Here is a 144179-nt window from a genome sequence, read left to right as displayed (position 1 = left end):
CAAATGCAATAGCTTATGCTGAACGAAACACTTATAAAAGAATTCTAAATTTTACTCCAATGTATTAACATTTTGTTATTTATTTGTTTTGAGTTAAAATTTAATTTCTCTCTCTGTTTCTGTATATGTGTTTCTCAACAAATGTCTTAAAAAGGGAATAACTTATTGTGAAGTGTTTAATTGAATCTAAGGCATTACTAAACCTAGTTGAGAAATTCTTTTGTCTCCACAGAAATTAATGGGAATTTTAGATATAAAAGATGCAGATATCTCTTATCAATGCTAAAACTAATCTTGTATATGATTATCACAATATAAACCATTAGTTTTCGATAACTTTACCCCACATTACTGATAAGAATTTTATATTTTAATCCACCAAGTTTTTGTTGTCAAATTTAAAGCGAAGTTAATAATTCATCAGATTTATAATAATGCTAACCAAACTTGGACTATGAACTATTCAACCATTGCATTAAAAGAAAAAAAATTGTCATGTCAACCAACACTAATAACCACATTTTCATCTTCTATTTCAGCATTCTGATTTATTAGATATATTTAAATAGCGGCAAAATTAGTGAAAAAAAATGGCGAAATTGCCCAATTATTGAGACTGGAAGCTCTGCCTAAGATTTGTTTTGTAATATCCCTCGTAATAAAGAAAATGATTGATGATGCATATTTAGACCATTATTGATGCATATAAGAATCATGATCATTCCTATGCAATAAAAATTGATGAAATCGTTTCAGCAGTTACATTTGGAGATTTTTCACCATAATGAAATAACATTTTTAATATTTTTCTGAAACTGGCGGGGCAAAAATCATTGAGGATGCCTCTAGAGAGTGCAAGATTTATATAAAATAAAAATTAATGAAATCGGGAAAGTATTTGAGGTTACACAGATTGGTTCTGTTGTTTTGATGATATTGTTAATGGTCATTACAAAAGTATATTTTACAACTGTCAATTTTCATGGTGATTCAAGTGAAATTTATTTTTTTCATTTCAACTTTTATACTACAAACCATCGAACCCTCAATTATAATTTAAGATGAATTTTTAGTAATGAACTAGGAAGATACTTTTCTGATTTCAAGACATCGAATAGAAAGACTCTTCACTCTTTCCCATCTCCCAATTAAGTTAAAAGTATCCTCTTAATACATTTGTATTCTACTTAATCATATGATGATGCGATAAACTAAGATATACAGATCAGTGCGAAGGAATAAAACTTTTAATGAAAAATCTAAAGAAAAAGAATAAAATAATCGGTGAAAGGAATTTTTATTGATTGAATGCATATAATGAAAAGACGCAAAACAAGAAAAAAATTCTTCTATTTTTTTTCTAGTTGAAATTCATTATGTAAACAAGATGGTACCATTTTGTACTATGAAAGAACTTAGAACTTTATTTCATAATTAACTTTTATTAATGTTAGTCATATCATAGGTTCAAATGTCAAAAAATGGCGATTCACATAATCCATACGTGTATTTACTTCAATCTATATCTATACTTATAATAAAGCTCAATGTGTGTGTGTGTGTGTGTGTGTGTGTTGGCGCTCTACAGGCCAGGTCATTTGACATACAGCTATCAAATTTGGTACATGTATACCTTAGAGGTCGGGAATGTGCACCTGGGGTCCCTTTTTTTGAAATTTTAATTATTAGTTAAAAACTAACTTTCCCGCCAAAAAAATCTTCCATTTTCCCCACCGCCAACTTTTTCGCCAAAAAAATCTTAAATTTTAAACACCGCCAAACGAGAAAGGCTTCAGTTTTTTTTTTCTCCCAACAGTAATGAGGCTAGGGTTAAAATTTTTCGGCGGATTATTTCAATCGGTTCTGTTTATTTTCTTAATGTTTGATGCATTTAAAATTAAGCATTGTTAATGAATCAATCTTTCAGATTCATTCTGAAGTACTTTTGAATTAAAATAAAACAGAATAAAGGAAATTAAAAATTTCTAATCCGCATAGCGTTACCCCAACTGGCGTAGAAAAAATCACGTATTTGCGTTACGTAACCGGCGAAGAAAATTCACGCATGCGCATTCTGTTCTGATTGTTGCCATGACAACGTTGGATGATTTAAATTATTTTTGGGTTAGTTGCATGTTTTTGTAAGTAAATTGTATTTATGTTAGTTATATATTTTTTGTATATGCTTATAGTTTTAAGTACATTGTTTTTTAAGCAGTTTTTTTAAAACCTGTTTTCAACCGTTTATTTTAAACGATTCGTTTTATTTTCTTAGTGTTTGATGCATTTAAATTTAAACATTGTTAATGAATCGATCTGCTCATAATGAATCTAAGAAAATTTTGTTGACTAACTCTTGAGATATTACATAAATTTAAAAAGATATTCTTTAGTGCCCATAAAGTTTAAACGCTGAGTGACTCTATTTTCATTAATCAGATTATAAAAAAATGCTTTGTTTCAGTAAAAAATATTATTATATTAATTGAAGATTAATTCTTTCCACTTTAATTTAAAGCATAAATTCTACGGGTGCTAACAGAAAATGAGAGAGATACATATTACGTTATGACTGAAGGCCTTTATAATATTATGAATGAATTATATGATAATCAAAATTTGAAGTTTTAAAATATTTTGATGAAGAAGCTATTAAAGTAGAAATTGCATAAAATATTTAATTATTAAAATTTTAACGAACATTAAGATTGGCGAACCGGCTGGTCGCCAAAGGCGGCTAGTCTAAAATAAATACAAATAAAAAAAAAGTCAAAATTAAGTAGGTGACTAAGGAATAAAATTGAACAGTAAAATATAAATATACAAACAAGGTTACTATCTTAAGTTGTGACCTCAACGCGGCTTCATTAAGTTTCCTCGGCCTTTAAAGTGATTTTTCTTAATTCATTCTTTCGTTGTTTACTTATTTCAACCTCATGAAGCAGAATTTTCGACTGTTCCTTTGCGCATTCCCACAATTTATAACTAGGCTACAAGAAAGAGAGGTGGATGTGGCGCGTGAGAATTTAGACTTTGTAATTGCGCCTCAACCCCTCAAATCATATAATCAAAACTTGAAATGAAGGCGGTTGGGAATGTAGCGGTCCTTGTTTGAAATGAACTTTCGGGACCCGTTTCAGTTCCAGGGAAGGAAATACCGTCTTCTTTATTTCATTTTTCATTCATTATCTTACAAAAACAAATTTGTTGGAAAATACAACTGGCAAAGTGAAGTTGGGCGTAATAATTTCTTTAGATTTTTGAACTTTTTAAATGGGTACTAACCCCTTCGGAATGGATGCGCTCGTAAAAAAATGCAGGCATGAAACGGGATCAAGCAGGAACATTTTATCTCGCTAAGCCTAACGTGCATTATATTATAAATAATGTATGTAAAAATATACAGAATAATTCATAAAAAGTTTTCTCTGCATAGAAATGAATTCATTTTTAAATAAGTGGCAAGAAATATCATATTTTCAATTATTATTAAACAGTTAATTAAAAATACTTAATTAATATTGAAACAATAAAAAATATATAATGCATTTCACTATGATCGACAGTACTTAAAGTAGCACCAGATTATTTATTCAAAACATAAAAACACAAGAAAAAATAAATATTTATAATTAATATTTTAAAATAATTCATAAAAATTGTATTATTTAAGGCTTTACAGACTTGTGAAAAATCTTAAAAAGCCTATCAATAGTAGAAACTGACATTACACAATTTATTTAATACACATAGACAGTGTCTCGTTTTTTATCTTCTTAGAGTAAACTCTGCCTTTTTTAAGCTTTTTATCATCCATTTTACTTCATAATGTTACATTACCATTGATAATGTAATTATAAATAATGTAATATTTTGTTACTCTCATCTGAAAAATCTATAGATTGATTATTCATAAATTTACATACTCCCCCGGAGAGATAAATAGTTTTTTTAGCCATACTAAATGCTAATAGAAAAATAATAATGTGTAATACCAATCCTTTGATAAAAGCAGGGATTATCAAGCCATCTAATAGAAATAATTTCGTTCCAAAAGCCCGGCCCAAGGATGCGATATTCGGCACTAAATAGAATCTATCACAAACGCATATATGCGTCGTTCGTCCCGAAAGGATAAAATCATACAACTGTTTCAATTTTTGATTTGACTGAAAAAAAATCGCTTTCGTAGATTAAAACTACTGTCATTAATAAGATTCTCTTGGCCAATTCAATGACGCAGCTCATAAATCTAGAATGCATCGATACTGAATATTTCTGTCTTCTATGTTATATTTTGAACAGTGGTTCGACATTGATGTTTTAAATTCTTACTTTGTAATGTGACTCTAATAAACAATTATAACCACAATTGAATTAGTTAATAAAGCAAAAACAACTCCCATGACATCTCAAAAATTAACCTAATTTACCTTCTATCCTGAAAAATGTATAGTTGTTCTTCAGTCACACAAGTTTGATTGCTTTCAAATATTTTTGAAATTCGAAACATATTTTCTGAAGATAATTATTTATACGCAATTTTAAAATTATAGAAATTAATTATTTAGTCATGATAATTTAACTTCCTGTTTGTTATTTTTTTCTCGGACTTAAGTGAATAATATTTAATTGCGATAATAATCGTAATTTCTAAAAAATTTTTAATTATATTTATTAAGGAACTCGGACAGTATAATTCAAAAATTCTTTTTTCAAACTCAAACAGTTTAAAAGATTAATTTCAAAGAGGTTTATAATGCTGATTTGCTGAATTTTTTTATTGATTATAATACTTTCTCTTTAAAATATTTTTTAAGAGAATTTAGAACCGACATTATCTCTGACATATGAAGGGTGATTATAATTAAAACTTAAATGTTGGAATCTCAATTAAAAAAGGAAGAACTGATCAAGTGCGCCGCCATTTCGTATATATTGTACTTTGAATATGAGAAATCAATTTTTATAGGAAAAAGTATAGACATTTTAGACAATATGAGGTGAAAATGGTGCAGCAGCTTGAACTTGGACAGTAAAACATTCAGCTTAATTTAAGAAACATTTTAGCAGAGAAATAAATTGTGAGCAGTTGCATTTCATTTTTAACTTGCAATTAATTTTTTACACCATTGAAATTCACCCTTTTATTTTGTTATTCAGAGCTCATTTTTTCACTTCGCTTCATTTATTTCATAACTTAGTTTACAGAATATTCTGTATGATTTGATTCTACTTGATTATCGACATTTACAGAGTATAAAGTCGTTTTAAATAACATGGAATAAAAGAATAATTCGAAATAAATTTATTATTAAAACTGAAATATGAATACTTATTAATGAGATAATAAATTATGATTATTTATTATCTCATATATCAGTACAGGCAAATAATTAATTTTTAAATTTGAATAAGTTTTTTATAATTGTACTTTCGCATACTTTTTATTCTTGGAAAGAATATGATATATATAGTCATATGTGCCTTAGAGATAAAATGAGTCTTGTAACTTAACATGTCGCTCCTTTAAGGTTTTAAAATCTTCTTTTTTTTTTTTTTTTTTTTTCTTTTTTTTCTGAAATTGTTTATTTTTACACAGTTTTATTTAGCTTGATTCATTTCCCTTCTTGTAATTTTGTAAAATAATAATATATTGTGTTTTACTCCTTTTTTTTTGTTTTGTTTTGTTTCGCTGGAGTTTTAGAATTTTGTACGTTACTCGTTCTTGTTGACTTTATTCTATTTTAACACTTTCGAAACGAAGTTATAAATTTATCGATCAATTTAATTAATTTTCATTCCACACAAGTGACATTATTTGATGTTAAATGTGAGAAAAGATTAAAGGTCTGGTCTGATATTTATAGTCTAAATTGCAAATTTAAAAAAAGAAGAAAATGATTAAAATAAAAGATCTATTTTTAATACACAAACAAAAGTATATTTTTCAATACTTTCATTATTTCCTAAAATTATTGCGAAATTCTGCATATCCGCTTCCTTTCTCTTTAATGTCCTTAATAATATATTAATCACTTTAAATGTTATCTATTTGTAATCTTTAAATGTAATCTAACGTAATGGAATTTTTATACTAATTAAACGTTTTAGATATTAAATGCATATTTATAATATATATTTTAAAGCTTTGGATTTCTAATTTTAAAACTCTGGTACTCTCAAGTAACTTTTTTAAGAGCTAATAATTTATTTATGTGAGAATATTAATTTGCATACAAACATATACCAAGAAACAATTTCATTTCTTTCGCATTCCCTGACAAATGATCCTTCATCAGAACAATGTTTTTTTTTACCATGACGATATACCTGCATATCCAAATCTTCCAGGTGTGTGTCTTCTGCCACATCAGCGTGTTTATGCATCATGTTTTTTGTTATAGCACATACAACAGATGTAATCCTGCAAAACAGCAGCAGCTGCCACGCGTATCTTAAGGCTGTGTATTTTTAAACTACGGCGCGAACATAATGCATTTTTTTCATCGTGACTAGGTAACCTTCAAACAGTTCTTTAGTCAGATGTAAATACTGATAGGTGCTATGATTTCCGTAAACAAGTTATAGTTACACTAACCCCGTTTATAACCGGAAGTGGCGTATGTTTACTATTGACTTGTCGTCCGGAAGTCAATACTGAGTGGTATTTTGATTCGGTAGTTTGAAATCTAACCCCACAGGAAAAAATATTTTGTGATTTGACCTACTGACTGTATTACTGCGTTGAATAACAATTTTTATAGTGGGTCGTGATCCCAAAGGGGTCATATCTGAAGATCTGATTCTAAAAAATTTAATATACAGAATTCAATAGCATCTAAGGTCAGTAATCAAAAATTATTCTAAACTTAATTAAAAAATGTGAATAATATTAAATTTTTTAGCATTAAATCATTTTATTATTAACTTGTTTAGTTTCCTAACGCAAGTTATAACTAAACAAACCCCATTTGTGACCAAAAGAAGTATTTTTATTCAGTTCTGATCTGCTGGTTCTTTTCCTATAGTATTATTATAATGTGATAGATCAAAATATAATTCCATCATGGAAAACACTTTATTATTGGCATTCTCTTGATATTGTTAATTAAAACTGGACAAACTATGTACAATTAGCATAAAGAAACCAAGTACGAAAATTATAAGTACATTACTGAGCTGTTAAAAAATTAGCAAGTAATAATAACTAAGAAAGTGTTGATTGAAAATAATTCATTGGAACTTGCACAATATTTATACTTTTATCTATTTCTTTTATTACTATTATTATTATTATTATAAAAACTGCATCTTTTTTTTCTTCGTTTGTTTGCTTTGCTTCATTTGGTGTATATGTCACCGTTAAAGTATATAATGCAGTTATTTCATAGAATACCTAGTTATTCCATGAAATAACTGATCGTGTCCGTTAAAGTGTGTAATATGTTATTAATTTGACACTTTAACTAGTTATTCTATGAAATAACTAGGTATTCCATAAATTAACTAATGAGAGACAGTTAAAGTGTAAAATAAACAATTTATCTAAAATGAAATTAAACTAATGATAGACAATTAAAATGAAAAAGAAGCAATTTATCTAATTTATGCAGCGTATAAATGTTATTTATGGAAACGTACCATAAAATCATTTGTTACAACAAGGATTACTAAAATGACACTTAGAATTACAAAGAACATTATTTCTAAAACAAACAAACAAAAACATAAATGCAGTAGGGGTGGAAGGTAAATGTATTTGTCTTGCGAGATATATGATATAGATTATTTTACACTTCAACGGGCTGCAGATTGTTATTCTATGAAATAACTAGTTAAACCATGAAATACAAAAGAGCTTTACACTTTAACGGACACGATCAGTTATTTAATGGAATAACTAGGTATTCTATAAAATAACGGATTTCATACTTTAACGGTAACATATATACATTCTCATGAAAAAAGAAAAAAAAAATTCAAACAAAAATGGAATTGTGTTTGTTTTGTTGTTGTTGTTACCACTGTAGGTAAATTATTGCAAGAAAACAAAGCCTAGTGAAAACTGATCATTTTTTAAGAATAATATCTATCACAGTTTTGTTTTAAGTTTAAAATCATTCTTTTAAGGCTCAAATGAAGATAAAATTAATATTTCGATATATTTTAGAGAACAAGAAATAAAATTTCAAAACTTTATTCATCCTTATAAAACTGACGAAAATTATTCATTAATTATTGAAAAATGAAAATTAAAAAAACAATTCTCGAGATCATAATTTAATCAAAATAAAAGAATGTGAATGAACTAATAAAATCAGACAAACTAACACTCAATAGTCTAAAAAAAAAAATATATATATATATATACGGGTTTTTTTTTCTTTTCTTCAAAACAAAATTACGAATAAGTAAATTAAAACAAAGATAAAAAAAATTATGTTGAAGATTTTTTATTATATAGAAGACGGAGGAAACACCTTTTCTCGTTTGTGAAAATTCTAAATGTCATTAATTTCTTTTAATGAAACATCCATGGGATTATCCCAGAGGACGAAAAAAAAAAGATTAAAAAGAAAGTTTTAAAAGCATTTATAAGCCTTGACACAAAATTAGGTTTGGCTATCATAATGAAAATTGCAATCTTATTTCGAATGAGAGGAAATCATTTGCATCTTAGACTTCAATTTCAATTTGAGACCAACAAACATCTTTTTTTTTCTTTTATATATATATATATATATATATATATATATATATATATATATATATATATATATATATATATATATATATATATATATATATATATATATATATATATATATATATATATATATATATATATATATATATATATATATATATATATATATATATATATATATATATATATATATATATATATAAATTAAAGTATTAGCATTCTTCTTGCGTCTTTATTAGCTTTAAAAGATAACGCCAAATTTGAAATTTATATCTTTAAAAACTATTAATATTTCATGTACTGAAGACAAAAACAACAGCTACTTTATAGATAACCTTCTTATATATAACATGATAAAGTAGTCTTCACCTGCTACATGAAAATAAAGAATAAACTTCTTCTTTTCCTCTTTTTCTTTGCCTCCAAAGAAATTTTAATATAAAATTAATTACTTGAATGCAAATCGATGAAAGCTGTCTCTGAATCCATTTCCATCTGCATGTTCTCCCTGAACCCATTCACCCGTTTGGTGCAACAGCTGAAGATCCCAGATGGAGCCTTGGGTGTCTTGTAACTGACCACCAAGGTCCCATCTGGGTCAGTAGTTGTCGCTCCTCAAGGTCGTCCCTTCGTCTCGGCAGCCTTCTGCAGCTGAGGCACCCATTGTTGGCAGCTGGCAGACAACGGTGGAACTCTCCCAGTTCCTCAGCTGGACATCGTTCTTCCAGATATCTCAAAATAGAATCGCGAGGAACGCTACGCGATTCGCATCTTTTCAGCAAGATGCAAATGTGTCAGTGTGACAATCCTAAACGGGGATGGTAAGGAAATGTGATGCGTGGGTAATAATGGCACGGTTCAAGTAAATCTTATGGATATCTGGGTAATGCTCTAAAGAACATATGCACTTGGGGTTTTTTCATTATTATTCCTACCAAATATAAAGAAAAGAAAAAAGCACATTCATTTGTTTTTCAATATATTTCGCATTTTCAGATCAAGAAAAATGAAAACCAAAGACTTATGAAAAATTATAAGATTGTTAAAAATGACACTAGTTTAACACTAGATAAATAGATTTAGTTTTATATCTTGCAGCTTGTACACACTTTCTTTTCAGTTTCATTCAAAAGAAAAAACAAATTATATATATATATATATATATATATATATATATATATATATATATATATATATATATATATATATATATATATATATATATATATATATATATATATATATATATATATATATATATATATATATATATATATATATATATATATGTTGTTTGTATGTAATGATATTTTAAAAGTTTAATTTAAATTGAATTAATTTTCTAATTTTTAGCTCAATTTAGCCTGTATTAACTTCATTCTAGAATATCCTCTTATTTCCTGATCCCATTCCACTTTTTCTATCTAATTCATTCAAAAGAAGCTTCGTAAAATTGCTGAATCGGCTAAAAACCTCATATTCCCATACTCCGAGTGAAAAACAAAATACCGCTGACTTAACAAATTCATTTTTTAAAAGATCTCTGTGTTTCCTTTGCCTGGTCGGCGCGTGTAGCGAAAATCCCTATCGAAATCTCATTGTATATAAGCACTGTGAAGAAATATTTTGCCTATCAATATCTCATATTATATAAGACCAGGGATAAACTGTTCAGGAGCTTTTCCTCATTCAGCTCTGTGTCGTTCTGTGTTGTGTGTGTGCTCCTCGCTCCTGCTTGTACATAATGCGTGCCTCTCCGGGATGAAATAAAACGACGTCAATATATATATATATATATATATATATATATATATATATATATATATATATATATATATATATATATATAATATATATATATATATATATATATATGTGTGTGTGTGTGTGTGTGTGTGTGTGTGTGTGTGTGTGTGTGTGTGTGTGTGTGTGTGTGTGTGTGTGTGTGTGTGTGTGTGTGTGTGTGTGTGTGTGTGTGTGTGTGTGTGTGTGTGTGTGTGTGTGTGTGTGTTAAAAGCTCGATGTCAAAAGGATTTCGGGCCTTTTATGAATAAAAAAATTATTTATTACAAGCATGGAATTTACTGCATTAAAAGCATATTTAATAAACTTCCATCAAACCTTCCTTAAACTCTTCTTTAACCTTTAGTATGTCAGTGCAAAATGTGAAGTTTTTAAGCTAAATTTTTTCCATAAGTTATTAATATTTTTTTTAAATCTGTAACGTTTTCATTCAATAAGAATAACAATACTTAATATAAAATAATATTTTCTATATAGAAACATAGTTTGAATAGTAGTTAAGATAACAATTTATTCAAGAAAAAAGAAAAGCCTTTATTAATGCTTAATGAAAATGTTCTCACGCTTTATAACTTTTGTGAATAAAATTTGAAGAGACACTAATTAGTAATTTTGATTTTTATAGCATACAAATTATTCACGAATTTCCATTTGTATTTATACATATTAGTTTTAATATGACTTCGTATGATTGGTTATGAAAGAGACATACACATCTATTTTTTGCACATTTATAATATCTTAATGAGTTTATGAATTTTAATAATAATTTTTCTTATTAATTGCGAAATGTTGGGATAATAGCATTTTTTTCTGATAAAAAATTGGATTGGGAGTGAAAAAAAATTTAATTTTATAATGATGTAATACGTTAAATCATATTTATATTGTACTAATAAATACTTCAAGTATATAAATAAATCAAATTAAAATAAGGAATTACAAATTAAAATAGAAATAGAATAATGACGAAAAACAAAGCAACTCAATGTAATATGCACTTAGGTTCTTAAAAATTAACTATCAATCAACCATCTATGTAGAATCTTGAACCAATTATTTCTCTTTATTCTAATAATCAGGTCTTTCAACTAAAACTTTAACAAATAGAACATGAGAACTAAAAAATACTAAGAAGATACGTTATTAAAATGCTAAATAAGGTTTTCAATGTATTTACAATGTGACCTTTACTGTATACTTCAGAGCTATATACTATTTTCAGTGTGGAATTTGACCTCTTCTCTGAAATCATAACACATCACAAGAGAGAAACAGGTAATGAAGCAGACCTCTATTTTTCAATATTATGCAAAATGTCAGCTATGGAATTAACAGGTTTACTTTACATTTCAATAAATCACTCAGGGTTAATAACATCTAGACTCTTAACTTATGAAAAAAAGACTAAAACATCCGAACATAAACTATGCTTCTCTAATTGAACATTCAAATGATCCGACAGCACAGAATATAAATATGTTTTCAAAGAAGATTGACCTTTTGGGGTGAACAAATGCCGAAGCTATTCAGTTCATCAATAAATCGAAGAGTGTTTCGTTCCATTTTCTGCTACATAACTCGAAAAACAACCGAGTTCAAGAGGAAAAGGTTTGATCCAGACCGCACAAATGTCATTCCTCTCACGTAAAAGGTAAAAACACATCGAATTTCTTGACGAATGATTCGCGTTCACCTTTGTGACACTGAAATCTGTTGCTTCTACCCCAAAGGCACCCCTTTTTCCTCTTTAGATACCACTCAAGGGTGAAGGATCCTAACCTTCAGCTGCACCCCCGGGCAGGAAACAGACTGACCACCATCGAGTAAGGATGTGGGTCACCAGTAGAAGTAGGAAACGAATCTTCACCCACAATTCACCCATTGCCACCCTAAAGGATGGAAAGCACGAAGATTCTGTGCGCGAAAGGGTAGGCACTCACCTGGTTGGTGGGGGGATTATGCTTCTTTTGTGAAAGACTGAGAAGACGGAAGAAGTAGAAAATCTCTTTTCTACAGACGGTGCGACCTGGATTTTCGAGCTGTTGCAAGGTCAGGGTCGAGACATGGTGGGTAGACCTCTTTTTCTAACCCCCCCTCCCCCTCCGCAACCACCTTTTAGCTTTGTGCATTACGGTCAGCTGATGATTCTGCAGCAGATGCAAGGTTCTGTTTTTGGTTTTGTTGTGGTGCTATATTGGGCTCTGTCTCCCCTCCCTTAAAGATCTTAGGGTGGTGTGTGGGGTGGTCAGCAGCATCTGCCTCGTACTTCTGAAAGATAAACACGATATTGAGCCTTAATTGTGCTCACGATGTCTGGAGGGCGAATGTAAACAGCTGATTTTCAACTCAAGTTCAGCAAAAGCCTTTTTTATGTTGTTTTTTTGCTTCATCATAGGGCTCAACTTATTAGAGTGTTTGTTGCGTTACTCAATGCAATTTGATTAGATAAGGGAGAGTTTATTGCTTTTCTCAAATTTGTTGTAAAATGATCATTTAATATTTTATTTATTTTAGATGAACTAGATTGTACAAATAAAAAATAAAATGAAATATAAACTAACTTGAAATTTGTTTCAAATTCGCTTTCATATAAAATAGTTCATTGTTGGGAAAATTCCATTGCTTAAGTATTAACCAAAATAAATTTTATAGCAAATTCGGTTTTTTAAATGAAATTTTTCTTTGATTAATCTTGATTTAATATTTTTAAAATCTTATAATTAGAAAATGCACAGCAAAAGTATTTTTTTTTACTGTACTAATTACACTTTAAGTAATTTCCTGTTCGGTCTTATTTTCTACCTATTTAAAGCGAAAATACAGAAAAATTGGAGAAGGGGAGGATGACAAAACGAATAAGGAAAACAAAAAAAATCGAAAAGATCAGGCAAAAAAAAAATAATAATAATAATAATAATAATAGATAAATAAATGTCGTTTAAAAATTAGGTAAATCTATGCATACATCACTTTAAATACAGCAATATATTTCACATGATGCGCATGAAATAATTTCTAGCAGAAGATTGTTCTGTGAAATCAGAGTTCATTCATTTTTTACCAAAAATTCGTTTTATTTAAAATAATCTTTTATCATTTTAAAATTTATCCAAAATCGAACCACTCAAAGCTAACTTTTGTGAACAATTATTTATGTCTTTTATATTGTTTTTTATCATATGTATATATATATATATATATATATTTAAATAATAAAAATACATTTTAACAGTTTTATTTTAAAAAACAAAATTAATTAATAGAAATTAAGAGTATTTTTTAAAAAAACAACAATTTTATTGAAATTTATAAAGAAAACTAGCTTTCAAATTTTACAATGTCTCGAGCTGCAGTCTTAATCATTAGTGAACCATGTTCACCTTTTAAGAGGATTATCCAATAGGAAAGTAGGCAATTGTGTAGATGCCCCGATGAATTAAGACTTTCTTTTGTGTGTGTAATATTTTCTGGCTAATTTAATTTTTTGCTTTCCTTTAATTTACAGGGGTCACATGCTCGAATAATTCAAACTGAAATTAATAATCTTTTAAATTTCAAAATATTATTATAGGATTTACTGTTATTTTTTCATGTAAGTGTTCAGCTTATTGTTTTTCCTCCTTTTTTTACTATTAATTGATTGATTTACAATTCGAAAATACTGGCAAACTTTTCGTTTGAGTATTTAGAATTCATTGAAAATTTTTTAACATTATCTACAATTTTGTTAACAATTACATTTAAATTTCCACTTAAATTTGTGAAATTAATTTAAAATGACTGAAATGAACTCTCTTGGAAGGGATTTGCAATTAAATGTTTTGTTGATTCAGTCTGTAATTGATTTATTAGTTAATAACTGCTCATGTAGAAGTTAAATAAAAATCAATGACAAAATATCCAATTGGGGCCCCAAAATTCAAATTGTCAAAGAATGCATGTAGAGCTTAATTTGGTTCTTCCTTTTAAATAAATTCTATAAATTTTAATACAGAAAATAAGGATAACAACATAAACGGATTACGTAAAGTTTAGAAAAAAAGTCTTTTTTTAAAAAAAATCTTTGTTTAAAAATAAAAACTTTTTTTCTTTTCAATATCCTTTCTTTTTTTTTATATCTTCAATAAAAAAACTTCAAAATTAATGTGGAAATTTGTTAAATGAAGTAGAAATAAAATATTTAATAAAATTGCCCCTTTTTGACACATAAAATTAGCTCATGCTTCATTTTTTTTTCATTCTGTTGTACTGAATATGCAAGCGCGAAAGGCCGCCTCGAGCGAAAGTTAACTTTTGATTGACGGGCAATCAAGGCAATTATTGAAATAGTGGAATTCGAAGCTTCATAACTCGGTCGATTTTAGAGGGAAAAGTGTGAATATATATATATATATATATATATATATATATATATATATATATATATATATATATATATATATATATATATATATATATATATTTGCTTAAATTTTAATGCATTGTGAATATTTTATTAAATATGGACTATTAAAACTAAGGAGTTGTATACAGTTCCTCGGTGTTTCATTTATTAACTGGAATACATGAAACAATTTTTTATGTTATGTAGAATTTGCTGAATTACAGATTCTGATTTTTGCACATCTCATGGTAGAAAGGTTAAGATTTACATACACGGTGGATCTTTTACGGATTGAGTTTCGAACCCATAACCCCTTTAAAGTCTGTTTGTAACAGCTCACTGTCGCTCTAATTTGTACGCTAATAATAAAATAAATTAAATGAAAATCATTTAGCATCATTTTGATCAATAAAGAGTGTGGTGAATTAAAAATAATATCCCGACATGATTAAAAATAATTGTTTGTTTATTTATTTTTATTTTGGTTTTCAGGTTTATCAAAAATTACTAATAACAATACTATTTATTCATATATTGAATACTAAGATCTTCTTAATACTTATTGAACCATTTCTGATGGAATTATTCAAATATTTCTTTTTCATAATGAAATGGGTGAAAATTACCAAATCACATTTGAGTTTGTTTCATTCATTCTTGCAATTTCCGAATTAACATTATTATTCTCAGAAGCGACAAAACCAATAATAGGAATATTCTATTGTCTATTTCTCTTGTCTAATGCCAAAATCAATCTTCTCGTCTACTTCCGAAAGGCGATTCCATATATACGCCTCATGGAATATAATGTATTGCCCATCTGGGAATTGCTCGATTTAGACAAACAGCGTTTCCGGGATCGCGACTAATGTGTTAGAAAAAGATTCTTTTCTTATAGCGCCCACTGTATTTGTAAAAATGCTTATAGCAGCATACACATTAATGCGGTCTATGTGCTTAATATGTACTTAGATTTATTGCCATTATTTTTAGAATTCATAGTAGAATATAACCACTTCCGTGTCTATCAGAAAATATATGTATGATAAAATGTTGTAATTTTTCGAGTTATAATGAGATTAATTATGAATTATATTTCCAATTATATAAAATATTTTTTTTTCCTTTTAAAAGTAAGTTAAAAGATTAAAATATTGTAAGAATTCTTACATTAATTTAATGAAAACCAAATCTACAATTAATGAAGGCTCTATGTTCTGAGACGGTAATTTCGAATATTTTAGTTGAGGTTATTTAATTTTTCTACTTCTGTTGGAACTGTAAAACATGTTTACTTAACCCTTTCTAGTACAATTAATATCTGCTTGGAAAAGATAAACAACGATTAAAAAGAAACAATTCCCAATATAATGTTAAAGACTTAATGTTAAAGAAATTTCATTTATTAAATATTGGTTATTTTTTAGTTGATTAATTAAAGCTATTCATTAACATATTTAGATTATGATGCCGTTTAAGACGTAATAAGCTCTCTGTGGTCCAAATTAAAAACATTTAAGCAACTTATTAATAATGTTTTTTCTAACTATACAAAGAACTTCAAAATATTGTAGTTTTTACAGTGTATTATTTATATTGAAGTTTTATTACTTTCCATAGTTGCTATTTCTCATCCATTTAAAAAAATTATGGGTTTAAAGAAACGATTAATAATACATGGGAGGTATAAAATATTACACTTGAAATCGAGCAGAGAATCGAATTGAACTAAATTTGTTTTCATTGTTTTAAGAATAACGGAAATATTTCTCATAGCAATCAATCTCAAGAAATATTAATTGATTAAGAAAAGACAATTATAAATGAAAGATGTCTCTTTTGGATATGTGAAATTTTTATGATTGCTTTATCGTTTACATCATACTGTTAACCCTAAAATGCATGACTTTTTATTTTTTTGCAAAAAAAATTGCATATGTTTTTATAGCTGCATATTATTTAGAAAAATTATCTAAAAATTTTTTAATAATTTTTTCATGAAATTAAAAAAAAAAATTAAAGTGTGCCAAACGGTTACATTATGAAAGAAACACTATTGAATCATAGAAAACATATTATAAAAATTTTGTAAAAAAAATAAAAGGCCATTTTAATTAGTATATTCTTTGTAATGCAAATAATATTTTGATAGTATTTTTAATGTTAGAACTATTCATGCAACAATCATTTTGGTGTTTTCCCAACTTTCCAGTTTAAATCTAATTTTAGTATCGCTATTGCCATATATCGGTCTTTTCTAAAAATGTTTAACAAAAAGCATTAAAAAAAGGATTTAAAAACATTCGTTAATGCCCTTAGTGACAATTATGTGAAACTTCTAAATGGAAATAAAAACGTGTAGCCAAATGACTACACGATGCACTGAAGGGTTAAATATAATATGGCTATTATGCAGTTATTAAGGTTTTACCATAATAAACAATTAATTAGCATTTTTAAAAGTTCTGTTCTGGAAAAATCGAATAAATTGAAATCTTATCTCTTGCAAATGAGTAAATCAACCTTTTGTAAAAATTAAATATAACTGTGAATATTTTCAGAATGTTCAGAAATATTAAACAACTCATGAAGGTAGAAATTGTTATTTTCATGGTAAATCAACAACGATACATTTAAATTGTCAAAATTCGACATACAATATACATAATACACTAAACACTTAAAAATTTTCAAAGCTCTACATACACTATGCACGTTGAAATAAACAAGATATCTTCGTGTTAATTTGTTGATAGTTTAAATAATAACTGTTTATTTATAATAAGACTTCGCGAACATTTAAAAAGCCCTTTATATAAAATAATGCAATCAAAAGTTACATTTCACCCATGAATAAAAGTTCGCGTAATTTAATAATAGTAAAAAAATTTTAATTACTCAGTAATAGTGAAATCACTTACAAAAAAAGAATGATATTCATTGGCCTTCATATCCAATTATTCCAATTGCCGTATTATAAAATGCATCTTCGAATGAATTTTACTCCAGAGAAACTTTATCTTTGAATTTAACCATTTAGTATCAAGAAGTGAAAAATAAAAGCAAACGATTCTGTACAAATATAAAAATAACTCATGCCAAATGCTAAAAAGATATAACTCTGCAATAAGTATTGAAATGTCTCTGCAGACGATTTAGATTTATTTATTTGTTTTTGAAATATGTGTTTACTATGTTGAATTTATCGCAAGTTATACGCAGAAGATTTGTCTTTTATAATAATGAAAATGATATGAGTATGAGAAAGTACTTCGCACTTATCAAAATATATATTTTTTAATAACTGTTAACAAAATCAGTGTTTTAGCTGCAAAATAAAATACACATTAGAAATTATATTACATTTTTATTGATCAGAAATTTGAATCTTAATTCATATCATTCTTTTCTCTTATTCTTAAATTCTAGTTTCCAATTTTCTTTCATTATTATTACCGTTTCTCTTTTTACTTTTTAGAAGAAATTAAATTGCACTATTTTTATTCCTTGAAAAATTAATACCTTAGAAAACTTTTTAAAATTTATTTACATATTATTTGCTAGGAAAAATTATTTAATTAATACAAATTAAATTGGATATATAATGAATGATCATACTTGGATTTGGACTTTTTGCAAAAGCATTTTTTTTTTAAGAAATGTAATTAGTGAAGTACTATCCGCCTTGAGTAAGCAGTCGTTCGTTCACCATATAAATAATATTCGCTTTCTCAAGTCAACCAATTTTGTGAAATAGTGGCTCGAAAAATTGAGAGTACACCTTACTTTTACTTGATAAATCCGACTTTCAATATAAATAACACATTACCGGAAAGTGCAAACATGTTTTTTATTTTTACACATAACAAATGGTTTAATTTAGAGTAAAAATAAAGAAAAATCAACGAAAAACTTCAAAATTGAAAAGTTTCAGAAGCATTTTATATAAACATACACAGAATTTTGTCTCAAAAAATTGAGAATACACCAATGAAATTTTTGTAATATCACGCATAGAAACAAAGTGTCACTCACTATTAAGTTGCATGTCTTTTGGCTCTTATAATGGCCTCTAAACGTCATGGTACCGATTCGACTATTTTTTGGTGGTATCTGAAGATATTTTAGCTCATTTTTCTTGCACCACTTGTTTTAAAGGGGTTTTGTTTCTAATTTTGTGTGTTTGAACCACTTTTTCGAGTATGGTCCACGAATATTCAATGACATTGATGTCGGGGTACTGTGGTGGTGTGTGTAACTGCTGTTTACAATGAAAAAGACACCATATTTTGACGTTACGTGCATACTGTTTGGGATCGTTGTCCTGCTGGAAAATGGAATTTGCATCTAAACCCAAATTTTTAACACTTTCCTTTAGATTCCTGCGACCATATGGTTCATCTAACTTGTTGCAGAAACTTTTCAAATCATAGGCAGAAGTGTAAGTACGGTGTGGAGAAAGCCTAATACTGCTTTGGATCCAAAAAAATTATGTCCTACAGTTAAACATAATGGTGACTGCGTCATGATTTGAGGTTGAATGCTTCATACGGGGTACGAAATTTAATTTTTATAGATGCCATTATAAACGATATGGTTTACTGGGATATACGTCACAGCACTCGGTTAACGGTTACTCGGTTAATATATTACATATTTTTCATTAAAAAGTTGTTTAATGTATATTTATTTTTATATTTGTATTAATGTTTATTAATGTATATTTCTTGTTGTTAATTTTAATTGCTTCTTTTTCATCATTGAAATTGAAAACGAAAATGAGAACTATTTGCTAACAAGTTTAATACGAAATGTTAACTTTTTTATATAATATTAATAGCCCTGATATCTTTACTTATAATAAAAATAAATGTATTTTTATGTCTGTATGGATCTGTGTGCTATTCTTCAGATTATGCCATTTGACTTAGAACTACCAATCTTGACGCATGCGTACTTTGAAGTGTGTGAATGTGAAACTTGGAGCGATTTTTTCTGAAATTTTAATTACTTAAAAATGAAGTAAAATTTTGCCGCTTTTCAGCGATAACTTCCAAAAATATTACAAAAATTGCTTTTTACATCACTTTAAGATTCAAAAAATTATGTTTTCAATGATACAAATTTTTTGTTGTATAATTTTTTTAAAATTAAGTTTTGAAAAATATTTTAAATTTACAGCACATTATATTTCATTATTGCTAAAAATGTGCCACTTTTTAACGACATATAACTTTTTTTCTGTATTTATTCAATTTCTTAAAAATATCTTAAGCATATTTTTCAGCAAGAAAACAGAGGTGAAGAATTCTGAACGAATATTAAACTTATCACGAACGAGAATACAAAAACAAGAGTTCGAGAAGAACCATAGAGTTGAAATAGTGATAGTTTATATATCAGCTCTATGGGAAGAACACCAAAGTTACTGATAAAAATCATTCATAAAAGGTGCAGGGTTTTTTTTTATTGAAATTTTGAATTACTATAAATATTAATATCAAAAATTATGAAAGATTCAAGATATTGAAATTAAAATGCTGTACTAAACACAGATCATTATTTGCAAAGCAGATTTCAGAAAAACAAGACATACTTTCACTTAATTTTGAGTAGAATCAGTAAAAACATTTAAAATTATAATATTTCAAATATTATTAATATAAATAAGGTGACGTTTTATATTGTTTAAGGGTAGAAATTAAATTATAATGTTAAAAGGTCAGAAATAATAGAATACATCAATTTTTTACGAATTTTAGGACGCTGATAAAAAATAAAGAAAAAGAATAGCAAAATGTATACAATGGCATAAAAGTTCAAAAATAGCGTAAATTAAATATCTGTCAAAAATTGAAACTTAAAAATATTATTTTGTGAAGCCATTAAGACCTTGTTATATAAAATAATTAATTAAAAACTTTTGCCGCCATTAGTCACCTCTAATCAGCTGATCGCTAAGGGCAGTTAGTATTAAATAATTAAAAGTGAGTAGCAAAGTATTTATACAAAGAATAGAAAAATAAATAAATAAATGGAAACACTATTATAAAAAGAGCTTTCTTTTAATGCCAAAAATAAATGACACCCCTAAAAAATAAAATCATATGAATGAAAAAAATGTCTTTTTAATGATTTAAAATTTTAAAAAAATCACCAAAAAATAATTGAAATTTCAGAGCTTCAAGTTAACAGGTTAAGTTAGATCCTGGATTTTAAAAGGTCTATTAAAGCTGTTATAAAGTTTAAAACATCTGCTGTAATTAATATTATACTTTTTTAAAGTTGCCTGCCTCCACAACAAATATTTAAATACTTATAATTCTGAGAGAGAGATTCGAAAAAATAAAAAAATATTATTGAATATCGAATTTTTTTAGTAACTTCTTATTTTGATTTATAAGTTCTTCTATCACTTAAGGAAAAAGAAAAATTCAATGAAAAAAAAAGGAAGCAAATAAATGATGAAAATATGCAAAACACTCACTGCAAACATCAAAATTAAAATTTCCCTTTGACTACTAGCTATCAAGGGATTATTATTTTTCCCAAGATTGATTTACTGATCTCTTTTAATCTGCTCGTCTGCAGGTGCATCACGTGACCCACCCTCCTCCCTTTTCTCATTTTTTTTAATAAATAAATAAAAATATGGAAACAAAAGGCGAGTGGTCGTCTGAGAATGCGAAGGTCTAACGGCAGCGGTCGTTGATTTCCGAAATGAACAATTAGGGTTGCCTTCAAAATGTCTTTTGCTCTTTTTTGGCGATAGTGCTATGTCTTTTAAATCGGTTTCTCTTTTTCGATGTAGGACATATACGACACGTTTTCTGGGTAATGTGTGCTGGTATGAATACAATGTGAGTGATTAAACGGTAGGGAGAGCGAAAATTGCACTGTAATTAAATATAAATATTATATAACCAAATGTGTTATGTAAGGTAAATGATGTTTTGAAATATCAGTAAGCTAAAATATAAAATGAATATCATCACCAACATTAAGGAAGTTTTTATCAAAAAATGATAATTTTAATTGAAATTATTCAATTTGAAAATATGTGGGCTTAAGAAAATTGTCAACAATAATTGTTTGGCTATAAATATAACTCAACAACTTCTTTTACAAATGCATAAGATTTATCTTTTTCATCCTCTTATATTTATTATAATTTTGATTGTTTATTTTGCTAGATTTTATCCCTTCTATTTAAGAACTGCATACTTTGCAATTTTATACATGTAAATACTTTTTAATTACATTATGAAAGCAGTATATAGTTTTGTATATTTAATTATAGTTTAATATTCTATCGCATATTAAACTACTTCAATTGATACAATTTGAAAAAAAAGAGTTACGATTCAGGCGACCAATAAACACTTTTATTTAGAAAAATTAATACTGATTGAATAAAAAGAAGAAAAATTATACGAAGGAAAAAAATTATCCTTAAGTGTTCTGTGCCATACATAAAGCAGAATAAGTAATAATATTTTTTTTTTTTTTTTTTTTTTTTTTTTACTACAGAAACCAAATAAAATTCATGGAATTAGAAAATGCTCTTGCCTCAAAGAAATGTTTTCTTTTCCTGAAAACATTAAAACTTAATAGCATTTGAAATGATATGCAAGCATCTAAGAAATTGCTAATTGCAGGATTTTTCATTTCATTCATTTTTTTTCTAGAATAGTTATAATGGCAATTCTTATCACATGTGCTATTTTATTTTCTGTATTTTAATTTCGAATAAAATTTCTAGACCAAAAAACGACCCATGCCTGTATTTTTTTCCGCATTATATACATATATTATTTATTTTTATAAAAACAAGGTTGTGAGTATTTCTATATATAATAATATAATATAATTTGTAACTTTTATAATCACATATTCCTTACTATATTTAGTAACAGAATATCCTTTCATGAGAGGAAAATAATAAATACACAGAAATATAAATTAAATGCTAAATCGTTGAATGAATAGTTTTTTTTAAATGAATTTGAAAAAATTATTTCGGAAATTTTATGAGGAAAAAAAATTTTTTTTTTTTTTTTACCTTAAAAAAAGAAAAGATTTTTTTCTAGCTTTTTTAATACATTTGTCAATTTTAAAAGCATAAGTTCGGCAAGTTTTTTATCTCTATAAACCAATTAAAATGTTTAAAAAATGTAAACATTTATTTAAATCTTTTAATTTAAAATATGGTTGTAATTTACTATAAAATGATAAATAATTTTCACTTGTCAGTTTCTGTTAAGCAATTCTAAAATTTAGTAGGTGACGGATATTCATAGAATGTAAAATGTTCCCTCTTTTTAAGTATCCAGTGCATAAAACTTTTTTTATATATAATCAGATTAGAACTAACAAGATTCTTAGAGTGTCTCTCAAATTTCTTAATGAAATTATGCGTCATATAATAAATATTAAAATATCCATAAAAATTAAAATCAACATAATGCTTTATTTGCCTATCCTACATTCTAACAACAGCTTATAGACAAAGGACTTGAGTTGTAAAAAAGTGTTCTCAAGACAGTAAAAGAATTCTTTCAAATAAAAAAAAAATCGGAAACTGTTACTACGAACGTTCATTTTAAATCCAGCCTTTTCATTATTGCAATAAAGAGTCATAAAACTGACATCACCGTTTAATATTTATAGTTTTCATACACACATATTAAAAAAAAATCTCTGAGAAAGTCGGACGTGTTAAGCAAAAGCAATAAAAGATGGTCTTGTAATCCAGATAGTCCGTTGCGCAAGTTGTCCACAACATGACCCCATCGGAGTGCGTTGGCTCTCCCATTTGAAATGAACGGCGTTTCGGCGCGGCAACCCTGTGTGCGCTTTTATTAATTCTCGTCACTGCAGCTGTAATTGGCCTCGCGCTTCAATTGAAGATGGTCCAGCTACTTCGCTTTTGCCCTTGATTGACAGCGATGTCGTTTCCCACGAGCGCTTATCTGACTTCGTCTTTTCTTCGTGGTTCTACCGCCATCTATTGTAGAATACGAGAAGTTTTTGTTATTCCCCCATTCTTTAAATCGCCTTTGACGGGAAATGTTTCTCCATAACTCTATTGTACAAATTTCTGTTTTTTAAAATTGCTCCAATAAGTCTTTTTTTTTTTTTTTTTTGCTTCCATTAATATCTGATACTTTTGTAAAGCTTGAACGTGTAGTTCATTTATTATCAGTTCATTAGAACTTATTAATATTCATTTATCATTCAAATTATTTCATAAATTTAAAATTCTGAATGGAGTCAAACCATGTTTATATAATACATGTCAAATACGCAAAGCTAATTAATCTTGAAAATTATAGCTCTCATTCGTGGGAAAAATAAAGATGTTTTAAATTATTGCCATCTAACGACACATAACAAGTAATGTGTCGTTAGATGGCAATCGCAGTCACGTTTGTGAATTAAAAATTTAATAATTTTGTAAACTTTTAAATTTAATAAAATGAAAAATGCAGTTTATACTAAGAGAAAAATGAAAAGAAAAAATATTATCCATTCGATATTTCCACAATACTTTCACAAAAAGAGAAAATGGGAGAGAATTTTAATTTTTTATTTATTTATTTTTTTTAAGTTTTGAAAGAAACATTTTTTTAGAATCATTGCAAATTCATTCCACCTTTTTGAAACTAAAAAAATTCCTACAATTCTTAAATTTGTAAATAAAAATAAATAATAAAGAGCCAATTAAAAATTTAAAAATATATAAAGAAGTTATTTTATGAATACTTGATGAATATGAAATGGCTGCTTCGAAATCATATTTGGGATCTATTATACGTCATATAGTTGCAACTCGAAGTTAAGAACAATTTTTTTTTTTTTTTTTTTTTTTTTTTTTTGCTGCTTCAAACAAATTTTGGTTTTTAAATTAAGATTTCTTTTAGTAATATAATTTTAGTTCTTATGTTTGAACTCTAATTATTTTCTTCTTGTATTTCTTGCACTTTATCACAACTTTAAAAAAAATCATTTTTTATTTTGCATTAGCATTATTTAAAATAGAATATTTGGAAAAATTGGATAGTCTGAATAAATAACGATTTTTGAATTAATAATATTCCGTTATTCATTTTTCCATTACTTTATATTTTGTATAAATTAGTCAATAAATATGTTCCTACCGTTGTGTAATAAATAAAATGCACTAAAGAATATGCAGAAAAGTTTATGTTCAAAAGAACACACTTAACATGATACAGGCTTAAAAATTTCCCTTTAAATTTCTCAAATCCAATGCTATAAATACTTCAAGACTGTTAAATAAAAAAAAGGGAAACATTTTCATAAAATAATTTTTTTTATTCTGTTATGTTATTTTGTTATATTTCAACAGCCAAAATCTGGATAATAATGCATTTTTTTATTTAAAAAAATATATACGGAATATTAATAATGTATAAAGATCATAACATGTTAATTGCCTACATATTGTATCATACAGCACATCATATATGTACAAAATTAAAATTGGGGATAATATCTGCAGACTTTTAAAATAAATTTCCAACATAGAAATCTAAATATAAAAAATTATTCAAAATTATTTTTAATAATTTTTTAAATGCATCCGATTTCAGAGCATTTAATTTAATAATTTTCGTAATTAAAATGTTTATTAAACGTTTAAATTTAATTTATTTTCAAAACTTCTCATTTATGACATTACAAACAGAAAGAATAATTTGACTTAATTTTTTTCCAGCAAAATTCCAATAATTTCCTTTCTAAATATGTTTCTTTTTTCTCATATAAATATTTTTCCTAATAAAAATTTTATTCAAATCACAAAAAATATTACATAAAAATAATATTTGATATAAAGATTTTTAAAGATCGAACTTTTTAAAGATCGAATTTTTTTCATGCACTAAACTATTATTTTCTTTATTTCTTATCGTCATTTTCAGATGAAATAATAAAAAAATGTTAATTTGATGAAATAGAATCTCATGCGATGATATTATTATCTTAATTAATTTGATTTATGAAATTTTGATATATACAATTGATTATTATTGAAAGCGTGTATTCTTTGCCATTCAAAATGTGAAGACATTTATGGGTTAACCAATTTAAAAAATTGTAAATTTTGTTATAATTTATTTTATTTTTTGATAAGAAAATAGGAATAAATAAGATTATTATCATGTAATACCAGACTAATTTACTAATGGAAACCTCAATAACTGTTTTCAATAATCTATTATTGAAAAAAAAACTCTATTCTTAAATTATTATTGTTACATTTTTCAAATTTATCGATTTACAATTAGCAACACTCATAAAATAAAAAAATTGTTCGAGAATTTTTTTAAAAATATAGGTCGCTTTCTTCTGTATCTCTGTTACCTTTATTAGTTGTATTTGAAATAAAAGTATTATAACCACTATGTATATGAATCCTTTTCCTAATATATGATTATTATTTGTATTCTAAGACAACTCATAAACTACCATAAGAGCAATAAATGATGATGACATATCAACCTGAAAATTTAATCACCAAAACAAGATTTAAGAAAAAGTATTAAAAAAAAGGACATGAAACAATGATGATATGCTGCCTATAAATATGAATATATCGTGATATGAAGAAACATTTTGTTAACTTGAATAACAATTTGAAATAAAAACACGGAAACACTGATTTCAATGAGATAATCTCGAATGTTAATATTTTCTTTCCCTTTTTATTCTTATTATATTTTTAGATTAAAGGATTTCTACATATAACAAGCGAGAAAGTAGACTTTTATTGTATCCTGTAAATAATACTTATTTCTACTTTCTTTTCTCCTAGTGGCAATTACAATTCACCCAAATATGATAGTGAAAATTGTCAATGTCTTTATTCATGGCCTATAGTTTTTATGGAGACAATCGACAGTGTAGATTTCTTAGGAGAACATTTATATTGTCTTACTAACGACCATATACGACAATAAAAGTATCCTTCAAAAAATAGAGGCAATATAACAAGTAAAAGATTTCATGATTTCCTTGAAAAGCAATTCAATTTCACTTAAACATATCCCAGATTCTGAAAACCTTACCATTTCTTTTCAACACAGTTCGAACAAAAGAGTAACAAACCATCGAAAAAATCGAGAAGGCAAAGAACAGGTTGTTGCAAAAGATAAAATTGAAGGGGAGAAAAAACCCATAAAAAGAAGGTTAATGACTAAAAGGAAACGAAACTAACGGTCCAGACGAAAATTATTTTCCCACCTCACCGAAAAGATGAATCGGTTCGCGCTATATAGGGCACGGGTGTGAAACATTTAATAAAACAATCATTTACTAAACGGTTCCTCTCTCTTGTGACTTTCAAGACCCGCGTTGAAAGCTTTGCGAAACTAGCTACTGGACTTCAGGAGGGAAGAATGGAACGTTAATGATTCGACTCGGCATCCTTTCATACCAAAACAGGTAGATAATTACCAGATATTGAATGGAAGCTATTTTTTTTTATCCACCGATGCCATTAATTTCAGTATTTTTTTTAATTTATTTCCTTAATCATAGTTGTGATATAATAAATTCTTTTACAATGAATTAAAAAATATTCTTGTTTTAAGGATATTAAAAACCAAACGATTATTTTTAAAAAAAGTAAAAATATATTAATATTTCCCTGTATATTTAATTAAATACATTACTTTCATAATTTCTCTCCGGAAAAATTATCGTCTGAATGTTAATTTTAAAAGTTTCTGGATTTTTATTTAAAATTAATTGGATTTAGCATTTCAATACGATTCGGAAACAAAATAATCAGTGCCAGTTTCTAAAATATTATATATAAGTGGATCATTCATTTGCAAGTGATAAAAATCGAGTTATTGTGAATGTATTTCACAATACCAAAAAAAAAAAAAAAATCGTTTAAAAAAGTATGGATCAACTACAGTAAATAATGCTGATATTGGAAGAATGAAGGGTTGTACAAATTGTCTAACAGCATCAGTAATGAGACTAAGAAATAAATTTATTGAAAAACATTTAACTTCATGCGCTGTGAAAACGGATTTAATAGAGAAAAGATTTCACCACATCAAAGACTTATTCAAAATTGATTTCCAAAAAATCTTAACATATATTCTTCTTTCAGTTTTTCACCATTTGACTTTTTGTTATGGATGCAGAAATAATTTGTTTTATCTTTGAAAGATTTTCCATTAAATATCGCAACATATTCAATAAAGAAGTATATTAAAAAAATTAAAAATTTAATAGACTAATAATTAAATCAATGTTTTAGGAGTTATCCTTGTTCTTAGAATAAAAATGGAAACATTTGCTATAAATATTTATACTTTAAAAGGCTTCTTGCTTTTCCTGATCTCACCATTAAAGCAATCTACTGAAGTTTGGAAAAATATGCTTGTAGAGCAATGACGTAATATATGTATAAGCTATTATTAACTACTATTTTCCATATGAGGAATCTCTCATATTATTTTGATTAAATTCTTTTTCCACATAACTTTTTATTTTAAAACTTCTACAAATGATGAAAATTTCAAAAAATTTGTGATTTCATTCTCATGTTTTTGCACTTCATAGAAATTTAGTTCAAATTCCTAAGTAGAATATAATTTTGATTAAATAACTATATAATAACATACCAAAAAATATTAAAATCTCTACAGTAAAATTATACGAGTTGGATTTGATAATTTTATTATAGAGATGTACTCTTTAGAATACTTCAAACTGTAATGTTTTCTATTATTATCTATTCCAAATTCTGACCACTTAGCATCTTAATGATATTTTGTAATGATTTCTTTTCACAAAAAGAGTGATAAATAAAACAAAGCAAATTATTATTTAAATAAAGAAAATGTTTACTATACCGCCTTTTTCAAAGGATTAAAAAGTGTAAAACAATTTTTTTAACTCTATATAGATTTATAAACCCCATACAGATTGCTCTAAAATTTGTGATTTTGAATTTAATCTGTATGGTGCTATGATAAATTATTTTATACTTTTTTGGCCGTTTTAAAAACCGTGATATTTTAAACTCTAATTTCAAATCCAAATTAATTCTCAAATTTTTATCTTAATTTAGCCCATATTAACTTCATTCTAAAATATTCTCTTATTTCCTGATCCCATTCAACTTCTTCTATTTAATTAATTCAAGAGAAGCTTTGCAAAATGCTTAGGTCGGGAATTCACACGCTCCGCGTGAAGGGATAGAAAAATGTCCAGTAAGCACATTATTTTAAAAAGATCCCTGTATTTCCCGTATCAGAAATGACATGCGTCAGAAATCCCTATCGGAATGTCATTGTATTTAAGCACTGTGAAGAAATATTTTCCCTATTAATATCTCATGTTATATAAGACGAGGGATAATTAATTTCTCTCTTCTTGCCTTATCTGTTGCTGTGAGCGGACGTGCCTTGTCAGCGCCTTCTTGTAAATAAATCATGCCTGCCTCCCGGGAGAGAATAAATCGAACTTAAAAATGCAAAGTCTCTTCTCTATCTTCGAACCTGCCATCTGATTCAAAAATTTCATAATTATTTTCTGCTTCATATGTCATGTATGTGTAAAAGTTGTCAAACGATTTTCTGCTAACTTCCTGATAAAAGAACCAATGACAAAATATTATACCGAGAAGACAATAAAGTGAAATTAACCTTATATTGTCATCCAGTTTGGGTGATGCTTAAACTTTCAAGTTTCTATTTTATTGGGAAATTGCATATCATTAGATTAGGTTAAAATCGATTGCAAAATTTGTATCGAACAAGCTAACAGATAGACGAGAAAGCCAGCTAGTATAGCATTGCCATCCAGTTCTATACTATGCTTAAAATTTCAAATCTTTAGCTCATCGGGAAGTTAGTTTAAAATCCACTAGGAAATTTGTATTAGACAAGCAGACAGAAAAGGAAGAGAGTTAATAAAAATATGTTAAAATTATGACTTTTGAGAAGTTTGAGTAATTGTGATGAAAAGAAGCCTTTTCGTGAGACTTTTTTTATATGTTTCCATGAAAAAAGAAAATTTTGAAGAACTTTGCTAAGAAAAAACAAAGATTTCGTCTTTCATTTCCTGAAATTTAAAATTTTCTACTTAGATTCCCAACCTGAAACAATAAAACTACAGCCTCAGAGTCTCGAAATGTAGCGAAGTGTGGAAAACAAATCAAACCATAACGTGAATAAAATCTCGGAAAAATTTTATAAACGGAACTATGATAATTTTATTTTTAATCTTAGTTTATAATAACATGCACAGTCTGAAGACTTGCAGCTCTTATTTAGTCGTAAGTAGATGTCGATAGTCGCGGATATGATTCTAATTTAGTTAAGCAAATTCCTTGGTCACTTGGTTGATAAAGTAGTAGGCACGTCGATTAAATATATATATATATATTAGCCTAACAACTAAAATAATTGAATTTATATATATAAAAAAATACAAAACTTTAAGCCGGCGTCCTGGCATAGGGGTAGTGCGTGTTCCCCGGGTTCGAGTCCCGGTTCGGGTAGGGTTGTTCTTCTGTGTTCTATCTGTGAGTAGAGTGAATGTGCCCCTGTAAAAAGGGGTTGTGTAAGCAAATGTGACGCATGAAGTAGCTAAGTCGTACTCTTGACCCTAGTTGGCGCTACTGAAAAAATAACAGACGCTCACTCGGCTTAAATCCTTGACAGATAACTGTCAACGGGCTTGTAAAGTGCCATAAGTAACTATACAACACAATAAAAATACGAATTCAGTGAATTATAAAATATAAGAATAATATTAGCACTTTATGAAGTGTAATTAACTAGGTACCAATTCGTTTCATATCCCTTCATTTATGTAGTAGTATAGTGTAGTATTTAACAGACATAGTATGGAATCGTCCAGAGTAGAAGACGTGGATGTCACTGAATCACAAAAAAGAAATAAAAAGATAAGCAATTTTGCGAAGTAACTAAATAAACCAAATGGAAATGATTTCCACAGAGCTTTCTCGCGTGCTCTCTAATAAAGGTTTTATCCTCTTCTCCACTCTTGTATAAAATTGAGGGGGTCAAGAGTGGAAAAAGCTATGAGTATTCAGAATTTTATAGATAGATTCCCGCCCATGCTAGTTGTGTGCGTAATAGTATAATAAGGAAACCCGGTAGATACCTCATTCTATTGTATATCAAACATCTGTTTCTATTTTGGATGCTATTTTTTACAATAGATTGAAAGCAAAATTTGACATAGACCTACAATTGTAATCACAAGATCACATACCAAATTTCATTTATTTAATTCATCGCTGTTTTGAGCGATGGCGTTTACATGCATACGAAAGTACCGACCAACAGACAGTCAATTCCTTGTGTTTGGTTCCAAATTTAATATGTAACTACACTTTAGGTGCTAAATCTGCTACTAAATTCCAGCTATCTCTTTTCGTTTTGTAATTATGGTGTTAACTTTTACTCGGACAGATAGACTTCCTGTGAATGAAATCTACAAATTTGACGTTAAGATCATATTTCAGCCGATTAGTTGAAACTGTTTTCGAAAAAACATCGCTTTCACCGACAGACCTATTTCCAAAAGTGTACTTTGAGGATGTACATCAGAGAGGATCGAAAATTGGAGATCCATTAAATTTAATTTGAGTTTGAATTTTTAAACAATTATAAAATTTTCTCTTTGTGCACTTCGTATATAATAAAGTAAAAAAAAAATTATGATTAAACAACGTCAATGACCTATAGGCGATAATTTTTCATAGAACACAATGATTCAGATCTAATATCTGCTTGTTAATTCCAGAAGATTCACAAATTAAAAATTTTTAAACAAGCATTTATTAAATTTATTCCTATCCAATGTTTTTAAATCAGCTTTTCTCGAAAATCTTGATTTTTAAACCTGCCCTAATCTGCTGATAGGTATCGAAACCTGATTTCAACGAGAGCAAAAGTCTTCTAAGAACTACACTAACGATCCCAAATCGATAACCTTATCCGCATGCCTTTCCTCAAACTCCCAGCCCCAACAAATCCAATCCATCTGCCTTCAAAAGAAACACTGATCAAAAAACCAAAACAAGAGAACTGAGATCTCCGTCTGTGGTCGCCGCTGTTAAAGCGCTAATATTCTTATCTCGAATTGGGCAGAGCAAGTGGCTTATGCGGCAGGACGACAATGAGAAGGGAGAAGACAATATATGTGAGAGCAGAGCGAACTTGGGGCAAGTGATTAGACGATATGAGAATGCTGCCGTTTCCGGTGTTCACGGTCATTCCGTGATGGCTCATCGCTGCTGGAAGGTTACCGAACTTTTACTTTCCAGTGATTTTTAATTCTGGCATTTCGGTTGCGACACGTATTGAGCAAACTTGAGCGCCGATCTCGTGTGAGCCCGCTTCGAGGCTGGCTGGGAAGTGGTGATGCCAAAATGAAGGATGGCAAAAGGATAAAGTAAAGAGAAAGAGTGTGTTTGCGAATGAAGATATGTTATTCAGAAAACTAAGTTTTAAAACCGATGAGGTGTCAGATTGCTTTAACCCGTAACTAGAGACGAATTTCCTCACGCGGCCAGAGACATGGAGTCAAAATGATTCCATTGTTTATTTTTATTTTTTGTTTTATGTAAACAGCATTGGAATTTATTTTGGAAACACAATGCATTCTGAAAATCATGTAGTTACCAAAAATATTAAAAATGTTAAACATTATAATATTAAATGTTGGAAAGATGTAATAAGAAAAAACCTAAACAATCTTTTTAAAAATACTTACTTCATTTAGATATTACGGAAGTACACTAATATTAATAACTGTTAGAAATTTAACGAACAAAAATGAAGAATACAATATTTTAAGATATTTTTTAAGAATATTTCTTTATTCATTTTGCATTATTCAAATTAAAAGCAGTTTCAGAGACATGGAGTCAATGACTCCATAAATAACAACAAAAACTTCGAAAAAGAATAACTCTGTTATATGCACGTGTTCATACTTAGACTTTTGCCAACATACTGCAGAAAGAACAACTTGAAGGAACTGAGGAGATGATTGTAGTCAAGGGTAAAATACCATGTTATAATCAGAGCTAATGAACAACGCAGAGTCATTTTGTCTCTCGTCTGGAGTTACGGATTAAAGTTGAATATTTTTATTATCAATTTCACATTACAGAAGGGTGCTTTATATTATGTATATATATATAATAATTTAAATTTATGGGCCTTAAAAAAAATAATTATTTTCTAATCAATTGAATTCAAACTTCATATTATCGTCTGACTTGCGGGTATTTATGTTTTCCCTCTCTTCTCAGAGTTAGATTTCCCGTAACGTTAAGAGGATAATGGTGTTTGAAATAAGCAAAAATGGACAAAAATATGAAATTTTATTTTTATCGTTTACTTATCAAAATGTAAGTTTATATTCAACTAAAATAGTGTTATAATATATATTGTTCAATAAAATAAATATTTCAAAGGCCTAAAGAAAAAAAACACATTTTAATTACTTTCCTCAAAATGATATTGCAATTAAATTTAAACATCTTTGAAAAGTTCCAGATTTCTTAACTTTTGAAGAAATTGAATAGAATTGATAATAAAATTTTCAAACTTACTCAAAAAATAAATATTGAAAGAAAACAGGGTATGCATTTTATATTTCGAGTTTTGTTTAGATAAATAAAAGTTTATTTTACTTCCGAAAAACTTAAAATTCTAATGAAAATTCAGTAAGTAAGCATAACAATGTTTCTAAAAAAATTAGCATTTAATTGGAATTACAAAATCATACAGAATTTTATTCTAAATAAATTTATAATGAGTAATAAGGAAATAATAGTAGGAAACATTAAAAGTGAGTCGCTTAGAATATTAAAAAAATGATACATCCTTTAATTTTTTAGAAATAATATTTCGTTCTGAAAAGTGTTTTTATAGAAATTTGACGTATTTATATTTTAATCCACATGCATAAACAATTTCATAACTCTAAGTGAATAATTCTCAAAAAGGCCTACAGAGTCCACCTTCTTCTTACTCACGAATGATCTTACGGATCCCGAACAGGAAAGAATTTTCTATAGTATCTATATCTCACTCAACTTTCAAATTGAATATAAAGTAAATTGAATAAAAACTTTTTGACACATACGAGTATAAATTCTCATAGTGCGTGCGTGAGAGAAGAAAAAAAAAAAAAAGTTACTTTTTCAGACAACTACTAAAATTTCCAGCGCCTTTTCTCAACCAACCAAACAAAATAGCAATAAGTTTCTTTGATATAGCACACAACCTTTCTGTGCAAGACTGACCACAAAGGCCACTTAGATATTTTATAAATCGCATAAATTAGCAAAAGAATTTAAAAATTATATTCCGAAAATAAACTGATACTTGCCTTTTTTTTTTTTTTTTTTTTAATAAGTTTGAGCACATTTTCTGCAATATTATGCAATATCATGTGAAAAACTGCAATATCATGTGAAACTCAGGCAATCATACGCCCAGGCCATTCTTCGTTTGGACTTAACATAAACTTTGAATGCACTGCCACAAATTTTTTTTCCTGCTATCTGAACATTAAAATTTTTCTTACAGGACCTATTAAGTGAATGTTAACAACACTAATTAAATGAATAATTAATATTCTAATATATCATAAAAATAACTTATACATTTATTATTATAAACGGTCTTGATAATTGCATACACACAGACGCACTGTAGTCCTGATATTTTATAATTCAAAAAATTTGTTTCTTGCAAATTTATTTATTTATCAGCTGAGCGAATCAGCTCTTAATCAATATGCCTGCAAACCTTTCTTAACCCTTTCTAAAACCGTGGGAAGTATGCTTCCCACCAAATTTATCAATCTTTGTATGAAATTATGCAGGTTGGCATAAGTTCTGACAAATTTTTTTAGAAAGACAGAAACTTAGATTCTTCAGTTCTTTATCTTACACAAAATGATGTGTCTTGATTTGTTACTTAATTACTTATTAACCAAATTAATTAATTAATCAAATTAAATTTATCTAATAAGTTAAATGAATCCCTTTTCTTATTCTAATTTCAAGCTAAAAAATATTTTAACATAATATTACTAGAAAAAAATGGCCCTTTAAAGGGTTAAGTGCAGTGGTTTTAAGCAGCTTCAGAAATCCTACATTGCTTTTATATTTATATTGAATTGAACCAATATTATATTATATTATATGATCAATCAACTGCATTTGATTTTCATGCTAAATTTGGTTTAAACTATCTTTAAAAATAGTTCGCATATATATTAGTTAAACATCAAACTAATTTTCAACAAGATGATAAAAAATATACATTTTAAAACCCAATCTGAGTATTTTAATGCAAAGTTTGACAGAACTTTTAACTCGCGAATCAATTAGCCTTTTACGAAAACATTTAGAACCACGCTAATCTGCATGAAAATCTGAAAACACGAAAAAATTACTATGAATAAGGCTCTGAAAATGAAACTACTTTTGCTTTTTATTTGAATAAATTCGAATACATGATTTTTATAAATCAATTTCTCGGCCATGTGCTACTGCACTTCCGTTTATCAAGAGTTCTCTACATGTTTACTTAATCGATAAAATATACTTGTGTTATAAATATATATATGTTGTTATATACGAAAATAACAACGTCCTAGGCATCTAATAAGTGTTTCTTGTAAATGCTCTGGTGTTGTAGATACATCATCAGAAGAAAGATTTGGAACGAAAAAAATAATGTGCCAGAAATAAAGAAATTTATGGGAATGCCTGGCATAAATGCTTTGATTCTGCGAAAACTAGATGCTAATCTCACTAGGTTTTTGAGAAATGCTGAATATGAACTTAATAAATTACATTTATATCCATATTACTAACAATTTTAATTAACAATGTATAAGAATTATAAAATGAAACAAGTTATTTTAAAATAAAAATTAAATGATTATCTCATGCATAATTTTTCATTATTAAATCTTATCAGAAGAGGTTACCAATTAATAATCTAAATAATATGTATAGCAAGCCATAGTATTTAATTTTATGAAATTAAAATACTGTATACTATAATAGAAGAATATTGGTTATCCTCGAGTTCACAAACCTCGACCGAAATTGAATTTAATAAGCAACAGGCCTGCATACATTAACTAATTTTGCAGCAAATTTTAAAGTCAATGAATGCAGATTGCAACCAAGCAGATTTCAAATGGAATCTGGTTATGCAACTCTCCATCTGTACTCACATTTTTGGGATCATAAGAGACAGATTTTGATTTCATCATGCTAATATTGTTGGCTGATACCAACAAAACTAAGAAATATCAAAACTAAATGTTAGTGCTTTGTACGTAACTGCCAAACATACAGTCCTCAAAAACAGCAAACAAAAGCACATCAAAATTAATCCATATTTTTAATCAATTAAAAAATGTTTGTAATATTTGGTCACCAAGAAGGGATTGTATTGTTATGACCTGCTCTAGCCTTTCAAATTGGGGACAGGCTAGTCACAGAAACAGCTTTAACATATCCTTTCTCCCAAAATATATATTTGTATGTTGAATTTGATGAGCTACAAAATATTATAACAGATATTTTCAAAAAACAAAATTTTATTCATTGTTTACTTTTATTTACAAGAATAAGGAATATAAGCAAAATAAAATGAGTAATTCGTTAAAGTATAATATATATATTAAGTAGTAACAAAAAGAAACAAGTCATAATTTAACAATTTACCATTAAAGCACAGCAACAGTAAACAACAAACAATAACTAATAATATTTAACGCACAGAAATAACTTAAAATACTATACATCAAAAAATAATGCGAAAAGATCACCTTTCATTAACAAAGATATATATGGATTGTATATATAAAATGTTGGAATGACATTCAACACAAGTAAAAAAATAAACAGAATTTGCAACAATTCTTAAAATAATTTATCTAATAGTTACAACTAGCATCTATTTTAAACACCAAGAATGTACTGGAATGAGGAAAAAGAAGTCGACACTGCATTATTCAGAAAGACTTCTATATGTTGAAACTTTATCCCTTGATTAATTAATTCATTACTACATAAGCAATGAACAACAGTAGCACTCTATGTCGAATATATTGAAAACTCATTATGAACTTGGAATTCAGACAGAAGCTTTTTTTCATCTGTTTAAAGGTGTTGATTTTCAAAATATTATAATGGATATAAAAGATAAAGCTAGAAATACCCAATAAATATACAAGGGAATTCCTAACATATACTTATAATTTAAATTTCATAAAGTAGAACTGGACAATTGACTCACCCATCAAGTATCTATACGTGTGGTCAAGTATAATTATATACACATTGAAATCTGTTAATAAAATACTCTTTGTAAAGCTACAACGATTTGAAATGCAGAAAATAGTGAAATAAAAAAAATCACAATACAAACAAATGTTTATATTACACAGGACACATAATACATTTTTTTAAACTGTAAAAAAAAAAAAAAAAAGTTTATCACAGCAAGAAAGGAAATTTCAAATAGCTGCATTAAATGAAAATAAAAGTTTTATTTCTGTAATTTGACACTGAAAGCTTTATTAGATGATATTCCACAGTAAAGATAATAACAAGCACTTTCAAAAATAACCGGAATTTCATTTAAAAATAAATAATTTTTTGCTTTATTCAACTATTAAAATTTTATTGCAGATCACGTCTTGATATATGAAGAAACTCACTGTCAAATTAAGAAATATACAAATGCAGATATCAGTTTACCTGCTTTTACAATTATCTTATTATTGATGACATTATTATACACACACAAATTTGAAGTACTTGCTTGAAAAGAAAGACTATCATAGCAATGTTGATTATGAATTGTTATATAAACAATTCACATCACCATTTTTTAGTGGTATATAGTCTTTGATTTATTTTTAAGAAAAAGATTTAAAACCATTCGATAATAACAATATGATGTCCATTGCATAACATTATCAATTTCATAAAAATATTCTAACGTAATAAATATTAATACTCTTTCAATAACATTCAAGATTAAAAAAAAGAATTAAAACATTTAAATATTGATTAAACACTTTAAATACTTATTTATGAAACACTTTTTTGATGCTACCAATACAATAAAAATACTGTAACATGCAGTCTGGAATTTAAAAGAGTATATATAGATATATATATAACAGTAACAATAGATCACAGAATCAAAATCAAACTTGGCCAATCTAAAGGTAGTTTAAAGCGAAATTGACTAGAAAATAACACCAAACAAAAAGCTGTTAGTTCATAATTACAAATAAATAATTCACATAAAAATATAAATATTTACTCATTTGAAAAATAACAAAAAAGTACACAAGGACATTGCATGGGGGTAAAAACATCTAATAGTAGTTCAAAAATGTACTAAATGTAATCATAGCAAACAGTAAAAATATCCCTATTACTTCAGTGACTACTGAAAGATTTCAAATTCAAAGGTGCCTTTTAATACCTATTAAATTCACTATGTTAAATGTGTGTGGAACACTTTGATTGGTATTTTAATACCTTTGGGCTTACAGTGTAACAATTAAAAGTTGCAACAAAATTTTTTATCATAGTTATTCTTTTGCCTTGCTTATTAAAAAAAAAAAAACTACAATAAAACGGCATGCAGTGAATTAGAGTAGGAAAAGTAAGAAGAATGATCAAATGTCAGTAATCATTTTTTATTTGAAATTATAAAATCCGATTGTTTATTGAAAATTTCATATTTATTCCACTTTATTTTAAATACATATTAAATTAAAAATTAACCAGGAACACACTAGTAGTCATCATCATTATTATCTTTTTCACAGTGAATCTCATTTCTCTAAAAATAACTAAATGTATCATTTCAAATTTTTTAGCAACCAAATCCAAGAGAATAATAAAAACTTTTTAATAATACTTAAAAATTATAGTATATTTAAAAGCAAATTAATAATTAAGAGTCTATTAGAAGAATTAAGATTTTAATAATTATTAAAACTTTTCAACAATTAAAAATGAATATGATTAGTTTTTCTGATTCAGAATAATTTTAAACTGCATAATTTCTTTCAACAAAATGTATGTAAATCAATATAAAGGAACTGCATCAAATGCAGGAAATATTAGTAAAGCATTTAATTTCGGATTTAAGTTTTTAAATTAAAAAAAATACTGCATGCTTAATTAAAATTTCTTTATTATTAGAACATACCTTCCTCAAACATAAAATACCTTAAACAAATAATCTTGAAAATCTATTCTTAAATTATCAAAAATAAACAGAAAAGAAAAAGAAAAAAAAATGATACTGAAGAAAATATTTATAATTATACAGAGTAAACTCAAGCAACAGATTTCCAAATATTCAAAATTATGATGTCAGTAAAGAACTGCTTAAAAGCAAAGGCACTTTCTACAAAACCACACATCTCAAAAACATAGAAAATAATTTCTAACAAATTTATGCCATATAAATAAGCTGAAAATACCTAACATGAAATAGATATTATCAAAATATTAACATTCAAAATAATTAAACTTTACATGGCATTTGACAAAAACAGTATTTTTAGTAATGACAAGATACTAAATTACATAAATAAAACTATAAAGGCACATTACAATTAAAATTTCTACTGATATACTTTCAGATGAGAGCACATTTAACAATTCGCATCACTCTTCTATTAATGTTTCAGTACATAAAAAAATTATTTATACAGTTAAAAAAAAAAAAGAAAAGAAAGTGATACAAAAGAACTTGATTTACTTTTATATATATATAAATCAAATACAATTCCCATTGAAAATTTTGCTTTTTAAATGCAATAAGTTCTATCCATTTGAAACATATCATTTCAATATATATATTGCAAATTTCAGATCATGAAAATTAGAAGACATTTTGATTACATTCATCAAAAATTGGCATATAATTCTATATAAAAGTATTAATTATCAATTAAATGGAATGGGGATTAGTTGACATTTAATTTTCATTCCTTAATGGAAAATAACAAATGACATGATTTATAGCTTTGAACTCAAAAGAGTTATGTCATTTATACAAGTCTATACAATTTTTTGAATAAATTATATAAATAGTAAATTAATAAATAAATAGTAGAATATTAACAAAAGCAAAATAAATAAAATTTTGCTGTTAATCAATAAAATACTTGATCTATCCAAGCATGTGCAACAACTGATAATATTAACTTGAGAAAGTTAATTCAACATAAGTCTGGATTCTCAGAAATGGTCTTTTTGATACGAAGTAAAATATTTGTATACCAAGAGTCCAAGCGAGATATGGAATCATATTCTTTCACTGCATCAGTAAAGCCATCTACATCTTGTTCTTCTATCTTTTCAAGAAGTGTCTGTAAGTACAAAGTTACAAATATGAAAACCGATATAAATTTTTCAAACAATATGTGATTATATTTTACCATTTTCAAACTAATTACTCAACATATTCAGGCATCAGTTCTTAGTGAAGCTAATATAGCAAATTTATATTCTCATATAAATAAGAACTAAAAACAGCAAAAAACCACCTATTACATAATATTCTAATAATGTTATATAGAATTTTGTAAATAGTAACAAATTTCTCAGAACATAGAAAATGCCCAAAATTTCCTCTAACAGCATTGTATTAGAGGAAATTTAGAATAAATTAAACAATGAAGAATGAATCAACTATGTTATAGAAATGTTGCAAGTAACTCTAAATTTAATATAATCTAATATTATATATATTTATACAAAATAAGTTTAATGACTTTAGAAATTAGCAATATTTTTAGAATTTCACATTTAATATATTCAAGCAAATTATGTAAGAAATAGTGTTTGCTTTATGTGTTATACCTCCTTATATGAAGAGAACAATTTAAATAGTACCATATTCTTTAAATTTCCACAAGAAGAAGAATATTAGAAATCAAAATTATTCAAAGTAGATAAGAAAATTGGCAAGATTATTCCTATCAGACAAACAAAACAAAACAAAAAAATGCTTGTCAGAAATGGATTATAAAATAACTTTGGCAATAATATTCATAAAAATAAATATATGTATGCACCTAATGACACTTTGTAGGATTAGAAATAGAGCTATTAAATTTGGTACCAACCTATTTGCAAACTGTACAATTTTTTAAACTTTTAATTAGAACTTTAATTAAAAACTTAACAATTACTTCAAAGAGTATTAGAATGAGAAAAACAATTTTTACATCATCTTAAATTCTAAAAAATTACCTACTTAATAATAAAAATTTTTCACCATACAATTTTTTCTCTTATTCTAAAAAAAAAAAAAAAAAAAAAAAAAAGAAAAGAAAAGAAAAGAAAAAGAAACACTACAAATATTTCAACATCAATAACTCTCCCATTCTTAATAATAAGATTTAATTCCCTTCCTCATACTGAGTAGATTTCATTTTAAAAAATCGATTTAAAAAATTTTGGATTAAAAAAATATTACGGCAATTATATTTTAAGTTTATGCAAAACTAAACAAAAATTAAATGTTTGCCTGTTTCAAATATTACACACATTTCCTGCTATGTAATAAATGTACAGAAATATGTTAAAGGTCTTTTAGGGCCATGTTTTGTTTTGTTTTGTTTTCTTCCTGCAATAATTTGAATTTTTTTGTAAAACAGTAACAAAAGTTTTCTGTTACATAAATCTCCAAATATATTCATTAGCATGCATAAAACTTCATAGTTGAATGATTCTAATAACTTTCATTATATTTTTTATGACTGTGATTCAATTCAGCCAGCAAATTATTGGATAAGATGAAATTTAATTATTTATTTCAACTTGAAATTCAAAGAGAGATAACAAAATTATGGAGGACCACAGTGCACTGCATGAAATAAATGTTGATCAAAATTTAAATTTAAAAATACTTCCTTGAAGAAGTCCTTAAAATCAAGTTACCTACATAAAAGATTTAAATAAAAATTTCAACAATCCATAATCTTTGCCAATCATTTCGTTGAGAAAAGTAGTTAATGGAAATAATAAAATTTAAATTAAACTTGCTTTCTAAATAGTCTTCCCATAGTACTTGGGCTCTAAAGATAAAATTTCCAGTTTAAAACTAAAAATTTCATTAGATGCAAATGTTTGTGCTTTCACCTTTTAAAACCTGCTCATTATTAAAATTTCCAGTAAAACTACATATTAATATTGATCAAAATAAAAATGTTAATGAACTTTTTAATGCTCTATTCAACTTAAAATAGATAATTTGATAAAATTTCAAAAGAATATACCAAATTATCAATATTTATGAAGGAATTGATAGAAAAAAAAATAGTGGTAACTTATTTTGAATTAAGTTCAGAAATCATAATAGCATATTTTTATTTTCATGTATTTATCAAAAACCCAGTATATAAATCAACTTAAGATTAAAACATCTTTTGTACTTATATATCAGAAATATTATTTAAAACCCACCTGCACAAATTTACACTCTCTTGAATCATGGAAAGAGGGGCATATTTCTTCGTATTTTTTGATAGCATGCTGTAATTAAAAGAAAAACATAAGAAAATTATTCATCAAATCTACAATTTAATTCATTAAATAAACAAGAAAGGAAGACTATAAAAACAGAGCATTTTGCAAATTAATACTGTTCACCTTTAAATAAAAGCAATGACATCTCTCTGTCATAGTAAATGAAATTGCAAAACAAGAGATTTTTTTCTATCCTGGAATCAACAAAATATGAAAGAAAGAGAAAAACATAATTTATATTTCAGTTTTATTAATTATTAGCTTTATCCATAAAGCGCTTTATTGTGATTAATATGGAATCATCATTATATGGATTAATATGGAATCATCATCATAGGAAGCGTAAATAATGTACATTTATTATGAAAGCATTTATTTTTACATACTCATACTACTAAACAGTGAAAAAAAATAATTTTGAGATAAGAGAAATAAAGATTAATAAAAAAGACCTCATACACCATTGAAAATTGTAAAAACTTTGTCAGAAGTTTCATTTTCAAGTAACTGGTTAATTTGTATCATTACATTTTTACATATATATGTAGAATAACATCAAAAATCCATCTTTAGCTATAAAGTGTGTCATTTTATTCTATATTTGCTCAAATGAATAAATAATTAAAAATAAATTTATGCATCTGGGGGAATTTGATTTCAGAATAATAATATTTATTATTATTTTGCTTAAAATGTTGTAGTGAGAATAAAATTTTATTAAACATGATTAATAGTATCAGGAAACTGCATAAAAAAAATTAGATTTTGTAATTTGTTGAAATTCACATTTATTGACTCAAACAACACAAAAAATTGTTCTTTTCATTTAAAACATTTTTTCAAATGAAATTATATGTGGTTGGTTCAAAAATTAGCTATCAGGCCATGATAAGAATGGAAACCTTGTATATAGATGAACATTATTTTTTTTCTTAAATAATTAGGAGAAGTCTTTAAATCAAATTGCATTTTTTCTTCATTATTAAGTAAATGTTCATTTCTTAAGGATTTTTTAAAAAGCTTAAACAAACATCTTTGTTTAACCATGGTTGACGATCCATTGAACAAGAGAAGAGACTGTGGGAAAGTGTTCAGAGCTTATATAAATTCAATGAGTTTTATTAATTATTACATATCAAATTAATTGTTCATGTTTGATGTCCCGTTGATATGCAAGATATTTCATATTAGCATTTAACAGTATGCCACACAAAAACAAGTTAACTCATTTGTAAAAAAAAAAAAAGTCTAATTGTCTAGAACTTTATTTTCAATTAAAATGACAATATCAAGTACATCAAAAAAAAAATTGTTTTGTTTTTTGATAAACTGCAGACTATATTTTTATTCAATAGGAATGACAACACTATAGATTTTTTCCCCCTATAAATAGAAATATAACTTTAATTTATAAAAATTCATTATTTCTTTGATTTTGTCCCAAACCTTATTTATTGCTTCCTGTATTTATGGAGAAATTTTGAAAATTTTTATAGAATATGAAATATTTAGAAATGTCACTTTTTATATTCATTATTACTTTTATGAAATCATATTTGAACAAATGAATATATGGAATGATTTATGAAATATGGGAAAAAAAATACCATTACAAAATACTTAGAAATTGAAACTTTAATTTATTTAAAGCTGAATTTGCAGTCAAAACAACAACAGCAATTCAAAAATATTAACTCACCTGAGCATTTAATACATCAACACATGTATGTAATAGAGCAGCACAAAAATAATATTCTTTAGCACTATATTTCATTAACGGACTTGCAAGTGAAGCTTCACCAACCTGTAGAATAGAACATTTTAAAATTTATTCTGTGTATAAAACAGCAAACGTCGAATATGAGAGTAATTATTATGAGAATAATTAACAACACATACAGAATCAAAAATCCTTTAATTGAAAAAAAAATTGGGGATTTCATGTTTAAAAGACATTAAATATGTTTTAATTCATACAAGCTAATAATCAAGACTTTTTAGCTTTACATTTAATAGCTAGAATACTACTTGCAAACTGTTTCATATGACATGCAAAACACAACTGCATATTTAAAAATTGTGCAAAAAGTCTTGTGCACTTTGAGATAATAAATTTGGCATATAGCTACTTCTGGGATAGTAAGTGCTCATTAAAAAATAGTGGGTTTTTTTTCAGATTTATTAAAATTTTAATGAAGTTAATTATTTTACAGTTCTCTCTTAACGTATTTGGAGAATATTGTCACCCAAAACTCATTTTATACCACTTTAAATCTTAAAAAATTAGTTTCCCAGCATTATCAGCCATATTTTTTTTTACTTTCACATATTTTTTCTCCCCTTTAATGTAAAAAGTATTTTTTTTTAAATTTGAATACATTTTATAACAATGATCTTCATTGTTTTAATAGTTATATTAACCTGCATATTACAGTGATATTATATATACTTATTGCAAGCACTACCATATTATTCAGACCATTTATATTATAGCCATTTATATTTATATATTAGACCATATACCATTTATATATATATATTAAATTATCATATAACATTATCATGCTGTAATGTTCAAATTAAGATTTACAATTTTATCAGTTTTCTTTCTGATGATTTTACAAGTCTTACAAACCTGGAAAAGTTTCAGAATTTTAAAGATTAGTACAGTCAACTGCATCCTTATAATTTCATAATTTATAACTGCTATATCACATAATTGTGTTTGGCAACTCCCATTTTGTTTTTGCCATTTAGCATATTTCGAAACTGCTTCAAAAACATTTTACTCCATTCAGTAATTCTTCAAAATCCTTAATTGAAATAATTGTTTTCTTGATCACATAATAAAAAAATTTCACAGAAAAATACAAAGCCCAACTCTGATATATTACATGATTAAAATAGAATTGAATTAACAACAATATTCAATGCCATAGTGGCTAAATCAACTTAGAAACTTCAGCAATGCTAGCAATACAAATCTCACAGTTACATTCTACTTTTACATTCTGTCCTACAAAGAAATAGACAAATTCCAACCAAATAACTGTGAAAACTACTGAGCAACATTATCAATTAATGATTTTTAATTACTTCAGAAGTAATGATGGCTACTATGTAATATTGAATAATGAGACTCTACTAAAGTATCATAAAGCAAAATAAATTCAGTGTGAACAGAAAGATATTAGTTATTAGTTAGACTATAATTAAGTCTTCGACATTATCATCTATATTATTTTTAATAGTGGATGTTTTTAGACGATGAAGAAAAAAAGTGTTAACATGGAAGAAAAAGGGTCATAAATGTAAAGAATTTTATAAATTTATCTGTTATTCAAAATGAAAAACATCTGCAAAATTTTATATATAAGATCTGGATTCAGATTTTCTGATCTAAAAACTTTTTGTCTAATGAAACTGGAAGAAGTATTTTACAGTTTGCATAACATTTAAGCAATCAGTTTTCAAGAAATTTTGCATTCTATTTTAAAATTAATTTTTACGACAAAAGGTAAATAAAATTATCATTATTTTGCATTCTAATAAATTATTTGTGACAATGTTATCTTTTACATAATGAGTATTACTGAATAATATAATTATTACATTTCTCAAATTCGTTGTAAAAAATTAATCTATATATTCACAAATTCCAAAAATTTTAGCTTGAGAAAGTAAAAAAAGCAAAATCTGTTACCTATGAATAACACACACATCTGATAACATAGCTTTAAGTTAATTCCTATTTCACCACTAAAACAGTTAAGAATTAATATTATTCCTTCTTGACATGGTAATATATACTTTTTACTGATTCTGTTAAACACTATATTTTTGGAAACATTATTTTATCCAGAAAGTATCTTTAAATAATTAGATGGTGATATTATATTTTTATAACTTATTAATAATTAAATAATTAAGTAATCATAAGCTTCTGATTGGTTTTCCCATATATAGATTTCTGAAGAGTGAGTAACTTTTAACTATTTATCTGTAGCAAAAGCATTGCATCACTCTGACAATACCCTTCTTTCAACTATGGATAATTAGTATTCTTAGTGGAAATGCAACTACAAAAACCAATCATATTAGATTTTTCTTTCCTTTTAAGTAATATCTACTATAACGTTTCATTTTATCCAGAGAGACATTTGGGATAATCTGATTGCATCCCCCCCCCCGCAAAAAAAAAATAATCCTTCCATTTAACAGTGCTAATAACACAAGATGATAAAAAGCATCATTAATCAAGCGTAGCAACAGAAATTTTTTTAAAAGATTTATTTGATCCACTGAGCATTTTAGAATTTACTTTAAATATTACAGTAAGAATAAAATGCTTAAATAAATGTTTTTTATATTGCTGTAATGCACATGTACATAGGTAAAATTTTTTAACTAATGAAATGATTTATTGTAAAATATGCACAAAAATATTTAATTTAAAAAATATTGAGGGGAATAAAAATCATGCTGAAATAAAATTGGTATTTCCGGAAAAGCATTTTTTAGAAAGAATGTTAGATAGTTTAAATAAAATTTAAAAACATTCTCTAGTGATTTATTTACATCTAAGAAATAACTACATACCAAATTCTTTAGTAGCTCTAGATTTATTAATGAAATCACTGTAGAAATGTTTTAATGCTTTTTGGATGATGCATGTCATTATTCAAAAATAGAATTGTGGAAAAATGCCACAATCTCATTTCATTTGTAATTAAAATTTCACCAAAAAAATGACTGCACTGAGATACATATTGTTGCATTTCAAAATATATCTGTACTACATTTGGGAGTCCAGAAAAGACTGTCTACTTGTAAATCCTCAACACGAACATGCACACAGAGAGATCTTTCTCTATCAGAGAGATCTATCTCTATTTTCAAACAGACTTTTCAACATTTGACTTTTTGATTTTTGCAATATCTCAAATTCATCCTCTTGTTCTTGTCTTTCAGATCTGATTATAATTAATTACGGCAATTTCTTCAATTCTGGAAAATATTTCAGCTTCTGTAATAAACTGAATATCTGTAATGCATATATCCTTTAAATTCTGAAATATATTGGAATTGCTTAATTTGCCTTGGAGATGGTTTTTTTCAGTCTTTTGTAAAAATGTATGGATAAGGATTTGTGGTTTATATACAGCGTAATATTTTTTTCCTGTTAGAATATTCGAAATATTTCAAGGAAATATAAATTCCAATTTCATGTATTCGGACCTCAATTCCGATTCCGTTCCCGACCATATGTACCATAATTTTGCTGCGTGATTAAAATTCTTCATAAAAAATCCAATTGATTTCCAACTTCCATTATCAAATTGTTGTAAAAGCGAAAGGGACGCTACTGCCTAATCCAAAGCATTTGTATACAACAAAAAGAGTTAATTCTGGATTTGGGCAAGACAAATAAAAAAACATTTGCTCAATCATCTTTACATTTTTAAACTGTACAATGACCTCAGCCGCTCAAGTTATTTGCCAATTATCTTGTTTCTTATTGCTTTTTAAGTATTCATGTAATATAATTTGAGTACCAGAAGCAAATTTCAAAAAATGGCAGTAGAACTTAAACATTCCATGAAAATTTAGTAATTAATGAACAGTTTCAGGCAATTTAACATTAAGAATAATTTCAAGAGTTACATGAAGGAGTTTTTATAATTAGAAAAACCTAAAAATTTCAACTCTACAACATCAAAAAAAGATTAAGAAATATTGTCTTAATCCATATTTGTGCACTCTATCAAAAACCTAATCTGTGTTCTTTTTTTGATGCCATCAACATATCATCTAAATATGAAAAAACAAAACTGAGACCTCTGAATACCTTCATAATAACTGAAAAGTAGCAGGTCCATTTACAAACCAAAACTCAAGACATTATATTCCTAGAGAAAAAAGGGGGCTGCAATAGCAGTTTTGGGTTTATCATTTTCATGAACTGGGATATAGAAATATGCCTTATACAAAACATTTCAGAAAACATTTGAATATTTTTCATAATAAGGTTGAAATTGTTTGATTGGGGAAAGGGGTAATGATTCATTTAAATACTGATTATCTCAGCACAGTAAGATAAAACCATCTTTCTTAGGATCCATGCAAAGAGAAGACATTTTGATTTGTATAGACGAATAATATTGTCTAACATATATTGAAATTCCTGTTTTATTATTTGTAATCACTTGAAAATCTAATTGTCTAGACTTGGTATAAATAAATGATCCTCATGCTTGTTTCACATTACACTCAAATGTAGATACTGATAAATTAGGTTTAATTAAATCATGGTACTATTGCTATGACAAATAGTATATTTAGATTTATTATCTAAAGTACTAATAGCATTATCAATAAACACTGTCAGCACAATACTTCAAAAAAACAGATTAGTTATTCAAACAGTTAATTGTTCATTATAAATACCAACTAAAAGTTTAAATTTATATAAGATATCAGCTCTCATTATAACTTAATTTTGATTAATTTAAGTGGAAAATGAAATTCTATTCCAACTACTAAATTTAAAGTTTAAAATTTTAACTGCATAACAAGGAATTCCTTTCCATTCGCTGCATATAACGTAAAGTCATCCAGTATTGTATTAAAATGAGCCATAGGGACAAGGCTGACATCAACACCTGAATCTAGTAAAAACAACAGTCTTTTTTTGTCATTTACATATAGATAAAACTTGAAGATTTTTTTTTTTAATATCAACAATAGCAGTAGCCACTAATACACTATTGTAGCCACTATTTCACAATGGAATTTTTCTTATTTGGCAAGTACATGGTGAAAACATTTCTCGCAGGTCAACAAAAATTACCAAATTTGAAATGAAATAAAAAATTATTTTGAATTAAATTACTTGTTTGAACAGTTACAACTTGTAAACGTATTTCAATGTGGATATCTAAATCTTGATATAGAATCATCATACATTTGTAGTGAATCAATATCTTATACCAAGATCACTATTCTCATGAATAAAGCATCGTTAGAGTTCACGTTTGGCAAAACAGATTTTTTTCTCCCTTTCAAATTTCATATTATAAATTTTGTCAATCATCATGACTAATTTGTCTCTAAATAAGAGAATTAAAAAAAAATCTGAGGTTTTATCTAGCCATAAAAATTTGAGAACCTTCTACAAAAAAAAAAGTTTGTTGCTAGAACTTCTCATTTCCTGCAGTTAATAATCTCCTAGTTCTGTTACTAGATTCAGAATTTGGTTGTTTCCACTCTCTTTGAAAATATTTAAATTTTCTTTTGCCTTAAAATATTTACTGGACTCTAATAATGCCCCAACCCTTTTCAGCCTAGTTTGCTTCTTTGCTTCCAGCTGGAATATCCAATAATTAAATCTAGTTTCTTACCACTTTTTTGAAATTTGGATTGCTGCTTCTATCTGATTAAACCAAATCTCTCTCTCTCTCTCTCTCTCTCTCTCTCTTTTTTTTTTTTTTGACAAAATGGCAGCATCTTAATGCTTACTTTATTCACTTTGACCTCTGACAATACTGCTTCTGCTATCCATAGCCATTTTAAATAACAATGTCAAACTTCCATGAGTCACTAGTTGTTGCTTTTCAGCTCAAACAGCATTATAAGATGCATATAAAAATTTACCAATTTTAACAATGTTTTACAATAATAATTTTAAAAGATGCAAAATCAATCAATAAGTATTTATTTTTTAAAGTCTAATCAAAATTATTTTCTTAATTCCATCAAATAATAATTATAATAATAATAATAATAATAATAAAACAGCTATTGCCAACAAGAAATTTTTAAAAATTTGCAGAACATATTTATAATTATTATAGTTCTTATTTAAATTAATAATTTACATTTTATGCCATTAGTTAAAATAAAGGATGTGATTACAACTAAATACAATTAATATTTTTGATGAAAGAAGTTGTTCTCTAAACTTGAGTAGTATCAAATGTATCGATATATAATCAATACATTTTCCAAAAAATTTTGAAACTAAAGTGAATTTAAAAACTTCTGACATAATTTTAGTAAAATATGAAATGAATGATGATACAAAAATTAATAATGGGTTTTATATTTTCACTCGTTTATGGAAAAAATTATATGCATTTGAATTTTGTATACAGTCATTTTTGAAAGATTTTTAAACGTTCATTAACAATACAGAAATCGCTGACAGAAACTGCCAAGTGATTAAGAAGCATATTATATATATATATATATATGTATATATATATATATATATATATATATATATATATATATATATATATATATATATATATATATATATATATATATATATATATATATAAAATTCAAAATTTATAAGAATAAATTACATTATGATTCAAGAAACTATCAATCCATAAGTAAACAATGTGCAAAAACACCTATATAATTTTTCTGAATCTATATAATAATAAAATATAAAATATACATTGTATTTAGAGAGCGCTAATGCTGCTGCAACTAAAACACAAATGAACTTAACCAAATTAGAAATAAATATTAAGTTAATAGTCAAAGAATCAAAAAGAAAGATTAACTGAATCCGGCCCGAAGACTTTTTCAAGGGTCACCCTCAGGCAAGGATTCAAACCAGGGATTTTTTCTGTGAGGGGTCTGACTTTTCGTCCAACAAATTGACCCCTCGTGACCCGAAAATCCCAGAAAATTGAGGTTTTAGAGATAAATTAGTATCACAAGATTAAAACAAGTAAAAACACTAGCAAAAAACAAACCAAATAAGACCACAGCAAATCAAACCACAAGATACATGAAAAAAAGTAATATAAACACAAGGCAAATTACTTACAAAATGAAAGTACAAATCTGAAGAAAACTACTTGAGGTTAAAACGTGCTATTGTAGATGTATTTCGTTGAACTAAACTAAGATTTAATTTTTCCACGTTTACAGCTATATCCGCCTCCCACGTTTCGTCATAATGTATCGTCATCAAACTTGAAGCGCCATCTATTGAATTAAAACTCAAAGCTAACAAACCAGAGGAAGTCAGAAATTAAACAGACCCTCTCTTATCAAAACTTCTATATTGCAAAAGTTTTTGGGAAATTCGTTAATAGTTAAATTTTTAATGAGATTGTTTGTTGCTAAGATATAAGAGCTTTTATTATTGCAAATTTTTTTAATTCTGTTAAATTGTGAAAATATCAAATTTTTGAAAATTTTAGAGTTTAAATTAGAATGGTAGTTACTAAGTTTAATTATTTTAAAGTTAAATTCATCCCTTTTATCATAAATACCTATCAAAGTTTTTCCATTGTCAATTTCTATATTTAAATCTAAATAATTAGCTTTAAGTTGATTTTCGTTTGTTTGAGTTAAAACTAATTCTTTTGGGTAACAATTAATAATATCATTAGGATTATCCACATTTAACAAAATTAAGTCATCAATATATCTCCAGCCTATTATTAAGTTAAGTTTAATTATTTCTTTTTCATAATAATGTAGGAAAATATTGGCTAACGCACTTGAAAAGCTGTTCCCATTGGAATTCCTTTTTCTTGTTTATAAAAATTTATTCCGTTAAAAACATAGTTTTCTTTAATATTAAATTTACATAACTCTAACCAATTAGTTTTTGTAATAATATCTCTATTTAAATATTCTTCATATATATTAGTACAGACATCTATTAACTTTTCATGAGGTAGATTAGTGTATAAATTTTCAAAATCATAAGTATTAAGCTTATTAAAATTGTTATCCTTTAGAAAGTCCAAAATATCTTTGTTACTATTGATAATAAAATTATCTTCCTCTTTAATTTTGTTTAGGACAATTTTTAAGTATTTAAAGAAATGTTTTCCCGTATAGTAATTGTAACTGCCAGTGCTACAAGTTACGAATCTAAAATTTATTGGTTTTTTATGAAATTTTATTGTTGGGAAGAGGTAAGGGTAGTTTAAAGAGCAAGTTTTTATTTTAATTTTTTAGCGAAAGCTAGCATCCTTTTATCCAATTCTTTTTTCCCGGTGTTAATTAATTTGTAAGTTGAATTAGAGTTATATTCCTTAGTTAGAAGTTCTTTATAATAATATTTACAAATTAAACCGAAATTATTTGCCGATTTATCTATTACTGTAATAACAAACCTCTCTTTTAAATTTTTTATTTCTTTTTTCAAAGTTTTGTTGAAATAAATTCCTCGTTCTTTAGTTCTAACGTTGTCTGCATTAAATTCTGTTTTAATGTCTTCTAAAATCCTTACTTTCCATTCTCTGAAACCTTCTGGAGGCCAATGGTATTTCCTAGATAATTTGGAAATAAAAATATCCAAATCTTGGCCGATAGAAATTAAGATTTTTTTAATGTTAACTTTTTCTCTTAATCTAAATTTCGTGCCCCTTTCCATTAAATCTCTTAAAGAGTTAGAATCTATAATTTTTAAATTCCCTGTTATAATATGTCCTTTGTCAGCATCTATATAATCTTTATAAATATCTTTATTACAATTACAGTCTGTCTTGTCTATCTAATTTAAATTTTTGCTATAGTAATTATAGTTACAGATTCTTTTTCTTAAAGTTGCTGAATAACTAAATGCTATTGAAGCTATTGCATTATCCTTTAAAGGAAAAAATTCTTTATTGTTGTGCATAACTTTAGGTAACTTTAGGTTTTCGAAGCAAATATCCAAAATTCTCACTACACAGTATTCTTTATTTAAATTACTTTTAGTTTTAAATAGTAAATCGTTTTTTCCTATATTAAGCTTGAATTTGATAAGATCTAGAATTATGTATTTAGTGAATGAATTTTCAAACTTTAAATCTTCAAATTTGTTATTAATAAACCATCTAATTTTATTTTTTCTAAAGCCAAATAGATATTTCTTAATTTTAAGAATATTTTCATTATTATGTTCCAAATTACACAAATTTTGAAAATCCTCAGTTACTATATCAAAATTGCCGCCTCTACCTTTTCCTCTCTTAAATCTTTTACTTTTGTTTTCATTATCTAGAAAGTCTTTAAAGATGTTAAGTTTGTTATAAATACAAATTTATCCAAATCCCCGTAACCTTCTCCATTTAATTTACTATTGAGTCCATAAGGAAACAAAGTTTTTAAATTACATATATAAATATTTTCCAAGTCTAATCTTTTATTTAAATCAATAATATTATCTTCCAGAATGTAAATATTAATGTTATCAAAATTATGACATTGGAAGTGTAGTAGCTCATAATCAAAAGACTCATTTTTACTAAAGTTTTTAATGGCAGATCTGTGGCCATTTACTCGTTTATTTAGTTCAGTACTGGTTTGTCCTATGTAATTCAAATTACATTCTTTGCAATTTAATAAATAAATAAGATTTTTATTTTTACAGAACAATTCTAGATTTGAAATTTCGTTATTAATTTGTTCTTTATTAGCAAGTGGACATGTCTTACATTTTTTGTTATTACAAATTCGATATTTTTTAGTATTTTTAAATTTTTTTAAACGAAACAATTGTGCAAGTAACTTTTTGTCCATGGATGCTCCAAGCACAAAGCTATCCACAGTGCCCCTTGGTAAAGCGCGCGACGGGCCATGCGCTATGAGAAATTCTTTTATTGACCTTTGAATAATTTATTTTAATGGTACCTAAAAGAAAAAAACTCTCCTTGCCTCAACAATCCGGAAATTTCGAATCAAATCCAAAAAAAAAAAAATTTTATTATTAAAGGATGCATTTAGTGGAAAAGCGCAAATGCAGCTTAATTCCAACTAGATGCAAGAATAAGAAACTATCAATCCATAAGTAAACAATGTGCAAAAACACCTATATAATTTTTCTGAATCTATATAATAATAAAATATAAAATATAATATAATATAATATATAAAATATTAAAATATAAAATATAAAAATAAAATATAAAAATAAAATATAAAATATAAAATATACATTGTATTTAGAGAGCGCTAATGCTGCTGCAACTAAAACACAAATGAACTTAACCAAATTAGAAATAAATATTAAGTTAATAGTCAAAGAATCAAAAAGAAAGATTAACTGAATCCGGCCCGAAGACTTTTTCAAGGGTCACCCTCAGGCAAGGATTCAAACCAGGGATTTTTTCTGTGAGGGGTTAACTTGCTCTTTAAACTACCCTTACCTCTTCCCAACAATAAAATTTCATAAAAAACCAATAAATTTTAGATTCGTAACTTGTAGCACTGGCAGTTACAATTACTATACGGGAAAACATTTCTTTAAATACTTAAAAATTGTCCTAAACAAAATTAAAGAGGAAGATAATTTTATTATCAATAGTAACAAAGATATTTTGGACTTTCTAAAGGATAACAATTTTAATAAGCTTAATACTTATGATTTTGAAAATTTATACACTAATCTACCTCATGAAAAGTTAATAGATGTCTGTACTAATATATGAAGAATATTTAAATAGAGATATTATTACAAAAACTAATTGGTTAGAGTTATGTAAATTTAATATTAAAGAAAACTATGTTTTTAACGGAATAAATTTTTATAAACAAGAAAAAGGAATTCCAATGGGAACAGCTTTTTCAAGTGCGTTAGCCAATATTTTCCTACATTATTATGAAAAAGAAATAATTAAACTTAACTTAATAATAGGCTGGAGATATATTGATGACTTAATTTTGTTAAATGTGGATAATCCTAATGATATTATTAATTGTTACCCAAAAGAATTAGTTTTAACTCAAACAAACGAAAATCAACTTAAAGCTAATTATTTAGATTTAAATATAGAAATTGACATTGGAAAAACTTTGATAGGTATTTATGATAAAAGGGATGAATTTAACTTTAAATAATTAAACTTAGTAACTACCATTCTAATTTAAACTCTAAAATTTTCAAAAATTTGATATTTTCACAATTTAACAGAATTAAAAAAATTTGCAATAATAAAAGCTCTTATATCTTAGCAACAAACAATCTCATTAAAAATTTAACTATTAACGAATTTCCCAAAAACTTTTGCAATATAGAAGTTTTGATAAGAGAGGGTCTGTTTAATTTCTGACTTCCTCTGGTTTGTTAGCTTTGAGTTTTAATTCAATAGATGGCGCTTCAAGTTTGATGACGATACATTATGACGAAACGTGGGAGGCGGATATAGCTGTAAACGTGGAAAAATTAAATCTTAGTTTAGTTCAACGAAATACATCTACAATAGCACGTTTTAACCTCAAGTAGTTTTCTTCAGATTTGTACTTTCATTTTGTAAGTAATTTGCCTTGTGTTTATATTACTTTTTTTCATGTATCTTGTGGTTTGATTTGCTGTGGTCTTATTTGGTTTGTTTTTTGCTAGTGTTTTTACTTGTTTTAATCTTGTGATACTAATTTATCTCTAAAACCTCAATTTTCTGGGATTTTCGGGTCACGAGGGGTCTATTTGTTGGACGAAAAGTCAGACCCCTCACAGAAAAAATCCCTGGTTTGAATCCTTGCCTGAGGGTGACCCTTGAAAAAGTCTTCGGGCCGGATTCAGTTAATCTTTCTTTTTGATTCTTTGACTATTAACTTAATATTTATTTCTAATTTGGTTACATTATGATTCAATACATATACTAAATGCATTATTTTCATTAGTAAATCTTAAATAAAATGAAGATCATAAGTTCAACAATTCTTAAGAAAATATGACATCACCTGTTCATAAATGCCAATTGCCTTTTCATATTGTTCTAGCTGAGCAGCATATTTAGCTACATTTAGCATACATTTGTTTGCAGAGCTGAAATAATATATAAATGTTTAAAATATATATTAAATAAATTGTAATAAGTGCAGTGATTTAATCTCCAAATACATTCCCATAAGTAAATATGTAATTTTCTTCATATTATATTACAATTACCATTGAAGTTCTAAATTTTTAGCATTTATTATTAATAAAATGCAATTAACATTATCAAAAATTTTGCTATAAAGCTGAAATGAATCATATTTTCAGTACTTAAACTACATACTTAACATTATATTGCTTAAATCCTGATTCATTTTTATAATCTCTAAATTTATAAAAACCTTATAATTTATTGGCTGATAATTACAAAACTAGTTTTTAACTTTTTATTTATTTTATTTTTTATTTATTCATTTTTTCCTTTTACAAAATACAAGCATATGAAAAATTATAACTTTCTATATGGATATATTTCTATATTTTTATTTAAGAAAAACATTTATGAAAAATTCTTAGCTGAGGGAACATTCAAGAAGTTATTAAGATCAATATGAATATAAAAGGAAAAATTACTAAAAAGAATTCAAATTTTTCAACCAAAGACATATACTCCTAATCCAGCCATTTATATAAAAGTAAATTTGAAAAAGTAAAATATCTAAAAGTGGAACTAATAATTAATTTCAAAAACATTAAAAAAAGAATTCAATTCACGATTCATTGATATTTTTTTGTCATATTTTCTGCATATATAAAAAAGAAAGACTAATCTTAATGGAAACAAATATTTTCTGCTTATGTGTTGATATTTTTAGTTGTTATTATTATTATTATTTCAAATTCACTAATAACAGATTTTTAATTTTTAGCTCTAACTGAGAAATTTAAGAACTGGAGTGATGAGACATAACAAAGTAGAGTTTAGCAAACATGAACAAATTTTCATGTCATAAATTTATCCTAACTATTTTTACAAAACTTATTATTGAAAATTAAAAAGCTTTAGATGTAGGAACTTGTTTCACTAGATAATTTTGAATAAAGCAAATAACCACTTTCAACAATGTTTTAAAGATCAAAATAACCAATGTTTGAAAAAAACATATCAAAACATTACCAGGAAAGAAAAAAAAATATCAATTTAATGAAGTAATTATATGAAATAAGAAAATTTAATTTTTACATATTTACCTATTTGATTCTTCACCTCTAAAAAAGTCTGCAGCTTGCTCATAATGCTGCATAGCCTAAAAGTAAATCAATTTTAGTATATAAGTAATATGCAGTTACAAGATTCCAATATTGAAATCATGCATGCAACATTTGTTATAATTTCATAACTCACATTATGAATGGCATTTGAACTATTGTAAAATCTTATGATATATCAGTTTAGTAATTAAAAGTGATCTATGATTTTAGATTTTTGTATAATATAAAAAATATATCCATGATTTATATTTCTGTATAATATTATTCAGGAAAATTTGCCACTAAGTTCAGGAAAGTCAATGACAATCAACAAGTCCGGTGTAGTGGGTGTATGGTTACACATTCCATAGACTCAGTAACAAAGAACAATGTTTATTATCATGAAAATGCAACACAGAAACAACAAATATACAGCCAAGACATGTGCATGTAATCAACACCAGCCCTTACAAGAAACAGCAGCCCACAAATAACTAATTGGTAATAAAACTAAAAACTTCTAGATTCCAGCTCAGTTTCCTGGCTTTAAAAGCTTTCGCAACATGGTATAGAAACATTTAAAATTATCATTGTAATTCAGGTCCTAAAAACCCAAGCACGAAAATTCCTGGAGTTTCTAGAATCTTCCATTTTGTTGCTAAAGTCGCCAAATTCATTGTCAAGCCTAGGGATCAATGATCTGGCATATGATCAGCATCCAACAAAGCTGTCCATAAAACTGTCTTCCTTACAATCGAACTAACTGCACTGGGAAACAACATTACAAGTTTGTAACAATTTAAAAGATTGTTTTCAAAGAAAAGATTTGAATTTTTCTTAGTTTGAACACCATTAATATTTTTGAAAAATTTTCTTTACCTTTCAAAGCTAATCCTTGTCCTTGATTAGACTGAAAGTTGTAACTAAATAATGTTTAAGTTATGTTAGCATTATGCCACAAATAGGAGCTTGAGGCATCCAATTTTTTTTTTTTTTTTTCCCCTTAGTAACAAATTGTAAGAATTGAAATTATGTGACAACATGTTGATATCCATTTTTAATCTATAAAAGAAATTAAAATCAAACTTTTGCACAGTGGCGACATAAGATACTGGTTAGATATTTCATGCAATTGCATTTTGAAACCATTATCCTCAGGCAAGAAGCAAGAACTTATCTAGATAACAAAGATGGTCCTCCTCCACCAAAATAAGAAACATCTTTCAAGGAATTTGAAGTTCAGCTTTCCATAGAGTGCACAATGATTTAAATTTAAATATTAAAGACAAATTGGATTTAGTATGATAAGTAAAGAATGCATATTTGAATAGCAAAGTATATATATATATATTTCATATATCACTAAATGGCATTTTCCCTAAATGAACTTTCAAGAAACGAACTAGTAGTATATAAGAAAAAGATTATAGATAGCTATGTTGCTATTGAGCAATTAAAAATAACAATTTTATTGCAAATAATACAAATAATTATCCAAATTTATAAATTCCTTTCAATAGATAGACAGTTTTTTTGTTTTTGTTTTTTGTAAAAACATATTTGATTTCTATAACATAACAGCTTTATTTGCTTACTTCTATAAAATAATAAGAACCATGAATGTAAAATTTTATCATTTGAATAATACAAATTTCAAAATTGAATAAATTATAAGCACACATATATTTTTGTCATAAATGGGCCAAAAATATAACAAACTAAAATAAATGTAACTTCAGGATGCTAATTTAAAAAATATTAAAATCTGCATTTAATTCAAAATTTAACACAGATATAAAATTCTGTTGATGAAATCATATACAAAATTTTATTTATATAGCTTTTAATATATTTCAATTGCTATATTTATATACTCTTGGACAAACAAGCAAAATTCTTGTGCATAGATTTTGTGAAAAATTCAATTAAAAATCTACAGATGTGATGTGAACACACAGCAAATTTTGTCCATCTGGTTTAATATATTTTGGCATTATGTTCAAGACAGATAAAAATTCCAAAAACATATTTTACATCTTTAAGGAGATCTAAAACATGGAGATTTATCAAAATCTCAAGATTAATTATAATATTTTTCATATATTTCATACCTGAGAAAATAAAAATTTAATAAAATGATAATGGAAATAATAAATTTGATAATAAAATAATAAATCTGATAATAGTTTTTTTTAGGTACAAGACACACTTCCTTTAAAATATAAAAAAAAAGTCATTTTCTCAAAGGGCCTGTATATACATTTCTAACAGTATACAATTATTTCTATTCTTATCTAACAGTTTTTGTTTAAAAAATTTATTTCTAGTTTAAAAATATTAGTATTTTTAGATTATCAAAGGTAATTGTGAGTCCATATTAAAAATCCTGAAAGCTAAAGTAAAACAAAAATCTGACGTAATTTTATGTAATTCAGAATGTTAATATGATATGCATACATGATTATTTTAAAACGATTTCATTAGTAAAGCAAAAAGAACAATTCTGAAAAAAAGTTATGAAAAATTCACTAATGAGCAAAATTTTCAATAATTTTATGAAATATTCAGATTTTTTTTTAAAATATTGCTTCCGCACAGATAGAAGAGCAATTATGAAAATAACTATATTATTTCAAAATATTACACAATATTTTGTTTCCTCAATATTTTTTTAATTGATAAATTTCTGTTACTTTTAGGAAGGCATATAGTACTGAAAATTACTGTGTTTACATCTTTCTTAGCTAATAAATGAAAGTTCAGTTTGACCAAGACAATGATTTTTCACTGAATTCTCAGTACTCCATTAGAATCTGTAATGTAATATCCACACTTACAATTAATGGAAAAGAAGCGAAACCAGAAGGAGAAAGATTCATGAAAAATACAGAATTTTGGCAAAATGTCATAGATGAAAGATTTAATAAATTCTATAGCAAATCTTGATCAATGAAGCTCTATTGAAATTTCTGACCCAAAAACTATACATGCATTTTGTTTAAAGAAAACAAATAATATTTTACAGTCTGCACAGTATATATACTATCCATTCTCAATGATGTTCATAATTTATCATAATAATATCAAAGTAATTTAAAGATCTCCCAAAAATAAGTAAATGAAATAAAATAAAACAGATTTTGTTAATTTTATCAAAACAAGATAATTCATTTTTGCACATTTTTAATTTGAATATTTCAATTCAAAAGTGCACAGCATCAGTATTTTCAGTTCCTTTGTAAAACAATTTGACAATTATCTGATGATTTTTTTTTGTCTAATAACTTTTTATCAAATAAAATTATATTTAATAAATTATCTATGAATTTCATTAGGACAATAAAAGTTGTTGCTTCACAATGTAGAGCAGAAATCAAATTATTAAACATGATGAAGATATTTCCTTAAAAGTCATTTTTTAGCATGTAATTAGTTCGTTTAAATCCTGCCTCTTTGGGAATGCATTTAATTTATGCTCCTAATAATATTACGAATAAATATATTCATAATAAATATTCAAGTATATACAATAAAAATTATATAATTGGAAGGATGATTTTCAAACATATATCTTCAAAATTAAATAGTATAACAATATATTTGCTCCAGTTAGAATTATACTAAGGCTTTGTTACCAAATGGCTACTATCTTGGATAGTGACAAAAAAAAAAAAAAAAAATCTCTGAAGTTTTGCTTTTTAAAAAAATTTAAAGAGTTAACATTTGAATGCAATTCTGATTTGACAATCATTAGGAAACCTAAAGTGTAATCAGATAAAATTTGAGAAAATTAGGGGGTTTCATAATAATAATAATAAGTTTAAAAAATTTTAGATTTTGAAAAATAACATAAAAAATCCAGAAAATCAACATCCCTGGATTATTAAAAAGCTAATGACATAAGAAGAATTCTACCTGTATAAAAAAATCCTTAATCAATTATTCACATAATTATTAGTCACACTATATAAATTTATGCATGTTGTTAAATAATGGACCATATCTTTATTTCTTTTCTTTATAATCAAGCAAAAGTTTCGTCTTTTAGAAGACCTTATTAGTTCTCCAATTGAGTCTGGGACTGAAAAACTTGTTACTGCACACTAGATGTATTTCCAGAAAGTGAGGGAGGGAATACATTCCAACTTTTTTTATATGATAAAGTCAGGGATCTTATCAGAAAAAAGCAAAAACAGCATTTCTTTCAGACACTACTCAACATCAGCCAATTAAAGTGACAGTAATTAAATACCAAGTAGCAGAGAAAGAACTAAAAACCCATATAATTCAGATATTATGGTCAATTATTTTCTTTTAAGTTTCAATTCATGAAGTTTACAAACACATAAAATTTAAATTAACTATATATATATACGCATGAAATGATTCTCTAAATATCTATTTAACTTACTTTCTCTACATCTGCCAATTCTGTTTCATAAATTTCAGCAATTGTCATGTGATGTTTAGCAGCTACAGTAAATCGTCCCTTAAAAGATAATATAATCTAAATTAAAATGCATCATTCAAGAAATCAATTTTTATCAATGAAAAAAATATCAATACAAGTTTACCATATCAGTGTAATATTCTATAGCTTTGGTAATGCATTTGATGGCCTCTGAAACAAAAAAGTACCATGTCAATTAGCTTATTTTAATTATTTATATTATTATATTTATTATTTCATTATTTCTATTATATCAAGATATTACAACAAGAGTTAAAAAAAAAGAAAGGCAATGAAAAGAATATTATATATATATATATATATATATATATATATATACAAGCAATCAACTTTAATGCTTAATTTAATACAATGGAGAGAAATACAAAATTCAGAAAATATATCACTTTGTTACTTGATGTGATCTGCTAATAAAATTTCTTTAAATAATAAGCTGTATAAATATAATTGAGGTGTTTCTTTTCCTAAATACAAATACTGTTATAACAGAATAAATGCAAACTGCTTCTTAATTTCCCCCCCCCCCCTCTGTTCAAAACTTGTCTATGGAAATAAACCATAAAAAAAATGAGAGTTTTGTACAGAAAATTTTAAAAATTAAATTTGGATATTATTTTGTCTCAATTCAAATTAAGAAAATGAATATTTTTTTAATAAATATTAATTTAAAACTTATACCATGTGCATCTGATTTCTTGTAGCAGTTTCCAGCATCAATCAAACAAGCAGCAGCATCATGCCTGTTGTCCATTTTTAACCTCAGATTTGCTGCTTCTGAGAAAGCACTGCCAGCAGCTATAAAAGAGAAATTCAAATTCATAATATAAATACTTTTGTGTTCACAAAAATCCTATGTCATAGATAAACTTTAAATTATGAAATACATGCAAGAAAGAAAAAAAAAGCTTTTAAAAAGCATGTTTTTAAAGTGAATTGAAATGTAGAAAATATATCTTTACCAAAAAAATATGGCGGTCAAAGAAAGTGTTATACAATTCTGAAATGCTGATTAAAAAACCATAATTTACTTAGGATATTTATAGAGTAATTCTAGTACATTTTAATTTTAATGAATGTTAAAAGAATTTTTTTTTTCTTTTGTTATTTTAAATTTTTTGGATAGATTTTTTTTTTACAAAAATTTTTTTTTCTACATTTTAATGAACTAAATGATTTTCTTCAGATTTTTTTTTATTTTTACCATTTTCTAATTATTAATTTTTAATCTATCTTAAAATTAATTATTATAATTATTATACAACTTTATAATCAAATTTTTTAATTCACCACCAAATGTTACATTTAAAAAAATATATTTTTTTAATTAAATCAATAATTAAATTCAAGAAATAATAAAATATTGTATTATCATATCAAACATATCCTGCATATATCAAAAATTACATATGACATTGCTTCTTAAGTTTTTCTATTCATTACTCTTTTTCAGGCAGAGAAACCTTTTTTATTTCAAAAAGAAATAATTTTTCAAAAAGCAATAAAACAATAATTATGAATAAGAAATTGAATTTTATATTTTTTGAATAAATATTGTCATTTTTTTAATCCAGAAAATTTTTAAGCTACTTTTATTTACAATAATTTTTTTAATCTGAAAAATATTTGTGGCTGACATTATTTTATATTAGTACTTTTAAGGATGGTCAGCTTTAAAATCTAAGTGTATTAGATAAATATGTAATATATTAAAAACTAACATAATTAATAAGTACTATACAATGTATATTATGCAATAAAATAAAATTTTATAATATCTGAAAATGATAATTCATATTATATTACTGGCCTCTACATGTATAATTCAAACCTCTACATATAAATGTTTTACAACCTTTATCAGCATTCAATATTTTCAATCAAATAAAATACACATATACTTTTCCATCATGCACTGAATAAATGTTATTAATTTACGCACAAAAAAAAATTTAAAATTATTATTTTCTAAAAATAATACCAATTTAAGAATTGTGCAAATTTTTCCTAAAATTTGGTAGATTTAAAAAAATATTTTTTCCCCCAATTTCCAACAATAGATTACACTGCTGCCTTGAAATTCAAACAATTCATTCTTGCATCAAATACTTAATCATATGATTTTCTGAAGTTGTTGGAAATTGAACACAAAGAAATTTGTTTAATGTCTGTGTAGTTTACAAGACAAATTAAAAAGTGAAGTTGCAATATCACAGAATTAAAAGATAAATAAACTGGATGTTTATGTTTTTAATAGTACAATGATGTTATGGGAGTGTCTCTATTAGAAAGATTCATGTACACAACAAATAAAACTGAAATAAAACAAAATAACATGACATTAATGTCAGATCAGAAGCAAGAGCATGAAATTATATTTAAATGATACATCTGAAATCAAGAATAAACAATATTCTTAGAGAATCAACTGGTTACCTGAGATAACTAGTTAGAAATAAATGAGGACAGCTTTTATACTTCTCACACAGAACTAATCTAATTTTTTGGCAATAAATTTTATTAGGGTTTCATAAGAATGAAAACAGTTATCTGTTTATAATAATGCATATTTTCTGTTGAAAAATTAAAAAAAAAATTTAATGCATGTTTTTTAAATTTTAATATTTATTTCTGTGTTAACACAATGTCTTCTAATGAAAAAAAAAAAAAAAAAAAAAAAAAAAACAGGCCTTTTTGGTTTTGAGAAAAGCATAAAAATAATAAAATAATCAATACCCAAAAAAATTAATTAAACTTCTATAAGATTAACAATAAAGATCTGTAATCTTTTTCCAACATTTTTTAAAAATTAACAAAATGTTTCATTTTATATCATTTCTGAAACTGTTAATAGTGATGTAGAAGCATAACTTTTACAAATACAATAACTTTTGTATTTGATTTTTATACATGTAATAATATATAAGATTCATTTTCACTGGGATGGCAAGAGTAAATTTTCTCCAGCACTAACTCACTATATTTAATAATTCTATTTGTAGTCTTATAAAACTAAGAATCAAAGCATTCCATAATGGTTACCATCATAAGACTGGCAAAACTGTCATAAAATTGATGACAGAACAATACCATGTACTAAATGAGTTTTTTAGGTTATTTTTTTATTAGAATTTGGTTTGTTTTGGCTTTATGGCACAAGGACCGATTTGGTAATTCTGTGCCAAACATTTGTTAGACAGTTTCCATGTTAAAAATTAAAGCATTAAATATATATATATATATATATATATATATATATATATATATATATATATATATATATATATATATATATATATAAAAAAAGATACAATTAAATCTAATATAAAATTTGAATGTCATTTGTCCATTTAAAAAGGCAAAAATATTTGAATGACGATTATCATCTAAAATGCCATTTAAGTTAAAAACAATCATGCCAAAATGAACTTGTCATTGTGTACTAAAATCTTGGCATTCACACAGAATATGCTTAACCATTAAAACACAATTGTATTTATTACAAAGTTGTACATGATCAGAGTGCAAAAGATGTTTTTGGGTCAAATAGGTGTAGCCTATTCAAAGTCTCCTGATAATGACATCTTTCTTTCTGGTTAAAGTTTTACTTTTGAAGCCTTTGACAGATGGCTGTATTTGAAATAGTTTATTCGTAGATAGTTCTTCCCACATAGATTGCCAAAATTTATTTTGAATTATTTTTATTGTTTGTAATGTATCGAGTAATGGAACAAAACGTTCTTTCCTCAGGCTTGAGCTTTTTGCTGCCTTGTCAACTTTTTCATCTCCTCAAGTTCCAATATGACCAGGAATCCAACACAATTTAAATGTGAAATTATTTTTGAAGGAAATATACATGCACAAGCTATTTAGAACTTAGGGATGACTTTCCAGTGACATTCTTAAGAGTGGCAATACTACTTTTAGAATCAGTATATATAATAAATGTAGAAGTGTGTAAAATGTGTTTTCAGAAGAATTAGATATATAGCATAAAGTTTGAAAGTAAAGGCAGAACAAAAGGAGTGAAATCTTTCAGATATTGTTACATTTTGGAAGACTGCTGCTATTCTGATGTGATTATCATATTTTGACTATCTGTATAAACAGGTAGAAAAGAGCAAAACTGTTATCTGTGTTCATAAAAAAATTTCTAAAACATCATGTTTGTAGTTGATGGTTTCAGGAAGTGCATAAAATCATCTATAAAATTAAAAGATGCCTCCTGACATGGAGATGGACCCTAATATTTACAGCAATCGGGAAGTCTTTAGCTTTGTATGATTGTAAAATCTCTCCTATACGAAATCCTAAATTTGGTGTAAAAGGTAATTTTAAAGAGAATAACGCTATGTATATAGAACTGAGAACAGTGGATGGTATAAGACACTTTTAATTTTATTAAAATATGATAAACAAAGTTGTTCCCGCCTGAATTTCAAGGGCCACCACTTATAACATGTAAACTTTGAATTGTTGATATTCTAAAAGCTCCAGTAGCTATAATAAGTCCTTGATTATGATAATCCCTGATCTTTTAATAAAAAAGAAAAGCACCATTCAGAAATGGTCAGACTATAAAAAAAAGTATCTCATTGCTTCTAAAATTTTGTAAAGGCTGCTTCCTCCTCTTCAGTATGTGTTTCAAAAATTTAATAAAAACCTGCTTTTTAACCTATACAGAAAAAGAAAAAAACCTCTTGAACTTGAAAAAAAATAACAAAAAATCTCTATAAAATCACTCTGTAATTAAAGGGAAAATGGAAAAAAAAATGGCTTTTGAAGTATTTCTTATAAATATTCTTTTGAAGTCAGCACAAGATAATACACTGCATTGCTTCAAACTTCAACAAAATGCATCAAACAAAGAATCTTATTCAATGAATTGCTTTAACAAAAAGTTCATTTTAAATTAAAGCAAAGAAAGCATCCCCCCCCACCCATTTATAATAATTTTAACAGAAATAAATTAATGTAAATCAATGATTTGAATAAGCAATGGTATTGTTTCTAATCTCAATATAATAAAAATCATTTGAAAAATTGTATCCAAAATTAACTTTTCAAAACTTACTAAAACTAAAGGGAGAGGGGGGATGTATTCATTCAAGCAAAATTCAGATTGTTTAAAAAACTTTTTTTTTAAACTTTAAAATGGTGTAAAAATAATTTTTTTTTTTTTTTTTTTTTTTTTGCAATAACATGATTTGTTGTGAAAAAAACATTAAAATTCTGTTATTATTTTTAAATTAAATTTTGAATTAAAATTTTGAAAAAATCCAAACTTAATGGACTTTTACCAACACCTCCTAAAGTACAAAGCCTCAGCCCTGACTGGAATGCTGCATAATAAGTCATAGGAAGAAGTCTGATGAGTAGCAGGTGGCTGCGAGTTACAGATGCATAGAATGCATTCAAATCGTTGGCAGTAACTTCCCATCTTCTGTATTTCTTTCAGAAAACAACGTTAATGTATTTTTCATAAATAGATACTTTTTTAAATGATATAACGTCTTTCCACTGTTCAGTCTTCAACTGCAAAGAAAACTATGACAATGGTACAAAAATGCCCATTTTTAAATTTTCCTAGGATGAAAAGTTAAAAGCACAGTGGACTCAGGCTCCTTCCTGAGGATTTCAAGCCAAGCAAAAGCTCAAGAGTAACTTCAAGAGCATTCAGTAACTTTCTCAAAAGATAATATTCAGATAATTTTCAATTTGAATTTATATTTGAATCTATAAATACTCTATATTTTTAAGTTTCTATAGTAAATAGTGTTAATAGTAATAGTTTGAATTGCTTCTTTCTCTTTGTTTCGAATCTGAAGTCCTCCAGCAGCAAAACCATGCTTCAGCTTAAATTCATAGAATTAGCTTTTAATTTATTAATAAATTGAAAGATTGATTCGATAATAATCTTCCATATCTCCATATAATTATAGACAAACATGCTTAGCAACAATATAATGCCTTCCTAATGAATAATTTTAATTATGTTTCAGATTCTGATTAATAACAACTGATTCAATATACTTGTTACAAATTAATTTTATATATTTAACAATGAAAATTTCAATCTGTCTTAATAATGATTTAAATATTAATTAATCTTGATCTCACCTATTATTTTAACTGCAATTATTAAATCAGTTGTATAACCAAATAGTAAATGTATGTACAAACATGATAAATGCAACATTTGAATTCATAAATTTTGGAAACATAAATTAAAGAAAAGAAAATTATAATACAATAATTTTTTTAATTCATAGGCATTTATCTATATCTTAAAAATAATTATATGTATAATTTCATCGTTAATTAATTCTAATTTATCTTCTACAATTTCACAGATCTGTGAACTGCATTTTAGAGAGGAAGATGTTATAAAAAATATGGAATATTTTCATGAAAAAGTGGCTGTATTCTGGTAATTAATTTTTATGAAGTTTGCTGTAAAGTATATATAATAAAGTTAATTAGTGATATTGTGCGCATCTTGCCATATAACGTGTGTTTCCTATGTCCTTTCTGTATGTACATTTCTAACTTACTTTGCATAAAATAATTTTATTGACACAGTTGAAGTTCATTCAAAAATTTAGAAAACGTTGACTTGCTTTTATCATGTAAAAATCTTTTTAAATAAATTGCCTTAAATTGTCTTATTCATGATATTTTCTTTAAAATTTATGAGAAATTGTAATAATTACATTCCAGAATATCTCTTAATTAGTTTTGCATCTTGTCAGAGCTTGTATACTTTATTTAAATATGTTTTTAAATAAAATGATTTAAACTATTTTATTCATGACTATTTAAGATTTATCAGAGAAATTATATAGATACTGCATTCCAGAATATCTTTTGATTTGAATTTTTCTTCTTGTATATACTTCATGTAAAAATGTTTTTAAATAAAATGGTTTAACTTTCTTATTCACGATAATTTTTTTTAAGATTTATGAGAAATGTTATAGATATTGTACACCAGAATATCCTTTAATTTGAGTTTTTCTTCTTGTGTGAGCTTACATATCTCATGCAAAAAATGTTTTTAATTTATTATTCTTAAAAAATTTTAATTAAAATTTTTTATTATTTTATTATTTAAAAAAATTACTTATTTATTTTTAAACGTTAATTAATAAATTATCTTATGCATACTCACTTTTTTTTAAAAAAGGGAGAAATAATATATATTAATTCTCCAGTATACTCTTAAATGAGAGTCTTATAGCTACTTTCAAATCATGTATTTTATAGATATTTCATAAAATAATTGCTAGAATAAAATTTTAAACCTCTGATTTGTATTTTAAAATGTATTATAATGATAAAAATGCTTTATATTTAATTGAACCAATATTTTATAGCAGCCAAACGATGTGTTTACTATAGAGAAAGTTTGAAATTACATCGCTTTTCTCATTAGGCTGTTGAGATCGGCAGACTTCCTTGGATGACTCATTCCAGCCGTCTGGAGGCTTTGTACTTTAGGAGGTGTTGCTTTTACTACCCAAAAAATAACTTCCTAATTTTATGCTTCTAATTTCAATGGTAAATGTTGTGCATTGCTCTGTCAATCACGACAGACCTTTATATGCAAAGAGTGATTTTTTAGGGGGAAAAAAAAAATCTATAAGTTATAACAAGAAAAAATCATTATAAATGACATAATTTGAACCCTAAAGAATGAGAATTTTGAAAAATTTTATAGATTTTTTAAATTTAATTACCATATTTAACAGGGTTTTTTTTCTAATTAAAAACTAAAATTTGGCAAGATTAATCCAACAAATAATAATTTTCAAATGATCATGGACATCAAAAAGAAAAAAAAATGTGAAAGAAATCACAATTACTAAAAATGTACAGTGTTAAATTGATATCTCACCATACATGACTGACTAACATAATTACCTACTTCAATTAATAACAACTGAGTATAAAACAGTAAAATCCCTTTAATAGATAATTCAAGAGATTACAAACAAAATATCAATGAGAATGATGATCAAATGAGTAACATTATTATAAAGAAACTTCACTATAAATGTTTCTAGATCAGCATCTCCCATGTTTGATATCTCTCTATGGCACTCCAAATTTATCTTGTTGCATGCTTATTTTGTGTTGATCAAATCAATTTGAATATTTCTTAACATATAAAAGGTATAACAGACAGTTCCCAAGTAACTTAAATAAATTCTTAAACATCTAAAACTCTAAAAACTGGAAACTAAACATTTTTTGAATCGCAATAAATCTTCCAGATAACTATATCAGTATTTCAATAAACAACAATGTGCACTGTTGAAGAAAAAAGGGCAGAAAAAAGGCTCATTAAACTTTATCTTAAGATGTGTTGGAACCCCTGGATTCCTTCAGTGAATTCTTCTCTTTCATTGGTTTTCTTTCTTGATACACCTGATAAACAAACATTTACCAAATCACAATATCAATCAATGTGTGGCGAAACAAGGCAAAAAGCTTTCTTCTCACTTCTCAAGAAAATTGTTCATTTTTAAGTACTTTTTTCAAAATGAAACAATTTTAAGGTGCTTAAAGGTGGTTTTCAAATTTTAGCACTCTTCATGACACTATGCAGATATGATAATAACTAGATATGATATTAATTTTTATAAAAATATGCTTCGATCAACCCCATCAATTTATCATATATTTGGTAGCCCATTTTAATCTATAAAAAAGAATGCCATGTTTAGAAATATCTTAAAATTTTCAAACCTTAGATACAATTTTAAATATTTTATTCAGAAGACACTACATTTTTAATTTTTATTTTTTTGTGCAAATATTATATTTTGAAAGGATAATTCAGACTATAGTTTAGAGATGGTAATTTTGAACTATTTTATCAAAATTTTCTTCTGTGTATCATAAGTTAATTTGAAATTGTATGAAAATATTAAATGCATTAATATAAACTGTCTAAAGTTATTTCCACTTTAATTGTAAACTTTTTATGAAAAATAACATATGTCAGTGACGCTTTAAAATTTGAAATAATAATTTTGTAAATATGCAATAGATTTGAGTAATAGTTTTGTGAAACAAGGAGAACAAAATCTTCCTTTATAATAAAACTTACCGTTCCATTTCTTTGCCATTTTGAACATATTAGCTGCTTTGGTATACATTTCACATGCTTCTTCAATTTTGGATGATGATCTAACAAAATAAGGAGCTATGTTAAAGAATTTCAACCAAAATTTTATAAATAAAATATTAATGTTTTCATAATCAGGTTGATTTTTTCTGTATTTATATTTAATAAATCATCAAAAATTAGTTCTTGTAGTCATGACAGATATAGTTTATAAAATGAATTTCAACAAATAAAACAAGATATAAACAAATTTTTAAATTATTAAAACCTACCTAAATAGACCACCTAAAAATCCCTGAGCAGATTTAAGTTTCTTTTCTGCATCGGCAACTAATTGCATTGCCTTCTGTTCGTTATCAGCCATTTTTTTAAAAAATTAGAAAAGTATTCCCTTCGTAACAATATTTAGTTTCCAATTCCTCTATATCAGTTTCGGAATATCTGAACAGAACACCGCAATTGTTAAAAAGGATAAAACGTTGCCATTCGATCAACAAGTAGCTCTTTTTTCAGTGGAATGTCGCTTAAATAATACAATTTGAAACATTAACATTACTATGTTAGATATAGATCCTTTTAAAGTAAATCGAAAATATACTTCTATTGAAATTTCAAAAGTGTGTAGCAAAATGTATTCTTTTCCTTTCTTGCTTTTCAACATAGCTCTAGTGCGATATTATTTCAAGCAAGCACAAAAGATATTGCATAAAACCTATAATTCCATCCCATTTATTGTAATTTTTCCTCTAAAAACTTCCACAAGCATATTTATACTATTTATATGATTTTAAAATTTGCCAAACTTACTTCATTGAGTAAAGAAAGTTGATATCGAAATAATTAATAATTGATTTCCGCTAAATTAAGCAGTATTAAACCCTCATTTTTAGACGTTGATATTTTTAATTTTAATAGGCTATGGAATATATTTTTAAGAAACTTTATCCTTTTAACTAAATTTCACTGATTGTTTTCTTTGTGTCAAAATCCAGGATAAAGTTTGTCAAATATCTTTCAAGTTGGCAACGCCTCATTAAGAGATCTAGATGCTGTATTTACCTATAGCGGGTAGCTTGACCCAAAGTAATGTTTTGCATAATATTATTATAAATAACTTTTTCTTACATTTTTTTTACATTTTTATGAATGAAGATGATTTGCGTACATTATATACTTTGCTGTAGCATTGTTTCGATATTCTGATATCAAATGACGGTGCTGAAAAGCGTCCGGTCCAATGAATATGTGTCCATCGTATAAGCGTAAATTGCCGCCTGAATTATGTTTGAAGGGACAAGTCTATTTCATCTGGTCAAGTCCACAAACTCTTCAGATTGCTTCAGAGAAAATTCCTGTACTCGGCGGTAGAATAGAAGCATTTTTAAGCAAGCAGATCACAACTATTCTCATTGAAAACACTTATGTTGTTGCTGCTCAACAATTTTGTAATGATTTAACTTTCAGAGCATCATATGCTCCACATACTATAGTTGGATCAAGTTACGGCCATCCAGGTGTTTTATATAATCTACCCTCAACTTCAAGAGGCTATAAATTTTTAACATCCACAAACACTTCATCCTATGATAATATCCTTCTCTTTGCAAGACAATGGGAAATTCCAATCCTAGAACTCAGTAATTTTTTGTCTTCAATCGAACCATTTGTGAAATCGATTTCAACTATAAATCACACAACTAAGAAGAACCAAAATATCTCGAATCTCACTGGATGTTTCATAAAGTTTGAATGCTATCATAAAAAGTTTCGACCATGTTATAAAATGTTTAGTAATGATCCTGAACGTTTAATGCCATTGAGGAATGCCAATGTGTTGATAAAAGCAGAAAATTGCAATGTGATTTTAGATAAACCCACTGGACCAAGACAGCTTCATCCTAATCATATGGACCTAAATAATCGATTACAGTACCGTGCTCAAGATTCTAAACCAACTGTGAAAGATAAAAAACTTCCAAAACTGAAACCTAAAGAAGAAAATAATTATTGTGAATGTTGTAGGACACATTTCAATGATTTGAAAACTCATATAAAAAGTGCTAATCACCAGAAGTTTGTATCCAATGAAAAAAATTACGAATCTGTCAACAATATTCTAAAAATGTTGCCTTCGCCTCAAGAATTCATCCAAAAGCATCAGATTCCGGATCAAGCTTCTAACATTGTCTTGTTTAATGGCAATGTGATGCATAATAAAAATACTAGTTTGATGGCAGATCTCCCCATTCCTCTTAATATGCATATTAAAAATGAATCTCCTATTCACTTAAATGTACATGACAAACAACCAGAAGAAATATTATTACCTCTCAATCGGAATATTAAAAAAGATGAATCTCCTTCGCCTTTAAATTTGCATATTAATCAAAAGGAAGAAATCAAACAGGAGTCACCAGCGACTCACATGGAACCTTCTCCTCTCAGTAATGATAACAGTGTTAAATCTGAAATAGATGTTGTAGGAATAAAGCCAGACTCCCCACTTAACGATGACATTGTAGACTGCAAAGATTTATGTTTACCCGGAGTAACAAATGAATTACTTTTAGAATCTTGTGCTGTGGATCCAATATTAGATAAAACAAATACAGCTACTTTAGCTCAATTATGCATAAAAAATTTTGAAAATTGTTGGATGGAAAATATTGATAATCTTCCTGACATGGATGATATGATGTTTGATGATAATATTTTTGATTTTGATGACTGCAAATCCAAAGCAGATGAAAATGAGTGCCCAGATCAAGAGAATTTTTCTCCTGAAATGAATTCACCTGCATTTGCTTCTGGCATTTCAACAGATTTAAAGCCTCAGTCAAATGCCAATACTTCTATTCCTGTAAATAATGCAATTGACTTAAAAGATGCTCATGTAAAAGTTGAAGAAGCTGTTAATTCACTTGATGCTTTTTCTCCTATATGTAAGAGAGATACCAAATATCCAAAATCTTTGTCACCACCCAATCTTGGCTTTAATGAATCGCTAATCAATGATAAAATAAATATCAATAAAAATTTTGATATGAAATCAAATGCCGGTCCATTTTATATTGATAAAACAAATATAAATGTGAGTCCATCATGCTCTAATCCTATTCCAGTCAAAGTGTCGGAACAAATGTTTTCAAGTGAAAGTTCAGATGATGAGAATGAGAATCTTATCAGTAATGCTTTGAATATGATAAATAGTAATAGTGATAATGAAATGAAAACTGACAGGGATAATTTTGAAGACATTTCTAAGTCTATGCTGCAGCAAGAAGAGCATATTTCTGTCGGTAATTTGAAAGAGAGTGGTTCTAGTGATATTGAATTAAATGGTTTACAGAACAGTGGTTACTCTCCCGTCAGTAATTTGGGAGCTCGTAATTCAATTAAATGTGACATTTCTTCTGCAAATAGCCCTACTTTGCCGTGTGTATCCAGCCCAATAATAAATGTTGCTGTTTCTAATCAAAATAACAAAGAAATTTCTTATTCTGATAGCACTCTTGTATCTTGTGCAAGTTATATTGAGATGATGAGTCGAAGTCCTCCTGAAAGAGTTTGTGTAAGTAGTACAGTTTCTAATCCTGTTGTAAACATTGATATATCTAACCAAAATATCAAAGAGATGACATGTGCTGAAAGTAATGTAATGCCAGTTAATTTCTCAAAAATAGTTAATCGAAGTTCTGCTGAAGGAATCAGTACATGTAATGCTATTTCTAATCCTGTAATGAACACTGATTTGTCTACCTGTAGCATGAATGAAATAGCATCTACTAATAGTAATGCAATGCCTCTTGATTTTTCCAAGGTGATTAATCAAAATTCTTGTGAAAGAAATACAGTTTCTAATCCTATAATAAATGTTGATGTATCTGATCAAAACATCAAAGGAATGGCTTGTATGGATAATCATGCAATGCCTATTGATTTTTCCAATGCAAGTAATAATCAAAATCCTGCTGGAAAAGTTAATGCAAGTGATACAATTTCAAGCCCTGTAGATGTTGATATGTCTGATCAAAGCATTAAAGAGATGGCTTTCAATGATAATAATATCAATCTTGATGAATTTGAAAATGTGATTAATCGCAATGCTCTTGAAAGAACTAATGTCTTAGCATCTGACCTCGCCAATCAAAACCAAATGGTATCAAACAGTTATCTTGATGCGATAAATCATATACGTCATCAATTGGATAATGAAATTAGAAACTCTGCATTTTCTAATGTAAGTAGTGTCTCCATGTCAGATGGTATTAATTCACCAGTTGCTATTAACAGTGCATTACCCAGAAGAAATATGGTAGGAAATTCCACATCTGATAATGTAGAGATGAGTTTGATGAAAAATACTGAAGGAATTTGTGTAAATAATAGTGAAACTGCTGGTGTAATTCCTTCAGAAATTTCAAATAAAGATTTGTCTTGTAACAGTGTTTGCTATCCTTTGCAGACTCAGACTAATAATATAATGCCAGGATATATCTGCAATGTTCAACAAACCTGCACAGAAAGTTTTAAACCACTTTCTGTTAGAAATTCAGTGCAAAACTGTGTGAAGAAGATGGATGCTCACTCAATTTCTATAAATAAGAGGATTTCTGATGATACAAGGCACAGAGACTCATTTTGTGACTACAATAAGGAAAAAAATAGTCAAAGTCTAGAAAAAATGTCTTGCAACTCTTCTGAGCAAGATGCTCACACAAAGAAAGAAATATTAATGGTAAGTGTTAATTTTGGTTTGTGTAGTAAAGGATTGCTTATTCTGAATTAGAACTTGGCCTGGGTGGAGATATTGGGGGGGGGGGGGGAGTCAAAAATAAATTTTAAAAAAATTTCTTAAAAGACAATTGTGCTAAAATTTATTTATATATAATGATGAAATGATTTTTAAAATGTCTTTATAGTAAAACAGGAGAATTGGGTATCAGGTTCTTGCCAGTCTAAAAAAATGTTGACTCAAATCTTTAAAAATTTGCAAAACGTTAATATAATAAAAAATTGTAGAGAAAGAATAACATATTTAGGAACTCATTGTCTTTTTAAAAAAAAGTAAAACTTGCCGCTTTTTATTGTCATGTCCCGGATTCTCTTATATGGCCATCTGAATGATGCAGTTTACTTCTTTTATTTTTTTATCTGTTTGATATTTATTCACATTTTTATAAATGAAGATCCATTTCCATGTCTAGTAAATATTGCAAAGGAAGATTCACCAAAAGCTATTCCCCCCCCCCTTCAAAATAAACTATTTTTAGGGAGATTTAATTCTAGATACTTGATGCTATTTTAAATCTTTGACAAAGAATTATGGATTAGATTATTATTATTATTAAGGAATAGACAAGACTTGTCAAATTAGTAATTTGAAAAGTTTGGTCATGGCTCACAAAGCATATATTAAGTATGCAGTATTTTAATATGATCTATAAGAAGCTAGCTTTTAAAGTAATTGAATTATATGTGTTGATATGCAGTCAAAACTTGAAAACTCAGAAATATTTTACACTTAGAATTTAAAGACACTGTATTGCCAATTTGATATCTGCTATATAACATGAAAAAGTAAGAAAGACCTGTTAAACTGCTTGGGAAATTAATCTAAAACTGCCTGAAACATTTCTTATTTTTGTAACCAAATTAATCTTGCTCCACATTTGGATAATATGTTTTGAATATGCCAAAACATAAAATTTATTATATCAGTCTTAAACTGATAACTTTCATTCTAACAGGAATCAAAAAGAGGATTTTAATAATGTTTAAGATATTTAAAGAAAATATATGAAAATTTATATTCCTTTATAATATGAGTTTATTTTAAATCTTATTGTATAGAATATTGTCACCTTAATTCTCTGCATAGTAATTTTTGTAATTTTTTTTTTAAATATATTATTTTGATTGTCCATCTTATTTGATCCCTAAATAACTAAATTACTGTTTCAATAATTTTGAGAAGTTGTTTCATCTACTTTTTTTTTTTTTTTTCCCAGAATTACAAAATTATAAAAAAAGAAGTAATAATCTTTAGTGGAAATACTATTTATATTAATTTTTTTCAATTTGGATTTTTTTTTAAATTAATAGTTTTAGTTGATAAAATAATTTGCATACTTTTTTTCTTTTATTCTATATAATTATTGCCCAGATAAAACCAGTATTTTTGCTTCTTCAGTGTTCTGCATAGTAATTAATATTAAAATTTTATCTTTTTTTTTTAAAGGTGGAAACTAGTATTTTGCATGTATTTTATTCTGTCTAGTAAATTATTTAAAAAAGAATTTTTTTAATATCATAAAATATATAGCTAAGTTTCCAATATTGTTTACGAATGAATTTTGCAAAAGTTAAATCATTCTTTAATACTAGGTAACCTGTGGTAGAAATGGAGTTCTCGAGTTCTTAAATCTTTTATTGTTAGCTTATTAATAAGGTATTTATTATTATTGATAGAATGTAAATGGCTTTGTAAAGTGCATAAAATTTTAATGTATGTTTAAAGGTGTCTTTATATTCTATTTAATAATTTGTAGTTCCTGATGCATAGCCAAATGGGCATAGAATTTTCAAGGCTAATGTTTAATTATTATTTTATTATTTAGATAATATTTGCCTGCAAAAGTAAAAGAATTATTCATTATTATTCATTCAATAATTGTTAGTACTGATCCATATATAAATAATAAAGCACAATTTTATTTTATTTTTTCCCCCTCTTTTTTTTTTTTTTTTTTTTTTTTCAGTTGTCTTTTTCTAATTACAGAAATTGATTCAAGCTTATAGAAATATTAAACTCACCAAGTTTAATTATTAATAAACAATTTCATAATTATTTTATATATTATTAATGTAGTGCCATTGCTTTATTTTTGTTTTTATCTGCTTATTATGACCTACTTTATTCTCTAATCTTTTTTAAATAAGAACAAAATTTGTTTGAGCAGTTTCTTAATTATTTTCAGAACAGCTTGGTTTCATTTAAAATAAAATTAAAATAAAAACTTTTTCAATTTTAAAACACATTATATATTATAGTAATGATTATAATTAATATAAATTTTAAGTTTTTAAAATTTAATATAAAAATTAAGTTTTTAATATGTTGATATTTTAAAACTTGAAATATAGTATTTATAATTTTATAAACTACAAGTCTTTAGTTGTATTCAGTGCCATAAAAGAACTTTTTTGGGGGGAAGGGGGGATTCAAAACTCAATGCCACTGAAAAGCATCCATATGCCTGGTGTGTGCGGAATTGATCAGATTTAGATATTTTTCAGCTTTATGGTTCAGAAGTTTGGAGAGTAGAATTCCAACTTAGATGTCATCTGACTGTAGTATAAAATTATGGGGGTCTGTCTCAAAATGGTCCTAAAGCTGTTTTAAAAATGGAATGTGAATATAACTGTAACTAATATAAGCTAACTCAATGTTCAGAAATTGTATCTTTTAATTATATAATTGGTTGAAATTTTCTTTATTTATATGAAAACTTTGAACATTTTTTGTCAACCTTATTTCATTTTTCGGTGCAAGAGTATTCAGCAACATCACCTCAGTATAAAGTTGGGTTTTTTTAATTGATTCTAAATAGGCATAAAAATAAATATTGGCACTATATTTACAGCAATGCTGTGCTGCAAATATAATGCCAATATATATTTTTCTTCTGACCATATGTTATTGTTAATTCTCCAGTTTAGAGTTTCTTGTTCTTATTATTTTATTTCTTATATTCAGCTATAATTTATAGTTTTATGCAAAAACAGGATGGGTATTTTCTCCTAAAGAATAAACTGCAGATATAGATATTGTTAATGCACTTTATGATTAGTTAAACTATGATTAGCTAACTATGATTAGTTAGTTTCCTTAGAAAGGGACAAATTCAAAATGGCGTTAACACAATCATCATTTTCCGACTGATAAAGCCAGTTTTTAGTAGCATTAGTTCCTTTCTTTTAAAACTTTTATACTTTGGAACCCTATTAGAATGGAATGTTTTAAAATGTTATTGTGATGTTATTAAAATATTTGTGATTTTGATATATATTTAATAATTTTTTTACTTAGAAAATAATTTAATAAAAATTATAGTAATGTTTTCATTTACTCTGCATTTAAGATTCCATACTTATAATTGTTGATTTGGGTGGGAGGGGACTGGCCTTTACTGTCCAAAATCTGCATTTATATACATTTTGTACAGACAAGCAACCATTGTACTATATTGAAATTAACAGGTTTTTTTTAACTAAAATAAAATTTCATTCTGTTCTATTTTGGTAGAAAGATTGACTCTATTAAACTCAAATGAAATCCCATTGCATGAAATCTGCTCTTTTACCACAAATATTTTTGTCACATTGCATTTGTTCAAAAGCATAAATATCTATGGTTAAGTATTTTATTATTTAAATAAAACTACTCTTGATTTTTAGTGTTAATTTACTTGGACATGGAAGTCTTTGCTTCCAATTCTATTAAATTTGCAGACTTTAAAGTCAATTTAAAATTACTCTTTAAAATTTAGAATGTGCAAATCTAATAGGCTCGTTAAATTTTGTAATTATTAAAACCTGGAGTTATGAATGGGGATATTATTTTTTCCTTCTAAAAATTGAATCACTGCACTTTACACCAAATCTCTAGCTTTGGTATAAATTATGTTGTGACTGTTTATTAAAATGGAAAGAAATTTATTATTACAACTTTAACGAAAATTAAAAGCCAATAATTTATACATGATCTTTTTCTAATATCAGTTTTTATGATTTATTAACAAAGGCATGCATCATAATGTAGAATCATTAAATCAATCAAAATGTGTTTGATTGATTACTTGTAATATGGACTTCATAAAATGAACTTCTTCATTTGATGAGGTTGGAAACCAGGGCCATTTGTCCTTGTCTGTCTGTATAGTGATTTATCAGTGTCATCATTGATTTCAACTCTAGGGATCTATTTTCCTTAAGTTGATGGCAAGGTTTCATAGTCAGTCACTTAGTAATCTTAAATAAACTTAATGAGTTCAACTGTACTATGAGAATTCAATTATTAGAAGTAGGATAGCACCATAATACTTGCATAGGCAAAATGGCAAATCGCTACTTAAATCCAAGTTTTTTTTCTGTATCAATTGGATCAAGTTTTTTTAATATAAGAGAAGCAGTGGCATATCATTATGGTGAGTTTCATTTTAAAGTAATTGCAACATTAGTTCCAGTTTATTTCAAATTTTGTCATTTATCTAGTTTCTAGAAGTCCATGTATTTTAGAAGAATTTTCACCATTAATTATATTTTTATAAGTAAATCTCCATTTTTACATGTTAAAAGTAATATTCTGTATTTGTAATTCTCTTTATTCATAAGTGGTTTATATTTTATAATGAATAATACTTTAATAATAAAGCTAGTATTTTTGTTCTGTTGAGTTAAATGGATGTTCTAAATGTACTTTATTTATTCTTTATTATGTAAACATAGATTTTACTACAAACTATGTCAGATAGTTTCAGTTTGACAGAAAAAGTGAGGCATAATGTTTCGTACATAATTTTGTACAATTAACACATTTCAAATGAGCATATAAATTTATAACTTAATAATTTTATAACTTAAATTTTATTACTTCTAATAGTTTTGCAACTTTTAATTTAAATATTCTTTTATTAGAAATAAAAAATAATAATAAAATAAATAAATTGGTTAATTTTTTAAGTCTGTCCTCCATATAGCTTTGCATAGCTTTTTTATAGAATGTTTACTTTTTTTCTTCATATCGCTTAACACTTTTTTTTTTTTTTTCTATATTTAACATTTGCTTATATTTTATTTCGGACATAAGCAAAACATAAAAAATAGGCAAAAATGAAAGAAAGTTTTAGTGTCTGGAGAACGTATGGAAACTCCAGTGTTGCTGTTGCAGTTACGTGCTATATATTTTCCCACATTTGAAGCTATTCAATTATATGTAAATTTATCAAATGTGGTATTATTTTTTACTTGCTAAAGAAATAATTAAATATCTGTACATTTCAATTCAAATAAAGTTTAATAAAGGCCTATTCTTTATAATAACTATTGCTACTATAATTTAACATTGTATCCAAACTGTGAGGCATAGTGATACAATGTAACGTTCATCACTACTAAAAAATTTAAATGCTGGGAATAAATGTTGCTCTTTTAAAATTTACTAATATGTAGCATAAGATCAAAGAGCTTTATTTGCTTGATACCACTGCTGAAAATAAAATATGTAACAATTTGATATCTGAAATGATTGCACTTTTCCTGAATTTTATGAGAATGAATATTTTTATTATTTTAAAATGATTGGAGGTTTCAAAGGTAATTTATGTAAATTAGAGGTATGAAATTATGAGCATTCAAACTAAGAACAAAATGAATGGGAAAACTTCAAATTTTTCAAAAATTTATTTCATTGGCATAAAGGAGGTGAAAGGCAATATTATTTTGCTTTGCTGTCATAACCTCAAATTTACTGAAAGTTTTAGGAAGAACATTATTATTTTTGTGTTTGAAGTTCTTAGATGTATAACTTATATAACAGGAATTTTAATCATTGAGTGTTTCATTTCAGATGCAGAGTCATTCGCCATGTACAAAAGCCCAATCATTTGAAGACACACCAAAAACGAAAATACCTCATAAAAAGAATACAAGGAAATTGCGAAAACTGCCTTCATTATGGTCCGTGAGTATTCTTCCAGGTAAAGGTCTTAAATTAAAGTTTACATGCCTTCAACCAGAGTCACTTGTAACGGTCGAATCAGATGAGGAAGGTGCACAACCTGTTAAACACCGAGAATGCAAATAATATTTTAGTACTTTATTGTAAGTATTTATTGCTGTAAAGATCTGTATAAATCTTCATAATTATTTGAACAGTTTAACAAGTAGAATTTAATATCGGTGATTGTGTTATTCATTATACAGTCCTTTTCTGATAATAAAGAAAAAATTTAAAAGGGACATATTTTTAGTGTAGTCAGTGCTTCTCTGAACTTTTTACTGGAAGTAAAATGTTAAATATTTTTTATAAATTGTGTGTTTTTCAAGTACTTGTGGATAATACAGATATCATTCTGTGAAGAGTTTTTATTATATACAAAACTAACTGAATGCCAAATCCTTCCTCCCAGTAATTTCTGTTTTCAAAATAAACAAATAAATTGTGATAAATTTTATGACAGAAGCATTTCACAAATATTTTTAATTATTTTGAAATATATATAAAAATTTTATGTATATTTAATTATATAAAAGCTATAACTTTGAAGTTATTTGCATTAAGAAACCGTTCTCATATTTCATTTCTAATATCTATGGTAAAATAATCCAGAAACTTAAAAAAAAAAAAATCATTCTTTTCATAATCCGAAGATTTTACTTTCATTATGATCTTTACTCTAAAAAAAAAAACATAAATTTGCAAGTTTAAGCACAAGATATTTGAGCTTAATGAAAGTAGTGCTTGCATTCTTTATTATTTAAAAGTAATTGAATTATATATCAGTTTGTTGATATAACTGTTAAAACATAATCTACATATTAATTACATTGAACATATAATTTTGAAAATATATCAGTATTTACAATTTATTATTTCTTAAGTGCTTCTTTACCATTTCTTTTTCACATTGTGGGTGATATAATATATATTTCTGTACTTATTTTTATTTGATTGCAAATTGTTTGAAACAACCTTGCAATTGATATATATTTTTTTTAACTTAAATTGATTGCCTATGAAAAAATGCTACTTTATATGGTTTTCCTTTTTAAAGTCAACTAAATTATTAAGCCTTATTTTTTAAATATATAAAATAAGAATTTTAATGAGAAAACTTATTTGTTTGAATGCATTTTTGATTGGATGAAATTAAAGTACTTCCTGAGAAGCTTCCATGTTATCCTCTCCCTCCCAAAGAAAGAGGTTAAATTTTTATTTAATGAAAAAATATTATTTTATTTAATCTTTAACATTTGAAAATTATGACTAAAATCTTTAATTTATTCTTTTGCCAATATTTCACTGAGAAACCACTAATCTTCTGTTCAAGGTATTAGAAAAAAATACATATAGAGATAATTGTTGCATTATAGTACAACAATTAACTATTTCAAAAAGAAATTCATTCTGATAGTTTAAGAAATCATAAAGAATCACTTTTATATCAGTGATTAATTTTTTTAATAAATAAAATACTTCTAATTTACTATTCTTATAATCCAAATCTACAGATGTGGTGCATACTGTTTTACGAAGAACACTTATTAATTATCTTCATATAATTTTTTTATATAAAATTGGCAAGAATTGCATTATTCGTAATGAAAATTTTGTAGAATGAATTGATGATAAATTTGTTTTCTAGAATTACATTGGTTGTATTGTAAGCAATATTTTAAAAGAATTAGATATATGAGAAACACTGTTTTGATATATAAATTATCAAAAGGTGCCATAAAATCCCACTCAAGAATTTTTACGCACATTATTGAGTATACTAATTCTCATCCTTCCAATTAGCATCCCATTGTCTGAAATTATGTTCAATAAAATAGAAATTTAATTTAATTCAAATGTTCTTTGAAAGTGATGTTAATTGTTCATGTTGCATGCCTAAATATTGTGTTCTGTGTCATGTCTTTGATTATATATATTTTATTCTATAGAATATTAATTTGTATTCTTGAAAGACTTTCATCTTATATGTGCAATGAAATCTTTGTAGACTGAGTTCTAAATATAATAGAAGGATGCATTTAATGTAAGAATTATTATTTTTCTTAAGTTATTCTTGTATATTTATTTAATGCTTTTTTTTTCTCATTTTACTAAATTAAATTTTAAGTTAAAAGGGTAATAATACTTTTCTTATAGTTTATACGCACAGGAAGGTTAAAAAGAGCTTATACTGCATTTTGTAATATTTATCCCTTAGCTTTTCAGTTGCTTAAAAGGAACTCAAGTGTTTTTACTCTCATTTGTCCCAATATTAAAATGAATTTTATTTTATTATCACTGAGTTTATCTACTGCTTGGCACAATGATATTCATTTGTTATACATTGTCCAGATATAATTGTAATTGATTTCTAGTCAAGACTGTTTCTTTGATTTGTTTTGTTTTGTATGATAAATGGTTTAAAGGAAAAGATTATTAAGAGCAAACATTTATATTCAAAAATTATTTTTAGAATTTTGGTATTATGAAGATTTCTTTGTACCATACAATTACCCTTTACTTAATAATAGGTGGTATTTTTCTATTTCTCTGATAGCAGTTATAAATATTGGTAAAAAAAAATATCTGTTTTCTATTGGCAGCTCAATCAACAAAATGTGGACATGTGCACTAAATACAAGAGGCGTCATAAATTTGTGCAAACTTCAAAAATAAATAAAGTAATGCAAAAAAAAATGTGGTTTGCAGGAATATTTTCAGAGAGCCTTTGGATATTCTCCCCTCGTTAAAAAATTATTTAAAAATGCCCGTTAGATAATGCTCACACATCAAAGTAAGATGGTTTATGCAAATCAGGGGTTACAAAACAATAACTTAACTCAGCACATTTTATTTTTAAGCAAAGGATGTTCAACATAACCGCCACCACAATGTACTAAGATTAATGTACTAAGCGTTTAATTATGTCTATTACAGCCGAGTGTAGAATGTCGGCGTCGACGATATAGACTACCCGTTGAATGTCACCTTTCAGTTCCACCAAAGTTGATGGAGAGTCCCGGTAGACACGAAACTTTAGGTATCCCCACAAACAAAAGTGAGCTGGAGTATAATGTTTGGCAATCATCAGGGCCGTTTAATCTTACATCATCAGTTTATCACTCGGTAAATGTGTGTGTTGGAGGACTTTCTTGATGAATCAAGCAATGTCAGAGAGTGCATCATCCTGCATTAAGGTGATGGCAGGTGACGTGCGGCTTTGCTACAAAGCAGGCACGACTTGGTTTTGCAAAAGTGTAAATACTTTTCTGCAATGACGGAACAAATTTTCGAACCATATACATTATAAAGTTCTTCAAAAAAAGAATGGGCCCAGAACGACGGATGCGGTGAAATCACATCAAAAAGGCGCACGCGGAGATTGAGTGGTTTAGTCGTGTATTCACGAGAATTTGATGTTTCCTGTTTTGCTTGTTGATGCTTGTTGCATACAATGAAAAGTGGACTTCATCTGCCCACATGATGTTTAGCAACCATTGTGGGTCACGTTCCATTTGTGCAAGCACCCAAGTTTCCATGTTGTCTTTCATTGAAATCTGCTGGCAATAATTGATGGAAATGCTTGTATCTTGTGCGGATGTAGTTTTAAAATTTTTTGCAGAATTCATGGGATTGACATTTCCGGAATCCCCGTTACTCTGCTAGCTTCATGTGCACTACTATTTCTCATTGGTATCTCAGCTGAAAATTTCCATTGTACAACAGGAATGCGGTTCGCACGGACGGATGGTCAGCCACTTCGTAGACGATCTTCCAAACTCTGTTTCCTCAAAACAGCGTTCTAATTTCAGTATCCTATTCGGTGAAATAATGCTTTTATTCGCCTTGATTCTTTTCACTGTACAGAACAATCGCAATGCTTTAGTTATGAATTTACCTTTCTTAAAGAAAAATTTAATCACTAATGCTTAATTTGGTAATGACAGCATGCCGCTGGCATCGACTGACGGATTCGTTTCCAGCCTTGTGTGTTATAGCTATCCTGACTTGCATAAACTGACTCGGTTTGACGTGTGAGTGCCATCTATCGGTTTTTTTAATCGTTTAATTTAAAAAATCAAAGATTTTTTGATTATATTTCCACAAACTATAATTTTTTCGAACATTACTTCTTTTGAAGTTTTCGTTTATAAACTTTAAGTTGCAGTTGTATATTTAGTAGTGTAAAGTTATTATATATCAGATATTTTGGTAACTCCAGCTGATGAAATAGTGATATATTTTATTTATATTTTAGCTGTCATCAGAAAATGGGAAAGATAAAAAAATTTTTAATTTTTCTTAATTTGTTAAAAAATTTTCATCATAAACGTTTATTCTTACCCTCCTGAATTTTTTTTTGGAGCTGCTATTTTGAACTTACATTTAATTTGCAAGTATTTAATGAAAAGACTTTTATATCTCTTTTTATATAATTAGATCCTAGTTAGAATAATTAACCTTCAGAAAATCGCTATTAAATTATTTAATTAAAACCAGTAATTGCTATTTTAATGCATTCTCTCATCTGCCAAGAATATTCTGCAAAAGTTGTCTGTGTTCCTGTAACTGAAGAAACAGATTTATAAATAATAGAATATGATTTTTCTATTTGTAATTTTTATTTCTGATTATATTTGTATAATTCTGTGAAATTTTAATGGGTTTAAAGCATAATGTTTATTTGTTCACAATTGCAAAAGCTCATTATTTTATAAATTTCTTTCATTATTAATAAACTGTACATTGAAATTGATAGTATTTTGAGTGCAATTATGAAGCATTTATAATGGTATGCATTTCAGATTTATGTTTATACCTGCTCAGTATTTTCCATTTTTGGAATCTTCTTGTTCTTTCAAGTATTTTACTTTTTTTTTCTTTCGTGTTATAATTTTTAACATTTTCCTTAGTACATTTTTCATGTGATAACTTATATAGAATTCCATACTTCTTTTTTTTTTTTTAAGTTCAGTTTTTTTATTTGAAAAATTTATTTATGTTTGCACCTGTTTAAAACAGCACATCTTCATTTGCATGGATCTTATAAATTATATTGCTAAGAAATTTGTAAAAGAATGGCATTTTCAAAATTTGAATGTAGTGTAATTAAACTGTAACTGTCTTCCTTATAATGTATTCGCATGGAATTGCATTCTTTTATACATACACCTGGTTTGCATGTATGGTAATTAGCAATATTTGTTAACTGAATAAATAATAAGATTTTGTCCCGTTCCATTTTAATGAATTGCTCAACATGTTTAAATAGATATTTATAGATTCAATTGAATGTCATCCTTAATCTAGAATTACAAGATGTGCCTTTGCAATAAGCCTTGGCTAAAAATTATAAATCCGACAGTACTTAGGTGACAATCTTGCTGTAATATTGCTCAGTAATGTATCATAAATGCCTTTGGTGCTCTAAGATTGGTACATTTTTGTTTCAGTTTTTCAGATACTTGACTATTTGTATAAATGAATTAAATGTATTTATAATTGTATCAAAGTTGTATCTAACATTGTTCTTCCAAATATTTCTTTCTTTAGTTATGTGTCATGTTTTGGACAATCAAATGATAGTTTTTGTTTTATGTTGTATGGTGCTAGATCTTAAGTTTCATAATTTAAATTTTACCTAAATCTTTTATCCAAATAAACAGTATAAACCTGCTATAATATCATAAATGTGACACTCAAAAATTAGTACAACATCTAAAAACATTAGGAATTAGCTGTATAATTTCCTGCTTTGGAAGATTAATATGAAAAATTAGAAATATGGGATTTGTGTTTACAATTCTTGTGTCTTTTTAAACATAGATGACAAACAACAAAATAACCTGATGCTAATTTTAGAATTGACATTTTATTTTCTATTCTAAAAAATGACAGTGTATGTTCTTTATTTATTTTTTTCTATTAGTGTACTGTTTTTATATCATAATACACAAATGTTTTACTATTTTCCTTTTGTACTTTTTTGACAATACATAATGCTATTATTAATTGAATTTTTAATTATTAATTGAACTCATTATTTAATCGCCCAAGCTCATTTGTATGTTAGCAAAGAAGCTGTTAATATTAATGAGATTATTCCTAAAAACTATTGATTTTGAAAGCTCATACATACCCTCCCCCCTTTATCTCTCTTTCAAGATGTGATTATTTTATTTTTTTCACTGCCTTTGGTAATCCTTATTTATTTTTAGGTTTAGATTTATACAAATGTAAATCTTTTTTTTTTTCTAACTAATAAGATTACATACATCCTTGGTTGCTGTTTTTATTTATTTGTGATATATATTACAGGGTATTGCTAAAAGTTTTAAATCAGAATTATCTGGTAATTAAGTAATTTCAGCTTTCTCTCATCCATAGGGATAAATGTTTTAGATATCTTCACATGATAAGTTAAATCCATTTTGTTATTTCATAACTAAAATTACATTTAGCATTTTATAAAAAGTTTGTATAAATTGGATGTGTAATTTTTATTTAGCATAATTTGAAAAATGCAGAAAGAGAATTTTCATCATATTTAATATTTTAATTTCCTTGATGAACTTTTTTTCAGTGATTTTTCCTCAAATATCAGTAACTGCCTGATTATACAGTTGAAATCCACTAAATCTAGGCAATAATCAATGCAGATCATCTTAATAAGATGGCATTTAAAAGTCCTTTGGTTATGGGGGGGGGCTCAGTGATAGATTCAACATGAATTGTAATAAATTCTGTTTACAAAACTGTATCTGTAGTTACTTTATGAAACACTCTGAATTCAATCAATTTTTTTTTAAGTATTTGATTCCTTGTGATAAGAAATGGGTTGTTCACAACAATAGAAATTGTAGAATTGCTACAAATGACACCCAAGACTTATATTCAGGAACAGAAGATTATGTTAATAGTTTTCTGGGAATAAAAAATAACTCTCTTGTTTCACAAACAAATGACCTGTGAGAAACACAATAGAGCAATATAATTAATGTTGTTGTTGTTTTTGATGGCACTTGCCATGGACAAGCCCGCTGATTCCGAATTCAGTGATTTTAAGCTGGAAAAGAGCATCTCTTGTTTTTAGTAGCGCCAACTAGGGCCAAGAATATGATTTTGCTACTCACGCATCACATTTGCTTGTAGTCCCTTTATACTGGGGGGCACATTCACACATCTCACAGATAGAACAGATGAAGAACAATCATGACCGAACTGGTACTCAAATCCATGACACCCAGATCATGGGGAAGACGCCGGCAATATAATTAATGATAGAGATACTTATGAAAATCCACTGTATAAGACATTATTCAATAAGTCACATAAACTTTGTGGGAATGTTTTACAATCTACATGAGAATAGAATGTAGAAAAGGATATTTTCATTCTAATGGGTTTGCAGATTGTTTTTAAAAAAATAGAAGTCAGTTATTTTGTGGAATGGAATAACTCATTCAGAAATATACTACCCATTTTCATATATAATAAGGTTTTCATTCAATTATACAATAAAAATATATTTATGATATGTATTCTTCATTATTTTATCTTAGAGAGAAACTATCAATCCATAAATAAACAATGTGCAAAAACACCTATATAAATTTCCTGAATCTATAGAATAAAATATACATTGTATTTAGAGAGCGCTAATGCTGCTACAACTAAAACACAAATGAGCTTAACCAAATTAAAATTAGAAATAAATATTAAGTTAACAGCCAAAGAATCAAAAAAAGATTAAATGAATCTGGCCCAAAGACTTTCTCAAGGATCACCCTCAGGCAAGGATTCAAACCAGGGATTTTTTTCTGTGAGGGGTCTGACTCCCAATAAATAATATCATTAGGATCCTAATGATATTATTAATTGTTACCCAAAAGATTTAGTTTTAACTCAAACAAACGAAAATCAACTTAAAGCTAATTATTTAGATTTAAATATAGAAATTGATAATGGAAAAACTTTGATAGGTATTTATGATAAAAGGGATGAATTTAACTTTAAAATAATTAAATTTAGTAACTACCATTCTAATTTAAACTCTAAAATTTTCAAAAATTTGATATTTTCACAATTTAACAGGATTAAAAAAATTTGCAATAATAAAAGTTCTTATATTTTAGCAACAAACAATCTCATTAAAAACTTAACTACTGACGAATTTCCCAAAGACTTTTGCAATATAGAAGTTTTGATAAGAGAGGGTCTGTTTGATTTCTGACTTCCTCCAGTTTGTTAGCTTTGAGTTTTAACTCAATAGATGGCGCCTCAATTTTGTTGACGATGCATTATGACGAAACGTGGTAGGCGTATATAGCTTTAAACGCGGATAAATTAAGTTTAACGAAGTGCATTTACAATAGCAAGTTTTTACCTCAAGTAGTTTTCTTCAGAATTGTACTTTCAATTTGTAAGTTTTTTGGCTTTTGTTTATATTATTTTGGTTCTATTTTCATGTATTTTGTGATTTGCTGTGGTCTTATTTGAATTGTTTTTTGCAAATGTTTTTACTTGTTTTAATCTTGTGATACTAATTTTATCTCCAAAACCTCAATTTTCTGGGATTTTCGGGTCACGAGGGGTCAGTTTGTTGGACGAAAGTCAGACCCCTCACAGAAAAAATCCCTGGTTTGAATCCTTGCCTGAGGGTGACCCTTGAGAAAGTCTTCGGATCGGATTCAGTTAATCTTTTTTTTTTTATTCTTTGGCTGTTAACTTAATATTTATTTCTAATTTTAATTTATCTTAGAGAGACGATAGAGAACAGTTAAGTGGAACAGAAAATCTTTCACGATATTTGTCACTCGGCTTAAATAATTAAAAAGATGACTGAGATTTGCTGTCACATTTATATCCTCTTCACTAATAATCTTAACCCTACTTCACCATATTACCATTTATTTTATTTTGTTTATTTGCAAAATTTCTTTAATAGTAAAAGTTTTTATAAGGATTAATTCCAGATACATTTAGTTCATTTTTTTGCTGATAAAATATTAAAGTTTTGTAAGAGTTGAATGATGTTGCATATTAGATGAAAAAAAAATTATATATTAAAATATATATATATGAAAATATTTCTGAATGAGTTATTCCATTCCACAAAATAACTGACTTCTATTTTCTTTAAAAAATCTATTGAATAATGTCTTTATATAGTGGATTTTCATAAGCATTAATATGTATGTCTTAATTTTTCATGCGACTAACAAAATACTTATTCTTTTGTTCTAACATTGGTACAGCATAATCAGATCATGCTCTTATGCAGTAAATCAATCAATTATACAATAAAAATATATTTATGACATGTATTCTTTATTATTTTATCTTAGTTAAATAATATTTTAAGATTTGCATGATTAGTATTTTTAAATGTTCAGTTTACAGTATTGCTTCCCCTCCCCTTAAGTTTGGTTTTGTGAACCATTTGATTGTCCAGAAATTAAATAAAGTGTTTCCCCATTCAGAATTTTCTATATAATAATAATAATCGTTTAAAGTATCTAGATATGTGTCAGTGTTATAGACTGCAATAATTTAAATGTTTTTGCATTGTTTATAATAAATGAATTATATAACCCATTTCTATTTTGTAAATGATGAATACTGCCATTTTGCGATGTCTATTTATTAAAATGTTAAGTTATATGTAAATAAATGTGAGATTGTGTAATTATAGTTATTTTATATGCAAAAAAAAAGGCTTTTTAACTCTAAGGTGGTTAAGGTATATACAGTATTTTTGCTGATATTTGTTGTAATGTTTTTCATTTTCCTCCCTTTTGTACTATATTCATATAGAATCATAATTCATGATATATTCATTTTTATCCTCATTTCTTTTATTTTCATCCTTAAAAAACAAATCAGACACAAAAAAAATTTTAATCATAATATTTGTTGTATTATATGTAAGCTTGTGTAATTTATTGAATTGTATGTATATTCTGTAAAAATTATGTATGTGGTCCATTGAAAGCCATACAATATGTATAAAAATAAATCATTTAAAAAAATTTAGTATCTTGTTTCAGTCCCCCCCCCAAGTGCAAAATAATTTTGAAAGACATTTCAATGAAATTTTAATTAATATGTTAAAAATATCTACATGAGCTTTACACTGCCATGCAAACTTTGTTATAATGTAGTTCATAAAATTTTAAAAAATATATATATATAACAAGCAAGCTAGCTAAGTCTCTTGCTAAAGAAAGCTCCAATTGTTTCTTATTAGAAAATAAGGAACAGTTAAAAGTAGAAAAATTAGGTAAATGCATTAATCAATATGCCAGTTTTTTGGAACAAACATTACATTATTTCAGATATTTTTTTTTAACAATTCTTATATTTAATGTACGCATATTCGTCACAAAGCGCATAATCAATTATTTTCTTAATTGCTTAATTTTTTCTGATGTGGCAATAAAGAAGTTTCCAAAAATAAATTATCTGTACTTGTTTCTCTGTAAAAAGATTAAGCATTTATTTATATACAAATCTTAATCATAAACTCAAGCTTGATCTGATAACGATATTGAAATCTTAAATATGTATGCAGCATAACTTAAATTACCCAGTTTATTACAGGGAAAGAACAGAGGAGTAATAAAATTTTGCTATTGTATATGGGCAGATCAAGTGAAAATGGAAGTCATGTATTTTAAAACGAGTGCGGTGTAAACTGCAGACCCTGTTGTAGAATTGCCTTACCTTCGGTCATTGCACAGAACCTTATGGTATACGATGTGACTGGCCACGGTTACGTCCGGCAGGCAATCAATTATTTCATTTACTTTTTCTTCATGTTAGAGACTAAAGAAGAGCAGCGTGGTGTTATACGTTTTTAAATTGCAGAATGCGTTGGTGTTTGAGATGTGCATTAATGAATGAAGAAAGTGTATGGAGAACACTCACGGCCAATGATTCGTGTGCAGGACTGGCACAAACGTTTCCGCAAGGAATCGGAATCTTTGAATGATGATCCTCAACTGATCAAAATCACTTCGAAGCTTTGATACATTAAGTTGACCAGATTATCCACGCAAACAGTTGGAGACATCGTTGAGGAGGGTATAGGAGTGGGTGTGAGTTTCTTTCCTGCTCGTGATATCATTATGGATAAACTGCACAGAAAGTCCACACTATCTTACAGAGACAATCTGAAGTGGCTTCTCATAGAATTGTCCGCTCAGCATCTCATCTTCAATATCATGCTGAGGATAATAGCCTGGATAGAATTGAGGCAAGTGATGGATCTTGATACCATCCCTATTAACCAGAAAGCAAACGATGAAGCGAGGGCAAATTCAACGACTCACCGCACAAGAAGTCCAAGGTTTGGCTCAAAGTATAGGCAAAATTATGCAGACGTGTTTTTACTCTCTCGTTTATGACAGTATAGGGAAAATATTGTAATCGTCAAAAAATTTGAACTCGAGAATTTGGAGATTCACCATGTTTTAGACTTCCCAGAGTTTGAAGTACAAGTGAACTCGATAGTATAAAAACGTAATGAATTAACTTTATAAAATTTGACACACAAGTTTAACATCTAATCTTCTTAAACATCTAATACATTTTAACTTTTTAATGAAATCGGGAAGGACTGATCGTCTGTCATTTCCCCTGCATGTAAACGCAATGAATTAAATCAGCGAAATTCAGCATCTGATCTTCTGACTACATCTGTTATTCTCAGTCAAATTTTGTTTTCATTCGGTTAGAAATCAAGGTGTCTCACAATACCAATTCGAATTTCGGTTACTTTTATATTAATCGCATATTTGGCCAAAGATCACTTGATAGATTCAGTGAAAAAACTAGATTCGCATCAAAGATCAATATTTCGTAGCCATTTTTCTCCATTGCCATGCAAGACATTCACATTCTTACTTTTGGTCCCCTATTTTATTGAGGGAGAGATGGAAAAGACCCTTATTGGAGAGTGTATGCTAGAACACTCCTCTCGCTGGTTTCTATCAGGAAGTATCGCGTCTTATTAAGTTTCTGGATCGTGGTCAACGTTGATCAGAAGTGCATATTACCATGATTCATTTGCATGCAGAAATCAAAGCCAAGCAGCCTCCCTTGTTGTCCTCGGGAATGGTTTTGCTCTAAAACAATGAGCGGCCACATATGGTTACTCGTACCCTGAACAATTGAATGAAATGTTGGGGAATAGCGTTATGAAATCAAACATTTGCAGAGCCCAAACGTTTGGGAAGAAAGGGTGGTATAGATGTTCCGGTTGCCATGGGAACAAAATGTTAGTGCTTATATGTCACTTAAAAAAATGTGATGAAAGGACGAAAAAATACCACCATGCGATGTACTGTTTATACTTCCAAAGCCACTGATAGAGACTAAAGGAAAATAAAAAATAAAACTGTAATTCGGTTGCCACGTTTAACCGCTACATCTCTGACCAAATAGATCCGATTTTCACATCTGTTTAGTTTGTTGATAAGGCCATTGAAATGTATTCCCTTTTTAATTTGGACAATAAAATCATGGACACCATTGGAAGCTGGTCATAATCTCAGCTAAACAACATCTATGAATAAAATATATACCGCCTGGTGAAGAAGTGGGAGGTACTTACGGAATTGCGGTGATTGCGTTTAAAAATAAAATGTATCATTCCATTCCGTGGCTCCTACTCTATTCTCATTTGATCCGTCTTTATATTACAAAATTTTTAATTTAAAAGTTTAAATTGTTCGTCGTAAATCCTTCAATATATAGGAGTTTTTTTTTTTAATATATCATTTGAAAGGAATTAGCCCCTTAAAAAAATTTATTAGGAGTCGCTTACATATTGAAGATAGTGATATATCAAATTTTCTAGTAACATCTGTGATATCCAAAATAAATCCAATTAGATACGATTATATCGATATTTAAATTTTAGTAGTATTATTGTGTTTATATCAAATGATAATTGGGGCTATGAGAAAGATTTGGTTCAAAATTTGATGCAAATCTACAATTTGGGTGATAAAACCACATATTAAAACTATCTGTCAAATTTGAACTTGTATGTTACCTCGTCCACTTAAAAGGAAAGACAGAGAGATTAATTGCACCCAAAATTTCATAGAAATCTGCTTTCACATACAAGAATTCACTCATCGTATTTAGTATTTGAATAATGGTGTTCATAGACAAACAATTTCAAACTCTATAAATGGTTCTTCAAAATCTTGAGATCAAATTTTTTTGATGGCTATAATTATATTTTCCAGTAGTGGCACCAATTGGACATTCTGTTTGCCCAATCGCTTAGCAGGTATGTCTAGTGCCCTGATTTTCTATAAACCCCTTCATAACTGTGCCTGCCCTACTCTAACAACGTCAATGAACCGAAAGGAATAGGACTGGCCTTAATAGGTGCTATGTCCAGTTGGGATCAATGTTCGATAGCACTTGGATCACAACCAACTTCCAAGCAGAATATAAAATAAATTTAATAAGAAAAAAACATTTTAAAAACATCTTTATTAGTGAATTAGGCACTATAAGTTTTTTTTTTATTTTAATTGTTTTTAACTTTTTAGCCATTAATTATTATTATGCATAGTGAAGTTCCCTCGCACTTCCAACGTGTATTTCTAGCTGGTATTCCAACAACGGCTGGCGCCTACTCTACACCTAGACCTGAGTAATCATTTTAAATCCAGTTCTATCTTAATAATCATCCGGTTCAATCGTGTTGATTGTGTAGAAATAATTATATTATTTACATATTTACAGGAATGGCTTAAAATATAAAGCATGAAAATGAATCAAGTTCCTTTCGCTCCTGGCGAACCACACCACCCTCGCTCATCTTCCCTCGTCCTTATCTGTCTCCCCTACTTCCTGTTCGTCTCTCTCCTGGTTTCACCCCCTCGGATACCACATGACCTTTCCCCTCCTGACTGGCTTGCAACCTTCGTCGTTGGGAGCGGATCTTACACGCCCCCCCCCCCTGGAGACAATGTTGCATCTTGAGAACTGGACGGGTTGTTTCTCACTGACCATCATCTCTCACGGCAAAAGATTGATCCGGAAATGAAACAAAGTTCCAAGCAATTCTTGGTCGCTACAACTAGGAAGAGGTGGGAGAGCAATTGATATGCAATTCCCAAAGAAAAGAAATAACACATACACAAATTCAAAATATAAAGGCAAATATATATATAAAAAAAATATCAAATATGTACAAAATTGGTGATAAAAGTAAGAGAACAGATGCACAAATGCTTTCGTACATTTCTTGAAAGCTTTTTTTTCCCTAACTGCTTCAATGGCAATCTAGATAGAGAGTCTGCATTGCAATGTTTACTCCCCTTTCGATATATTGTCACATCGTATCACTGTAAGGCTAACGACCATCGTGTAAGTTTTATGCTATGAGGCGTTTACTGAGTGAGACGTCAAAAGGTTGTGGTCGGAGATAACTTGAACACGAGCACCATCCATGTGTTGTATCGACTGTACCACGATGATAGCTCCGGATTTGAGGATCGACCAGAAAGAAAGAATGTTGCATCTACTCCAGAGGTTTTCAGATATTTTCGATCAAGAAAGGACATGCAAGAAAGGAAGTCAACTCAATGTTAAAAACCCAATAAACACAGGCGACCACTTACCTATCAGTCAGAGAGCTTACAGAGTGTCCCTATCTGAACGTCGCATTATCGGTGAGGAGGTAACCAAAATGTTAGAAAGAGACGTCATTCAACCATCAGAAAGTCCATGGTCATCTCCAGTCGTCTTGGTCAAAAAAAAAATGGAAACTGGCGTTTTTGTGTTGATTATCGTCGACTCAACAAAATTACCAAGAAAGACTTGTATCCATTGCCGCGTATTGACGACATCTTGGATTGCCTGAAGGGGGCAAAATATTTTTCGTCTATGGATATCTACTCCGGTTACTGGCAAATAGAAGTTGATGAAGAAGTTGATAACACCTGAGGGATTATACGAATTTAAAGTAACACCATTTGGTTTATGCAACGCTCCTGCAACTTTCGAAAGGATGATGGATAATCTTCTGCAACATTTAAAATGGACAATGTGCCTTTGCTATTTAGATGACATTGTGGTTTTCTTAGAAACATTCGATGAACATCTTCAGAGGTTGAATACCGTCCTTCAATGTATACAGAACGCATGCCTTATCCTTAATCCAAAAAAATGTCGCTTTGGAGCACAAGAGATAAAGATCTTGGAACACCTAGTATCCATTGATGGCGTACGACAGGACTTAGAAAAAGTAAAGGCTGTTAGTGACTTTCCCGTGTCTAGGAATATCCATGACATCAGAGGCTTTCTGGGAATTTGCTCTTATGATCGCCGATTTATGAAGGACTTTTGCCATAAAACCGAACCTCTACTTATGTTACTGAAGGGGGACACAAAATTCTGTTGGGGACCTGAACAAGTGGAAGCTTTTAATAACTTAAAGAAAGATCTTACATCCGATCCTGTCTTAGGCCTTTATGATGAAAATGCACCAACGGAACTTCACACTGATGCGAGTGGATACGGAATCGGCGCAGTATTAGTCCAAATCCAAGATGGGAAGGAAAAGTTAATAGCTTATGTCTCGCGTTCCATATCTCTTTGGAAAGGCTTTGAAGATCGTCACTGACCATCATTCCCTGTGTTGGCTGACATGACTGAAAGATCCACCTGGAAGACTCGCTAGATGGGCGCTGCGACACCAAGATTACGACGTATCAGTGGTGTACAAAATGGAAGGAAACACAAAGATGCTGATAGTCTGTCCAGAAACCCATTAAAAATCAAGGCTTCATGGTCTGTGGGGATTCCATAGGTTCCACTTTGTTCACTAATCTCTCAGAAGAACAGATGAAAGATCCGGAATTGGAAAAAATAATAAGAGACCAACAAAGTACCGAAGCAAGCAGGCTGGGAAACTTTGAATTAGTGGAAGGAGTCCTCTACAAGAAGAATTTTGATCCGTCCGGAAGAAAATTTCTGCCAGTGATCCGGAAGCATTTACGGCTCAGTATTCTAGAATCTCTTTATGGCGACTCTACCGCAGGATATCTAGGATTCACTAGGACGTATGATAGAATAAGAAAGCGATTTTATTGGCCAGGCTTGTACAGAAATGTTCGAAGATATGTGATGCACTGCCGAGAATGTCAAAGGAGAAAATCTATTCCTCAGAAGCCACCAGGTCATCTCGTGCCTATTCCACCAGCTGCCGCTCCTTTCCATCGCATCGGAATCGACCTGCTAGGACGATTTCCAAAATCTGACGACGGCAACAAATGGATTGTAGTATGCACCGATTATTTGACACGGTACGCAGTCACCAGAGCTTTACCGTCGGCGGAAGCTACACAAATCGCCAAACTCGTACATAATACTGAAGCATGGAGCTCCAAGAGTTATCATTACAGACCGTGGACAAGTTTCCCTGTCCAAGCTGGTGCCCGATATTAATCAACTATGCAATATCACTCATCGAATGACAACATCCTACCATCCGCAAGCAAATGGCCTTACGGAGCGATTCAACAAAACGCTAGCAGATATGCTTTCTATGTATGTTGATGTCGAACAGAAGAACTGGGACCAGATATTGCCGTTCGTCACATTCGCCTACAACACTGCCAATAAGGATACGACAGGTTTTACGCCCTTCTACCTACTACATGGGCGAGAAGCTGAAATACCGTTGGATACGATGTTTCCTCTCTGCCCCAACGAGATCTGATCAATAAGGCAGAAGAATCGAGGCAATTAGCTCGTACACGAACTCTCGAGACTCAGCAGAAAGATCGCTGGCGTTATGACTCCAAACTGATGGTGGCATACGAACCAGGGGATTTGGTGGATTTTTATACCAGTTCGTAAAGTAGGGCTTTCCGAGAAGCTCCTCAAGAGGTTCTTCGGCCCTTATCAAGTTTTGAGGCGGTTGTCCGACGTCACCTTTGAAGTGGCCAATTCCGATCCTAATTCTAGAAGGCGAAATCCGAAGGAAGTTGTCCGTGTCTTAAGCATGAAGCCGTACCATGATCCAGAAGAACAAGACGGCCAACAGTCTTATGGAGGTTCCAGAAAAAGACATTTCTCAAGAGACTTCTTCCCGTGAAGACGCGACGACTTATACTGGCCCTGTGACTCGATCAAGAACTAGAGCCACAAAATTAAATGACATAACATCGAGACGCTCTTCTTCTAAGGAGGGGGTAATGCCACATTGAAAAGAGGCAGTCGACTTTCCATGGCCGAATGGTCATAGCACTGGTCTCATAATCAAGGGATTGTAAGTTCGAATCCCTCTAGAGACAATGCGATTCACAGTTTGTATAAATTTTTAATTCCTTGATTTTATGTTTTCCTTCATTTCATGTTCCAGAAGATTCTGGACCTTTTTTTAGTTACTTTTCTTACTGTCTCCAGCAAAGTGTTCTGGACTTTTCTTACTGTCTCCAGCAAAGTATTCTGGAACTTTCCCTGCTAGTATAAAAGCAGAAGATCTGTCAGTCACTGTGTTCTGAGTTCAGAGTTGAGTTAATAAATTGGTTTAGCTCTACTTGTTGTGTGTGTCATTGAGTTCCACACTAAAGACCCTACGTGACAATACTAATGAAGAAAAGTTTGGAATATAGTCCCTGCAATAATTTGCAAATCATAGCAAACTACGCACTTCTTTCTTATTTGTAGGTCTCAATAATTTCTTTATGGCTTCAATTTTCTCGGGATCTGGGGAGTGCTTTCATGATCCGACCATGTGGGCAAGAAATTTCACTTCTTTCTTGCCAAACTAACACATTTCTATATTTATGGTAAGGTTTGACTCCTGAAGTGTACGAAATACTTCCATAATATGCTTTTTATGTTCTTCCCAGCTTTCAGAAAAAATTGCGACATCGTCTCAATATATGCACAATACTCTCGCTGCTTTGAGAGGATCTTGTCCATGCTTCCTTGGAATGTGCTTCCTGCATTTTTCATACCGAAAAGTATCACATTCCACTGGTACAACCCCGAATGTGTGATAAAAGCGGTATAGGGTTTCGCTTCAGGCTTCATGGGAATTTGCCAATATCCTTTGGTGAGATCTAGTATGGATATAAATTTAGATTTTCCTATTTTATGCAATAATTCAGTGACCAGTTTCATTGGATAGGCGTCTGAAATCGTATCTTTATTCAGCTGACGGTAGTCTACACAAAGTCTGACACTACCGTTTTTCTTCGCGACACACACCACAGGATGTGCCCAGTCGCTCTCACTATGTTCAATGAATCCTGCCTCTAAAAGTTCTTGAACTTGGCTTTCGACTTCCCCTTGCAAAACAATTGGGATACGATCACCGCTTACTTTAATGGTATGTCCTGGCACCTCAGCTTTCCCCGGAAACTTACTGAAACTATCCGTATATTTAGATAGGATATCAATCAACTCAGCTTTCTGTTGTAACGATAACTCATCTCCTTGATTATAAATTTGCCCTCTTATATCACAACTGGTTTTTCTTTTCTGATTGCAATTGGTCGGAGCAGGAAATATTCATTGTCTTGATCATATATCACTTCGACTTGCAGAAGTCCTGTCCAGAAGTGTTTAATCAGGGACAAGGGCCCTCTTGGTAACCTTCCATTGACCATTTGAAATAGTGACAGTCCTGTTGTACTGTGTAGCACTTCCCTATTTGCGAATAACTGATATGGCAGATGTATGTCCCAATCTTTTCCTTTTTCCTGGATATTCTTCCTGAGCATTTCCTTTAGGGTTTTATTCCATTGCTCATTGCTTTCCGGATGCCCTGGAGTAGCAAACCTTGGTGCGGTGCCAGTCACTTTCAGGAATTCTTTAGTTAAAGTCGATGTAAAGTTAGTACCTTGGTCAGTGCAAACGACTTCAGGGAATCCTGTAGCTGTAAAATTTTCATGAGCACATCACACGTAGTTTTCGCAGAAATATTTCTTACCGGAATAGCTTCTGCCCAACGTGTACACATGTCAATAGCGCAATTGATGAACCTGTGTCCTCTCCTGGACGGAGGCTCCAATGGACCTATGCAATCAATGCTCTAACCTGCAAATGGATTCTCTGGTCTGTATGTAATTGCCCTTCTAACTTGGCACTGTTTGCAAGACTGGCAAAATTCATTGACATCTTTCTTTGTTCTTGGTCAGTAGAACAAGTACTTTATTTTTTCCTTTGTCTTTCTCACCCCCAGTTGTCCTGCCAAGGGTAATTCGTGCGCTGCCTTAAGCACACACTTCCGCTTACATCCTGGCAACAATACCTTATTGTACTTTTTCTCCACATATCCAACCCATTCAGAGTGCAATAAGATCTCATCTTCAACTGAATTATTGGGAATTACCAAATGACCATACCATCTTCCGAGAGTCATCTCCTTTTTGCGACTTTGAAAAAAAAATTTCTCCTCCAATGGATTTTCTTCATTGTCTTCTTGATTTGGTTCTTCATGGATAGGTTGCCCCGAATCGACATTATTTATCATGGTAATGTATGTGCCTCTATTTTCTTACATAATCCTTCATATGTAGTCGAGGAAATCAGCATGTCGCTTACTATAGTTCGTCAACGGATTCTGAGACGACCACATTTCGACGACTCCATCTCATTAAGAGGTGAGACGCGGAACGATGAGTGCATTTCCGGTATTTCCTTTAACCTTGGATTTCGCCTATTAGATACTAATTAATGTAAATATCTCCTCCTTTCATCTTTCCTTTCACCCCTATTTTGAAGAATTAAACCCATCCTAATGCATGCGCAAAAATGCGCAGGGTTTTACAATCCGTTGCTGAACTATATAATTTCCTCGATGCTGCTCAAGTAACAGGAACATTGCCATACTTCCCATCATTAATTTTTATATTGATAATAACTAATGGGGCAAGTTCTTCTTCACCAAAGGCTGAAATAATTTTTATGCTCACCTCTCATCAATTATATCATGTCTGATGACGGTGATTTCAGCACCTGCATCTACGATACCTTCAAGAGTATTTTCTCCAACTTTCACTAATATTTTCTGTAGAGGGCTGATTCGTGTTATTTCTTTTTCTGGTGCCTTTAACTGTGTTGTGAGAATCGTATCTTCATCCATCCGATTTTCAGTAGCATTCTTTGGAAATTTCTGTGATCCACCTGTCTCACATGTCGCTTCTACCAAGCGCCTTGTCACGCGGTTCATTCTTGAGTCATTCTTTATCTTCGCTAACTTTCGGCACTGGGCTCTTAAATGTTGCGATGATCCACACTCAAAACATTGACGCCGATCGGAACGTTCTTGCATCCATTTCCGGAGACTACTCGGTCTCTTATAATCGGTGTTCATTACATTTTTGTCATGGGAAAGAGGACTTTTCTTCATTACTGGGAATAGGTCCTTCTGCTTCGTTTTCTGTCATTACTGGGAATAGGTCCAGCTTTTGAGCTTCTCCTTACACCGTCATAATCATCGAGGAGATCGGCTAACTTAGATGAAGACGAGATTTTTGTCCATGTGTCTACGAAATGTTCCCGATCTTCATTTCCAACTCTTCTTTTCATTTGATCTACAACCATCAGATCCTTCAAAGAGTAGAAATCATTTCCGTTAACACCATCCAACCACTCCTCCAAGAAGCTTCTCAACTCAAAAGCCAGATCCCTCCATTAAGTTTCCATTCTTTTGATGTTTTACAAACCTCAATCGAAAGGTTTCTGCACTCAGCTTAAATCGTCGTAAGAGTAATTCCTTAACATACTCGTAAACGTTTGATTCCTCTTCGGATTCCCTTGCTATTATTTAAACAACATCTGACGGAAGAAGTGGCATTAATTGGATCACCCAATCCGTTTTATCAATCATTAGCCGCTTAGCTTGGCGCTCTAATATGACCAAGTAAAGACTTATGTCATCATTTTTGGAATTAAACTTCTGCAGTATCTTTTGTAACTCTAAGGCATTATGTTTATAACTCATTTCAATATTTTCTGACATTATGGATTGAGTTTCGATCGGGGTTTGCAATTTGATTTTTTCTAACTCAAATTGCCTCTCTTTATCCTGTCTTTCCAAACTTTCTTTTTCTTGTCTCCTCTCCACAATGCCTTCTAAAACATCCTTTACAAATCCTTCCTCGTATTCGTTGGAATTTAACATCAATTTTCTAAGATTAGCAATCATGAGATTCCCATCGATCTCTTCACCTAACTCACTAGCTTATTCCTGAAGATACCACTTTCTAGCTTTAGTTATGAATGCCGTTATTCTTATTCAACAAAATAAAGAATTCTGCACAAAAAATGAATGGTATACAATGGTATATGGTATATGAATGGTATATATATATATATATATATATATATATATATATATATATATATATATATATATATATATATATATATATATATATATATATATATATATATATATATATATATATATATATATATATATATATATATATATATATATATATATATTTAGCTGCCATATTGATAATTAAAGAATATACAAGAAAAAAATCTGGTGCGAAATTTAATTAAAGTGGTACTTAAAAGTACCGTCAGTACACTATGTATAAATTTCCTCATAATAGAAAAAAATTACGGATGATATTCCTAATGAAATTTAACCTCTTAAAAATGCTAAATAACCAAAAAACACTCATAAGAAAACAAAGAAATTATCAAATTGACATAATTTTTTTTCATAATAAAAGTAGAAATTCATATTTGATGGTAATCATAAAAACATTTTTTTTTTCATTTACGCACAAAAATATATTACAAGTTGTGCATTTTGAATGTGGTTTTGATTGAATATTTTTGAGTGCACAGAATTCACAACGTCCTCGATTCGACACGAATGTTGGTCAATGGTATCCTCTATTTTCTAAACGAACATAATTAGAAACAGACAAATTTCCTTTTCTTCTCTTTTGTACGAAAAGTTTGTTCATCTCCATTAGATTTAGGTCTCCCTTTTCGTTTTGGTTGTGGTTTTGATTTTGTTAGTAATCCTTTGGTAATGCAGCGCTTATTTTAGAAGGACGACATTTTCACACGACGCACTTCCACATATGCAATATATGAATTTTACACATGCCATTTCTAGCATAACAAAAAAAAAAGCCTGTGCCACCATTTTTTCGATTTCCTTTTTTCGATCATAAATAGCACGTAACATGTCGACTTTATAAATTCCCTCCATGTGTCCATTGTAGTCTTTTACAACAATGGGTGCGGTAACGTTAATTTTGGTACCATCTTTGAGTTTCCTTTGGACTTTGCAAATAAATCTAGCTTATTTTTTTATTCGGAATGCAAAAGCAAATTCACATTCAATACTAACATTTTCAAATGCTCTTGACAGTGTTAGTAAAAAATAAATAATTAATTAATTTTAAAAAAATCTATAACTGAAATCTATAAAAAGTACTGAAACATATTGCTACACACACTTTCATAATCACATTATAACAAACAGAAATACTATCGGGGGCACGGCAGTACCCCCGCCAAGTCGAGCAAAAACAAGCGGCACGGCCATACCATCCTTTTCTCGAAGCAGTTCAGGCCATTTTCGACCCGCTATAACTTCGTTGTGGATAAAACTAGAAGCCTAAATTTTCAGTAACCAAGCAGGCATTATATAAACACGGTATATTTCAAATTTCATTAAATTTGAACCAGTAGTTTAAGAATTATAACTAGTCAAAATTTGTGAATTTTGTCACTGACTGACTGACCGATCATCAAAACTCTAAGGCACTTCTAGCAAACATAGAAGCTTCAAATTTAGAATACAATTAGTGTTTAGTGTATAAATCAAGGAAAAACTAAAATATGCGTGTAATAATGGACGGATCGATAAATTTCTCGAAGTTTCGAGCATTACACATTTTGTCGCCAAATGGTCGCCAAGTTTGTCACCAAGCTCTGGGATCACTGGCTCGGCATCCGACAGCATCCAATACAGATTACTGTAAAACGGTCTTTCTTATGATGACACTATCCGCGCCGGGAAGCAAAATCATGGGTTTGTAACTATATCTAATTTGAAATAATTCAATTTGAAGCTGTGGAAGCTACAAACGCAATGGGTGACTTTCAGAGAATCAATCTGGTAGAAGAAAAGGAAATTGATCTTCAAAGTATGATCGCAAAACTTAATGCCGATCAAAAAAGAGACTTCGATATGATCACAAATAAAATGGACACAACTGATAATAACGCTGACGTTTTACGCTGTTTTGTGAGTGGAACTGGTGGCACTGGAAAGAGCTTTTTAATAAAAACTCTGAAAGTTTGGATTAAGACGTATTTAAACAAAAAAAAAAAGTGGCAGTTAGTGCTCCAACAGGAATAGCTGCATTCAATGTAAATGGATTGACTATACAGACTATTGCAACTGCCTGTAGAACACAAGCAAACACCGAAGTACAAGCCACTTTCTGGTGAAGTGCTCCAAGTTCTGAGATCAGATTTGAAAGAAGTACTGTTGTTTATCATAGACGAAGTGTCGATGATATCCAATGTTATTTTAACATATATTCATTTACGCTTATCTGAAATATTTGACACAACCGACGATCAGAATGGGTGGTTTGGAAAAAAAAAATCTTGTTTTTTCTCTTGCAGCTTCCGCCCGTAAGAGAAAAGTCACTATTTGAAAAACTATCAACTGCTGAAACTAACAAGTTGTTTGGTTCCCTCAGTATACCGAATCTGTGGATTGAACTGTTCATATACGATGAACTTACAATTAACATGCGACAGTTCAATGATTCTGACTTTGTTGAAATGCTAAATAGAATAAGATTAGCTGTGACTACACAAAAAGATAGCGACTTACTCTCGACTAGATTAATAACTCTCAAATCCAATTCAAATGAAAACAGATTAATTGAAATACTTGAACACCTCTCGAAACTTCTGATGATACCGTTTGCTTATTACCTACAAGAAACATGTCAACAATTAATGCAATGCTTAAATCTCTTCCGCATCCCGAAATAAAACTTACAGCTGTAGATAGCATAGATTGTCCCAGCTACCTAACAAAAAGATCTCGTGAATGCATAAAAAAATATTAAGACGATGCTTCTATGACTGCAGGCCTGGAACAGAACATAATTATAAAAATAGGAGTAAAAGTCATGTTAAGGCGAAATATTGGCGTGAGTCTTGGTTTAGTTAATGGTTCTATCGGTATAGTGCAAAGAGTAAAGGTTGATCCAGAAAATGCAAAAATAATTAAGAAAATATACATTACATTTAATAAAGAACATGTTACGGTCAAAACTAAATTTGAAATTAATTAATAGAACTTATGTTCATCGCGAACAGTTTCCCATATGTATAGCCTATGCTATAATTATACACAAAAGTCAGGGCCTAAGTCTAAATAATGCACTGATGGATATCGGTTCTGCAGTATTCACATCCGGTCAACCTTACGTGGCACTTTCGAGAGTTACAAGTCTGGACAGCTTACATCTAATAAATGTCGACTTTGGAAGTATTAAAGCGCAGGAATCCTCAATTTGTGAATACAACAGACTAAGAAACATTTACCGTCCAGACGTTAAAAATTGTAACATCAAAGCTTACGAGAAAAAACCATAGAGACAGAGAGTGGGCTTTGAGAAAAACTGTAGCTGAAGCTCAAGAAGTAGTACCGGAAAAGAAAAAGAGGAAGACTACATACAAAAATAAGAAAAGGACTATCTACAAAAAGAAATGAGATGCCATCAAAAACATAACTTGTAAAAAAAAAAACCAAGTCTCGCAACTCAGTTCTTCTATCGTAAAAAGTTGTGAGATCCATGTAATACCAAGTCGGTCTATTTATTCAGTCCCTACTTAAGGGTCCTTCTGTCTTAAGTTATTACGTAATTAGCTAACCTAACCACATCTTATAGTGACCATATCAATATTAAAAATCTTTTATGGTTTAAATAAATAGATTGACTTGGCAATCGCACTAAACAATCTAATTTAAAATAATATGCTAATGTAAGCTAATTTAATGAAAAAATACATTGTGTTTTCATGCGATGGCCAAGTTAATCTATTTATTTAAACCATAAAAGATTTTTAACATTGATATGGTCACTATAAGATGTGGTTAGGTTAGCTAATTACGTAATAACTTAAGACAGAAGGACCCTTAAGTAGGGACTGAATAAATTGACCGACTTGGTATTGCATGGATCTCACAACTTTTTACGATGGAAGAACTGAGTTGCGAGACTTGGTTTTTTTTACAAGTTATGTTTTTGATGGCATAGATAATTACATGGACAAAATGAAAACAAGTTTTTCTCCAACACTACGTGTACTGGTGGTACTTATAAGTACCACCGAATAATTCGACCGTTAATCACATTACATAATCTGTTATCTTATAATGATTGGGCAAATAATATTCTAAGACAATACAGAATGAATTAAAAAATACAACACTTAAATTTGGTTTGATATTATATATTTATAGCAAAGAAAAGATAAGAGCGACAATCCTTACAAAATGGCAGCAAAAAAACACTATGTCCATTCGAAAATAGCTTTCTTCCTCGCAAAATTCATCAGCCTAGAACAACTACTGCCATCTATCATGAAAGAGTAGAGTTAAAAGACAGTTTCTAAAACGTACCATCAGAATATAAGTAATGGTTGTTGTGCTATAAAGTTTTAAAGTGATTGGTTCTTATAAGTTACGTCAGTAGATAAAGGGTTAAGTTGAAAAGTAAAAGATTTCATCTATCTGTTAAAGCAGAAAACAAAACAGCCATTTTTAGATCCATTAAAGGAATTCTCCCTTTCGTTTTGTTAGGTAAATATCATAATCTGAATCTGTTAATAGACATTTAGCAGACGATTACTTTTTAGACATTTTATAATTGCTACTACTTTTATTTTGTTAAAATATTATTAAAAAGTAAAAGCAAACTATTTTTCTTTGATAAACATATTTTGTTTATTTCGTTAATTTTTTTGTATAATGGATGATGATCAATTGTAAACTTTCTGGAATCTGGCAATGTTTGTAAGATACGCGGTTAAGTTGAAAGAATAAACAAGCCGATGGAATTCTAAATTGCTTGGAGTATTATTTTAATTTTAAGAATTTGAGATGCTCTGCAAGCTATAGTTTGAAGCTTAAGAAACAGATAGTTATCTATAAAGCATGCAAAACGTTTCCTGAGAGGTACAGCTTACATACTTATATGAATACTATCAGAATCAAACTAAAATACTAGGTTACAACAAAGAGTGGTTAAATAATGAAATTTAACTAATAATGAAATTAATAATATTTAACAAAACATTCAATTAACTTTAGCACTTAATGCAAATATTAATGCATGCGAGTATTTCTGCAGATTAATTATATACCAAAATCACAGCATAATTCATCAATCAGACAGACAGAAATAATTAAAATTCGTTTACCTTATTAAATAAAACACAATAATATAAAAATGAATGAAAATAGTCCATGTTTAATATTCAACATTCAAAACAATATTTGATTAAAACAGAATTTCCTGCTATACTTTTTAAACTTGTTGCTTAAATATAATAATAATCCAATAATGATTATAGTAATAATATAATACTAGATATATCAGAAATGCACGTGGTGTAAGAATAGGTTTACAGATACACTTGATGTGCCATCTTTTTTACTAATCTTAATTTACTTAAAGAGCACTGCTTCTTTCTACAAGGTCTTTCCAATTATAAAACACAATTCTATAATGTGATATTATCGTCGTCTCGAAACGCACTGTCACAAAAGCTCCTTAACCAATATTTCATTGACGCTGTTGCGATAATATCGGAACAAATGTAACACTGACGTGCTTTAAAAATTAACGCTGAGGCGTTCACATTCATATATTCAGAAAATTAACATTGACGTGTTCTCATATTTAACACTGATGTGTTCAGAAATTTAACTCTGATGTGTTCACGAATTTAACACTGATGTGTTCTGAGAACTAACAGTGCTGTGTTCGCAACAAAAAAAAAAAAAAAATGGCGCTGATATACACGTTTCTGAGACAATGATAAATATTTTCAAATCAATGGGAAAAGCATTTTCAGTAATAAAAGTCAGCTCTCACCTCTAACCTTTTGTAGGCGACACTCCAGTTGATATTCCAACATTTCCTTGGTATGATCCCGCCGACTAGGCCAGTAAGGTTCCCTTGTACTTCCAGCGTGTATTTCTAGCTGCTATTCCATCAACGGCTGGCACCTACTCTACGCCTAGGCATGAGTAATCATTTTAAATCCAGTTCAATCTTAATAATCATCCGGTTCAATCGTGTAGAAATAAATACAGGAAACAATCCTATTCTAGATTATTATATTATTTACATATTTACATTAGAGGCTTAAAATATAAAGCATGAAAATGAACCCAGTTCCTTTCGCTCCTGGTGAAGCACACCACCATCGCTCGTGTTCCTTCGTCCTTGCTGTTCGTCTCTCTCTTGTTTTACCCCCTCGGATACCACGTGACCTTTGCCCTCCTGACTGGTTTGCAGCCTTCGTCATTGGGAGCGGAGGAGCGGGTCTTACACGCCCCCCCCCCCCCCCCCGGAGACAATGTTGCATCTTGTGAACTGGACGGGTTGTTTCTCACTGACCATTATAAATTTTTTAAATGGATCCCCCCCCACACACACACAAATTCACTGCTAATTGGTATCATTCACATGCAGTGGCTAGTGAAGGTAAATGGCGCCCGAAGACTAATAGGAATTTTTCGCCCCTGATCATCATCATTGGTTAATAAAGCAAATAGGTACCGGGACATGGCATTTTTTTTTTTTTTTCGTTCTGCATTGAATTTATTTTTAAAAATAGGCACAATTGCTCTAATATTTTGTCATCATGGCACACCCTATGACTGATGCTCTGGCTCTTCCTCTCCCCCCCCCCTTTCCTGTCGCTACGGCACTGCTGATATGGAACTAAAATATAGATATATGAGTAGATCAATTCTTAAATAAATTCTGTATAATCATAGGAAATACAAACGTGTGGGCAATTACAAAATTCTACTCAAAAAAAAAAAGAGTAAAAATTTCAATACTAAAAAAGATATTTTCTTAATTATTTTATTTAATTAAATTTCTGTTAATTACATCCACTGAGAATCCCATTACAAAGCACATTAGGAGAAGATATAATGAATGCATATCAAATGTATGATTAATAAAAAATAAATAATTTCCATATTTAAATCAAAATAATAATTATTATTATTATTCAAATGACTATAGCAAAGAATTAAATTCTATTTTAGATTAGCAAAATTGCTATAGAGAACAAAAAATACTTATCTTGATATTTAAGAAACTCTCTTTTGAAATTCAAATCAAACTAAATTTCCATTCATCGTTAGGTTCTACGGCATTAAAACAAACAAATAAAATTCTTTTTTTCTTTCTAAATACTTTAAAAAATACTCTTTTCCTTTTTTTATCTATTTATTTTATCATGGAGGTCCAATAATAATTTATATCTGTATGTAATTACAGAATTATCTTAGATATGTTTTAAAAAATCTCATTTTTATAAGCAAACAATACAAAATACTAAGAAATACGGAATTTGATTGATTCGAAACTTATAATCCAATTTATTTAATAGAATATGTTTATTTCGAATTCCTTTTTCACAAATGTTGCAAAGCGAAATCACCACTGGAAGACTGAAGACTGATTAATACTGACAGAGAGTAGTTTTCCTTAAGTAGGGTTTACATTCAGCCAGCTTTAATCCATCCATTAAAATGACGCACGCATAGAAACTCTACATTCTACAGTATCAAATACTTGTTCCGTCGAAACTTCGAAACAAGAATTTGCTATAGTCTGCTTTCTCAGCGCATGCGCAATCTTTCTTCTGTACATGCGTGACGTTACAAGAATCTTATAACTGGCTGAGTGTGAATACACTTTTAGATATAAAACAGTAAGCGCATCACCGAGGATGTGTGTGTAAGAGAAAAAGGAGGAAATTTGCTCTTGCAGATAATTTCTAGAAATTCCCGTGTTATTCCTCAACAAAATAAATAAAGTAGTAACAAATTTTATGCTACAGATGCAACTATGCAAAACTATGCTACTATGCAAAAACACAACCTCTGTCTCTAGGCAGCAAGAACAACCCAAATCTCTCATCTCATCATCGTGAGAAGTGACAAAATCATTTGCTTTCTTTCTGTCTTTTCTTTTTTGCAACTGCATTTCAGCGTAAAACTAATGCCGGTAGTAAAAATAATGAGCAACATGGGTCAGCGAGCAAATTTAAAAGCACACACACACACACACACAAAAAAAAAATCCTGCAATTAATGGTCAAAAAACGAATTGATTTTTTTTTTTTTTTTAATAAGCCATCTGAAAAAGGAGTCCCATATGCGCGAAGCTTTATTGGAAAGAATCTGCCTTATCGGTTTTGGAAAACAAGACAGAAAACATTTTGTCATGTGTCCAGTTAAGAACAATTTTTTCAGTCTGCTAAAGGACAGACTTTATGTTATCAGTCTTACGGTAAGAGGCTGCGCAAATATTCTTATTTAATTATTTATTTTTCCATTATTGAAATCCCTGCTTTAGATTTTCCAGCGTTAATGAGTCTTACACGCGATCAGACCCATTTAGCACACCTGCTTTACAGTTATTTATAGCAATTATATAAATATATGTACATAAATAATTTCATTAAAATATTCTGTGAATGAAAAAAAAAACATTTGTACTGTTTAATATCAATGTATGCTTAAACCTCAAAGATTTGAAGATTTTTGTTTGTTTGTTTATTTGAAAAAAGTGAAATTGTGGAATGCATTACTTCATGGAAAACAAAATTCATTTTAACAATTCCTCTTTTTTTTTTTTTTTTTTTTTTCCATTTTCTCGAAAAATCATTTGAAGTGCAATTTAACTTATAAATAACTCCATTTTTTCCAAGGGAAATGAAAAAAAAAAAAAAGGACATTTTTCCTTCACCAATGGAGTCGCACCTCTCTTGTCTATTCATCAATTCAACGCTAATCCAAGCTTTTTCGAAAAATAATTCTTCTCAAGTATTTTTATGAAATCCACTGCAATAGTAAAAAAGCCCCCTCCTCCCAAAAAAAAGAGTTTGTTGCCTGAAAGCTTGGAATGTCAACGCTGCGACACAAGCGATTTATTAGTTTATGGTATCATGCCATATAGACCTAAAAAGCCCGAGGAAGGGATGCGGTGTCTATTTTCCTCTATCTTCACAAAGATAAATATACTTGTTATTGGAACAAAAATCTCATTTCACTTGCATCGTCGGTGAAAATTCAAGTTGTGTTGAATAATCAATGTATCTCCACGACGATTTCAAGTTAGAAAAGATTCTGCAAAAAGCATTTATTTATTTCTTCATCGTCTTGATCCAATTTGAGGTCGAATTAAAGTGGCATGATAGCGTCTAATAAGTTGAAAGATTTGTTGAAGCCGTGGAGTTTATTATTAGTTTTCATATTCTATTTTTCTTGCCAATGAGAAGGAATCTTTTCGAACCTATATCAGAAGATTTTTTTTCATATTTAATACGTAGATGAATGTAAACATGTCTACATATAAAAACGGTTTTGTTACCGTCTACAGTTCGGTTATAACAGACATATTTCAATTAATTAAAGTATATATATATATATATATATGTAAAAATATTCGTATTATTGAAATTATTCCCATATTTTTTTTAATAAAATCTTTAAAAAAATTGTTAATTTAGAAGATTTAATTAATTTTTAACGATTAATACAATCAATCGTTTGGCTTAAAAATTTATTTCTATAGTTATTATTTGCTCAGATTTTAAAGTAGCAAATAATACAAAGCTTTCTTCAAATATAAAATGCAGAATAGTTATCGACGAAGGCTGTATTTTTTCTTTTTCGAAATTTTTTCTATTTTGTTATTTACGGAATTTATAATACCTATATGTATTAAAAAATCATTCTTTTTGTATAAACTAACAAAGTGTGTGCATACCGGCGCTCTATAAGACAGAGCAATAGACCTAGGACTACTAAATTCTGCCAAGGTATGCCATACACGGTAAGAATTTACATTTTGAAATTTGTTTTAATTATAGAATTTTTTGAGAAAATAAGACATATTGTAACGTTTTTCCCACCAAAATTTCCAAAATTAACACAAATATACTTTTTACGCCAATTTAAAAAAATTGTCTTCTTAAGGATATTAATTTAGTTAGTATTTTTCCTGATTTTCGATAATTATTTTATTATAAGTGTTTTTGCTTAGCTTCAATAATAGATCTTATAGTTGCAATCACATTCAAACCGCTTTCTTTATTTAAACAAATATATAATTGCGTTTTTGTTTTTTCATCATCGAAAGCTAAGGAAAAAATAATTCTGTTAGTGACATGTAGAATCAGAAAACGAAATTACATTTTTTTAAAAAACAACACGCAATTAGAAATATATTATTCAGACACTTAGGTTTATAAAGGAGCTATGTTGACATGGAACTTGACTCTATTCTTCTAAACAAGAGGAGATGTAAAATTCGATGCAATATTTTGCATAAAAATTATTAATTTGTTGAAAATTTAGCAACATTCGAAGAAATATGTATACATGGATGCATCTAACGGATAGTAGTAAAATATGTTCACTTAGATTAAAAGTATAAAAATTGATTTAAAGTACTTAAGAAAATTTTTAGCAAGGAAATTATGGCTGTCAATTTTGCATAAAATAGAAAATTATATATGATACAAATACGCGATGAAAAAATTATAGATTTCAATTCTTTATATTATCAGATTATTTTATAAATTTAACATGTTAAGTACCATGCTGCGAAATAGTGCCTGACTGTACACTTTTCACCCAACCTGCGTCAGTTGATGCTGAATGGTAATATATATTAGATGCGCAAGTAGAAACTCGGCAACTACTTGCGCATCTACTACTTTCAAATTCAACTTTATTGAAAATTGAAATTTGAAAGTAGTAAAAAACAGGGATTTATAGCAACAATGACTGTTGTCCCCTGTTTCCAGATGTAGAGAGCAAGAAATTTCATCAACAAACAGAAGAGCGCGCGCATACACACACACACACACACACACACACACACACAAAAAAAAAAAAAAAAAAAAAAAATGAAGTTTTAGTTAGCAGTTACAGAGAAGTTCCGCTGAAAATTCATTGAAAATATACTTATTATAAAGATTAATAATTGAAACTTTCGTTGATAGTCAGTGAGACATTTTCGCACATCTTCAACTTTCTTGAACCGTTACTCTTTCAAATAAGATTACATTGATCTGAATAAGGGATAATCAAAAGGTGCTAGAAGGTGAGTACGTCGTATGCTTGACAACTTCCCAGCCTAAAGAGAAATGAGTTCCTGGATTCGTTTTGCTGTGTACAGACGAGCGTTGCCATACAATTATATCACTTTCCACCTTCCTTAGGCCGTAAATGATCTTTTTTCTTGCAAAACATCAATTTGATCAATTGGAACAGGAAACGTTCAACTATAATAGTTTGACTACATTCCAGAAGTTCGTAGCAGATTGCTCCTTTTTAATCCCATTATATGCCATTGCTAAAGTATTGCTAAATTTTTCAAAGTTCACTGCAGATATATTTTGAAAAAAAAAAAAAAAGTTTTTTTTTTTTTCTTTTCTTATTAAGGCAACAAACTCTTCATCAGTATTGGTATTAATCCCGTTATCCTGAATCCTTTATTGAATTATAGTTGCATATTATGAACACCATGGAATTACACGAACAGCGATTTTATACTGGAAAAGATGAGTATCTTTCTTTGATTTTCACAAGATGGCGGAAATTTCATATCGCTACTATGCTTACAGCTTTTTTTTCAGCATTTTCTGCCAGTTTTTCTTTTATAGCTTTCGATTCCAAATTTTCGCCCAATTGTCCATTATTTGCCATTGTACGAATTGCTAGATATGAAAGAAATGCGCAGAATTTAAGTTATATACTTCTCAAGAAAAAGAATAATGAACCTGGTACTGAGTGGAATGATCCAACTTTGTGTAATTTTGTTCTTTATACGCCAATCATTGGCATTTTGGCGGCTATTAGTGGATTATTACTCTTCTGTACTCAAGCTGGTCAATCGAATCTAAGAGGAGGATTCAGGTAAGTTATGAGGAAAAAATTTATCGCTTGAATTCTTTTTTTAGTGTTTCTCATAATTTTCCTGCAAGCTTAAAATTTATGTTCAGCTGTTTCATGCCAAGCACGTCAAAGTTGTGCCAACTGCTTTAAAATTCTCCAAAAATCTGCCATCTCGGATGACTATCAGTAATGGTAACGAATGACATTTATGGTAACAACAAAAAATTGTCAGATTACATTTAGAGAGAAATTGCCCCAAAATAATTCACCTTTGGCGACTGTATATTAATGTTCGCCAATATAGCTAATCCAAGCTTTCAAGCCGAAAAGTTTTGTTAGCAATCCTTTGACAAATGTTTTTTTGTTTTTGAGTTGTATATTTACTATACGAATTTTAAGAGTACTGAAACTTAAAAATATCATTATAAATTAAAAATTAAAGTGCAAATGTAGTTTCTTTTATATAAAATTATTTTGTATAATAATAACATTTTAGGACTATTTTTGTAACGAATTTCGAAAATAAATTTCTTTTACATTTGTTAATAAGAGATTTTTAAGTTTAGTTCAATAAAAATCGTCTGCTATCAAGCTTTTGGAAGTTTTTTTTTTTCTCACAGTTTTTCAGTTTTAAAAAAAAATCTTCATTTGAACTGAATTCTTAGAGCTTTTTTTTTCTTCTTTTTGCTTAATTTTACAATTCTTTTAATATTTAGCCATATCATTGATTATCAAAAAATACAAAGGTGAATCAAATATTTTGGTACTTCCTTATTAAAGAGGACATTGTGATTACTTAGTTAGCCAAGATCGCAGCTATAATTCCGCCAAGCTCAGCTGGCCAAAAAAAAAAAAATAAATAAATAAAGTAACACATGAGTTTTATTAGAAACAAACTTTACCTGGAGATTTCACCATCATCTTGGCGATATATCTCGGTTGCTCGGCGACTAAATCTCAGAGGTTCATCCTTATAATAAGAAATGCCAATATTTTTTAAAGAATTGATAGTGTCAGATAAAATAGAACTTATATAGAAATTCTAGTTGCTAGTGTTATTTTAGTTCTTTTCGCACTTGTTATCAAAGTCTTTAATTTCGTCCTTCAGATACCTTAGTTTTAGTGGTCTAGTGGAACCATTAGGTTGACGTGGCTAGCTAAAAAATAGGATACTTTTTAAGTTAAAAAGTTCTTTCCGTGTCGATTTGAATGCTTCTGATATCGTGAACTATACTGTAATTCTCTATTACAAATACCTGTCATGCCGAAGAAATTTTTACTTAAAGAATTCAAAGGAACCAGAACGATCACTGCCCATAAGCATTGAAAAAGCAAATTTTCCTTTTAAAAGTGATCCTTTAAGTGTGATTGCTTCAGTACCACTTGCTTGTTAACAGTGTTGCTTTCTTTAACATCCATTGTTGTTTTTTGCATTGGTGGCTTGACATTCTTTTACTACGAAGGGGCATACTAAAACAGATAGCAAATAACCCTCCTGAAACAAAATATTTCTATTTTTTTTTAATAATTGTTGTTTTTCTTGGTTAGATTTGAGAACATAGACTGGTTACGACAGAGCATGATTTTTTTTTTTTTTTTTCAAATTATAATTCACCAAATTTGGGTTTAGAATTAACACGCTCAAGGTCAAACGGTAGGTGAAATTGTTAGAAACTTGGCAACAAGACCGTGCTGTACTGTGTAATACGAATTTTAGGATCGCAATATAAAATTGTCAAAATTACATTTAGTGAGAAACCACCCCAAAAAACTCCAGCTTTGGCGAATAGATATTACTCTTATGTCAGGCTTGAACATTATATAACAAAAATTAAAATAAAAAGTAATACTTTTAAAATTTAAACTTGCAAACAAGATACTGTTTCTCGCCAAGCAAGACAAAATCCTGACCAACTATCCAAAAACTAGCCAAAAGTTTGCTATCTTGAATGGACATAATTTTTTCTGGCCATGATTTTTTCTGGTAATAAACGCATTTAAATATTACAATAATTGGTTTGGTTTGGTTTTATGGATCACAAGGACCATATTTGGTCATTCTGCGCCAAACATAATATCGCAGTAAGAATTATCAGAATTACACCATTTGAACAGATTTTCACCATTGATCAAAAGCAATTCAACTTTGGGGATTGGACTTTATTTTTATGTCGAACATTTTTAATATTTACTGCAATTTATTATATCTCTCCAAGAAAGAAAAATAATTTAAATTCTATAATAAATGCGACTTTTGCTTGCTGACTTTTGTCAGTTTGCTCTTGCTGTTAATGTCAAGCGCTTGTAATGCATTTTTGATTCTTAGACTTTTGACTCATGCTAAAAGCACTACACGGCAAATGCACTGAGCTATTTAAATTTAGAATCTATTGTACATTTGGCTAAAATAAGAACATCCTAGCATATCACGAAACAGCGTAGGATTTAATGTTATATAACATGGAGGTTACGTTCACTAAATGATTTTGCTGTCACGTGGAATGATTCCATCTTGAGTGGCCCATCTTTGTCATCTAAATAAATTCGTTATATAGATAGTTTTCTTATATAATAAATAGTTTTCTTCGTTATGCGAAGTGCAAATGCATGCCTTTTGTACTGTCGCTAATAAGAATTACATACGTATCTCGCTTATAACTGGTAAGTTGCAAGTAAGGAATTTTTTTATTTATTACAAATGGGCATTCAGTCATTGAACAAAGCTGAAAAACTAATAATATAGAATCTTCATTAAATGAACTTCCGATTTACAAAGTTTCTGTTTAATAAGACTTTGTACAGTGCTTTGAATGATTTTTAAATGCATTTTATTTTCATATTAGGAAACATTATTATTATTTTCTTCAAATATTAAACCAAATTCATTCAGAGAAAGATTGGCTGTTCGGCTGTCCGAATATAAGTTAACACAATAACTACAAGACGAAGACAGGTCAATAAAATTTGGTATAAAAATTTAACATCTAAAATGTAGATGCCTTTCAAATTTGGAACCAAATCCATCAAAGGATTTAACTGTCTGTCGGTCTGTATTTTCACAAGCATGTAAACGCCAAAACTCAAAAATGCAATGATTTAAGTATATGAGGTTTCGTATGTAATTTTTTGACTACAACTGTAGTTCCGTGTCAAGTTTAGCTTCACTCGTTCAAAAAAAAAAAAAAAAAAAAAAAGGTTTATGGTACATTGCTGATCAAAAAATTCAAACCATTGTCATTATTTATTCAAATTTAATTATGTGATTGTACATTATTTTTACTATTAAAAATTAAGAAAAAAAACGAAATCTATTTAATATTTGGTTTGTTATATGACGAATAAAAAAATAAGGTTATAACAACGCAAAAAAAATCAATAAATGAACTGGGGATTTACGTTTTTAATAACATTATGATGCCATAGGAATGGTTCCCATTTGAGAGGTTTATATATGCGTTGAACAGAATATTGTTAAAAATCTGTAATTTTGTTACCCGGCACGAATAGTGTCATCATGAGAAAGACCGTTGTAAGATCTGTGCTGAGCGGCTGCCTGACAATGACCTGAGAGCTTGATGACCATTTGGCGAGTTTGGCGACTAAATGGATCATACTGGAAAGTTCGAGAAGTTTCACGATCCATCCAGTAAGAACCGAGATACACCCAGAGACGCCCTGATTGGTCTGGGAGATTCTAGCCTTGCCTCCCGAAACTATAAAAGACAGGCACTCTGAAGTCGTGTGTAAGAAGTGTGTGTATCGTCAGAAGTCGTGTGTGAGAGGAGTCGGAGTCACCGACACGTAGAGAAACTGGAGGATTAGATAGCAAGCAAGCTGCTGAACTAGCGATTAAAGTTATTACAATTGATTTGCGGTGTTTGTAAAGAAAAAAATTTCGTAACAATATGCATATAAAAGGAACAAAACTTTGGCATTTATAGCAATGTGATGCTTAAAAATTGTTTAAATATCAAAGGCATCATGGACATGAAATTATGCCTAAGTGATTTATTTGAACATAAATGCATTTAATTTCTCAGGCAAGCCAGTTCGTCACCTATGGCACGTAGCATGAAATAAAATAAGTTTCAAAGTATACATATTTTTATTTTTGAATCGTTTATTAATGTAAGATTGTAGTTCATTAATTTTTAAACTAAACGTTTAAAATGGAGAAATCAGGGGGGGAGATGAAATAAAAAAGGTTTAGCATATCTTTAAGACATGTAAAAAAGTTTAAATATTCATTTAAACTAATGCTTTTCTCGTGTTCGATATTATTTCTAATTGCTATTTTTATGTTGCTACGAAACTCATTAATTTTAGCTATTTTTTTTTTCTTTCGTTATGATTAATTTCGAATTTTGTTTGTTATTAAACTCAATTTACTTAAGCCAGATTGTATTAATAGCATAAGACGCTTCACATTAATTGAAACAGAAGGAACTTCATTCTGTACTTCATCGCAAAATGTTAAACCATGTTTTTTATTGAAAGTAATGAGATTCGGGAAATCTTTTAATTACTTTTCTTGTCTGTTACTTATTTCTTTTATTATTTTAGACTCTGTTGTTAGTTTTTAAATGTTTTTAGGTCATCTTTAATTATGCAGATATTCACTGCAGCAAATCTTCATTGACAAGAAAATTCAAAATAAATAAATAAATAACAGTTTTAGGTTTTACCCAGATAATTAAGTTGATAATTTTGAAGAATTTAGCTTTAAATTACTTGATTTTTTTTTTTTTTTGAGAATATGTGGCATAAATAAACCGTTTCTTTGAGGCTATCTTACTTTAATTAATCTCTTTATAGAATGTAGTATTTTTCTTTTATTTTTAAGATGAAATTTGTCTTACAGAATGGAAATCATATTTTCTGCAGGTATTCTTTGGATTCAGAACTGAGTGCAATAAAATTCAAATACATGAACGAAAATAATTATTGTAATACCAGTCACCTATGGCGACCAGCTTGTTCGCCTAGATTATTGAGTCTTTTAAACTGTTAAATTATTAATAAAGGATGCCTTTCGTTAAAAAAAATATTTCACCTTATAGTTTGATACGACTAAAACATATGAATTCAATAAAAAAAATTATTACAATTTACAAATAGTATATATTACGAAATCAAAGCGGAAATAAAAATCCCACTTCTGAATGAATGATTGATAAAATCACGTGCTTTAATATTTTGATGGAGAGTTTGAATTCCATCATATCATTTAAAAAAATTGTTTCAGATAGCGTATCAAATTGAAAATATTTTTGAAGTTAAATGAAATATTGCACGAAAATGAAATTATATCATTAAAAGGGCATCTTTTTGTATCTTAGCTTTTTGTATAAAGCTTTTTTATAAAGTAATTGTTTGGAAAAAAAATGAGTTTTAGTTTTAATAGGCAAGTCATAACGATTACAGTTAGACTTACGATTAATATATGGTTCCAAAATTGGAAAATTTTGGAGCGATTCTTCACCAAATATAATAGTGAGAATTTTTTTTATTGCAACTTTAAAAACCGTGTTAACATTTCTAATATTCATTCAGGATTGCAGACATTTAAAGAGTTTTGGGACGTTTGGCATGATTTAGACGTGCTAGGCGAGAAACCGTACATTATTCTTAAGTTTTACCACGATTACTTATTTAGCAACGTTTAAGCCTATATTTGCGCTTCATTGAACTTTTTGTTTGAAGCCTATTTCTTGATTTCTTTTATATTTTCTTTCCTCTGACTGAATGTCCTCTTTGGTGGCACGACGAAGTGTTTACCGAACACTTCAAATAATATTTTGCTGTTCCATTCATTAGCTAAGCGAAGCATTTGGTTCAGTACAGCTGTAGAAATGTTCAATTACTGAAGTGATCTGAAATTTGTATGATATTTTGTTTATATTTGACTGTTGCTATTCGGCAGTTAACAGTAAGCTCGATTTCTGTGCCGTGTATGTTAGTGTTTTATATAGAAAATGATGTTTCAGGCTTGATGCATTTGTTTTTTGTGACATTTTTTAAATGTTCTTTTAATTAAACAGTAATAAGGTGTGTGTGTGTGTGGGGGGGGGGGTAGATGATCGGTGACAATGATCACAACTATTCAAATGTGGATATTTAATTGATACAAAAGATTTTGCAGATTTGAAATTAGGATATGAAATAAAAATAAAGTAAAAAGGTTAGAAAATATAATTCGACATTATTATTAAATTACAGTTCGTCATATTCATTAAAGTTTTTTCTAAGAGCCATCTGCTCTTCGTCACTCGTTTTCTTGTCTCGCCTGACAGCCAACTCACTAACTCGGGTCGAGACCGTCAGTGAAGCTTTTGAACAGGAACAGGTCTCCAATCAGAACGTCAATCTAGTACTATAATAACATTCGCACAAAAATTATATCATATACATGAGTGTATAAATGCAGTTAAAAATGTTATTAAATATTATCATGAGAGAATATGATATTGCTTTGAATTGAGGTTTTTGAAGCCTCAAAAGGCATGGGCAGAAAATTGGCTATTTATTGCTTTGAACCATCAGTTTTTCGTTTTTAGGATTCTTAGAAAATGATAAAGAAGGTTTTCACATTTGGCGACTTACCGCCAACAGAAAGTTACAGCTTGGCGCGAATGTCCCCCATGTCCCCAATTCTTCTGTCTGGCCAATAAAGGACAAGGTCTTATGAAGTTATCGCTCAAAGAAACCCAGAGAAGAAAATGAGAATGAACGCGGGACAGCAAGGAAATATCAAAAGTTTATATATATATATATATATATATATATATATATATATATATATATATATATATATATATATATATATATATATATGTAAATATGTGTGTGTTATTTTTTTTTAAAAAAATTTCTAGCTGGCAAAAAAAAAAAGTTGGAACTCAAAGGATTTTGAGATGAAAAAATAAAATATCGTTTTCTAAACATCGACGCATGCGTAATCTGATAATCACGAGATTGTTTAAAAACGGTTTAAAATGGTTTTTCACGAAAAAAAAATTCTGATCTAAAGAAATAAATTTTAGAACTCGACTGATTTTGAGATGGTCAAAAACAATCACTTTTCTAAATGTTGGTGATTGCAAAATATGAGTCATCTAAGAACATGAGGTTTTTCAATCAGACTGATACCATGCGACTTAAAAAAAGAATGTTCTCACATGATAACTTGAAATTTTGCAATATGAGATTTAAATTTTTATTTCACTATTGTTATTATTATAAAATATACTTTAAAATGCTCCGAAAACAAGGTCATTAACAATAGCAAGATCATTCGTTATAGTTAGAGTTTTTCAAAGATCAAAGCGTTAAAAGAGAAAAAATTAGTGAAGAAAGAAACTTGTATTTTAAAAAGCTGCTTTTTTTTTTTTTTTTTTTTCTAATTTTCGTAGTTTTGAGTCTTAATATGCTTTGAAATTATAAGGAAAAGCATAAAAATTTTGGTTAGTTTTTAATTCAAAACTTAAATACAATTTCTAAAAATCTTCCTAATGAGCACTAACTCACAAACCATGCCGAATTTGCTATCTCTGTCTTCTGTCTTGTAGACTCTTTTTGTAAGCATTCGGTCCTGTCTAACGTTGTCAAAAACTTACTTACGTTGTCAAACAACTTACAGATATTAACACTGTTAAAACATTGTGCTGTTAAATAGCAGCACAATTTGGTCTTTGGCAATGAAACGAGCATAAACTTTTTTTTTCTTTTATGTATAGTAACATAGTGCATCTTACATCAAAAATTTCACTAGCTTTTGAATTTTTACCATTTTATTTTCTCATATAAAAAGTATACAAAAAGAAACTATTATAATCGTCAAAAAATGTAATCCGAAGATTTTAAAAAAATCTCAGTTCTTGAAATCTGAATAATACATTAATAAAAAAAATGAAATTATGCCTGCTTGTCTAGCACTTTGGATGTATGTTGACAATGTTCAAAAATGTTTTGAACTAGACAGATGTAATTGACTTCAAATTTTGAACGAAATCCACTCAGAGGAAATCTGTCAGTGCGGCTGTCCGAGTTTAAGTGAAAACGATTATTACAAAACATATAGAACGAGATAAAATAGAATTTGGTACAAAGGTTTAGTATCTAAATGTAGATCCTGATCAGAAGTTGAGCCAAATCTGTCAAAGGGTTGACTATCTGTCTGAATGTACTTTCGTGTGCATATAAACGCAATTGCTTAAAAACGCAATAATCAAAATTTGGTACGGGATTTTGTGTGTGACTTCAATTGTAATTCTTCATTACAGTTTGGTTGCAATCAGACGGAAAAAAGGCGTCCAAAATACAAATTCGATTTTCGACTACTTGTGTATTAACCGCATGCCGTGGATTAATCTTCAAAAATAATTGCCAAAGGTAAGTCCAGTAAAAATAAAATAGACTTGCACCAAAGATCCATATTTCATAATTATTGTTCGCCAATGCTCTGCAAGGAATTCGAGTCTTAACTCAAATTTCTATCGAATTTTGAACGAAATTCATTCAGAAGAAATTTTTTGTCTATTTCTCCGAATGCAATGAACTTTATAACTACAAATTCCAAAGAGCAAGAGAAATAAAATTTGGTGCACAATTTTAGTATAGTAAGTATAAATCTGTATCAAATTTTGAATCAATTTTGTCAAATTTGTTGACCGTCTATAGATCGGTGTATTTGTATCCTGCAAACACAATTGCACAAAAACGCAGAGATTTGAATAAATGTTATTTAGTATGCGATCTTTTTATTCATTGTTGTTCTATGATAGATTTTGCTTTCAGTTAGTTGATAAAAGCAATCCAAAATGCATTTTCGGTTTCTCCATTATGAAGAACAAAATGCTCTTGCACGGGTTTAGTTTAGTTTAGTTATATTAACGTCTCGTTTTAAAGCAACACTAGGGCTATTTTGACGGACCTCGTAATTTTTAACCATGGTCAGATGACGAGGACGACACATGAGCTGGGACAAAAATCTCAGCACTCGTGCTGTTCAAAGTTTTGTTTAAATCCGAAACTAGGGTCCATATTATTAAAGTCCATGACTTTTATAATGTTTTTAGGACAGAGAAAGCGAGAAAGTTTGTGGGGGACCCCTTTTGTTGGCATGTAGCTCGCATTTCCTACTTTCTTGTCAATATTTTCCTAAGAGAGTGACATTTCTTTTATGTCAAAATACTTTTACCTATCATAATAATTTCACACTCTTAATTTCTAGCCTACTTCATATAATTTTGATAAATTCTTTATTTTTTAAGACGCTCACAGTGACATTTTGTCAAAATAAAAACAATGCTTTTCCTTCAAATCCCAGGAAGAAAAAAAAAATTAATGCAGTAAAAAAATTCTATAGTATAGTTATCTTGATGACATAGACTGACTGAATTCTTTACATGTGTGTGTCTGCTTTTTCTCCTAACAAAATCTATCTCAACTAAGTCTCTGAAATATTTCTCATCTAATCGATATCAATAAAATTGGAAAGACCTCTGCCTGAGCTAAGATTAGTCGTAAACTATTTTAAAAGTATTTCTGAAACTTCCGGGTATAAATTCCCGTGATGCGGTTGGAAAAAAATTATAATAACTTAATTTGTTTCATTTATTCGGGAAAAGGATGAACTGAATATTCTTCATTTAAGAATAAAATTTGACTGAACCAACGTCATTCTTGTTCTATAGGAATGACGCTTCGATAAATTCTAAGCTTAAATGAATATTAATAATATTTATAGGCTGGAACTTTATCTGTAAATTGCGATATATATGATAAAAAATAACTGAAAACGCTCTTTCAGGAAGATGGTTAGCCATTAAACTACCTAATCTAATATCTAATTATTTATTTAATAGTAGGTATTCACTAAAAAAAGCTTTTCAAAATTTTAATCAGCTTTTAAATTTTAAAATGATTAGAGTTCTGGCATTTTTCTTCAACAATTGCGCGACAAATTATGGCATATTGGACAACTTTAATTTTTTTTTAAAAAAATTGGTTTTCGGAGGCAACAATTTTATTTTCAACTACGACCAGCCATTTCGCTAATCTTAATACTTTTTAAAATTTTCTATTAAATATTTTACGTAACTTATCTTTTAAAAGCTTCTTTATCAAAATATTTTAGCTTCAAATTTCGATAGTCATATAATTCACTCATACTATTATAAAGAACTTAAGCCATAATGTACTATGTATCTGTCTAATTTTCTGTGAGCACCCGTAAAATATCAAATTTAAATTGAAGTGGAAATGATTAAACTGCAATTAATATAAAAACAATTTTTACTGAAACCAGGCATTTTTCTTTTGAAATATGAATACTGAAAATAAAGTCATTCAGCATTTAAATCTTATGTACACTACAGAATAATTTTCACAATTTATGTAATAACTCAAAAATGATTATTTCTCAGAATCATCATAAGATTCGGTTTCTAGTTTTACTCTCAAATTGATTTAAAGGATGTGAAAAACCAATATTTTTTTGTTTCGGTCTATGAATATATTTCAGAAAATTATGAAGTCTAAATTTTATATAGTCTTTTAGCCTTAAGGAATTATATTCTCCAAAATATTCTTGATACTTCAACTTTAAATAAATAAGTGAACGTTTCTATCTTCTTATAACAAATCTGATCGATTTATGAAGAATTGAATAGAATAGTTTAGAATAATCAACATTTTCATACTCTTATGCCAATCTGTCTTGGAAAACTTTAGAAGCTGGTATCATCTTTGAGACGTTCGATAAAATGGGCTATAATCGCACCTTTTTATTAAATTGTGATATTCAAATTGTCATCTAGATAAAATATTTCTTTTTAGATCTAGAATGAAAGTCAAACATTCGTTATTTATTAGCGAATTTATAGACTGAAGTTACATAAAATATAATTATTTACTTCGTTTAGATCATTTTAACACATGTATCTTTATTATTAAAGGTTTACAAATTAGTGGTTGGGCCTTGAATTGAAGGGATATATATTAAATCATGTTTGCCTTAAATAAAGATGATTTATTGAATTAATAATGTAGATACCGTAAAAGATCATAGAAAACTTTGTCTTTCATTTATTTTTTAGAAAATATAATATTTCTTATTTATTTCATTTCATACAGAAACGTGCTGAAAACTCTACTTTTTTGGGTAATATTTAGGTTATTTTTTTAATTTGAGCTTTTGTTAATGGATGGCAACTCTTTGATAAAAGTTAATTTTTTCCCTTATACGCGTAACGTGCTCCATAAATTAAATTTTTATTTTATTTTGAGCGAAATAAAATGTTGCAAAATGTAGTTAAAATATTTATTTAAAAAAAGGAACCTAATTTATAGGTTAAAACAATGGTATCATTAAATAGATAATTTTTTGAGCTTTAACTTGATGTAAAAATCATTTTTATGCGATGATATTTTCGAAAGGTATCACGAAAAAACACCGAAATTTAGCTAAATTTTTAATTAATTAAAATTCTAATTAAAAATTCAAAAAAAAATCTTTCCGAGTTGCACATTCTCTTCCTCCAAGGATTACATGCCAAGGTTGAAGTTATTGTAAGGAAGTTGTAGGTCGAACGGTCTGGCCTGTAGAGCGCCACACACATACACAGTCAGCTTTATTATAAATATAGATTAATTTTTTTCTTTAATTTTAATAATTTATCAAAAACATTTTTAAATAAATTGTGCAAAAAGGCTTCTCACTTTTTCAACAGCTCCCTTTGTATACACACTCACATTGCGTCATTTTTAAATAGATGTTTTTGTACACGTTATCACTGCCATATAATTAAAAATAAAATAAAATAAACAGAAACCAATCAAGTCAAAAATATTATCATGCTTTGATGTTTCGGCCTAGAAGCTCAAATCTCATTAAATATTTTTCAGACATTTTTTTCTGTTTATTGGCATAACTGAATATAATTCCTGATTTAAAAAAGGATTATTTTAACAAATATTTAAAGATTGTTTTTTCTAATTACCAATCATGTTTTATTCAATTCAATTTCAATTATTTAGAATCTATGTTTAACTCTCCAAGTAATAATTTTCAACTAGTTGAATTTTAAATGGAAATTACAATTTTATATCATAATATAAAAAAAGATTGGTCCAAAATAGAAATTCGATTTTCGACTGCATATATATTAACCGCATGCCATGGATTAACCATCAAAAAAAATCTCCAAAGATATAGGTCCAGTAAAAATATTAGATTCGCGCCAAATATCAATATTTTAATGCATCTTCATTTACGTTACGATGTAATTTATGATGTTAAACGAATAAATAACATATTTCTCTCTCTTAATAATCTGCATCGAATCATTGTAGATACTCAAGATGAAGAAATTTCCAAAAAAATTATAGGACGATCCATTGATTTAAATTATTCAACTATATCCGTCTTAGTTTTTAATAAATTTGATTATCCTTATTGATTATAAGGATAATTATTATATTATAACAACGTCTAACTTTTTGCCATTGTTTCTTCACATACCTCAGGGAAATAAATAATTTGGATTCCGTTACTTCACTTTAGTAATTTCTAAATGCACTCCTGCTTACTTATCCTGTTTATCGCCTAATCTTTATGCACTCGTGTTTACGGAATTCATAGAAGGCCTAAAATAGCTGGAATCGATCCGAGACTGGCTCTAATGGCAGGATGTTGTCGTCTCTAATGGATCTGATACCTGACTAGCAGATATTGTTAATTTTCCACATATATTATCAATGAATATTTTGAAAACACTTTTATTTAACGTGATTTACATCTTGTTTGTTAAGGTGTATGTACACACTTGAAACTTCGAAAATCGTTCAAAATATCGGATATTTTTTTAATTGCTTAATAAAGTTCTCTGACCCCTTAGCTTTCAAATGATACCAAGATGTTGTCAATATTCGAAATATGTCTCAAGTTATAATTATTTTTCTTAAGGTGCTTTCATTAAAAACTCTAGTTACGTTTTTAAAACTCATTTTATGAAGAATGCTATTTTTCCACTATGTTACTTCATTCAAACAATCATAACGCAACAAGAAATTTATCAAATGCAAAGATTTATATATCAAAATAATCTGTATGAAATAGCGGATGTTTTGTGCCTCAATCAAAGTTATATTTATAGAAATAAATTTTTAATAGCTGTTTAAAAGGTAAAATTACAGAAAAAATCTCGCTTTTTCTATTCATCGTTGATGAAAAAATTGTTTAAAAAAAACTATACATTTTTATAACTTGTTTGAGGCAGACAACATGAAGACTAATATTAGGCATCATTTACAACTAGAATTGTGTGTCTGTACAAATTAGAATTTAAGATATCATGTTTCAAAAAATAGGCTAATTTGCTCATTAAATATTATTTAATTAATTAATAATTAGTGTAATATGGTTTTTTCTCACTGAAATGAGTTTAAACATATATTAATAACCTTCTGTGAAAAAACTGGATTTTTAAAGTTAAAATTAAAAAAAAATATCTTCAAGTGTGTACGTACACCTTAAGAGAGAAATTTAATTTGTAACTATTTTTATCTTATTGTACTGGAGTAAATAACATTTTGTACTCTTATTGATTTTTAGTAACAACACATAATTTTAATATTTTTAATAATTAATTGATCAATTAATTAAATGCTGATACCATACGAATAATATCATCTGGTTTGAATTTGGAGAAAAATTTCTAATTTTTATTCTTACATTTATTTTGTTTATTCTTGTTAAATTTACCAATATATTATTACAGAAATTATCAAATATGTGTATAGTGCAAGAAGTTTAGCAAGCTTGTAAAAAATAAGGGTACTTTATTCTAAAAGAAAATACTAAACATAGATACCTAAAGCGTTAAAAAAAAGTACTTTAAAAAAATCAATAGCATATTAGCAGAAATAAATGAATGATTAAGTAGCTGCACAGTACAACAATACTGAGAGTAAAACAACTAGAGAACTAACTCTGAGATGAATATTGTAAAGAGGGAATTCCTACTCGTACGTGCGCTTCCTTTTATATAGCCTCTGTAATAGGTATGGAATTCTTTGGAAGATCCCGGATTTTAGGTCCTAATAGAGGTATCGCATAATTCTTGTATCTTTTAGAAATTTCATTTTTGTCTTACAAATCGTCGCCAAATGATCGCCGAGGCTTTGGGACATTAACATGTTACGCATTCTGCAGGGACGCAATATCACAGATGTAAAACAATATAAACATCGTACTAATCCTTTAAAGAATCTTTTTGACAGAGAAGACTAATGCTATTGATTCATAATTATTTATCTGCATTTTACATACTGGTAGATCTTGATATTCACTTAAATAGAATAAAATTCAAATCTATTCTTCATTGGCAATAATTTTTTTCTATTTTGTAGCCACAATTCTCAGCTGAAACTTGTTCCTCCGACCTGTATATCGAGTTTTATCATCACTTTACTATCTTTCGTAGCTGCTATTATGGTGACACTAGGAGGAGGCCAGTTTTGCAAGTCTTTCGAAGACACTGAATTAGAAAGGTAAAAAAAAGTATGAACAAAATCTACAAAAATTGAAACATTATGTTATTGAAAATTTCATATTATCATATGAGAATATTACTATTTTTTTAAGTCCGTGGTATCATTTCGAGGACAGGATTTTTTTTTTCATGAAAAATAAGTTTAAACCGATTAGAAATAATCCCGTGACTATCAGAAACTCATGTGCCCATATTTAAAAAAAAAAAAAAAAAAAAAAAACTATGGGTTTTTTTTTATCTCAAAATTGCTTGTTCATAATCCAAAATTTTTCTGAAGGCTTTTTTTTAAAATGAAAAATAAAGAATTATTTTTTTACGAATAATCACTGACTACTTCATTGCGCAATCATCCTCAACTTTTAGAAAAGCGATCATCATTTTATAGCAAAATTGTTCCAGCTCCACAACTTTTTCTGCTAGCTATTAAAATTGATAATGAAAATTTTTTTAATATATATATATATATATATATATATATATATATATATAATTTTTATTTAGTTGCTCTCTTGCCCAGTATGTGCGTTGGCACAACAATTCCAAAATGAACAACTTCTATGAATATCTGACAAGAGCCCAAGTAAGTGCACCCTGTTCAATCAAATTCAATGTTATTAGAATAAACAGTTAAAAAAATGGTTCAAATTAGCCCTTTTCATGTCTTTTTTAAAAATAATAATAAAAACAGTTAAATTTTTATAAAAGAATTATGTTTACAAAAACTGATCAAAACGAAATGCCCAATTCACTATAGCAGGACAATGATAACTACCTGAACCAACAAGACTAGTCTCTCCAAAATTTTCTCGCATACTCTCCAATAAAGGTTAATTTGTGTTTTAGACGTGTTTTTCTCAACCGATTCAAATCAAAATTTGACACAGAACTAAAACTGCAGTCACAAAATCACATATCAAATTTGATGTATTTAAAAGATTCCATTTTCCATTTACCCCGTTTATATGCTTCTGAAAATAGGGACCTACAGATATCCAACTCGTTATTCGAATTAGCTCAAAATTTGATAAGTGTCTACAATATAAATGTTGAATCTGTACATCGAATTTCATCCATCTAGTTCTCTTCATTTTGTAGTTAATGTTTCAAGTTAGACAGCCAGCCAGACAGACTTACTCTAAATAGATTTGATACTGAAGAACAATGAGAGTTGTCGTATCTTACTTCTGCACAGCAAATTAATGTCTCGGACAAGATGTTTTTGAATGCCAGTAGCGTTAGCACTTATTACAACGAAGGAGGTTGTATATATAGTATCTAATAGAGAGAGCTTGTATCCTGCTTTAATGTATTCTGGTAATTTTTGATGCAATAATTATTTACCTGGGAATCAATTTTAAAAAAACAAAAAGCCTATTCACGATGTGAAAGAATGATGCAGTGACCGATACCAATGGTTTTATGAACCAACTTTTGTTCCATAGAAACAAAGATGGATGTAATAGAGTGTAGCAATTGAATCGTGTAACGTGTTACATTTCCGAAAGACCAGTGCTTCAACCAAACAAATTTCATCTCCAGGGCTTCTTATTACCCAGTCGCAAGGAACTGTGCATTACTTTTCGATTGAGTTTTATACAGTCAATGTAAAATGTTCATCCCCCCCCCTTCATTTTTGGAATGATAAATGGTGATGGCAGTTAATTTCTATTCATTATTCTTATAATGAAAGAAAATTAAATTAGCAAGACTATTTTGCAAGGATATTGTAACGTTTTCCCTTTCCCCTCACATGGTAATTTGCATTCAGACCAGATGTAGCGTCGCTCGTTTCCCCACTCATAGTTAAGGGCATGCGGGCCGCCAGATGTGGATCTTTTTCACTTGGGGAGTCATTGTGTCTGATCATTTGTTGCCATCCAGGTATGGGAAAGCAGGTATGTGCCCCGTCATTTCAAATAGATCCATCATGTCTTCAAGGAAGAAGAACGTTTAACCATCCAGATTCTAAAATTCTCTTTCCTCCTGAAGAGACTTCGCACGTTATCAAGAAACGCTCAATCACCAGCAACCGTTGTTATTAAATGTCAAACCCCGGATGCACTTCAGCCAACGTTAGCAGCGAAGTGATTATAATTAACATGTGTTCAAGAGGGGTCGGCCACAAAGATGGATCCTTAACAGACACTCATTCGATTGAGTTGATATCATTGAGGAGCGTTGCTGAACAGCTATTGAGTGATAGGAAACTCAAGTTCGCCAATGAGAAACCAGAGTTATATATCTGATGGGAATAAAATACGGTTTTTTTTTTTTTTTTTTTTTTTTTTTTTCCCCTTAGAGGCGAGAAAGGCTTTGAATTCGGAGAGACTTCGGTGTCCGGAGAAGTGGTTCCTGATTTCTTGAGATGCTCCGTGTGATTCGAGTTTCTGTGTTACGATCCAACCGATAAAGATCGGTGGATTTCTGGAGAGGCCTTGGAGTAGCCGTTTAGAGCTTACAGCCTGTTAGCAGTTTTGTGTGTGTGCGTGCGTGTGTGTGATTTATTCTCCGATTTGATCGAGGTACTGTTTCGTGATTGAACTGTTATTTGATATTTGTAAATAATATTAGCCTAGATGAGAACATGTTATTTTTGTACATACATAAGGTGGTAAATAAAATAATAGTTCTGTTACGCTGTTATATTATCTGTACAGTCTTGATCAACATATTACAGTATCAAATGGATTACGCTGGCTGTCCATTCGCGAACTATATTTCGTTTTATATATTTCGAGTTCATTATGGATACATTTGAGTGAATGAGTGTAATATGCTACAAGAAAACAGAATCAACACTAATATGCTATAACCTCATATGTAGAATACTTATGAGGCTTTGATTTATACAAGAACAATTCAATTCTTTTTTTCAGGAAAATTCAATATTCAGTTTTTTTTTTGTTATATTTTATTAATACAACTGTATCTCAAAATATAAGTCTCGGAATTGGTTTCCTGTTACGTAATTTCTCCGAATTTTTGACCACTTCTTTCATGAATAATGGGTGGTAGATCTATGAAAGTGTTTCCTTATAAAATCAGAGAGAATTATCTTTCTAAAGCTTCCTCGATTATTCTTTAATAAGGATGGTATTTCCCTCACATCTCGTATAAACTGGAGATCTTATACAATGTGAACACCAAGAATGCTCAGATTTTTATTCTTAGAATTCCGTATACGATTGTTTTATGTTTCATAGTATAGTGAAGAAAATCGAATATGCATTCAGAAAGCCCTTGTGTCAACCAAATGAAAGCAAATTTCGATACCGAATTATAATTTTATTAACAAGATTACATTCTTTTAAAATTTATTTCAATTTTTTTTCACAGGACAAAAAAAAATGCATTTATTACCTTTGGAACGGTATTCTTTTGACAGCGCCTTCTTCTATATGTAAACTGTGTAACGGAAAGAATACCCCTAATTACTACACGCAGAGCAAAAGATCGATACAAATTAAAAGCAGTATTTTGAAAAGTTTTTTTCCCCTCTCATGGAGAGAACCATATCGTTTCTTCCTGTGCTTCCTCTGAAGACTGACAGCTCTAAAAAAAAAAATGCACTAAGCGTTTAAAATAAATTAGTGTTCTGAAAATGTTATTAACAAAATAACTGTTTCTTTTTAAAAGTAAAAGAAGAAGATGGAGGGGAAAAAAAGGAACGTTCACAATATCGCTTTTAAATATAAAAATCGGAAGAAGCACGTACAGCTTCTGGAAACTTTCGCAAATCCTTAGAAATCTCTCGACGATGTCACTAAAGAATGTTGCTGTTCCTTTATTTCCATTCATCCGACCATCTTTTTTTGCTCCCAGCTATCTCTTTTCAGTCCACGTGCGTTTAATCGTTTTCGAAATAAGAAGTTATATTATTTTTTTTTCCAATGTGGTATTACTCTTTTTCTTGCTGTAGTGGTTGAAGCATTATTGAATCACGTGTTTTAATAAAATTTGACGTGAAAATATCTTTTCCTTACTTTAACTTTTATCTTTCTCATATCCGTTAGCAGTGCTTAGGTGACACGACTTAACCCTTTAAAGGGCCATTTTTTTCTAGTCATATTATGTTAAAATAATTTTAGGCTTGAAATAAGAAAAGGATTCATTTAGCTTATTCGATAAATTTAATTTGATTAATTAATTAATTTGGTTAATTAATAATTAAGTATCAAATCAAGACACACCATTTTGTGTAAAATAAAGAACTAAAGCATCTAAGTTTCTGTCTTTCTAAAAAAATTTGTCAGAACTTATGCCAACCTACATAAATTCATACGAAGATTGATAAATATGGTGGAAAGCATACTTCCCACGGCCCTAGAAAGGGTTAATAAATAAAAATAAGTATACGTTTGCAAAGAAACACTGGAATTCTGAATTGTTCCGGCTGGTCTAAAGACTAAAAAGATTTAAAGATAAAAAAGACTAATGGTTTGAAATACGTAACAAATATAATTCAGTTTTTCTGACGTCTAACTTATTATTTGCTATGATATTACGTCCTTTTCTTCAAGTAAGTCGTATAATAGTACCTAAAATTAAATTAAGGCAGTATATAAAATTTGATTTGTTCTGATTATTGGGCATTTACTATATCCCAATGAATATTCTTCAAAAAAAATCGCCCAAGATCGTACTCTAATAGGTTTCTTGACTACGATTTGCCAAAAGCAGGAGGTTAATAATAGACAAATACATTTATTAGAACATACGAGAATGGTTCGGGAAAACTACTTCCGGCGGTTTTGACTGATTACAGTAATGGCAAAAGTGCTCTTACCCATCTTTGAGATTTCCTTTTCACAACAATTTCCTCTATCTCACATCGATTACCTAAATGAGGAATGTGCGTGCTTTCAGAGTCATTCCTACCCACGTTTCTAAATTCATCTTACTTCTTAGCTTGTCTTTCTGAATGGATCTTCTTTGTAGATATCTTACTGGCTGATGACGCATGCCTGGTTGGTTCACAGCACGGTTACCCTCATTAGATGGATCACAAATTCAGACTATGTGATAGCAGAAGAACGAGAGCTACATGAAAATGTAGGTTTCCTTTATGGCTTATGATTTTTTTTTTATCATTTACTACTTTTATCTGAAGAAAATGATATCAAAGATTGATGATTTCTCATGGTAATTTTTTTAGTGCATAACTAGATTATATGTAGTGATTGCACTTTTACGTAGTTTTGGTAACGCTTATGTATAAGAAATAGCGGGTTTTCAGAAGAAAAGAAACGATGGTATATTTTCTCTTCCTATTTATAAGAGTTCTGTTTTCGATTTCGGATATAAATGAGCTTTTTTCACCTTTCCTTTAACACAAGTGTTTAAATACCATTTGATTGGCTGTTGAATTGTGTGTGTTGTGACTTATGGCACTTTACAAGCCCGTTGGTAGATATCTGTCAGCGATTTAAGTCGAGTGCGCGTCTCTGTTTTTTCAGTAGTACCACTAAGGCCAAAAGTACGACAGCTACTCACGCGTCATAACCCTTTTTACGGGCGGACTTCATTCATGCATTTCATTCACTCAGACACAGATCGTAATTTATACCTGAATCAGAGAACGATCACCTCTGAACCACTCTCGACATGGGGAACTTTGTGACCACGACAGATTTATAACTGCGCCAGCCATCACACACAGGGAGAGTCTTCGACCTGCGGGATTCGAACTCGCAACCTAAGGAGTGCGAGTCCAACGCCTACCAACCAAGCTATCCCGGCCGTGATTGGAGTACGAGAGAAATAAAAAAAAAGAAAAAATGTGATAATAGATGTAATTGAATTATATTTTTTCCATCATCAATATCAACTATTTTAACATGACAGTGACAATAGGTTAACGTATTCTCTATGAATTGCGACAGGCGTGATGGGGGAGAGGCATTCAAAGCGATTCTATTAAACAGACAGCAACGAATTTACATGTTATAACTTCTTGAATAATAAGTGCTTACTAAAGAGTTTTTTTTAATTAAAAATCACATGAATATTTAACATTCTTCCTTAGTGACTGTAAATCGCTTTGAAATTACACGTTATTACTTCTTAAATAATAGGTGCTTACTCAAAAGTTAAACAAATTTTTAATTAAAAATCACACGAAATTTTAACATTCCGCCTAAGTAACAGTATTTGCTTTAAAATCATGCATATGCCATTTTAAAATTAAAATTAAGCTATCAATTTTACTTTCAGACAATTTTTTCTCTAATTTTAATTAATTTTTAATATAATTAAATATATTTTGCAATAGCGCTTTTTTTTTTGTTTTAATTCCTGGATTCAAATTCAGGGTCGTTGCGATAATATCAAATGCATTTTTTGTGGGTGCACGTTATCGCTGTTGTACAATTAGAGCCAAATTCTATTAATGTTGTTGCGATTTTTTGGACAAGAAAGTGAGATCGCTTTTAAAACTTTCTTTGTATTGAATGTGTATGGTGAGATGTTTGACTATTTATCGAATAAATTTTCAAAAAAAAAAAAGCAGTTGTTTCAGTTATACATGCTTCAAACATTCTGTGGAGTGGGAAGAATGAAACTTCTAAAATCATAGTAATAAAATGCATTATCGTAGAGAAAAAAAATATCACGAATACTTTCTAAGAAACTATTGAAAAAGAATAAATTAGATTATCTTTCCTTTCAAATTTTTCTTATTTTGATTTGATTTTTTTCGAAAATAACGGAAATTCTTAACAACTAAATTCAATCAGTTACTCGACACAGTTTTTAAACAGTTATTTTCAACAAACAAATTCGATTTCGCTTTTCGAAAATAATTGAAACATCCGTCATCACTTTCAAACATTGTAAAATGAAGGGTATTTCTAAAAAAAGGGGGGGGGGGAGGGGGAGATCATACTAAGTCAAATATTTTTTTTTTTTTTAAAATAAAAGAACATATGATTTCATAAGAAAGACAGTAAAGTTGAAACTAATACCGTAAATCCATTGATAGCATTCACATCTTCATTGCATATTTATGACAACAAAGAGTTTAACATGCTTTTCATGCATCAATTTACTAACCATGATGCCATATAGTTACAATTACAGTTAATACATGGAGGTACAATCCAGTAAAATGTAACTAATTTGTAGCAGAAAAAATTAATTTGGTGCATGAAAGAAATTCAAATTATCTAATGACTGGGATTACAAAAAAAAATAATAATAATAATTATAATAATGAATACAAGGAGAAAAAGTCATAATTTTTAAACTAAAATTCTTAGTAACGATTTTAATATTTATCAATTTTAATAAATAATTAATTAATACATAGAAAGTGAGTTTGATAAATGAAGCGACAACAGATTTCATTAACCAGCGGAGCGGTCCCTCCAACCTTTCTCTAATAAAGGTATTATCCCCTCCCCCTCCCCCTTCCACCTAAAACTCTGGTCCTTAAGTAAGGCTACGAATACCTTACATGGCATTTCGAAAAACAGTTGAGAAATATTGTTCCTTGGCATGGAGTTAGCAATTTTAATGAATCGATTGTGTAGCTCTTTGGGTGATTAATCCTTGGCATGCGGATAATAATACTTGAAAATCGAATTTGTGTTTTAATTGCATCGTTTCCGACTGGAATTAAAATTCAACACAAAACTACAATTGTAGTCAAAAAATCGTATACTAGCTTTCATATATTTAAATTGCTGCGCTTATTGTTATTGCTTTAGTTAGTTATAACTAGGTTTATTTACGTGTTCGTGAAAATATAGACCAAATTCCATCGATAACCCTTCGACAAAATTTGGTTCCAATTATAAATATCTACACTTTAGATATTAAATCTATTTACCAAATTTTTTCCATCTAGCTTTCTTCGTTTTGTAATTAGGGCGTTCACTTATATTCGGACAGACGTACCTTTGAGTGAATTTCATTCAAAATTTGAAATCTACAACTTTGGCATAAAGACCGTATACCAAATTTCAGCCTTCTAGTTCAAAACGTTTTTGAGTCCTCGTATTCACAGACAGACGTAATGCCAAAGATGTGTTTTTCGAAATCAAAGAACTCTGAAGCTTAAAGATTCATCAAAATCTAAGAATCAATTTTCTTCTTTTTTTTATTTAAAGAGTGTTAATACTTTCTCTTTATTTGTAATACTCTTTGTATACGAAAAAGTACAAATATTTTTAATATTAATCTCAGTAAATAAGAAGGCAATTTTAATCAATAAATAGTGTAAAGAAATTGAATATAACTTCCAAATACACTGCATAATGTGCGTCTAGCATGATTGAAATTTTTTAAAGGAAAAATTTTTTATTGCTTTTTTTTAATTTATTCCTGTAAAATGCAGAAATGAAATCTTCAAGTGAATTAAAATCTTAAAAAGTGAATTCATGAGAATTAATATCTTAAAAATTATGCACTTCCAATTATGGAAAACATTTTTTACAAAGAAACTTTTGTGCAGTTTTGCCTTCCAATTAATCGAAATTTAAATATAAATATTTTAATGTTATGGTGATTGTAAATTCAAGAAACTGGAGAAAAAAACTCTGAACTGCAGACTAAAAACTTCTGTATTACCCAAGTCATTATTCTGCCTGTCTTATTTTAGCAGAAGGAATAACGTGATAATTCTTAATCGATTTTTCGGACTTCTTCTCATTTGTTGTAGAATGTTCCATTAAGAATCGGAGGGCTGTTGTTAAATAAGGGACAATTTATAAAAGAATTAAAAACCTGATAATGGTGTGATAGTTACTGGTCACTGACAATTTTAATCTGGTCCCTATAAAAATGCAGAGATTTTGAAAGTTAATACTAATGAGCAATATAAAATTACACTTTTAGAAAAGAATAAACTTTTCAACAGATTCATTATTATATTAACTCATAGTATATATCTTCTGCGAATTTCTAATACATCGATCTTTCAATTTTGAGCTCAAATAAAGAAAAATTTAAATGGGCTTATTAGTGAACTAAAAAAAAATTATCAAAAACTTGAATGTCAAAACGAAATTATAAAAGCGTGTAAACTGATAGAAATAATCAAAATCGGAATTTTTATCGAATTAATGATATGTTTTTTACTCTTAATGAGCCGGCGTCCTGGCATAGGGGTAGCGCGTCTTCCCCGTGATCTGGGCGTCCCGGGTTCGAGTCCCGGTTTGGGCATGGTTGTTCTTCTGTTGTTCTATCTGTGAGATGTGTGAATGTGCCCTCCTGTAAAAAGGGGTTGTGCAAGCGAATGAGTGATGCGTGAGTAGCAAGGTCGTACTCTTGGCCCTAGTTGGCGCTGCTATAAAAAATAAGAGACGTTCCCCCTCAGGCTTAAATCGCTGTCTTCGTAACAGCGGGCTTGTCAGTGGCAAGTGCCATAAGAAACAAACAAACAAACTCTTAATGAATATTTAGAAATTTTTTTCTTGGGTTATTCATCTTGGCTTATTTTTTATATATAGTATTGGGTTTAGTATCTTGCATTTTTAAAATTTTTATTTTGGCCTAAATATTTTTGACAAAAAAAAATTTACATTTTTCCGTTTAGTACACGAATAAAAGCAGGCAATAAAATATTATTTCCAAGTTTTCTGTATTTTTTATATTTTATTATTCTTCATCAAAAATATTAGGAAATCATTTAGCTTTTTTTATTTCTCAAATTCAGCATCATATGGTCCCTTTCCTATCAACTCGATAATTCAAAATATATCTCCAGAATCAGGTTATAAAAAAAAAAAAGAACTCGAAGTATGTGAAATATTAAAATATCAGGAGAAAGCGATTGTACCAAATTTTAGAACTCTGGAATTTAGCGAAAAAAATTTGATTATCTTTAGAATAGAAGGAAAGTAAGCTAAATTAATAAAGGAAATCAAGCTAAATTGCTAAGAAGCGAGTATAATAAAAATAACTGTAATTTTTTCACGTTTTAAAGTTAACAAATAAGCAGATTCTTATTTCAGACAATTGGAGATCTTGGTCTCGGATAGAGAAATGCATGAGGTGAGAGGGGTAGGATGTGGTATGGAACTTATGGATGTCTGAGTGGATTCGTGAAGTCCTTTGCAAGGAATGAGCAAGAGGGATATTGATCTCGGCGTCAGTATTAGTAAGGACTACAAAAATAATATTTTAGGTTATTTTTTGTTATTAAAGACAAATGGACGAATTAAATCGAGAGAAAGCAGAATGTAAATATCAAGTCATGGACGCCATTTACTTTCGCTATACCACAACATCTGTTTTTTTTTTTTTTTTTTCAACCGTTGTTAGTGAGAAAATCCAGTGAATCTCTGGAGTCAGCATTGTCTATAGTAATTTTTCGACTAATTTGAAGATGATTGGTTGCAGTAAAGATAAACAATGCAATTCCCCCCCCCCCGCTACTTGGTAGCCGAATCCCTCCAAAATTTCGAGATTCCTCGCAATATCACTGTATGATCCTGTCTTAGGTTCGATATCTTATTTATCTTATCATTATAATTTTAAAAATTTGTTTTCACTTATAATTAAGATAATGTCTAAACACAAACAAATAAATAAATTTCATCCCAGCGCATATGTGTGCGTGCATTAGCTAAAACGATGAAAAGTATTGTTGAAATAATATTAAAAATAATTATAAAGACTGATTAAAGCTAGAAGGAAAATTGCACTGAAAGACTAGTGCACTCACTGGAATGCTGATTTGTTTTAATTTTACAACTGAACTAAAATATTTATGCAAAATATACTCCGAAATTATTGAGAAAAAACTTCAGCATTTTCATCGATTTTTTTTAATTAGAAAACATTTAAAAACTCTTTCTTAGTGAGCACTTAATACTCAAGAAGTAACTGCACACCAATTTTGGTAGCTGAAAAGTCAAAGGTCTGCTTTGTAGAACTTTTTAAACCGTCTTTGCATTATTCATATCGCATGCATTCCTCGTCATTCATATCATCATTTCAGCTTGCAAACATTATCATATTGAAACTATTATCATGTGAGACCATGATGTTGTTTTGGTTAGTGGGTTTTGAAGCTCGAAATCGCGTAGGCAATGACTATCGAAGCTCGAAATCGCGTAGGCCGTGACTATTGAAGCTCGAGATCGAGTAATCAATGAATAAAGCATAAAGAATTTTCATCATCATCTTTTAATCGAATATATTCTTTTACCTGCTTTTACCAGCATTGAATTATTATTAGGTATGCTTCTTTGAAAGCAAGTGCGTTTTTAAAAGGTTGAACTGGTTTTACCAGTATTGCTTTATTATTACTTCATGCTTCTTTGACAGCAGATGCGTTTTTAAAAGGTTGACGTAGAACTATGACACCATAGCTGTTATTTCATCTCAAAATCGGTCGAGCTCCAAAACTTTGTTTGCCAACTGGAAAAAAATGAAAATGAAAGTTTAAAAAAAATTATCGTATGTATGTGTGTGTGTGTAGAGAGAGAGAGAGAGAGAGTGAAAGAGATTGATAGAGAAGTCTCTTGATTGTTTCAAACCGGTTTAAACTGCTTAATGACTTAAATTAATTAAGACAAATAATGACTGAAAAAAATAATGTTCTCACATGATAACTTGAAATTTGCGATCGTAGATTTCATTTTAATTTTTATGATTTTTCCTATAAATGCTCTAATTTTTATTTTTGTCAGTTATAATAATTTGATTTAAAACACTTCAATAATCATCATGTTGGTTCCATTTAATCGTTTTATCTTCGACATAAAAATTAAATAATGAAGAAATAAATAAATATGATTATTCAAGAAGTCTTATATAAAAAAAAACTCTCTATTGATAATAAAGTGCTTGCTATTTTCAATTTTTCTTTAAAATTTGAATTTTTAAAACTCTGTAACATTTTCTCAGCCTAATAGTATATTAATGCAATAATAAAATATTTGTCATTTTCAAATTCAATGTCATATAGATTTGAAGTAACGACTTATTCTTTCTTACTCTTTAATGACATATTGAATAGGTTTCTTTTATACTACTCTCTTTAGTCAACTAGCTGCCTCGCTGGGTATATTAGTTATATTTCAGATCAATCGTTAAAATGTAGCTTTATATTCATTATTCCTGCAATTTGTCTGACCGTGTTGCTTTAATTGTCTTAGTTAAATTAATTTTATCGTGTACATGAACCTTTCTAATGGAGACAGTCCCAAAACATGACAGCGTTATTAAAAACGAAAATATCCGTTTCATTTATCATTTGGAAGCCATGATGGCCTGGTGGTAAGGTCTCGGGTTACCATCTCGGCTAAGATAGAGAACCAGCATGTGTAGAGACACACAATCGTCTTTATTATTAGTTATTTATTACTATTAACTTTTAGAAAACTAATACTGACAAAAACACACAAACAAAAATTATTGAAATGAAACGATAAATATCGTCATTATATAATGAAATTAAAGAGACAAATTTTCTTGATGCAAACATTTAAAAGGTTTAGTTTTTTCAGGCTAAATAAACGCTATGTTTTGACTAATAATTTTTTAACTCTTTATATTCATCCACCAGCTGTTCCAAAGAATCGTTACGATCAGCGACTACTTTGACAGGTTTCACGAACTTTTAAATCCTTTTCAATACAACACAGATGGATGATGAATCGACTTGTGAATTTATGTTTTTATATTTTATTTTTGCAGCCAATCTACGGTGAGACAGCTCTGCAGTCGATAGCTGAAAACCAAGAAACGTTGACAGCCGTGTCCTTATTTTCAAAGAACAAAGCAAAAGACTAACCTGCTTCTGCGTTTCAAAATATCGGAAAGTATTTCTTGGAAATTTTTGTATTTCCGTTGCCATAGAAGCAGTCATTAATATATGTAGTGCATTAAAATAGTTGGCAGATGTTCTTTCAGAAATTAATGAGAAAGACTTTTTCATTTTGTTATGATAAGAAATATGCATCTTAAGCTAACGTGCACGTATTTTGTACAGCTGAACTTTTCAGATGAAATTAATGTGAAATAAAAAGTGTCTTAATATATTGAAATCTCTTTATTAAGTTGTTTTTAAATATAAAAACAAACCTTTGCTGTGTAATTGAAAGTTTGATTAAAATACATCCACAAATGAGTAAATTTAAATAAGGTAGAATTTAAATGATAAATTTGCAATCCATAATATAGTGATTTGCTCTCAATTGTGAAAGTGTGTGCAATTTTTCTTTATTAATTTATTTTATGATTAGCTACTCTCCAAGAATACTAGTTGCATTTAATTTTAATTAAATTTCTTATGCATAACTTGATACTCATGAATCTCTCAACGAAATGTTTTAAGCAAGTGATAATTAAAGACAATATAATTTAATAGCAAATCTCAACTTAATATTGTGTACACAAACCTTTCTACTGAAGTAGAGTCCCAAAACATAATAATGCCATTAAAAGTGTAACTGGATAATATATTTTCTAGCTGCATATAGTAGTATGTTCATGGCTAGTATGCATAGTGAAATATATAGGGTGTTCATTAATTATTGTCGGGGTTTCCGTACCTCATAACTTTCGAATAAAAAATATTACGCAAAACCCGATTACGTTTTCGTAAATTACAACTCAAAGAATTTCATTAATGATATTAAAGTGTAAAGCTTGCACAATTTGCACTTTGTAGGCATTCAGCTGAAGGCGATTATGTATTCGTAAATTACAACTCAAAGAATTTTATTAATGATATTAAAAAGATAAATGAATCTGCACATGGCTGCCCTTCGTGGCTCGTAACACATCGAGACGAAATTCGATTTTCCTCCAAGTGTTCTCCAGCATTTGTGGGGTAACATTTTGGATCGCAGTAACAATTCTGCGCTTCAGTTCATCAAGGGAGGGCACAGGGGTCTTGTACACAATGTTCTTGACAAACCCCCATAGAAAGAAGTCCAGCGGTGTTATATCTGGTGATCTCGGAGGCCCTGGGATTGGTCCACCTCTTCGCATTGTTGCCATGTAAAATTCTTGCCATGTAAAATAAACCGTTACATCCTAGAAACTTTTTGCCTGATCAAAAAATGCATTTCCTTTCCTCTTGCATGAAAAGCTAAATGATGTAACAGATTTTGTTGCTTCGATTTATTTCTATAACATGAATATTCAATTGCTTGGCAGCGTTTTTATAGAAATTAAACTCCATTTATGTAAGAACTGTTCTAGATTTTGAAATATGCAAAGTAAACAACTTTATAGGGTCCTCATAAGGTTGGAGGGTCTCGAGATTTCAAAATTTTTTTTTCTTAAGCTTTTTTTTTTGGGGGGGGGGGGGTAATTTCATTCAAACTGAAAGAGTGGTGAACTCGAATCTAATTAAACTAAAATCAAGTATAAATTAAATTTCACAATATTATTCTTATGTCTTTTTCTATTCGTATTTTCAAATTGGTTTGAAAGTCACTATGATCCTTTTATTTATTTATTCTCTCTTTTTTCTATTTTTTTACATTTAATTGGCTCATTCACAATACGACACAATTGGCAAATTCTGTATTAAATAATTCAGATTGTATTAAGGAAATTAGTAATTTTTTATTATTTTGTTTAAAATTATTTGAATTTTTAATTATTTAAAAGT

At 28.7% G+C, this 144179-nt stretch overlaps 3 protein-coding genes across 3 annotated transcripts; 2 read left to right on the top strand and 1 right to left on the bottom strand.

The window, feature by feature from the left end:
• Positions 1-39988: 39988 nt before the first annotated feature.
• On the bottom strand, positions 39989-71510 carry LOC129958796 (alpha-soluble NSF attachment protein-like). Its single transcript, XM_056071475.1, has 10 exons — positions 71337-71510; positions 71047-71126; positions 62613-62729; positions 62038-62084; positions 61875-61952; positions 57464-57519; positions 56236-56320; positions 44234-44338; positions 42472-42540; positions 39989-40370 (listed from the first exon to the last, which is right to left on the bottom strand). Exons 1-10 carry the CDS (start codon positions 71426-71428, stop codon positions 40221-40223), a joined length of 879 nt encoding a protein of 292 aa, XP_055927450.1. The 5' UTR covers positions 71429-71510; the 3' UTR covers positions 39989-40220.
• A 608-nt stretch (positions 71511-72118) lies between these two features.
• On the top strand, positions 72119-82291 carry LOC129959183 (uncharacterized). The gene is made up of 2 exons (XM_056072009.1): positions 72119-75802; positions 81695-82291. The coding sequence occupies exons 1-2, from the start codon at positions 72302-72304 to the stop codon at positions 81929-81931; spliced, it is 3738 nt and encodes a 1245-aa protein (XP_055927984.1). The 5' UTR covers positions 72119-72301; the 3' UTR covers positions 81932-82291.
• A 4535-nt stretch (positions 82292-86826) lies between these two features.
• Positions 86827-142477, top strand: LOC129959194 (uncharacterized). The gene is made up of 5 exons (XM_056072020.1): positions 86827-90266; positions 129465-129605; positions 130109-130187; positions 134546-134659; positions 142253-142477. Exons 2-5 carry the CDS (start codon positions 129547-129549, stop codon positions 142346-142348), a joined length of 348 nt encoding a protein of 115 aa, XP_055927995.1. The 5' UTR covers positions 86827-90266; positions 129465-129546; the 3' UTR covers positions 142349-142477.
• The last annotated feature ends 1702 nt before the right edge of the window (positions 142478-144179 follow it).

Source organism: Argiope bruennichi, chromosome 2, assembly GCF_947563725.1.
Source record: "Argiope bruennichi chromosome 2, qqArgBrue1.1, whole genome shotgun sequence".
Classification (NCBI taxonomy): domain Eukaryota; kingdom Metazoa; phylum Arthropoda; class Arachnida; order Araneae; family Araneidae; genus Argiope; species Argiope bruennichi.
This window is presented reverse-complemented; position numbering and strand designations above follow the sequence as displayed.

Coding starts and splice junctions, on each gene's coding strand:
- LOC129959194 (XM_056072020.1), top strand. CDS start 129,547: ATGGTGACACTAGGAGGAGGCCAGTTTTGCAAGTCTTTCGAAGACACT. Junction 129,606..130,108: donor GAAGACACTGAATTAGAAAG/GTAAAAAAAAGT, acceptor ATTTTTATTTAG/TTGCTCTCTTGCCCAGTATG. Junction 130,188..134,545: donor AATATCTGACAAGAGCCCAA/GTAAGTGCACCC, acceptor TCTTCTTTGTAG/ATATCTTACTGGCTGATGAC.
- LOC129958796 (XM_056071475.1), bottom strand. CDS start 71,428: ATGGCTGATAACGAACAGAAGGCAATGCAATTAGTTGCCGATGCAGAA. Junction 61,953..62,037: donor TAGAATATTACACTGATATG/GTAAACTTGTAT, acceptor TTATCTTTTAAG/GGACGATTTACTGTAGCTGC. Junction 42,541..44,233: donor TTGATGTATTAAATGCTCAG/GTGAGTTAATAT, acceptor TTTTAATTACAG/CATGCTATCAAAAAATACGA.
- LOC129959183 (XM_056072009.1), top strand. CDS start 72,302: ATGAATATGTGTCCATCGTATAAGCGTAAATTGCCGCCTGAATTATGT. Junction 75,803..81,694: donor CAAAGAAAGAAATATTAATG/GTAAGTGTTAAT, acceptor GTTTCATTTCAG/ATGCAGAGTCATTCGCCATG.